The sequence below is a fragment of the Vipera ursinii genome (assembly GCF_947247035.1).
Source record: "Vipera ursinii genome assembly, chromosome: 4".
NCBI classification, from domain to species: domain Eukaryota; kingdom Metazoa; phylum Chordata; class Lepidosauria; order Squamata; family Viperidae; genus Vipera; species Vipera ursinii.
The window spans coordinates 17,332,717-17,476,895 of NC_139514.1; the positions used below are offsets into that span (position 1 = coordinate 17,332,717).

Here is a 144,179-nt window from a genome sequence, read left to right on the forward strand (position 1 = left end):
CCTGGATGGGGTTTCCATCTGCCTCCCAGATCAGCCTCGAGGTCGGGGTGAGAGATTGACTGCTGACTGTTTCTGGGATATCCAGCACAAGTGAGAGTGGTGCTGGACTGGCGGTTTTTAGACTCATATACTCCTCCTGATATGACATCATCTCTCAACATCTGACTGCCACTTCCCGAACTCACATGGCCAGTTATGGCACGCTTACGTTATTCTGACACGGACTTATTGCGCTCAGGGGTGCCCCCCCTTCCTGGGTGCGACCCGCCTTCATTTCAACCTATCCTCTTGATGACGGGCCCAATTACTGGGACCCTGAGAGATGGTTGGGCAAGGGCAAGGACAGGAGCCTCCACCACAAATTTAATAAGAGGCCCCTGGTGCATTTTTTATCTCGATTTTTTATGGGGTTAGGGAGAGGGGAGGGTTCTAAAAAGGTTCGGTTGGAGACTGGGGGGGTTCCACCAACCGTTTTTCAGACCAGGCCGGGGATTGCTCACGCCGTGGTGGGGCTTGGGTTGGGGGACTACGGGGCCCCGGAGCGGGGTGTGGGATTGCCTATTCCCACGGCGGTAGGGAATGGCCGCAGGTGTATGAACAGAGGGCCGTATCAATACCCAGGAGTGCGTCCCCGCTGTCTTCAAGCGGTGATGCGCTCCGACCCTCTGATTTCGGCTCGTGGTACCGGGAGCAAGGATGAGCAGCCACCTGAGCTCAGGCTCGTGTATTTCAATGCCAGGTCCGTAATGAATAAGGCTCCTCTCATTCAGGAGTTGATTGAGGAGGAGCATGCGGACCTGGCTTGCATCACGGAGACCTGGTTGGGCCCAGAGGGCGGGGTCCCCCTGGTTGATCTTTGCCCATCAGGCTTCCGGGTGCTGCACCAGCCTCGGGCTCAGGGTAGGGGTGGTGGAGTGGCAGTAGTCGCAAGGGAGACCTTATGTCCGCGGGAGGCCACCATGGTCCAGATAGTCGGGTGTGAGTCCCTCCTCCTGAGATGTGGTCCCAGAGCTCAGTTGGGATTGCTGCTGGTGTATGTTTCACCTAGACACGTGGCAGCAGCCCTGCCTGAGCTTCTCGATATCCTCTCAGGGTTGGTGGTTGAGTTCCCCAAACTTATAGTTTTGGGTGACTTCAACCTACCATCCCTGGGGGGATCATCTGAGTTAGCTTGGGAGTTCATGGCTTCCATGACGGCCATGGACCTGAAGCAGGTTATTCTGGGCCCAACTCACGGGGGGGGTCACACGCTCGATTTGGTTTTTCTATCCGGACGGTGGTTAGATGATCTTGGGGGGGCGGTTCTCCAATTATTTCACCCCTGTCATGGACCGATCATCATCTCCTGTGGATGGTCTTCCATTTTGCCACTCCCTGTCGTGGGGTTGCTGAGCCAATAAGATGGTTCCGCCCTAGACGCCTTATGGACCCTGAGCGGTTCCAAATGGCGCTTGGGCCCCCACCTGCCTCCTTTGCTCACAGCTCGGTCGATGCCCTAGTGGAAGCCTGGGAAAGGGCAGCCACAGAGGCACTCGACCAAGTTGTACCCATGCGGCCCTTGACCCGACGCAGATCTCAACGGGCCCCATGGTTCTCTATGGAGCTCCGCGAGATGAAGCGTCGGAGACGGGGCCTAGAGAGCTGTTGGTGGTCCAGCCGATCCGAATCCGACCGGTTACGACTAAGGTCGTTTACAAGAACTTATCTCGCAGCGTTGAGGGTGGCTAGGTCTAACCACTTTGCCACCCTCATCGCGTCCACAGATAATCGCCCGGACGCCCTGTTTAGGGTAACTCGCTCCCTTCTTAATCAGGAGGTGAGGGAGGAACCCTTGCAGGGTCGAGCCGAGGAGTTTAGTCGATTTCTGTCGGACAAAATTGCTCGGATCCGGACCGGTTTGGACTCCGACTGGGCAGAGTCTGATGAAGAGGATACGGGCGGCCTTGTCGATTTAATCTGGGAAGAGTTCGATCCTGTGACTCCCGAAGAAGTGGACAAGATCATGAGGAAGCTGAGCTCCACCACGTGTTTGTTGGACCCGTGCCCCTCCTGGCTGACTTATGCAGCCCGGGATGGGACACGAGGCTGGCTCCAGGCAGTGATTACGGCCTCTTTGAGTCAGGGTAGCTTTCCTGCCGCCTTGAAGGAGGCGGTGGTGAGACCTCTCCTCAAGAAGCCTGCCTTGGACCCAGCAATTTTAAACAACTATCGTCCGGTCTCCAACCTTCGCTTTTTGGCGAAGGTTGTTGAGAGCGTGGTGGCGCAGCAGCTCCCTTTGTTCTTGGATGAAGCTGATTACCTAGACCCGTACCAATCGGGTTTCAGGCCCGGGTACAGCACGGAGACGGCATTGGTCGCGCTGGTGAATGATCTCTGGCGGGCTCGGGACAGAGGTTGCTCCTCTGTCCTAGTCCTTTTAGACCTCTCAGCGGCTTTTGATACCATCGACCATGGTATCCTGCTGCGACGTCTCAGAGGGTTAGGAGTGGGAGGCACGGTACTCCAGTGGTTCTCACCTTCTGGGACGTTCGCAGTCGGTGTTGGCAGGGGGGCAGAGATCGACCTTGAGACCTCTCATTTGTGGAGTTCCTCAGGGATCGGTTCTCTCGCCTCTTCTGTTCAACATCTATATGAAGCCGCTGGGTGAGATCATTCGTGGTTTTGGAGTTGGGTATCACCAATATGCTGATGATACCCAACTTTTTATTTCTACCCCAAACCACCCCAGCGATGCCCTCGACGTGATGTCCCATTGCCTGGAGGCGGTCCGGGTCTGGATGGGGAGGAACAGGCTTCGACTCAACCCTGACAAGACTGAGTGGCTGTTCGTGCCGGCATCCCGGGAAATTCCGATTATTCCATCATTGGCCATGGGGGATGAGCTATTACCCCCCGTAGATAGGGCTCGCAACTTGGGGGTCCTTCTAGATTCACAGCTCTCTTTGGAAGAGCATATTGGAGCTGTGACTAGGGGGGCCTTTGCCCAGGTTCGCCTGGTGCGCCAGTTGCGGCCCTATCTAGACCGGGATGCCTTGCGTACAGTCACTCATGCACTCATGACCTCTCGTCTGGACTACTGTAATGCTCTCTACATGGGGCTGCCCTTGAGGTCCACCCGGAGACTTCAGCTGGTGCAGAATGCAGCCGCGCGAGTTGTCTTGGGGGTTTCCCGATACTCCCATGTTACACCTTTGCTCCGCGAGCTGCATTGGCTACCGGTTGCTCTCCGGGTGAGGTTCAAGGTCTTAGTGATGACTTACAAAGGCCTTCATGGCATGGGTCCGGATTACCTACGGCAACACCTGCGGCCGGCGTCAACTTCCCTCCGTCCAGTGCGCTCCCACAGAGAGGGCCTCCTTAGGGTGCCGCCGATCAAAGAATGCCGATTGGTTGCCCCCAGGGGGAGAGCGTTCTCTGTGGGCGCGCCAGACCTTTGGAACCGCTTACCGGCTGAGCTCCGGATGGCCCCCGACCTTCGCTCCTTCCGGCGCGATCTTAAAACCTTCTTTTTTGAACAAGCTGGCCTGGTCTGATGGGATGGGGTTGGGTTTTTATAAATAGCTCTAATTTTAAGATGTATTAATTATTATGGGCATAATGGTTTAATCGCTTTTAATTTTTGTATTCGGTTTTTTACTATGTATTGCCCTGTTCACCGCCCTGAGTCCCTCGGGAGAAGGGCGGTATACAAATTAAATTATTAAATTATTAAATTATTATTAATGAGGAACCCAGCACTGTCCTCTTGAAACTGTCTAAGGTGCTGCCTAAAGCAGGGGATTAGCAGTGGAAGGCAAAAAGAAGATGATTGTGTTGTTTGTCCCTTCTGCAAAGCCTCTAACAAGTAAGTCTTCCACCCCCACCATCCCCAGTCTTGGCAGCTCCCACAGTCCATTTTTTTTTAATGGGGAGGACTGAAAAATCATCACACATTGTGACTGCAGACCATCTGTTAATCTCACCTGCAACAACTTAATACAAACAATGACAGCATAATATATGTTTTCCCAGCTCAGTTGAAGATCTATCAGCTTCATTGGCAAAGTATGCTGAGTCTGGTTAGATTTACATTTGATCAGGATTTTTTAGGTTATGCAGATTTCCCTCTTTGCATATTCATTATTCACTATATTATGTCAATGCAAACAACAGTCTTCAGAAAATCCAGAAAAATGGGTTAATGTAGTAACTAACTTACTTGTGTTCTGTAAATGCAACTCAGGTATCATTTTTCTGAATTCAAGAAAAAAAATTGTCTAGATATTTACTGAAGGTTTTGCTGTAGGACATTAAGTAGTGTAATGATTGGATCAGGTTTGGACAATTTTCGTCATTGCTTCAGGGCCCAGCCATTCATTTTCTCTATTTCCCTGTTCAGCTTCTTAGAAGTTCATCATCATCAATAATTCTAATAAAATGAAGACAAATTCTTTAGAGGAAGTAGAGAGGATTGTGAATCTCTTGGAACTTTGGTAACTGGAAGTAATGATTTAAAATAAAGATGTATGAGAAGTTCCTAAATTCAGTAAAGCTAGATTTCCAGCACAAGGCCATTGAAAACATTTTTATAAATGGAAAAGTATCAAGCAAATGCAAATACTTGGGAGATAATAATTGATAGCTAATGCATAGGCTCAGGATTTTTGCCGCTATGAATTGTTTTATTATTGCAAAGAGAATTTATCATAATAAAAAAGCCATTTGGCTTGGCATAAGGGAGGATGTGGGGGGGTTTCCCCGAAACTATAGGATAATAAAGAGTTAGAAATATATCTTGTTTTTACATTGAACTACCCCATTGTACTTATCTTTCAGTGCCCTCTTGTGAATTGCTTCATTCTCATGAGAAGAGGTCTTTAGCCAGAAATAGTCTGGTTTGATAGTAATTTTACAGTGAGTCATTTGATAATTTATGAGAAGGAGAAGAAGGATTCTGCTAAAGTCATCATTCAGCTTCACAGTAGAATGAATATCATAGCCAATCTTGAGATTGTAAATATTCTTGTATTTCATGGCCATTCTGCATCCTTGGACCTCTCTAAGCACTTTTGGACTTCTGTAGAATTTTGCTTTTTACTAAATAAATACAAAATAGTTATTTGTCTATATACTGTGTAGCTTGTATTGGGAATGCTGTGTCTCTTGATTGGCTGCCATTTTACTAGTCAGGTTTATTCAGTCTAATCCCAAAAATTTAAGAAATATGCATCGCTGTATATGGTTCAGGTGGCTCTAATTGTGTGTGTGTGAGAGAGCAAGTGAGTGAGTGACCATATTTCATATAGCTGATATTGTTTATTCACTACTACCCATTTTAGATTATGTTTGTAATTCAGCAAATGTTTGGGCAAGTATCAGTGAGGAGAAATTATTAGAAGTTTTAGATTGTTTTCAACATTGGTGTAATAAATACATAATTGAAAACTATTTCCTCTATGAATTTCTACCTATTTCCAATCTATCATAATTTAAAAGGATAAAAAATATCTGCTGAGCCTCCCTTGCCACTAATCTTGAGTCTGTTCTATCTATTCTGAGATGAACTGAGGCAAAAGTATTAGAAGGATCACAATGGAATATAGGCCTATAGATCAGCCTAATTGAATTATATGGTGCTTCCTTAATTTGTGCTAAGATAGAAAAATATGACAAATCCTAGCTATTTGGCTCTTTTTCCTACCCTGCTCTGATGTTTTACTTAGCACCTCACACTTTACGGAATAAGAACTGGACATTGTAGAAATTCCATCAAATCCTTTATTCTGCTGTAAGACTCTTGCCCAAAGCCTATCAAAACAGGGGTGCATAGAATTGTTGAAGACAGTTTTAATGCCAGAATAGTTCAAAATGATGAGGTTTTCTACACAGTATTCCATACGTATCCCCCCTCCAATCTAAACAATCTGATGAAGTGTTGTTTTAAAGACTTTAATTATGGAGCCCTTAACTCTAAGGCATATAAGAGTTTGGAGCTATTGTTCCTAAGTAGAGCCATAATCCTGGACAATATGCATATTGGGCAGACATTAGCATTTAGAGTATGTTGTTCTTTTCTTTATGTTATTGCAGTTCCTATATATTGTAGACCAGGGGTAGGCAACCTTGGTTCTTTTATGACTATAGACTTCAACTCCCAGAATTCCTGAGTCAGCATAGACTAAGATCAATTGCCATTTTGATAGCAATCACCTATCATTTTTCTTGGAATTAAGGGAAGCACAGCTTGAAATGTAAATGGAAGTTGGAGCCCTATATTTCAGGTAGATAAGTAAAATGCATATTTTTATGAGAAGGACTTTTGTTGTTGTTAGCTGTGAAGTCGTGTCCAACCCACCGCGACCCTATGGACAACGTTCCTCCAGGCCTTTCTGTCCTCTACCATCTTCTGGAGTCCATTTAAGCTCATGCCTACTGCTTCAGTGACTCCATCCAGCGACCTCATTCTCTCTCGTCCCCTTCTTCTATTGCCCTCAATCTTTCCCAGCATTAGGCTCTTCTCCAGTGAGTCCTTCCTTCTCATTAGGTGGCCAAAGTATTTGAGTTTTAGCTTCAGGATCTGGCCTTCTAAGGAGCAGTCAGGGTTGATCTCCTCTAGGACTGACCGGTTTGATCACCTTGCAGTCCAAGGGACTCGCAGGAGTCTTCTCCAGCACCATAGTTCAAAGGCCTCAATTCTTTGGCACTCAGCCTTTCTTATGGTCCAACTTTCACTGCCATACATTGCAACTGGGAAGACCATAGCCTTGACTATACACACTTTTGTTGACAGGGTGATGTCTCTGCTTTTTAGTGTGCTGTCTAGATTTGCCATGGCTTTCCTCCCAAGGAGCAAGCGTCTTTTAATTTCTTGGCTACAGTCCCCATCTACAGTGATCTTGGAGCCCAGGAAAATAAAATCTGTCACTACCTCCATTTCTTCCCCATCTATTTGCCAGGAATTGAGAAGGCCGGATGCCATGATCTTGGTTTTCTTAATGTTAAGTTTCAACCCAAGTTTTGCACTCTCCTTCTTCACCCACAACAAGAGGCTCTTTAGTTCTTCTTCACTTTCTGCCATTAGAGTGGTATCATCTGCATATATTAGGTTGTTGATATTTCTTCCAGCAATCTTAATTCCAACTTTTGATTCATCTAGCCTTGCCTTTCTCATGATGTGCTCTGCATATAAGTTAAATAGGCAGGGTGACAGTATACAGCCTTGCCGGACTTCTTTCCCAATTTTGAACCAATCAGTGGTTCCGTGTCCTGTTCTCACTGTTGCTTCTTGGCCCACATATAGGTTTCTCAAGAGACAAATAAGATGGTCTGGTACTCCCATCTCTTTAAGAACTTGCCACAGTTTGTTGTGATCCACACAATCAAAGGCTTTAGCATAGTCAATGAAGCAGAAGTAGATGTTTTTCTGGAACTCCCTAGCTTTCTCCATGATCCAGCGTATGTTGGCAATTTGATCTCTAGTTCCTCTGCCTCTTCGAAATCCTGCCTGTACTTCTGGTAGTTCTCGATCCACATACTGCTGAAGTCTAGCTTGTAGGATTTTAAGCATAACTTTACTAGCATGAGAAATGAGTGCAATGGTGCGATAGTTTGAACATTCTTTGGCACTGCCTTTCTTTGGAATTGGAATGTAAACTGATCTTTTCCAATCCTGTGGCCACTGATGAGTTTTCCAAATTTCCTGGCAAATTGAGTGTAGCACTTTTACTGCATCGTCTTTTAAGATTTTGAATAGCTCACCTGGAATACTGTCACCTCCACTAACTCTGTTGTTGCTCAGCTTTTCTAAGGCCCACTTCACTTCACATTCTAGGATGTCTGGCTCGAGGTCAGTGACCACCTCATTGTGATTATCAGGGACATTAAGTTCATTCTTGTATAGTTCCTCTGTGTAATTTTGCCACCTCTTCTTAATCTCTTCTGCCTCTGTTAGGTCCCTGCCATTTTGGTCCTTTATCATACCCATTTTTACATGAAACGTTCCCTTCATCTCTCCAATTTTCTTGAAAAGATCTCTGGTCCTCCCTATTCTATTGTTTTCTTCTATTTCTTTGCAATGTTCATTTAAGAAGGCATTCTTATCTCTTCTAGCTATTCTCTGGAATTCTGCATTAATTTGGCTGTATCTTTCTTTTTCTCCCTTGCCTTTTGCTTCCCTCCTTTCCTCAGCTATTTGCAAAGCTTCCTCAGACAGCCATTTTGCTTTCTTGCATTTCTTTTTCTTTGGGATTATTTTGGTTGCTACCTGTTGTACAATGTTGCGAACCTCTGTCCATAGTTCTTCAGGCACTCTGTCTATCAGATCTAATTCCTTAAATTTATTTGTCACCTCTACTGTATATTCAACAAGGATATGATTTAATTCATACCTGAGTGGCCTAGTGCTTTTCCCTACTTTCTTCAGTTTAAGCCTAAACTTTGCAATGAGAAGCTCATGGTCTGAGCCACAGTCAGCTCCTGGTCTTGTTTTTACTGACTGTATAGAGCTTCTCCATCTTTGGCTGCAGAGCATATAGTCAATCTGATTTCTGTGTTGACCGTCTGGTGATGTCCATGTGTAGAGCCATCTCTTGGGTTGTTGGAAAAGAGTGTTTACTATGACCATCGTATTCTCTTGACAAAATTCTATCAGACTGTGCCCTGCTTCATTTTGTACTCCAAGGCCAAACTTGTTGTTATTCCGGTTATCTTTTGGCTTCCTACTTTAGCATTCCAATCCCCCATGATGATAAGAACATCATTTTTTGGTGTTAGTTCTATAAGGTCCCTTAGAGCTTTGTAGAACTGGTCAATTTCATCTTCTTCAGCACTGGTGGTTGGGGCATAGACTTGGACTACTGTAATATTGAATGGTTTGCCTTGGATTCGAACTGAGATCTGTCATTTTGAGGATTGTATCCCAGTATTGCTTTTCCTATTCTTTTATTGACTATGAAGGCTACTTCATTTCTTCTGAGGGATTCTTGCCCGCAGTAGTATGCCTGATGGTCATCTGAATTAAATTCACCCATTCTTGTCCATTTGATTTCGCTGATACCTAAGATGTCGATGTTCAGTCTTGTCATCTCTTGTTTGACCACGTCCAGCTTTCCTTGATTCATGGATCTTACATTCCAGGTTGCTATGGAGAAAAAATCTTTATAGCATCGGACTTTCCTTTCACCACCAGACACATCCACAGCTGAGCGTCCTTTCGGCTTTGGCCCAGTCGCTTCATTCTTTCTGGCGCTACTAGTACTAGCCCTCTGCTCTTCCCCAGTAGCATATTGGACGCCTTCCGACCTGAGGGGCTCATCTTCCAGCGTCATATCGTTTTGCCTTTTAGTACTGTCCATAGGGTTTTCATGGCAAATATACTGGAGTGGTTTGCCATTTCCTTCTCCAGTGGATCACGTTTTGTCAGAACTCTCTGCTATGACCTTTCCGTCTTGGGTGGCCCTGCACGGCATAGCTCATAGCTTTATTGAATTACGCAAGCCCCTTCGCCACAACAAGGCAGTAATCCATGAAGGGGGGGAAGGACGTTAGCTCGGAGTAAATTAGGTGCATTAATTCATTTATTATAGATAATCAGTGCAGAGCAAATAGCTTGTTTGGTATAACATCTTCAACTATTGCTGGTCACTAGAGAAGTCAATTAAGAATTAAAGGCCCTGTGTTAAGTTCATGGTGTGACCAGATCATTCCTACTGATAATTCCAAGAGAGACTTGGTAATCAGATATCCCCAAAACAGAACCCCACAGAAGTACCTGTCCAGACAATGCAATATTTTTTATAAACAGCTGACTAGAGATGGTATAACAGCATGGTGAAATCAACAGCTAAATCAATCAATACTTCTACTTAGGAGTTTGATACCTGCCAAGAATTTTTCTGTGAACTTTATGCCAATATAGCTGCTGCCTAGAAGGCCAATATAATTTCTGCCTTGAAAAAAGAACATTTTGGACTTAATGCACTGGCTGCAGTGCAACCTTAGACAGGTAAAGAAGATGATCAGCTGAAATTTGGAAATGCATTAGGAATATACATGATTCCTCCAGATTTAATTAAAAACAAACTGGACAGTGATACCCAACTTTGGTCTCATTTACTGATGTAGATGTAGAGAGATGTGGAGATAACATTGGTGAAAGTATGCAGGGAAGATAAACTTGAACTCAGCTCTGGGAAAGAGGAAGAGTTTCAGAGAGAAATCAAAATAACCATGTTGTGATTCTGTTGGCATCATTGGAAAAGGAACAGGCTTTTAAGATTCTGTTGTTATACCCTACACCAGGGGTAGGCAACCTTGGCTCTTTTATGCCTTGTGGACTTCAACTCCATGCTGGCTCAGGAATTCTGGGAGTTGAAGTCCACAAGTCATAAAAGAGCCAAGGTTGCCTACCCCTGCCCTACACAATAAAATATCATTCCTGTAATCCTTGTGATCTTTGTTTCCAGATATATTGACATAGCGTCAAGTTGTCAACCTTTAAGAAGGAAAGGTCTCCTTGATCATTATCTACCTATTAAGTACTATCAGTAAATTATAAAGTGTAACTTTACATTTAAAAGTAAGATACCAACATTGAAAATTACAAACTGAATAGAGACAGGAAATATTCCACAAAGTTGGCTTCAGGGAAGGCAGAAATACAATCGGATTCCATGCTGAGTTCTTAAATGGAGAAATATATTGCAAAACCTACCTTGTGCTATTTATTGATTTTAAGCAAGCAGTTGATAATATCACTAGAAGCAAATTGTGGGAAGACTTCAGAAGCTGATGATGGCTTATTTTTATCTATAAGATGTAAGACAACTCTAATCTTACGATAAGATGTAATGTGGAAGGGCAGTTCTCTGACTGAAGAACTCCTCAGTTTAAGAGAGTTAAACAAGGCTGCATCTTGCCCGGCTATTATTCCATTTCTAGATAAATTCTACAGTCATTTAGCTGACAAAAACAGCCTTTTCCCAACCAAATATTGCAGGCAGGTTTATTACTATCATTGAAGAGGCAAGACAAAAGGGATCCACTTTCATCTGTCCAGGCTCGGGGAAATAGTTTGACCGTTGATAAGAGTGTGATTCAACTAACAGTATCCTGTTTGGAATAGGGACAGATGGAATGAGCTTGATTTTACCTGTGTAATTATAATCGATGTGATTTTTTCCCCATCTTCTGTGACAAAGTTCTGTAAGATTGGGATGGCTGTATAGGTAGTCCTCGATTTATGACGGTCATGGAGCCTGGTCATTAAGTGATATGCACATATGATCACCTCACTTAATTATTCCTGCCCCTGTCTCACTACTGCAGTCATTAAGCAACTGTGCAGGTCATATAAGTGGAGCATGGATGCCTTGGGGAGGAGCCTCCTTAAAAAAAACAGAAGCATTCCAAAAGACTGTAAGAAAAGTACCAGCTTGCAGAACAGCTGTCAGAAGCTGCAAAAAAACAGAAAGGTAAGTGGGGTGCTTCTGGGATTGGAGCTGGCTGAGGAGCAGGCAGAATCCGGCAAGTTGCAACATCTTCACGTGTACCCGTAGCCTTTGAAGTTCCCCTGAGTGGCTGGGTTGGGACCGAGCCCTTGGCCTCCAGGGACCTAGTTGGGGAGAAGCAGACCCAAAGTCTTAGAGGACCCATTGCTTGATGTGGGGAGGGTGGTGATAGGGAGGGATAGGCACTACAGCATCCTAGGGGGGAATGATTGCTGAGGTGCTGCACCTGCCAAAACTTTGAAACGGGGTCATAAGTAGCTTTTGGGAGGTCCGGCATAAGTCTGAATGGTTGATAACTGGCTATTCATAAGGCAAGGACTACCTATACATTTCTACATAGTAAATGAATAATATTTTTAATTTTATATTTAAAAATCTGGTTAAAGCAAGATTGTGAAAATGCAGTGCTAAGTGATTTGACATAGGTTACCTGGAACCAAATTGTAAAAGAAATTCCAGATTACTTACTAAAGACTTGGTCAAACAGCTCAATGGTATATTGCTAGTGCAATGCAATAAGGCATCCATGCATTATGAAGATAGCACATTTATTTTACTACTGTCTTATAATGTTCAGTGAGAAAAACTGTATGGAGTTTCCCTAACATTTCAATTCAAGGAAACAGGGTTGTCTTTTCTAATATGTTCTGTGCAAGAAGGATGAACGAATATGGATTCTAGAACAGTGTTTCTCAATCTCAACAACTATAAAATGTATGGGTTACAACTCCCAGAATTCCCCAGCCAGTTGACTGGCCAGGAAATTCTTGGAGTTGAAGTCAATATGTCTTAAAGATGTTAAGGTTGAGCAACAATGTTCTAGATTATAAAATATGATTAAGCAGGATTGTATCTTTCTGGAAAAATTCTTTAGAGAGCTGTGTTTGAAGACAATAGCAGAAATATGATTTATTTTAGTAAACTTTTTTAAAAAAAACTTTGTATACAGAACATGTTAAAAGTTGGCCCATAAAAAGTGGTCAGAACTTATTTATTTTATCTCTTCAATTGCATCTTCACAGCTATTTAAATGCAGTGTGAAATGAATATGTTTTTTACATGGCCTACTATATGTAATAAGGAATGCAATGTGGTTAGATTGTTTAACCAGTTTAAGCTTAATTGCAGGATAGACATGCTTAAAATTCTCATTTATTTTTCCATTACCTTTTATTTTCATTATTTCCTTTATTTGCTGTGAAATTGTTTATTGATATGGCTAATCAGCTACTAAATAACCCTCTCATAAATAGCCTTTAAAAAATAGCTACCAGTGTTATAAGTCAGTTGCAAATTCTTTATTAATAAAACTTTTTTCTTCCAATAGTTAAAGATGAAATTTGCCCAAGATGAATGTGGCTTTTTTTTTAAATAAGTATGTTTTATTCAAAGGGAAATTGCTATGTTCAACAAATGTTTCCAATTATCAGTTAATACATTACATCACTAAATACTCAGGGAACTGATTTAATTGAAGATTCTACCCATTTCTCAGTGGGTTAGGACGCTGAGCTTGTCGATCAGAAGGTCGGCAGTTTGGCGGGTCAAATCCCGAGTGCCGCGTAACAGAGTGAGCGCCTGTTACTCGTCCCAGCTTCTGCCAGCCTAGCAGTTCAAAAGCACGTAAAAATGCAAGTAGAAAAATAGGGACCACTACGGTGGGAAGGTAACAGCGTTCTGTGCGCCTTTGGCGTCTAGTCATGACGGCCACATGACCACGAAGACGTCCTTGGACAAGCGCTGGCTCTTCGGCTTTGAAACGGAGATGAGCACCGGCCCCTAGAGTTGGAAACGACTAGCACGCATGTGCGGGGGAACCTTTACCTTTACCTTTACCCATTTTTAATCCCTTTGGCTGCCCCTTTTACCCAGCATCCAGAGAATAATTTTTCCATCCAGAATTCTAACAGGCAGAGACTTTAATGTGACAGCACTAATCATTTTTCAGAAGAGGGGGTAGAGAACAAATTTACATCCTCTTACTAAGTATACTACCTGGATAATCAGAATTAATAAGTATATCCATAAGATAGGTGCATCCAGTAACTTGTAGATGGTTTATCTCCAATAAACTATACTGCATGCTGATTTTTCAATCGGTGATATTTTCAATATCTAAACAGAATATTAAATTCAGTGTGAAGGTCTTTTCAGTAGGAGTCTCCAATAAAGGGGCTCCCTGCTTACTAATAAATGATAATTGAGAATATATTTCATACCAATATCCCATAAGGCTTAAGAGTATTTTGCAATAACCACATTTGTTATGTTCCTGTTAATTTCCAATCGTTAATATACCAGTTTAAAAAGGATATGAATACCTTACCAAACTAATCAATGTTCCAGAACAAAAAAAAATATATGACATAAATTCTATGTCATATGAAACAATCTTGTTCTATAAATACCATAACTAGCCGATCCTATCAGATTTCTTTGGGAAAAAAAATACATGTCCAAAAATTCAAAATAAGATGGATTCAAAATCATTTTGCATGTATGTGTAGAATTTCTATAGATTTAAAACTGTATTAGTAACAATTTTAAAATCCATAGAAATGCTAATATAGATGCAAAATGGTCTTGGGCACTTCACTCTCTTATTTCCTAAGGTGGGGAGACTGTAAGAGGACATCAAATGAATTTCTTGGCATTTATACCTAGATTTCCAACCTTATTCAACATTCCACTGCATTACATTCAAAGCATCCCTTAGAACAGTGTTTTTCAGCTTTTGCAACTTTAAGGCTGCATGTTGCTTGGAAATTCTGAGAGTTGCAGTCCACACATATGAATATTGCCAAGGCTGACAAACACTGCTTTGGATTAATGGAAGAAAAATTCAGATCCCTAAAAAAAGGAAATCACCAGATTTTTTAAAAAGACTTCTCTTTTGCAGAATTGTCATTATTGTCTATGATCATTGATCTATGAGTGTTCTGACTGGATTGTGGATGCCGTTCAAATTAGAGTTGATTTTTAAAAGAAAAAATATGGCATGAACTTTTTTTCACACTGGAACCTATGATATAAAACTCTCCGGATATTTGCCTCCTATGTAATTTTAGCAGTAGATAAGATGTATATGTCTAGCTACAATAAAATAAACTCGGCGGCTAGTACAAAAGCAGGCAATTCCAGTTTGATGGATTTTAACACACTTTACGTTGCAGTTAACAATAAGTCTCTTAACTGCTTCCTAAGAAATTGAAAAGAACCCCAGATCGCATCAGAGAAGATCATTTCACCTTTTCTTAACAAAATACACACATACACACACACATTCAGATTTAATATAGAATGTGTGTATGTGTGTGTGTATTTTCAGCTTGGATATTTGTTCTTGACTTAATTACCGTATTGGAAAAAAATGATCACATAGTTTTATTAGAGTGCTAAATCATCAAGATCTTTAAAAAAAAATGCCCCAAACATATATTCTCCTCCCCAAATTTGCTTTCTCTCTCTCTTTTTTTTTTTTACAGGGATCTTGCGGCATGTGAGTGAGAGGTTTATTTAGTCCATAGTTAAAAGCTTTTTTAAAATCCTCATTTCTTCTAACACCTTAACAGCTATGCAGTTTCTTACAAGATATGTTTTATCGTTTCAAGAAATGCTGTTAACCTGGCAGTTTTAAAACTGAATGAACAAGGCCTCTTGGACAAATTGAAAAACAAATGGTGGTACGACAAAGGAGAGTGTGGCAGCGGGGGAGGTGACTCCAAGGTTAGCCTCAATGTCACCAAAGCGGGTAAACAGAACTGTTGAGTAATTGGTGCGTCTGCTGAGGTTCCTCCTTCCAGCTCGCCAGACCCAATGGTGTCCTGTGACACTTGCAAATCCAGTGCCAACCAACATCCAGGTGTATGCAATTACTGTCAAAGCAAAAATATTTGCATCCTAATCAGATTTTCTTTTTGACCAAGGCCAACTGGTTCGCCTTGAAATACAAATTGGAGTTTTTCTTGCCATTTGGGTATTTTTTTTTAAAAAAAAAAGTGAATCATTTGGGAGTAATATCCATCTCCTAAGTAAATTTTCTGAACCTCTAACAGAATATAAAAAGTGCTGATAAATTATCATGCGGCCTGGTTAAGCCACAAATGAGTGGCATGTTGGCCTAGAGGTGGAGCTCTCACCTCACCTTATAGGTGGCTATGAGTTCAATCCTAGGGAGTAGCAGATATTTCTCTCTCTGGGCGCAAAGAGAAAATATCTGCTGTGAGCTCTGGGTAGGCATCAGGAAGGGCATCTGGCTAGTAAACAGCTCCATTCAGTTACCCTGACTTCACCCAGATGCAGGGGCTTACAGGGTTGTTCAATTTTTTAAAAAGCCCACAAATAACTAGTTTTACCATAAAGGGTTATAGGCTTAATCTCACCTCTAATTCCTTAAAGGAAAGAATTCCTTTTCATCATGTATCTTTCATCATATTTTTCCTGTCCTGGCATAATTGTTTGTTAGGACAGATTTGCACAATATTGACTTGAAAGTGGGCCTATTATAGTTTCTTCAAAAGAACCTGAGGAAGATAATCCAATTTAACAATTTGGTTGTGTCAACAGAAGAAAATATCTGTAACTCAAGGTTGAACTTGATGCTCTCCGAGCTGATTGTTTGCTTGCAGACATTTCATTACCCAACTAGTAAACACCATCAGTGTTAATGAGTGTGGGATTTGTAGTCTGTTTAGATATGATACACCCCTGTCAAAACTGGCAGGACAAGCTACTATATATAAACAGGCAACAGAAGCCCTCTCTTCACAATGACAATTGGGACCAGGATTTCTATCACTAAGCAACACAGTCATAAAGCATGACATAATATGACTGCACTGCTTAGCAATGGAAATTCCAACACTTTTGATTGTTGTCATTAAGAGGATCACTGCAGGTTTTTAAGCAAGGATGTCACATGGTTGCCATTTGCTATTTTCTGCAAGTTTCCCTATTGACTTTGCTTGTAGGAAACTGTCAAAGAAAGTCACAAATGGCACCCACATGACACATGACATTGAGATGTTGTAATCACAAGCTGGACGGTGAGCACTCATATCATGATCATGTGATCATGGGGATGCTATGAGCCACGAATCCAGGAGGACGCCCAAGTTGCAAGCCCTATCGATGGGGGGTAACACCTCACCCCCCCATCATTAAAGGTGGAATAGACTGGTTAGTCCAAGATGCCAGTATGCACAGCCACTGAGTCTTGGCAGGATTGAGACGAAGATGTAAAACATTATTAACAGTATTATCATCTGTTATCTGTCAAGTTTCCGATAGACAAGACCAAACAAATCAGAATTCCGAGGCTTGAGATTTCCTCAAAGAACATGTTTATTGGCTACATAGCATCAGCACGGTCAAAAGTGAAACCAAGTCTGAAATCCCCTTCAAAGAGACACAATATTACAAAGTTGAACTTCCCACCCCAATACTATGCAATCAGCTACATTCCCCAATAGAACAGTTTGGCGGGCTTTCTAACCAAATGCTCACGCCTCCCCTATCTAATTGACAAAAAAGACCTTGGTTCCCACAGGACAGTAAAATGTTTAGACTAGTAGAAATCCTCCGCACCCCCTCCCATTCTTGTGGCAAACTAGAATGAGCAAAATGGCTGCAGCCAAGTTTGTTGTAAAGGTGACATTATCTTTGTTCTGAGATTATGCATAATATGTTGAACCAGGTCAGGTGAAAACAGATATACAACCTATGACATGCCAATCTTGGCTATTAACTTTGGTTAGGTGTGTGTGTGTGTGTGTGTGTGTGTGTTAGTATTTTTAAATGCAGACTATTTGATTCATTGAAGGTTCAATGTATTATACAAACTCAGAATAAGTTGATTTGATTTACAGTTTCTTTTAAAAATTAATCTCTGTGCCTTTAAATATTTTGAACATCTAAAATTAAAAAGTTATGATTCCCAACATGAATGTCGCATGAAGACACTTCTTGGTATCTTCTCAACAGCTTTGTACATTTAGAATTCAGATATTATTTACTGTACTGAATAATAGATCTTTAAATTATCTTATTCCAGTTAGTGATATTAGTGGTCACTGAGTTCACAAACAAATCATTATCTCACTTTAAAATATTGTCACTTGCTTAAGGCTATAAGCTGTTTAATTACTGAAATATTAAATTTTAAATAAGCTATTAGCTTAAGAAATTAAGATAGTAACATAGTTATGTGTCTTAAACAAACCATCCCCCATATCCTAGCTTCTGCAAAACATAAGGTGCTGGTGATAACCTATACAGCCCTACATGGCTTGGGTCCGGGATATTTGAGGGAACACCTGCTGCCAGCATCAAGTTCCCTTCGTCCAGTGCGCTCCCACAGGGAGGGTCTCCTCAGGGTGCCGCCGGTTAAAGACTGCCGGCGGGTAACACCCAGGGGTAGGGCCTTCTCAGTGGGTGCACCTGCCCTGTGGAACCAGCTGCCTGCGGAGCTTAGGACTGCCCCCAACCTCCGTTCATTCCGCCGGGACCTGAAGACCTGGGTCTTCGAGCTCTCTGGCCCAGGCTGAGAATATTTTTAATTTTAATTTTAACTGGGTTTTAATTTTCTCAGGGTTCTATTTAATCTCTTTTAATTTGTTTTAACGTTTGTATTGACTGTTTTTTAAATGCCCTGTAAACCGCCCTGAGTCCTTCGGGAAAGGGCGGTATATAAATCTAAATAAATAAATAAATAACAATTGAAGAGGACTCTTGGTATGAATACATACTGTGAGTCTAAGTACTTTTAGATCCCATGGAATTCAATAGAATGTATTTCTCATAAAGTCTGTTTTGGTTTGCAGCCTAAATTGTACAGCTGACAATTTAGTGGTAGACTTCTTTTGAGGCTATTCATTTATATTAAAAAAGAAGCAAAAGCAGGAAACTATCAAACTATCTGGGAACTTTTTGGGAACGATCCATTAAGACATATTAAGGATTATTTAAGCCAATAGTTTTGGGTTTACAGTAATTGCAGACCACTTATTTAAAACGTCACCCAGCAGGACGTGCCCATTACTTGAAGCGATGGAGCAGGTCCCATTGGTGTATTGTCTCTAACCCTAGGCCTTGGTATAACAGCCACTGTGGCCTGTACTCCATCACTTTGCCATGCGATTCTATGTAGTTTTGCTTGAATAACATAAAATAACATATATAATGTTATTTATGTTATTTCCCACGTGAAGAACTCCTGTAAACCTTGCCGTTTTGAAACTCAGTGAGGCAGGCGTCTTAGACAAGCTGAAAAACAAATGGTGGTACGATAAAGGTGAATGTGGACCGAAGGATTCTGGAAGTAAGGTCAGTTGCTGAAGTTCGGGACCTATTGTTGTGTTCACAAGGGAGTTATTGGTCACATAGGAATAGAAATAAATCAGCTGTTGAAGAACCATCATATTGAAGACGTTAATTTTGTCTCAGCTCCAGTGAAACAAAGTTATATTCTCTTACAACTGCTGTAAAACCACTAATCCACATTTCAACTCCAATTATATACATCTGTTAAAGCCACATTCATCAAGACTGCACATACACACACACGCACACAAACACACACAGAGAGAGACAAAGCACATATCCAAAAGCTTTTTCCATCAATAATAAATCCTTTCAATTTTAATTTGCCCAGAGTGCCCTTCCATATTCTGGATTTGTAGATATAGCGCGCCTAGATTCAGAATAATCCTGTTGAATGATTTAGAATATTTCTATGAGATCTAAAGATATTCTTATTTTAATATGTGCCATTTTATCACTACACAGTACTGGAGTTCCTTTCTAACTCTATTATGGAGCTGACTGTTCCTCTAGAACAACTGATAGCTCAGAAATTGATTCCCCACATTTCTTTTAAAAATTAAATCCTGCCCTTATTTATTTATTTTTCGTAACACTTGGAAATCTAAGATTATAAAGTTATGTATTCAGCATGAATGCCACAATGTAGACACTTCTACATGCTGTCATCTCATCAATTTTGCATTCTATAATTCAGATAAGACTTACTGTATTTAATAATGTATCTTTACATTGTATTGTTATAATAACTGACTTTAAAGATCATCAAGATCAGACCACTCACTCTCATTTTAAAATAGTAAAATATTGCTTGTTGCTTAAAACGAGATCTACTAATTTGCTTAATTAACAATACACCCTATAGTTTCAAGCCCAAAACAACTTGTTATCCAAAGAATTAAGGTAGACAATCACTTATTGAGAAAGCTATACTTTGCTATACCTGATATCAATCCCAGCCATACAAATGAACAATGAATTGTAACAATACTAGTTCACAATATGAAAACAATATAGTGGCTAAAAATACACCTTTAACACTACACTAAAGCTCAGTGGGTTAGGATGCTCAGTGGGTGGCTCAGTGGGTTAGGACGCTGAGCTTGTCGATCAGAAGGTCGGCAGTTTGGCGGGTCGAATCCCGAGTGCAGAGTGAGCGCCCGTTACTCGTCCCAGCTTCTGCCAACCTAGCACTTCGAAAGCACGTAAAAACGCAAGTAGAAAAATAGGGACCACTACGGTGGGAAGGTAACAGCGTTCCGTGCGCCTTTGGCGTCTAGTCATGCCGGTCACATGACCACGGAGACGTCCTCGGACAAGCGCTGGCTCTTTGGCTTTGAAACGGAGATGAGCACCGGCCCCTAGAGTCGGAAATGACTAGCGCGCATGTGCAGGGGAACCTTTACCTTTAAAGCTAATACACCCATGTTTAGACTCAAACCTGGTAGAATTGTGAAGCATCAAACAAAGAACATACTATACTTTTAAAAAAGCACAATCATGAAAAAAAATATTTTGAAGTTTCCCACTTTATACCTAGTGATCCAAGAAATGTTACTAATGTTTTTGTGGCTTTCCTGACTTTCACGTTTTACCAGATTGCAACTAACTGATTAAGTAAAATTTGAAAGAGAGCCCTGATAGCACAGTAGGAAATTAGAGAGTAGCAGTTGAAGAAAAAGATTCCTTGTGCCCAGAATAATAGCTTTGATAGAGAATGCATTTTGCTGAGTTTAGAAAACACACTGTAAGTAATATTCATTAAAACTGATACTTCACAAGTGTTTGGAAAACTTCTCAGATGTTTTGTTTCCTATGAACTTAATCGTCTAATGAAAAGGAACAGCATATAGATCAATAAGCTCATTAGTGATTTTTTTTTAAAAAAATGCTCATGTCTAAGCCACAATTAAACATTAAGCTAGATATGTTTGAAGGCTACTACATTTAATTGCATAAAACTATTTCAGAGTTACTCATACAGTAGCTAAGAGACTCCTGTTCCCAAATATTGGTTTAGTATATGTCAACTTTTGCAATTTTTTTCCAAAATGTGTTTACATTTCTGTGTGGTTAAGGATGTACCAATACTTTTAAAGGTGTCTGTCAGTCAGTGGGTCTTATTTTGTTAAACTTTCCTATTTATTTAAATGAAGCTGTTCCTTAGATCCCCACTCCTGTTTTTTGTAGAGTGCTATTTGTTTGTGCTTCCACTATTTGTTCCTGGAATGCTAACCCACCCCCTTCTGTTTCCCCAGGACAAGACAAGTGCTCTGAGTCTCAGCAACGTTGCTGGCGTCTTCTACATTCTGGTTGGCGGCCTGGGCTTGGCAATGCTGGTGGCTTTGATAGAATTCTGTTACAAATCCAGGGCCGAGGCGAAGAGAATGAAGGTGGCAAAGAGTGCACAGACTTTTAATCCAACTTCCTCGCAGAATACCCAGAATTTAGCAACTTATAGAGAAGGTTACAACGTATATGGAACCGAGAGTGTTAAAATTTAGGGGTAGGACTTAGGGCCCTACTACAGTGAGTGGGTGATGCATCATTTTGTCATGCAATGTTGTGACCTGTCTGTTCAGTGGTGATTCCTGCTTGCTTCTCAACAGAGCTTCCTCTTTTGAAAAACAAAAAACAAAAAACGGTTCAGTTAATTTTGGCTGCAGATGTTTAGTTTATACTTATATGTTGCTAATAGACATCTGCATTGCAAGGATTTGTTAAATGCATCTATATATGTATATATGTATATGTATCTTTTTTGTGTATATATATATATATAGATAGATAGATAGATAGATTGATAGAGATGATGCACTGATTTATTTTCTTTTTATAAAAACAAGGAACATTTTCTGCTCTCAGATAGATTGGATTTTGTGGTGAGAATTTAGAGCTTTATAGAAAAAGGGAAAAATTGAATGGAGGTACTAGAAATATTTCCTTGGCTAAGGGGGGTGGGCTTGTAACTTTTGTTCTAATTGCTGTTGGTTTTGTCTATGAAAGGCTCAGAATTAGAGGACTTGATTTGAGAAAGTTAGTTTCTTCTGCTTTTTGCAGCTCCCTGTGGGATCTGTAGCATAGATCTGCTCTTCCTCATTTGACAGTCCTAGATATACTGACATAAGAAATCCCCACGTTTTCATCCATTAACAATTGCTGGCCAGCAATTCTAGAATTGTAATACCACCTGGAGGAAGCTAGAGTAAGAAAGTTCATTCCAAGAGTTGATGTAGATATTTGAGGTTGAAATCCTATGCATACTTACTTTGGAATTAGTCCATCTAGCCCAGTACTGTCAATAAATTTCAGACAGGCCTGTTTCTACCCACTTGGAGATGCAAGGACTAAACCTAGGATTTTTTCCAAGTTACATCCCTTCCCTTTTGGTGATGATAGCCTTTATCTCGGATGGCTTTAAAAGAGAATTACATATAGGATCAGACATAATCGTAAGCCTGGATTTCTAACCATGGTTGTTTGAACAAACCTTAATTACCTCACTCACAACTAACATAAGCCATCATGGATGGGTTCTCTTATGCTAAGCCCAAAATGAACCATATTCTGAATTGATGTGATGTTTGAATCCAGTCCATACTCTATTGAACCTTCCGATCAGAAGCAGGGCACTTCTGAATATTATTTCTAGAGGCCAAGCATAGCTTCTAGTTTGGCTGCAGCAGGAATAGGTTGCTGGACTAGATGGACCATTGCTCTGAACTAGAAGAGCTTTATATCCTTATAAGGTTCTTATTTAAGATGACTTACTACTGAGTAAATTTGCATAGGATTTGACTGTTAGTTAAGTCTATTGCATTTATACGTACCCTGCCTTTGCTCCGTAGAGCTCAAGTTGGCTGTGCTTCGTTGACCAGGAGCATCACCTGCAGTTCTGAATGCCACTGCAAATCTCCTCAGTACAGGTTAGGTGTAGACGACAAGCGAAGCTGCAGACTTCACTCATGGCAAAGAAGCATCAATTTATCTCTTCTCACTTGCTGGTCCCTTCCCACCCATACCCGCCTCCATTGTGGTTTCATGTCATTGATTCATTCTGGAAACCTGTGAGAATTGCAACATAAAATTATGGCCCAAATCCTTATCTGTCCCATTGAAATTAATAGAACTCGCATCTCAGTAGACATGAATATGACTGTATGTGCATCAATTCACCCTCTTAGGTTAGACAACTGTAGCCATAGGCTTCTGCAGGAAGGGGGCAAGTGACAAAACATGCATCATTGTGACATTACCATGCAAGCATCACCCTTTATATATGTATTTGCATGTGTACGTTCAGAAAGACAAGAGGTTGCATTGCGACATTGTGATGTGTGTTTTGTCATTTTGGTGTTATTGTGGTTAAGAAAGGATGCATATGGATCTAGCCATGGATAGAAACAGCAGAATATTCTAGATGGCATAATAAAGTAAGATTCTTGATTTTAGAAGCAATGTTTTATAAATTAGAGACAGATCTTGCAGGCTTTCATTAGTGCTAAAAAAAATACTTGCGCAACTTCTTTTTTCACAAATGCACAATCACCCTGAAAGTCTAGGATTGATTGTAAGGAAGCAGTGAGGCATCACATAATCAGCAAATGTGCTTCAGGTTTGTTTATAATAGTATTGAAAGGACATTCAGGCACAAAAACTCAGTTTCATGCTGCAGCTGTTTGAGCATCTCTAGTACCATCTTTTCTACAGGTATTTTTTTATATAATTCCTCAGATAACAACATGCCCATCTTAGTGTCATTTTACTCTAACAATTGCAAGTTTGAATATCAATCAAAAAGAAAACATCTGCTGTTCAGATACAGCCTCATAGGAAATTATTTCACATGGCTTGGGAAGCTATGCCCATTGAGTTGCATTGTGATTTGCATTCTCTAACTTCATGGCTTACCTCCAAGAGAAGCAACTTCTCTAGAGAGCTGAGTCTTCAAGCAGCTGTGTCAAAAGCAACTAATTTTAGATGCAGATTAAAACTGTACAAATCAATGAAATTTTAATCAGCTTCAGTTATGATATTGGCAAGTTAATACATGCGCAGGGCACAACCTTATCTGGTTATATCTTTTTTCCCCCTCATGTATTCGATTTATGCCTTTCTCCTTGTGAAATAATGTGTGGGAGAGATTAGGAAGACCCATATCATATAAAGATGTGTCTGGACCAAACATCTAATTTTAAATTATGGTTAAAATTACTTTTGAAGGCATCGAGATTTTTCACAAATTGCTAGCAAAGGAAGTCCAATCTGAAATGGGACTGAACTCTATTGGAATCACCTCCCTTACTTTCTCCAAGCTGACATTGTTTAACTACCCTCAACTCAATCATCTTACCTTCTCCCACCACATTTGACTTGCTTCTTTTCTTCTCTGGGCTAGGCTTTGCACACACAGTGATACCCGCTCATACATATGAGTTAAGAGTCCTGTAATTGTTGCTGCCACAACTAGTAGTATAGAAAAGCATACATTTGTTCTGATTTTCATAATTTCATCCACACAATTTCTCATCCATTTTGCAATCTCTGTGCAATCCTGACATGTTGGATTCCAAAGTGGGGGAAACGATGCCTTGTTTTTATTGGACCATCACTCCATCATGCTGTCTCTTCAAAAAAGCAAACATTTCCTGCAACCACAGCAGCCACATTTGCATGCCAGGCTAAGCATGGGATGTCTCCCCATTTGAATTCTGATGTGATTCCTCTCTAATTATTATATCATGAAAGATTTGGGTATTTGTTCTTCTAGCACTTCATTGTTTCATAATATTTTAAATCTTTCTATTTGCTAACCATTGTAGATTTTGGCTGGGATCTAAAGAGCTGCTTCCAATGCCTTCTTCAAACTGGCATCCTCTTGAGGTTTTGCACCACAATGCCCAGAATTTGCAGGAAGCCTTTGGAGAATGCCATGTTGGAGAAGACATGTTGAATTCGATGTTCATACTACTGATATACTGTTGCTTGTTTTCCTTCTCCAGTCTGCAGCCTCTCTAGCTGCCCACACTGATCTGAAAAAGCAAATAGGAGTTCCCTCTTGATGTCTGTCTTTGGGAATAAATAGCAACTCAGAGTTGTAGTAGCAAGATGGGCAGTTATAGAAGTGGTCTAAATAAAAAATAATATATAAAGTAATATGATTCATGTAATATGAAAAACCAGGAAAATTGCAGTTGGGTCTGCAAGAAAGCCACATACTCTTTAGCCATCTTGTCTGTGGAGATTCTCAATCATCCAGATCATGGTTGTCCCAAAAGTGCTTTTCCAAAAAGCAACTGGGCCTTCTTGGGGTTTTTTCTTGAAAACATTCTGCTTCTTTTTCAGGGGAAAAAACAAGAAATTCCAGTTGTTTTTAGGAAAAGCAGCTTTGGGATTTTAGCCATCATGGAACCAAGCAAGGAATGGTATTCCTCACTCATGAAAAATTGTCCAATATTTTCCTGAGTTTAGAAAGAAAGAGAAGAGGGGGGGGACCAAAGCTCCATTATTGTGGTTTTTTTTCCTTTTCAAATTGAGAAAAAAAATAGGTACAAAATAATCAGCATTAGTTTATGTGCATTTTAAGAAGCATGGAGTTGCCACCAGGCATGAAAAACCTAGCATTATTTGCTTCCATCATTCTCTGAATGAAATGATTACAGGCTATGATGTTAGCCAGCTATTGGTGGCAGCCAGTCATGAGGGGGGAAATAGAATAAATGATGGCATTAGGACAAAAATGAATTGTATTGCCATTTTCAAGTTAGAACTGTAACTGAGCATACAGTTGCTGTTTTTCTGGTAGCCCTGTGGTTTCTATACTGTATACCTTCATTCTAGACCCACTACTATAGTCTCAGCCAAAACCATTTTCCTAATTTATCAGTAGTTGATGCTTTGATTTCAAACCAAGAATGATGGAGACAATACCTGTCAGGAAACAGGTAGTCCTTGAGTTACGACTGTAATAGTCACAGTCCTAACTAGTGATGGTTATAAATGGGTCAGTTATAACCATCATTAGTTATAACTCAATTTTATGACCATTTTTGTAGCACTTGTTAAGCAAATATGTGGTCATTAAGTTAATGCCATAGTTAACTGAACCAATAGTTTGCTATGGGTGAGATTTTGCCAAAAGCTGCAAGTAAATAACAATTTTCAGTAAAATCATTGTAAAATGTGAACGTATGACTGTGGGATGCTGCAAACAGCTGTGAATGCAGCCTAGTTGCCGAGGGCCCAAAGTGTGGTCACATGACCATGGGGGGAAGCTGATCATAGGAACTTTGAATCTGGGTTGTAAGCACCCCCCAAGTAGGTCCATCAGAACTTTGAATGATTGCTAAGCAACCAGTCATACACTGAGGAGTACCTGTATTATTGGCAGTTGTGCACTCATGACATAAACAGGTTCAGGGATAGCCCATGTTATTGTGGTGCCTGATGCAGAACAGTAAATGGAATAGTTAATATGACAGAAAACAGAAACTAAATTATCTTGATTAAAGAAATGGATTGAAAATAAAAAGAAGAAACTGAATAAGGACAAGTGCAAAGTGCCTCACTTCTCTTAGAACACGGGTAGGCAACCTTGGCTCTTTTATGACTGGTGGACTTCAACTCCCAGAATTCCTGAGCCAGCCATGCTGAGGGGAAAGGGAGAGGTTTCCAAGCTGAGCCATGCTGGCTCAGGAATTCTGGGAGTCCACGAGTCATAAAAGAGCCAAGGTTGCCTATCTCTATCTTAGAACAATGTTCCTCAACTTTGGCAACTTTCACCTGTGTGGACTTCAACAGCCAAAAATTCTCAGTCTGCATGCTGATTAGGGAATTCTGGGAAATGAAGTCCACACATCTTAAATTTATTAAGGTTGAGAAGTTAGGAAAACATTATAAAATTGGGACACTTGGCTTGGTAACTGTATGCATCAAATACATCTTAAAGTTGACACACAAAATGCAAACTTAAGTTTATGTTGCATCAATAGAAGTATAATTTCTAAGTTATGGGGAGGAAATTTTCATTTATTACACTTTAGTCAGACCTTAAATCAAATAATCTATACAGTTCTGGGCTCCACATTCTAGGAAGGAATCATTCAGAAAAACATATACAAAGAATGAAAATAAAGATGATTAGGGCCTTGGACACTAAACACAAGAAAGGAAAACAGTAATGCTTAACCCTAAAAATAGAAAAGGAAGGGAATGTAACAGTGTTAGGAAAGAAAAGCTGTAGAGTAAGAGTAATTTGACAATAGCCAAGGAAATTGGTGAACTCAGCATCACTGGTTTTATTCACACAAGCTACTTTAGACATTTGAAAAGGAAGCCTCAGTCAGAGTCCAACATTGAGGAGAGTTTCTGACTCAATTCCGATATAACTTCTTCCAATTATAGTTCTAGAAATGGCAGTATATAGAATTCATCAAAGTCCAACTGCAGAATAACTAAAGGCAGCTAAAGTATTTTGGCCCAGGAGTTGAAGATGCTCACAAGACCCTCTCATCCCTGGCAGTAAATATATATAACCAACAAAGTAATTTTTAAGCTCTTGCTTTGCTTTACACTAAAATCATAGCACACAGCAACCAGATCACTTGGTACCACTTACTACATTGCAATTAGCCATGCACGTGTTTTTTTTTAAGGTTTGCTTTAAACACAACTAACTGCTTTTAAATATATAGCAGAAAAATAAAAGTAAACAATAAGTTCAATAATAAATGATAGTAAACAAAGCAAAATGAAATAGCACAGAACATAACTAAAACAAAAACAAAGAAATAAAAAAGCTAATAATGATTTATTCCTTTATTAAATTTGTATGCCACTCATCTCACTATTGAAGCAAATATTTGTTGTTCGATCATTGTTAAATTATTCTTACCCAAGGTTTAAACAGAACTAATTCATCCTACTTTAATCTGCTGAATACAACTTTCTGTAAAGAAAATTAACTACTGTATAGATTTAAGAATGTCATAACCTTTTTGGAATTTCAGAGGCAATTAAAACATCAGGACCAACTTGTAAAATTGAGGGATGATATTCAAGTTTAAATAACAATTTAAAATTTGACCAGATATCCCTCACGATTATTAGAAAGTCAGTTAGAGTGCATGGTGACCTAAAATTGGAGCTCTCACCTCACAATCAGGAGGTTGTCAGTTCAATCCTAGGTAGTGGCAAATTATTTGTCTCTCTCTGGGCGCAATGAGAAAATATCTGTTGCGAGTCTGCATAAACAGTAAATGCTCAGCTCCATTCAGTCACCCCAACTCCACCCATTGCAAGAGATTACAGGGTCGTTAAAAGAAAAATTAGAAAGTCAGCTCCTATGTGGATAATATAGACATGATTTAATTGCCTATATATGATTTAATTGCCAGTGAGCAGCCTTAGAAATCCTAGTTTTGAAGAACTGAGCAATACTGTAAACTGGTTTAAAACAGGTGCTGAGAGACAGCCTGAATCTACCATAAATGACCATGTTATGTATTGGGCATGTGGTGTTACACCACGTGCATTGCTGGAGGAGCTAACGGCTCTCCAGCAACCCAGACAGGCCGTCTCCGATCCTGCAATTGGTCAGCCCCAGGCGGCAAGCATGGGTTCAAACCTATTGGCTGCCACCTAGGGGCTAGACTATATATTGTGGCTGGTTGCGGCCCAAGCTTCAGTACAGTTCCAGCAAGAATAAAATATGAGTTATTCTGTACTCAGCCTCGTGTCATCATTCCTGCTCTCCAGAGCCCACAACTTAAGAGACCCTCTTTTGTGTTTATACATAAATATTTTCCCTGTTGTATGTAATGCACTTGCTCTTTTGCATGTAATAAGCATCCTTGACCAAGATTACCAAGTCAGTGTGTTTTAATAGCTTGGTTCAAGTCTTCTGTTAATAGTCCTTTACAATTCAGTTGCAGCCACAACTTTTAAAACATCTCAATACTAACTACCCTTTCTTAGAAGAAAGACTCATCAAACTTAATAGAGCTTTTGTTCAAATAAAAGCAAGTATCGCTCCAACCATTAAAAAAAATCTATATTTGATTAGAAATAACCACTGTTGAATTTGACACTCCACTTACACCCAACTAAACAGAATCCTAGCATGCCAAACTTAGGAAAAGCAATGTTATTTGAGATGGGCTTTAAATTAGTTATCTACAATGGATTGAAATCAGGCTTAGCTTTAAAATAGATTTGAGGGAGTTACTGGCACAAGTTATTGATGATTTAACTCTAAGCTCCAAATATTTAATAGATGTATTATTGTAGGCTCACCATTCATAATTTATATAGCTGTTATTTTTAAAGAATTACATTTTTTGTACTTTTGTGTGTCTTAACCGAACAAAAAGTAGAATAAGGGAGCAAATGAAAGATGAACTATTGTCCCCCTGTCATGGTCCAATCATTATCTCCTGCGGCTGGTCTTCTGCTATGCCACCCCCCGCCACTGGGCTGTGGAGCCAACCAGGTGGTTCCGCCCCAGGCGCCTAATGGACCCAGAATGGTTCCAGATGGTGCTTGGGTCTTTACCTATTTCCCTCACTCACAGCCCGGCCGATGCCTTGGTAGATGCCTGGGAAAGGGCGGCCACCGAGGCACTCGACCGTGTTGTACCCTTGCGACCCCTGACCCGGCACAGATCCCGTTGGGCACCATGGTTTTCTGTGAAGCTCCGGGAGATGAAGCGTCGGAGACGGGGTCTAGAGAGCGGTTGGAAGTCCACCCGGTCTGAATCTGACTGATTGTGACTAAGATCCTTTACAAGGTCTTATCTCGCGGCGATGAGGAAGGCGAAGTCTAATTACTATGCCGCCCTCATCGCATCCGCAGATAATCACCCGGCCGCCCTGACTCGCTCTCTCCTTAATCAGGAGGTGAGGGAGGAGCCCTTGCAGGGGCGGGCCGAGGAGTTTAGTCATCATCTGGCAGACAAAATCGCTCAGATCCGGACCGGTTTGGACTCTGCAGAGTCTGACATGGAGGAATCGAGCGGTCTTGAGCATGTTATCTGGACTGAGTTCGATCCTGTGTCCCCCAATGACGTGGACAGGATCATGAGGAGACTGAGCACCACCACTTGTTTATTGGACCCGTGCCCCTCCTGGCTGGTTTATGCAGCCCAGGAGGAGACACGAGGCTGGTTCCAGGCACTAATAACTGCTTCCTTGAAGGAGGGTATCTTCCCCGCCACCTTGAAGGAGGCGGTGGTGAGACCCCTCCTCAAGAAGCCTGCCCTGGACCCAGCTGTTTTAAATAACTATCGTCCGGTCTCCAACCTTCACTTTTTGGCGAAGGTTGTTGAGAGTGTGGTGGCGCATCAGCTTCCTCTGTTCCTGGAGGAAACTGATTATCTTGACCCGTACCAATCGGGCTTCAGGCCCGGGTACAGCAGAGAGACGGCATTGGTCGCGCTGGTGAATGATCTCTGGCAGGCTCGGGACAGGGGATGTTCCTCTGTCCTAGTCCTATTAGACCTCTCAGCGGCTTTTGATACCATCGACCATGGTATCCTACTGCGGCATCTCAGGGGGTTGGGAGTGGGAGGCACTGTTTTACAGTGGTTCTCCTCCTATCTCCTGGGCCGCTCGCAGTCGGTGTTGATGGGAGGACAGAGGTCCACCCCGAGGTCTCTCGTTTGTGGAGTTCCTCAGGGGTCGGTCCTCTCTCCCCTCCTGTTCAACATCTATATGAAGCCGCTGGGTGAGCTCATTCATGGTTTCGGGGTGGGGTATCATCAGTATGCTGATGATACCCAACTTTTTCTTTCCACCCCGAACCAACCCAGTGATGCCCTCGACGTGATGTCCCGTTGCCTGGAGGCGGTCCGGGTTTGGATGGGGAAAAACAGGCTTCGTCTCAACCCCGCCAAGACTGAGTGGCTATACGTACCGGCATCTCGGGTTAACCAGTTTGTTCCATCATTAAGGATGAGGGGTGAGGTGTTACCCCGTTGATAGGGCTCGCAACTTGGGCGTCCTCCTGGACTCACAGCTTAACTTTGAAGATCATATAGGAGCCGTGACCAGGGGGGCTTTTGCCCAGGTTCGCCTGGTGCACCAGTTGCGGCCCTATCTGGACCGAGGTGCCCTACGCATAGTCACCCATGCACTTGTGACCTCCTGGTTAGACTACTGCAACGCTCTCTACATGGGGCTGCCCTTGAGGACCACTCGGAGGCTTCAACTGGTGCAGAATGCAGCCGTGCGAGTTGTGATGGGAGTTCCCCGATACTCCCGTGTAACACCTCTTCTCTGTGAGCTGCATTGGCTTCTGGTTGCCTTCTGATTGAGATTCAAGGTGCTGGTGACGACCTATAAAGCCCTAAATGGCTTGGGTCCGGATTATCTGAGGGAATACCTGCTGCCGGCATCAACTTCCCATCGTCCTGTGCGCTCCCACAGGAAGGGCGTTCTTAGGGTACCGCCGGTGGGTGACTCCCAGAGAGAGGGCCTTCTCTGTGGGTGTGCCTGCCCTCTGGAACCAACTTCCGATGGAACTTAGGACTGCCTCCAACCTCCCCCCATTCTGCCAGGACCTGAAAACCTGGCTCTTTGAGCTGTCGGGCCTAGACTGAGGGGTTTTAATTGGGTTTTAATGTTTTAACTTTTTAAATTTTGGGCCCTAAATTTAATTAACTGTTTTAATTAACTGTTTTAAATTTTTAACTTTTGTATGGTATGATTTTAATTGCCCTGTAAACCGCCCTGAGTCCTACAGGAATAGGGCGGTATATAAGTTAAATAAATAATAATAATAATAACTCGCAGTGGCTTCATTGAGAGAGGTAGGGATATATTTAATTCTTTTAAACATGTGGAGCTGAAACGAGCTTTGGCTGAAACTTTGTCACTGAAATACACAGAAAACGTGAATATTTTCAAAAGAAGCTGGGCCTCTGTAGACAGTAACAGTTTGATACTATACCCACATTCACAAGCTAATTTTTAAGCAAGTGTTTATCTCATATTCTTATTGATTTTACATTTTTAGAAAGATAGGAAACAAAAGTATAAGGACTTATTGCTTTAGGAAACTGGGCAACAGAGACACATTTTGCATTTACTAGAGTCTTTTATTTAATTTTATTATAAATCAAATTCCCAGGTTGACATTTGAGAGCTTTATTTGTTTTTAAAAAGACAAATTGCATTATTACTTTGATTATTACTATTATCACATAGCACAATAATGCAGATGTCTACCTACAGAAATTTTTGGTGTTTGCTGTGTATTATCTTCCTGAGGAATAGATTCATTGTAACACTTCTTTTCTTCCCTCTTTTCCTGTTTTTTTTTCTTGCTTCCCAGCTGACCTTTTCTGAAGCCATACGAAACAAAGCCAGATTATCAATCACAGGAAGCATGGGAGAAAACGGTCGCGTTCTTACTCCGGATTGCCCAAAGGCTGTACACGCTGGAACTGCAATTAGACAAAGTTCAGGATTGGCGGTAATTGAATCAGATCTACCATAAAAACCAAAAAAATTATCGAGTGCCTTAATTAACCTGTGTCAGTGACTGACGGGAATACAGCACGGACTGTAACATGACACGGGAAATGTCCTTGATGAACTTAGAAACAGGCTGAGTATGGGAAGGGCATCAAAACATGTCGTCAGCAGCCAATGCGTGCATGGTCTCAGTTCGGAAACCCAAACTCAGATTTTATATCAGGAAAAAGTGTGTGTGTATGTATGTATGTATGTATAGATATGCGAGATATATATATATATATATATATATATATATGCATATTTGTGCATATATATGTATGTGTGTATACATTTATATGCTTATATATACACACATACACACATACATATATACATCTATATAGATATAGATATAGATATATATAATTCATAATTTAGTTTTGTGGGGGGAGGGGTTGGGACAGAAATATGAAGAGCAAGAGATTTCTCTCACAAGGACTTGCCAATTTAGCGCATTAAAACTATGAGGAACAGACTTGAGGAAAGACCGTGAGTCTTTCTGTCGGCAAAGTGGGCAGCCAGTGGCTGTAGAAATCAATGAACATGTTAACCTGTGTCTCCAGATGAACAACATTATACAATGGGAAGAATATCCAGCTGTGGAAACAAGTTACTAAACTGTGAGAAGGAGGAAAAAAAACATGTAAATCCTGTGAAAAAAAATTAAAAATACATTTTTTTCTTTGGGAACAAAAGAGGAATATTGAAACATGCTTGCTTTTTAATGGATGTAAATTCAGTAGTGGAGAACACAATTCTTTTTTCTAACCATCTTAGGGAACAATTCATTGCAATAACTGATATAAAAATGGCATCACTGTAATAAATTTCAAAGACTTTTTTTTTTACATTGTTGGCCCTCCTCTCATTTGCTGTTACCGTCATTCTGTTCCATCATTCAGTGTTCGACGGATTTGCATCTGTCTAACTACAAGAAACCAACAAATACGTTTAGAGAACACCATCAGTCTGCTGTGTAGAATCAAAGAGACTACGGGTCACTCATGTTACCGATATTATTTATAATCTTGTTCTGTGTAAAAAAAAAAAACTGTGGTTTTTGTACCCACCAAAAAGGAATAAAATAACAACTGTTCTTTTAATACCTGGAGTGATTTTTCTGACACGAGGAATGCAGTTCGCAGAGTTAAGACAAGTTATATTAACACGAACTTGTGTACTGATGACACAAAGTATGATGAGTATTTTTTTAAGGATGGGAAAAAAAACTTCTTTGAACTTTGCCATTGATTCAGTGCATCACAAGTAAACATACTGAGAAAGGCAATGCTACCAAATATGAACTTTAAGGCATGTATATATGTAGATTGTTCAAGAGAACCTATCTGTGACAAACAAAATATAATTTTATACCTTGCATTCATTATAAAAATTAAACAGATGTTATTCTGCATTTTATTTTATCCATTTCATCCCATTGTTATTGAGAGAAGTGCAAGGAGCTTTGTTTAGTTTTAAAATTCCACTATGAGCAGGAAAAGGTGTATTCAGCTATTTCTTTGACTACTGAGCTTTCACTAGACCAGGGGTAGGCAACCTTGGCTCTTTTATGACTCGCGGACTTCAACTCCCAGAATTCCTGAGCCAGCTTGGCTGGCTCAGGAATTCTGGGAGTTGAAGTCCGCGAGTCATAAAAGAGCCAAGGTTGCCTACCCCTGCACTAGACCATAGTTTTGTAATCAGTTTGTTTTGAAACCATTTTTCAGTGTTTCTTGCAATTTTTGCAGAATTCAAGTACGTGAATGGAAGGTTATCAGTCAGAAAGTACGAAATGTATAAATACTTACTGTTAACAGTTGGGAGCTATTGTGAATCTGGGTCTGGATTTATGTGACATATTCATAATTCAATTCCTTTATTGCCTTCTCACCAAAGCTCCAGGAAATAATCATTATCACTTGAACAACTGTTAAATTAAAATGTGGAATCTGAATTTGAAAAAAAGGGACAAAGGTTAGTGATATCATTCATTGCTAGCCAACCAATAATCTATTCACAATTATATTCTGGAATCACTGGCCTAGTTTTCCTTATTCTTACTGAATTCAACTGCACATTTATGTATATTTGTATGCATACAATTTTTGTTTTACATTTATGGTAATTTTCTCCTTCTCAGCAGAGGCCTAGATAAAGCTTTCCAAAACAAAATTCAAAAATAATCTATATCTTGCTTCTCTTTTTTCTTCTTTTTCAAGTTAAGGATTGTTATTTTATTTATTTACAACTTTTGTAAACTGACTCAGTTCTAAAAGATAGTTGACAACAAAACAGAAGTAAACAGATTTATGAATCAGACTAAGATAACAGTGATACTTATGATGATGCCCACAGTCAAATTCAGGTGAAAAGCACACTGGAACAGCAATTTCTACAGCCTTGCAAAATGCAAGAAGAGATACCAAACTAAATCCAGAGGCAGAGTGTTCCATAGCGTCAGTCTTCAACTAAAAAATCCTTTTGCCTAACTTGGACATCATGCACTCTATAAGAACAAAGGAGATGCTCGCTCTCCTCTAATAATGAATTAATAGTTTAACTCATTAAAATGGCCACCCATTTCATGAATGTGACTCTGAGCAGCTAATAGCATATTAAAGACAATATGAAGAAAGCATATAAGCCAAAGCAGATGTTCAAACTAGATAGATGGAATTTTTGACAAGGCAATACCAAATGTTTCCCAGAATTGTGCCCTATAGCAGAGGTCCCCAACCCCCGGTCTGCAGACCGGTACCAGGTCATGGCATCCCAGCAACCAGTCCACACAAACAAGCAAAGCCCCATCCACAGGATGCAAGCAGCACACAAAACCACACCCCCTCCGGTCCGCAGAAAAACCTCTTTCCACAGAACCAGTCCCTTGTGCCCAAAAGATTGAGGATTTCTGCCCTATAGGGCTTGAAAGATAATGAATAGGTCTCACATTCAGCCTAGAAGACAAAGAGTGCATTAACCATAAAATCAGGTTTTGGTAAAGTTATCCTGACAATAATATGGCCACCACATTCTTCACCTTCTGCAGCTTCCCAGTCATTTCCAAAGAGTCCCACATGGAATGCATTATGGTTGTTCAACCAACGTGGGAGATGGGATGGAAGTTCTTGCCCTTGAAAAAAGATTGATTAAAAGGAGTCAGTGTCCTTTCAGTCACAAAGAAAAGGACTGTGAAATTAAGGGGTTCCAAATTAAGCTTCCTGTGAAAGGGAAGATAAAATGTGTTTAGCGCTTTTACTAAACATGGCAAGAAACTGGAAACTGACCTGCCAAAATAATGAAAGTTGACATCTGAATTCTGACACCTAGCTTAAAATCTTTAACTGAGAATCATGAACCAAAATTTCCACAAGATATACCTCATGCTCCTTAGCCAAATTGGGGAGGGGGGGAGTATCTCACTTGTTCTTAAAATGGATCCCAATTAAGTACACATCTATTTCTGCAATGGAGTGTCAAATATATATAGCAGAATGACTCATTCAGCAAACTATACCATGCTGTTTTCAGTGATATCTTCATTTTTCTCATGATGTGGGGAGTTTCTCCTGGAAACACCTAATATTCCCAATTATTATGGGAATTTTACTAATACAATTTTCTTTATGTGAAATCAGTGCTGAGTCAACAACAAAGACTCTTGGAAGCAGAAATGTAAAATTAAAAGGGTAGTAATAAACTTACGAAGGTGATATCCACACAACAACAAACACAAATTTTTATTGATTTATTCCTCTTTGAAGAACTTGGCTGCTACAACACCCTTTTTTTTCTACTCAATTTAAGAGATAGATTTTCCAGACATGCCCTGCATTGGGAAAAATATTCAGGGGAGGAATAAAAAAAATCTTCCTAAACATTTAAGGAAGGGGAAAAGCTGCAAGCAGAATAAATAATTAGGCAGCTCATCCTCCACTATTTCCCCACATATGCAATGCAGTGAATTGTTATATTCCCTCTTACTCTCTGGGGCTGCTTGCACTGCAAAGCTTATCATTAATAGTTGTATATTAGCAAGCACCAAGAAAGTTTGAAACCAGCAGCAAACAGATGCTCTGTGGTTTTATATTCCTGCCTTGCAAAAATATATCTACACTGTCATCTTCCTTGTGTTATATCCAGGTTTTTTTGTCATAGAACGCTCAGAATGGAGTTCCGGCACCTTTTTTGGCTGGAACCTTGTAGGGTAGGCAAGGCGGGTTGTATGACATGTGTGAGTTCCGGCACCTTTTTCTTTTACAAAAAAAGAACTGGTTATATCTTCCTTATAAATGCCATTCCTGAGAAGCTTTCCTATATTTTCTATAGTGCATCTTATACCTGTAGATAGCCCAAAGGTGTTTTTTCAAAAGGCAACTGGGTTTGTTTTTTCCTTCTTCAGAACTGAAGCTTCTTGGATGAGAAGTGAAACATCTTCAAGGAAGAAAAAAAAAAGTCTACTTGCCTTTTGAAAAAACACCTTTAGGACAACCATGACCTGGATGAGAATCTCCAGAGACCCTTGTAGTTAGCAATTACAAAGTTAACTTTGATACAATATTAGTAGTGTTCTGAGATCCTCCATAGCACAAGCCTTTCCTTGCTTAGAGAGATTAATTTGTCCACTAAGTCAATTTAAAAAAACATTAATTCAGTAACTGAACAATGCAATCAATGAGAGAGATGTTACAGAATTTGAACGGGGAACTAACACATTTATGTAACAATCACTGAAAGATTTTTTTTTCTTCTGCTATGATAAACTTCCTTTCCTGCCTACTTGCTACAGCATAACAACTGGTCTTTATCTGTGTATTTTATGTTCTGAGTTTTCCAATCTTTTCTCCACACAGCTTTCATATATGCATTAACTTACTGCATGTCATGTGTTAAGTCCTCATAATGGATTTGATCCAGGACTGACATTATTCACCAGCTTCCCTCTAGCACAGATAGGCAACCCATGATATGCTAGTTTCCCTGCCTTTAAAAGTCATTTAACATACATAGACATAAATAAAATTGTTGGGCCAGATTTTGAAGTTAAAGTATTATGGAGTTTAATGCCCAAATGTTGTTTCTTAAAACCTCCAAACCTGTTACTGACCTTAAAGTCATGATTCAAAACCAAAAATAAATACCCCGAAGAGCAAAAAATTGTGGGCTCTGCCTATTTCAAATGAAATTAAAAAATGCAGCCCCCAAACACACCTTCTGTATTACCAGTGCTTTTTTTGTAAAACAAAAAGGTGCCGGAACTCACACATGTCATACAACCCGCCTTGCCTACCCTACAAGGTTCCATCCAAAAAAGGTGCCGGAACTCCATTCTGAGCGTTCTATGAGAAAAAAAGCTCTGTGTATTACAGAGACATTTTTTTTTTAATTATATTTGTATACCGCCCTTCTCCCGAAGGACTCAGGGCGGTGAACAGGGCATATATAAAAATACAAAATACAAAAATTAAAAAGAGAATTAAATACGAGCCCGCACTAAAAACAGTAGAAAAATGTAAAAAATCCCCAATAAAAACCCCCAACGCATCCCCCATCAGGCCAGGCCGGCTTGTTCAAATAGGTAGGTCTTCAAGTCGCGTCGGAAGGAGCGAAGGTCAGGTGCCATCCAGAGCTCAACCGGCAGCTGATTCCATAAAGCCGGGGCACCCACAGAGAAGGACCTCCCCCTGGGGGCCACCAGCCGACATTCTCTGACCAGTGGCACCCTGAGGAGGCCCTCTCTGTGGGAACGCACAGGGCGGAGGGAAGTTGACGCCGGCAGCAGGTGATCCCCGAGGTACTCCGGACCCATGCCATGTAGGGCTTTAAAAACCATTACCAAAACCTTGAACCTCACCCGGAAGACAACTGGCAGCCAATGCAGCTCGCGGAGCAAAGGTGTAACATGGGAGTACCGGGAGACTCCCAAGACAACTCTCGCGGCTGCATTCTGTACCAGCTGGAGCCTCCGAGTGGTCTTCAAGGGAAGCCCCATATAGAGAGCGTTGCAGTAGTACGAGAGGTCACGAGCGCATGAGTGACTGTACACAGGGCATCCCAGTCTAGATAGGGCCGCAACTGGCGCACCAGGCGAACATGGGCGAAAGCCCCCCTAGTCACAGCCACTATATGATCTTCCAAAGTAAGCCACGAATCTAGGAGGACTCCCAAGTTGCGAGCCCTATCTACGGGGGGTAAAAGCTCACCCCCCATAGTAAGAGATGGAATAATCTGCATTTCCCGAGATGCCGGCACGTACAGCCACTCCGTCTTGTCAGGGTTGAGCTGAAGATTAGCCGTGTAGGATAAAGGACAGTGATTCAATATAAGTGTTACCATGGAAGTGAGCAGATGTCTTTTTACAACATTTCTGGAGAGATATGAAACATTTTAGGTCAAACAGACAAAAACTTAATTACATTCACAGCCTAAAATATCAAGGGAATAACTGGCCCCAGTTTACAAAACCAATACACTAAAACAAGATTATGAACATCTGGCATAAGCACAGCCATAGTTCAGTTTAGTGATAAATTTGGGTTTACAGTGATCATCATTATTTGTTTTCAACAGGAAACTTTCTCATAAGGAATAATGTAGTGAGTCACAAGGCACACAACACCATGTTTTAGCTTGTGCACTGAGTACCAAACAAACTGTGAGTATTGGGACAAAATTTTCACAACAAAATATGTTGAGTACCAAAATGTGATGAGTTTCAAAGTAGTTGAGTACCAAGGTACCACCATATTAGGATAACTATAACAATACAATGTAATTTTGCTTCTGATTAGGGATATTCTGGATGCCCTGGTAATTTCCAAGCTTTTATGTTTTGCTATTCTGTATGAAAGAGAGTAGTAACATTTAGAAACTTAAAAATGTCTACGTTTATCTCTAATCAGAAGCAATATTACATTGTTATAATTACCCTAATAAAAGGTACCATAAAGCAGGATATGTGCCAGTATTTTAATGGCACTCAAACTACAAATATAAATTCATTCTGTTCCTGAATCTGCCTTCCAATCTCACTTAACAAAGAATATTTAAAGCAAGTGAGTGAAACATTCTGTAGTATTTAGGATGAGCACCGGCCCTAGAGTCAGAAACAACTAGCACACATGTGCGGGGGAACCTTTACATTTTTACCTTTTAAGGTATATTGCTACCTTAGAATTAGAACAACTACCTTAGAGTAGTTGTTAACTCGTAAAATACTTGGGGGACAGAAAGCAAGCTGGTTAACTTCTAACAATCTTTCCTTGAGTGTAATCTTTGTTTACACTAGTTAACTGAACAACAGTGGAGGTAATTCATATTAAAATATTTTCTCTTTGATATCACATTTCAAAATGGATACAAAACTTTTATCAGGATGATTATTACAGAAAGTCACCTTCAGCCATAAATTGAAGACATTGATCCATGCCGGGGTCTCTACCTGTAATAAACTAGTTTTTTTATATTATGACACAATGGCCCTAGAAAAAAATGTTTTCAAGATATTTACTTGAATACAGAACCCCAGGTCTGCACCAAATAAAATTTAAGATTGGGATTTAGCAATGAAAAAATTTAAATACAAACAGAATGCAATATAATGCAATACAATACAGAGCAATGAAACATGGAGAAATACAGAAAAAAATGGGCATTCTGAATATAAGTAGTAGGTTCAAATAAAAAAACACTCAAATATAATTAAAACATGCTACCTACTCTATATGTTGTTCATGAACAATCCAGGTAAATCTTTTTGAACATTTAAAGAAAAGCACATTTTTGTTCTGTCAAAATGTCTTTGTAACTATTGTTTATGACAAAAAAAATCAGGGTCCATAACAATGTAGACCTACTATATTGAGAAAGTTATTTATTTGTTTGTTTATCAAATTTATAGGTTGCCCATCTTATCTTAAGGTAACTCTGGATGGCTAACAGTTCTACTTCATCACTGTATAACAGTTAAATTTTGCTTTCACTTGATAGAAACCATATATATGGTAGACCGTGGTACATTTCTTCATATGAATTAATATTAGAGTGACCCATTGTTCTTACAACCAATTCTAAGCAGGCTTACACAGAACACAGTAATACAGCCACCTGCAGTATTCTTGTATCATGCTTCTTTATAATTCTAGTTATCAAATTACTGCTAAGCTTGTAAGCCGCCCTGAGTCTTTGGGGAAGGGCGGGATATAAATGGAATTAAAAAAAAATTGTCCAGTTGTTCCAGTCCTCCAGATATGTCAAGGACAACACTAAAGAGTCTCTTACTCATACCATTTAATTTAAACTGCACATCATGACACAACATTAAGCCAAAATTTGAAGTTACACTATTCCTGGTGATTTCATTTCTGTCAGCCACTAGCTATTTTGGAAAAAGTTCCCATCAAAACATTTGCCTCTGTCTTGACAACTGTAGCATCAGTTGCCTTCCTAATTTGTGTTTGCTAGGTTTATCTTCTCCACTTGACATTCCCATTGTGTGCCATATGGTAATTTCAAAATCAGGGAGGATACTTCAAAATTTGCCATATCTCTGGATGAATCAATGGAGGGAAAAATACAAACTTGCTTTGAGTTACATTAAAACATTAAATGATTTCTTTGGAAGTTCATGCATAATTATTGACTAGTATGTTCAGTGAATAAGAACTATAAAGAACAATAATCAGTGTCTGTTTTCACCTTTTATACTGGCATCAATATCCTAGCCCTGACCTCTCAATATCAACTACTGTATAAGAATTACTGTATCTTTCAGCTTTTTAAGAAGTATGTGCTCGTACTAGCCCCTAGAGCATGGGTGTCAAACTTGCCACGTCATGTGACGTGTCGTGACCTTTTTTTGCATTGCCGGAGCTGGGGTGGGCGTGGCCTCCGTATGACACCAGTTTGACACCCCTGCCCTAGAGCATGTCAATAGATTTAGAAACTGCTGTCTGATAGTCATAATTGCAGGGACATTTTCAATACATTCCATTTTCTTTCAAAATGGATCCGCTATGCCAATTTTTCAAACATATATATTTTGGTGTACATGCTGCACAAATTGTACTGCCAGAATTAGTAGAAATGTTATCTCTGTTCTTTGAACCTGGCCAGCAGGTGACTTATAAATATGATAAGTAGATTGCCCCCGACCTTCGATCATTCCGCCGAGACCTGAAGACCTGGCTCTTCGAGCTTTCCAGCTCAGGCTGAGTTTTAATTGGGGTTTTAACTGGGGTTTTACATGTTGCAGGGACTTAGTTTAATCTTTTTTAAATTGGTCTTAATTTTTGTATTAATGTTTTAAAAATTATACCCTGTAAACCACCCTGAGTCCTTCGGGAAAGGGCGGTATATAAATTCAATAAATTAAATTAAATTAAATTAAATTAAATTAAATACATGTGCAACCAGCACAAATTTGCAACTGCAGATGCAAACATACAGTTCTGGGAGCATTGGTACAATATGTCACTCAAGCAATGGGAAATTGCATTATAAATGATAGCAATTAATTTCTATTTTTCTATTTATGTAAGCCGCCTTGAGTCGCCATGTGCGAGTAAGCGGCAATACAATTTTTCTAAATAAATAAATATATATTTATAGTCAGGGTGGTCTAGTGGTTAAGGTACCAGGCTAGAAACCAGGAAACTGTGAGTTTTACTCCTGCCTTAGACATGAAAGCCAGCCGGGTAAGTTTGGGCCAGTCACTCTCTCTCAGTCCAACTAACCTCACAGGGTTGTTGTGATGGTGAAAATAGGGAGTGGAAGGAGTATTAGGTATGTTCACTGCCTTGAATTATTTATAAAATTAATAAAGGCAGGATTAAAAAAAATCAATAAAATGGGTGAACAATATGAACGTAAAATGAAGTCCATTTCTAATATATCTTTCCTTTTCCAAAGCAATATTTTCTATAAATTCAACAGGTTTCTCACCAGTATTTTGTTGCCATATGGATCTTTGAAGTCCAGATATAATAGGCCAAGGATACCCATGCTACTTGTTAACATTTTCTTATTCCACAGATAAGCAGCAAGTTTTTTTTTCTTTCAGTCTAGAAAAATACATATATCTTGTTTGAAAATAAAATGAATTCTTTTCAACAAAGAAACTAAGATAACTGGATGCCGGTCTGCTTGTGTGTGCAATTCAAGGAGTTGGTCATCACCTTTAAAGCCCTGCATGACGTGGGCCCACCCTACTTGATGAACTGTCTCACCCCAATGGACTGGTCTACCCCACTCGCATCAGGGAGGGGGGGCAAACTGCGGGTCCCTTCAACCAAGGAATTTTGCCTGGCAGGTTCCAGAAAAGCCTCCTCTCCTATGGCTCCTGCCTCTGGAACATCTTACCCGCTGAGGTAACATGGCTCCCACCTTCTTGTCTTTCCATAAGAACCTTAAGACATGGCTCTGCCGGATGGCTTGGGCACCCAATGGAAGAGCTTCATACTGGAAGTGCTTGGTTAATTAAATTCAACCCCACCTCCCCATCCCTGTGTGTCTGGCTCACTTCTTTGCCATTATATGTTAAATGTTTTTTATCTGCTGTGTTGTTGTTTTTACAATGGATGATTTTAACGTTTTTCAATATTTCTATGCTGTAAGCAACCCAGAGCCATTGGACAAAAGATGGCTGGCAAATAAATTGTATAAATAAATAAAACCACTATCTTTTGACTGAAGACAGATGCATCAGGGCCAAATTATTGACTCAGAAGAAAACGACACAGAATTTAAACCCAAGGACAGACTGGCATGCCTCTTTCTCTCTCTTCTGAATTCTGCATGTAGTGCTTTAGGTATAGCAGCTTGTTGAATTAAGATACTGTGTGGCTGTCAATGTCTTTTTGGATTAATAATTTAATTTAGACAGTAGGAAGTACATTTTATGCATCAAATGTTAACATTCAAAAAGAGAAATGCTGTTTCAGGAGGAAGTATTCCATTAAGAAAATCCATCTCAAAGTTACAATAGCACTGAAAAAAGGGACCTATGACCAATTTTCAAATTTATGATAGTTACAGCATCCCCATGGTCACATAATCATAATTTGGACACTTGACAATTGGCTCATGTTTGTGAAGATTGCCATCTCCCATGGTCACACGGTCACCTTTTTCAACCTTCTGACAAAGTCAATGAGGAAGCCAGATTCATTTTACAACCATGTTGCTAACTGCAGTGATTCATTTAACACCTCTTGCAAAAAAGGTTGTAAAATGGGACGAAACTCACTGAACGACTGTCCCGCTTAGCAACATAAATTTTGAACTCAATTATGATCCTAAGTCCTAACATTCAGGACTGAAATGCTGAAAGTGGTAAATACATGAAGCTCTGATAACAATAGCAAAGAGAAGCAATATTTGGAAAATCTGAAAGAAAAACATACTTTTAACCTAACAATGAGCAATTGAGCAGTAAATTTCAGGGAGGGCATTCCAGATTGAAGTGACCACCATTAAGAAGTGTCATCTACTAAGGAATCACAAGAGAATACTCTGGTTTCTGGCTTGTGCAATTCTAGCACTCAATCCCATAAAAATCAAAGCAAACTCTAAGGTCTGTTCATTACCTAGTTTTAAATTAAAAAAAAATGTCCTGAGAAGATTCATCTTATTTTCTTTCAACTTAAATAATGTCCAATGAAATTGGCTTAAGAACATTTTTGTTCGCAAAGCAGAATGTTTAAATTCAACCAGTGAGACTTGGGTTAAGGTCTTGATGCTATAAAATCTTTTCCAAATGCAGAAGAGTAAGTGGGTAAGAGTTAGGGATGTGGAAAACATTATGCACGCAAAACAACTGATTGTAGGTGCCTGTTTTGGATGCTTTGGGTTTTTAAATCATAATCAATCCAGTTTGTCTACTTTGGTTCAAATCAAAACACAAATTTCCATTTTATGACTACTCTAGCAATATTAAATAGAGGGAAACAACAAATCATAAGTAAAAACTCTATGCTGTGCATTCTCCATTGCAAGATTTGTTTACAGATCAATATTACAAGGATCAGGCAGATTATTTTTTTGTACAATTAAGTAAGATTCAGAGTAGTCATTCTTTTTTTAAAAAAATAGTTTACAGGGAATAAATTAATCTGCATTAGACCATTTTATTTCACACTATGAAATAACACTTCTTTCAATAACAAAATAACACTTTATTTGCAAAATAAGAATAATTACAGTGTGATGTAAATAAACTGATAAATCCAAATAATCTATTTAAATCCCAAGAAATATATTCCAACTCAAACACTTGAATATCAAACTGGCTTCCAAAATTATATACTGAAGCTGTAGGTTTGGTCAAGCTTAGACATAAATGTGAAATCTCTTATAATACACTTGAAGCTTTTTTTCTTTTCTTTTTTCTACAAATGTACTGAGAACAAAAACATTAAGAGCTTTAACCTCTGGCTTAATTTTTCTTAAGAACATGCCTTACATGAAAGGCATAACTTTTGAAATTAACTTTATTTTTTGTGCAAGGCCTATTTCAAACTCACTTCTTCACTCAGACACAAATTTACATTAAAGGCTTCTATGGATTTGGAATAACCTTCTCAAAATGACAAGACACAGCCAAGCCTTGATTCTTAATGTGGATGTAAAGTTACACAACAGAGAGTACAAGAGGATATTCACACTTCTTCTTGTTTCACCAAAATGTAATTTCACAAATAGCTTCTATTTATACAGGCACAACAACTTACTGAGCACCAATTCCCAGCTTTTTTTTTAAAAAAAAATGAATACATCAATGCTCAATTATGGCCAAAACGAAAGTACTCTCAAAGTGTAATTACCACAGTAGCAAAGCAATATCATTGGTAGTGAAATGCTTTGAAGACCAGACTATCCAACACTTTTAATGAAACAAAACTACAATTCTGTTTTTTAAAAAAAGTACAAACAACAAAACACAACATTGGTAATATTTCCAAGTTCACTGCAAATGCCCTTCTCGCTGAATTCGAAGCCGCTCTTTCTCCACTTGCAAGCGTTCTTTTTCAATTTGCAGCTTTTCTGATTCAAACTTCAGGAATTGCAGCCTCTCCTTCTCAAGCTGCAAACGCTCTTTCTCAATTTTCAGTTTTTCCGTTTCTAAATCCAAAGGTTGTAGGACAGGCTTTTCTGCCTGATTTGGATCATTCTCCAAGATAGGTTTTTCACCATGCTGAGCTTCAAGTCTCAGTTTCTCCCGCTCAATTTGCAACCGCTCTTTCTCCAGCTGAAGCCTCTCATGTTCCAGGTCAATGTGCCTCAACCGCTCTTTTTCAATCTGCAGACGCTCCTTCTCAACTTGCAGTCGTTCCGCTTCAATATCCAGGCGTTGTTTTTCCAGCTCTAGCTTCTGCTTCTCCAAGCTAATCAGCAAGTGGGAATCTTCATAAGCCAGCCTAGCTTGAGCAGAACTTAGATTTCCAAATTCTTCAATATGCGTGAAATCAGGAAGATCACTTTCCTTTTTGGAATCTGGCAAAACTGAGGACAAAATCTCCTCTTCTTCCTCAATAGGAAACTAAGGAAAATAATCAGAAATTTTAATGTGTGAAACTAAATAAATATGTCTCTCACTCTAAAGTACATCTACAATTCCCCACTTAAAATTCCCCACCTGTACCTCATAACACCTTGTAAACAAAAGTACATAACCCGTTGAGCCCTGCCTTTTAAAAAAATGATTTTTTTTTCATACATTCAATAGTATTTGTTCAACAAACATGCTGTCTGAGTCTACATTCGCTTATATCAGCCCTACCACCTCTGTTAACATCACCATGTCACTATACATACACTGTAGTCATTTGTTTAGCAGTGACCAAGCTACAGGAAAAAAAGACCCATCCCTGTCAGAACATTATACCAAGCAATAAAATTTGATGAATGAAATGTCCAATTAAAAATAAGTTAAATACATTCTGACAGTTCAATCCTAAATATGTCTACATCAATTATTTATTTATTTATTTATTTATTTTTGGGACTTATATGCCGCCCTATCTCCCAAGGGACTCAGGGCGGCTTACAACAATAAAAACAACAATACAAAAATTAAAAAATGAATTAAATAACAGTCCCAAAATAAATTAACTACAATTAAAAATTAAAACATATTTAAAAACCCATCATCAATCCAGGTCAGCTTTAAGAAATTTTCAAAAGAAAAAGGACTTTTTATAAAAAGAGTCAATCATACATTTATTCAGCAAATATCAATTATTCATTTGGAAGACAGAAAAGTAATAGCTGCCGAGTAATAAGGAATTCCTCTATTTAAGAGATTACACAGTTGTTTATACAGATTGGTGTTGCTCACACAATGAATATTATAAAACACATGCTGAAGCAGGTATGTACTGAGGACTTAATCTCTCCCTAATAACAAAAATTTTAAGAGACCAAACAAATCAAAGGGATAAAATTCAAGCAGCTTGTAAGGCAACAAAAAATCAAAATATATGTGAAATTGGCAATCTGTACCACCAACAAATTCACCACTAATGTTATGAAATCACACATTGGATCATACATTGAAAAAATGTTGAAAAAGCAGGTTAGAAAAAGTTGTAATAAACAAAGAATTTCAGAAAAAATGTACTAAGTTTTCAGAAAACATGGATATCCAGTGAATCTACGGTCATGATAGCTTTCCTGCAATTAAAGCAGCTGATTGATTCACATAAGAAATAGCTAGAAAATTGCCAGCTCAGCATTTAATGATAAAAATACTCCAGTGAGTTTAGGGGCAAAGAGGATTAAGACAATTTCAGGCTAATTTGGCTACTTCCTACAAATATTTTATAATAATAGATACAAAGATTTGGCTTAGTGAATAATTCCAGTACTTTTAAAAGTTTAAGATAGTTCACATATAGTTCACATATTACATTATACATGTTTATGCGTGTATAACCAGAGCACATCCTCCATTTTTCAGTTCTGTATGAAAGAGTATTTACACCCTATTAGGTAAAAATAGCAATTTTAAAAAGTGAAAAAAGTATATATTGAAAACATTTGTTTGCTTGGATAACAGACAGCATTTTTTTTCCTCCTAAATTCTTTTCTTATTAGGACAGGTCTGTTTCTCTTCCTTCCCACATTGAGTGATCCATTGGTTGTGATAGGGATTAACCGACTGATCTGTTGCCCAAGCCAGACATTTCAAGCCTAAAGCAGGACTAGAACTCAGTCTCCTGGTTTTTAGCTTGGTGTCTTGATGGCTCTTGTTCAGACAACAGCATATTCTTTTCTACTAACTGATTGAGAGGGGAAGCTGTTTGCCTTAAAAAATTAGAATTAGTGAAGCTTATGGTCAAATAAGATTGTAAGTAATTGGACTTACAGTAGCTTCTTTTAGTTAAAAAATGCACCCCACTCCCCCAGATGTCTTATTTTGCTTTTAGCAAAATGTTCATGGGCTTTGATGAGTTTATGAATAAAAAAGGTAACTGTATATTTTTATACATTCTGTCAAACTTAGTACACAAACAGAATAATTAAGACAGCTTTCTCATTAAAAATCTACACACCGTTATTAAAATGCCAGGTTTTTACGTATTATAGAATTACTTACTTCAAAACTTTGTGGATCTTCCTCTTCTTCTTCTACTTTCACTTCAGTTAACGACCCCCCTGCTTCTCTGAAGTCTGTGATATTTTGCCATTCAAAATTAGATTCATTTGGAAAACTTATTTTCTCATCAATATCTTCATTGAGAGAATCATCCAGATCAGAGGAAGGGAGATGAAAGCCAGCTCCAACCAACTTTATGTTAGTATTCAGTCGCTTTCGTTTCATAAGGGCTCTCCAGTCAAGGTATCGCCTTTTGACTTCTGTCCCGGTCCTTTGTTCTCCTTCACCTACAGCGTTCACACATTCTGCAATTTCTTCCCAAGCCTTCCGCTTCATCTCGTTAATAGTTGTATTTAGCTGTTTGGAAAAAAGCACCTCTCTTCTTTTTCGGATTTCTTTAAGCAATGTTTGAGTCTCCTGAACACTGAAATTGCTTTTCCTTTTCCTTTTTAGTTGTTTCATCTTTTCCAGATTTCAATGTAATTCTTTCTGCAGTAAAGGGATTAATACTTAATCATCCTGGAATTCCATTTGCTTATGCATAGTAATAAGTCTTTCATTCAACTTTTTAATTTTCTCCCTTTAAATATGACTAGCAGGAATCAATTTAAATGCTGAAGTATACAGGTACTACATTTACTCAAAAGAAATTTGATTCTAAAATCAAACCATTAAACAATTGTCATGAATCAAGAGCTCCTTAATTTATTGGAAAAATGCATTTTTAAAAAGAGTATATGATGCCAATAATTAATTTTATATGGCATACTTTCCCTGGAAGACAAAAACAAAAACATTTTTAAAAGTATTGTGCTTGTTATCAAGCACATATTATCAAAGCCAACAAACTTCAAAACAAAATTATAGGCAATATCAGATGCTTCCTTAAACTTTATTGGCAAACATAATTAAGAATTGAACATTCTAATTTTGTAATTTAATACTGACAATTTTTAAAAACTGAACAACGTATTACTATCTCCAGAATTGCTGCAATAAAACTGAATTCACAAAATTCTGGAAATGATCTGTCATTAATTTTTGGAGGCAAATTTATTGGAGCAGATGTTACTGCTTACTCTATATCAGACATGTTAAACACAAGGCCCGGGGGCCAGATCTGGCCCGCAAAGTGGTTTCATGCGGCCCGCGAAGCCATCCTGGAAACAGTGAGGGAACGGCCCCCACTGTCTTGGCCCTGGCCCAGAGACCCTCCTTCTGCCAGAGACCCTCAGATCTGTCCCACTCCTGCCCAGGCCCCCATAGGCACCCTTGATGCGAATGATGTAGAGCTGGCCATGCCCACCCAGTAGGCCATATGCACTCTAGCCACGCCCACCCTGGCCATACCCACCCGGCCCCTTGAGGGCAACCGCAATGTTGATGCGGCCCTCAATGAAATTGAGTTTGACACCCCTGCTCTATATGCTAATATGACTTCAATAATTTAGTTTTTCAAGATCACCTAAGTAATCATAGAATATTATAACCATAAGAAATCAAATCCATGTCAGGAAATACTTCAATCACCAAATAAGTCCAACTATACTTTTGAAGTAACAAAATGTGATCATAAAAGCCCATATCAGCACAATACCACTGAAAAAGAAAAACAAGAAATTCAAGAAGAAACCAGCATGGCTGCACAAAAATCTCTGACATACTGAAAGACAAAAAGGACAAATTCAAAAAATGGAAAGAGGGGCACATAACTAAGACTGATTATCAGCAGACAGGCAGAACATGCAAAGATGATGTCAGGAAAGCAAAGGCTCAAAATGAAGAGAGACTTGCAACACAAATCAAGGACAATAAAAAAGTTTCTTTCAATATATTAACAAGAAGAAAAAAGTCAAGGAAACTGTAGGCCCACTAAAGCAGGGGTACCCGACCCCAGTCCGTGGACTGGCATCGGTCCGCGGCATGCCAGAAACCGGTCTGTGCAAAAAAGCTCCCCATCCACAGGATGCAGACAGCACACAAAAACACGCCCCCTCCAGTCCACGGAAAAACCTCTCTCCATGGTACTGGTTCCTGCTGCTCAAAAAGGTTGGGACCTCTGCACTAATGAGAAAAGATGGCAAGGAAGTAACAGGCAATCAAGAAAGCAGAACTGCTTAACTCATATTTTGCATCAGTCTTCACACAAAAAGAAACCATAGCCCAACATACAAAAAAAAAAACACCACTGCAAATACAAACTAGAAACAAAAATTAAAATAAGCAAGAAAATGGTGAAAGAACATCTATCCAACCAGGACCTGACAGATTACATCCCAGAGTTCTGAAGGAGCTGGCAGATGTTATCTCCAAACCATTGCACCGTACCTTTCAAAAATCCTGGAGCACTGGGGAAATACCTGAGGATTGGAAAAGGGCTGATGTAGTTCCCATCTTCAAGAAAGAAAGAAAAAAAACAGACCCAGGAAACTATAGACCAATCAGTTTAACATCAATACTTGGGAAGATCCTGGAAAAGATAATAAAAAAACAGACCTGCAAACAACTAGAAGCAAACAAAGTTATAACCAGTAGCCAGCACGGGTTTGTCAAAAACAGATCATGCCAAACCAATCTTAATTCATTCTTCGATAAAGTGACTAAACTAATAGACCAGCGAAATACTGTGGACATAGTATACTTAGACTTCAGTAAGCCATTTGATAAGGTAGACCACAATCCACTCCTTGGTAAGCTAGAAAAAGGTGGAATAGACAACATCGCCACCAGATGGATCTGTAGCTGGCCTGGCAAACTGTACTCAACGAGTAGTCTTTAACAGCACCACTTCCACATGGAGAGAAGTAAGTAGCGGGGTACCACAAGGCTCTGTCTTAGGCCCAGTACTCTTCAATATCTTTATAAATGACTTAGATGTGGGAATAGAACTCATCAAATCTGCAGATGAGACCAAACTGACAGAAGTAACCAACACCCCAGAAGACAAACTCAGGATCCAAAAAGATCTTGACAAACTTGAATAATGGGCCTTATCCAACAAAATGAGTTTCAAGAAAAGTTTTACATTTAGGCAGAAAAAAATCAAAGGTACAACTTCAGATTGGGCGAGACCTGGCTCAAAAACAGTAACTGTAAGAGGAACTGTGGAGTCCTAGTGGACAATCACTTGACTATGAGACAATAGTGTGCAGTAGCAACCCAAAAAAGGTAATACAATCCTGGGTTGTATAAACAGAGGCATAAAATCAAGATCACGCGAAGTATTGATACCGCTTTATAAAACCCTAGTAAGACAAGACCTGGAATATTGCAACCAGTTTTGGTCACCATATCACAAAAAAGATTTGGAGAGTTTGGAAAAAAATTAGAGAAGAACAGGCCTGGAGACTAAAACATGAGGACCCAGATTGTTGGGGGCAATAAGCTGACGTTGTAATAATGCTGCTGGGGGGGGGGCGAAAGCCCTAATAAGCAGGCATATACATAGAATGAAGGCTATTGCTAAGCACATTGATTTGTGCTTTAGATTGTAAGCCGCCCTGAGTCTTCGAAGAAGGGCGGGATATAAATGGGATTAAAATAAAAAAATAAAAAAAAATGCAAAAAACGGCTGCAGGACTTGGGTTTTCGCTAGTCTAAAGAAAAGAAGAAATAGGGGAGATATGATAGCAGTATTCCAGTATCTGAGGGGCTGCCACAAAGAAGAGGGGGTCACATTCACCAAAGCACCAGAGGGAAGGATGAGAAACAATGGTTGGAAACTGATCAAAGAGAGAAGCAACCTGGAATTAAGGAGAAGCTTCCCAACAGTGAGGACAGCTTGCCTCCAGAAATTGTGGGCACTCCATCACTGGAGATTTTTAAGAAGAGACTAGACAGTCACTTGTCTGAGATGGTATAGGTTCTCCTGCTTGAGCAGGTGGCTGGACTAGAAGACCTCCAAGTCCCTTCCAGCTCTATTCTATTCTATATTTTATATTATTTTTCTATCCTAAAAAGAAAATCTTTTTTTAAATCAGGGGCAATCAACCTTTTCAGTCCACAGACTAAATTTATTTAACCTTCTGGGCCAATAAAGTGCTGGTCATCCTGCTTTGGATTTGAGAATGTTTTCCAATATATAAGAATGCTGACTATCCAAGGCTGAATAAACTATATTTTTTTTCTTACAAAGCATATAGAAAAGCTTCACTAGGTTACATTATTTAGTTCTGATAAATTTCAGCATCATAACCTTAGCCTGAAAGACCAATTTTCAGGTTTAACACCACACTTGGTAATACATTTAAGCTCTCTTGACACTTAACCACCTTATTTAGAAATCAGTTTACTTGGCAGAAGACTCTCAGACACAGCTTGGGTAGAACTATCTCTTTATGTAAACCAGAATGAACCCATATGCTCTCAGCATGCAGAAAACAATGCCTATTTATAGAACTATGCTCTGGAGTTTAAATACTACACTTTTTCCTTATCATTCCAAGATAGTAGATATTTAGTTACTCTTTCAATAGATTTGACAAACAATTGTTTTATGTTAGCATATTATCTCTAGTCTTGACACTGTGTTAGCAGCTTCATTTTTAACAATAAAGACTGCACATTTTAAAATTAACTGATATGTTTTAAAATTTCAATTTTCTTAGCCAAAGAAAATATAGTAATAAATTGGGTAGTATATGAACAGGTTACACACATTTCAGGATTGAACACAAATGCGTAAGCAAAGCAGAAAAAAATAGGCACAAATGGGCACCACTTCTAACTGCAAATTAGAATGTTTTTTTAAATGACATCTGTAAATATAACCTGCATTATTTCCTTACATATAACTGTGATGCCCTTTGATTTAATTTGAAAAAGGGATTATAAACATTGTTTTATATATATAGTTTAAGTTGGAAACAAAACAACTGCTTTCATTCTGGGCTTCTAAGAACCATTATACTGAACATTACTCAGGAAAAGATCATTGTCAGAAACTTTTGGTTCCCCAAATGTTACACTGTGTAGAAGATGGATTAATACAAAGGGAGCAAGCCATATTATACACATGGGATTTCTCTTTTCTTCTAAATTTGCTAAAGTACTTTTGTCTAAAATGGAAAACTCCCTTGTCAATTTTTAGCCAAAGTCTGATCATAGTGATCCAGGAAGCTAAAAGAAAAAAGAACCACTTAGACCAGACATGTCAAACACAAGGCCCGGGGGCCGGATGTGGCCCGCGAAGTGGTTTCATGCGGCCCGTGAAGCCATCCTGGAAACAGTGAGGGAACGGCCCCCACTGCCTTGGCCCTGGCCCAGAGACCCTCCTTCTGCCAGAGACCCTCAGATCTCTCCCACTCCTGCCCAGGCCCCCATAGGCACCCTTGATGCGAACCATGTAGAGCTGGCCACGCCCACCCAGTAGGCCATATGCACTCTAGCCACACCTACCCAGTAGGCCACACCCACCCTGGCCACACCCACCCGGCCCCCTGAGGGCAACCGCAATGCTGATGCGGCCCTCAATGAAATTGAGTTTGACACCCCTGACTTAGACCTAAAGCAATGTATACCAGATAGTTTGTTGGCTTGATTCTGAAACTATTTCTGAAATTCTTTCAATCCACTTCAAAATAGCATATGTGGCAATAGACTTATCTAAAATATGTAGCTAAAATATAGATGGTAAAAATCCCATTTGGGTGGAAACATATCCAATGGGCTAAGTGCATACCCATTCTGGGAGCACTTGGAGGAAAAAAGAGAACTAGACATACACCCATTTTCTCCTTTTGCTTTCCAACCTGATGATTTTTATATATAAAAGATATTAGTAAAAGTTACTACTACTATTTTTAAATAAGGAAATAAAACATTTTCACATCTATTGGAATTTTTGAGAACCTCCCCCCCCCAAAAAAGTTATTTTTTTGTTTTGCTTTTCATCATACAATACTGATTGTAAGAATCAAAGCAATCAAAATATTATGCCAACAAGACTTATAGAAACACTATTCTGACGGCATTATATTATTTATAATATAGGCTTATGGTTAAAATCTGAAAAATTAAATTTCAATTCTTTCTACACAACACTGAACTTATATCTTTTTCTAATCTAAGGATGTATAAACTACAGCAAGGTAACAATGGACGTTCTGTCCTATATTTTATAGAACACAGTTAATTATTTCCTTTTTGAAAAAATTATACTTGGTATATTAATACAATTAATTAAACTTTAAAATCTACTGAGTTTTATTCTATAACACAGTACCTGTGTTACAGCCAACAAAAATGAAGCCTTCGCTTTTTTAATTCTCAAAATTAGTCTGAAAAAACAAAACAAAAACTTGTTCTAGGCAATTCACTTGTAATTAATTAGTTTTTCTATTTTTCATCTCACAACTGTATCTGGGATGATATGAGCAAGTCTTTCTTCAGCCAGTCCGTTATGGTGAAATCAGAGCAGTTTTAAAAAGCAGAAACAAATCAGAGACCAAAGGAAAATTTAGCCTCTTTTGTAAATTTGCTGCTCCCCACTTCACCAGTGTATTCTGTCATTTACCATCAGAGTACTGAAGAAAAGATCAATGTGGCATGACAGGAAAGTATCTTCAAGACATATGATTCTGTGTAGACTTCCTATGGATGTGTGCCACAGTACCTACATTTCATCATATGTTCTTTGAAGTATTAGTTGTTTGATCTACTTGTTTATTTGCTGGTTATTGCATCAAGCTACAGTGTGGAAAACTGTGAATTCTAGTCCTGCCTTAGCCATGAAAGCTGGCTGGATGTCTTTGGGTCAGTCACTCTCAGCGCAACTCATTTCACAGGCTTGTTGTGGAAAAATAGAAGGTATGTTGGATGTTTGCCACCTTGAGTTATTTGTAAAAACAATAAAAGGTGGGATACAAACAAATAATAAATTACATTAATTTCAATAGCATTTTTAATGCATGTGTTGTTTTTCAATTAAGAGTAGATAAAAGGTAGAACTGGATTATCTTCTAGAACTTGGGATGGTCTGTAGATTAGCAAATAAAGGTCAGTTACTTAAAAGCAATGTTTCTTGCTTAAACCCAATTTTCTTCTTTAGCCAAAAATATATAACTTAACATGAAAAAGGCTGGAACCAAAGAACAGATTTTAATATAGAAAAGTAGTAATGTTTAGTTTTGGTCTATATAAATTCCTAAATTCCTAATATTTTAATTCCAAAGGCAGAGTTTACACTGCTTTAGTTGATGGATTTTATGTATCCAGTCAAGATGAAAATGAACTCTACATACTTTGGCTTCATCCTATTATTGCAAAATATCTGCAGATTGCTACTTTTGATAATGTATTCCAACATTATCAAAATGAATAAAAACTGTTGCTACAGCTAATCTTTAAGGACTCCTTATTTTATCTTCCCCTTTGATATGGGCATCTATGATTAATAGCTAGCCACAAACTCACTATCTACAGAATTTCTTGCACAACAGCTAATTTTGAATTTAATATTCTGTAAATATATTCAAAGTTCCTTTTCTGGAACACATTTTTACATTAGTGAATATTATCTACCATTGTTGTTTGCTATTTTTCTTCTACTGGACAATCCAATCATAACCTCCAGGTTATTTAAATCTATTAATGCTCTTGAGCACTGTTAAAATGCTATCAATTTTTCTTCTGTCTTCAATACAGCTATGAAAACAGAGCTAAATAAAAACTATAAATCTCTTGAGGAACTTATGATTTGGGGAAAATGTTTTCTAGATCAATCTCGAATTCAGTCCCAGATTGCCTTGATCGTTTCTGAAATCTAAATGCCTACAGGACAAATCTAGATTTGAGGGGGTTTAGGCTATTTGAGAATGTTCAAGAAATTAAAACCTACAATAAAATTCTAAGTAGATTTAATTTTTTTGAAGGGGGAGTGGTAGTGTAGTTTTACCTTTTTGCAAATATTATTCCTTATAACTGCAAAGATAAGCGAACACCATAGCATCACACTGCTGTGGGGAAAAATCTCTTACTAATGAATAACACAACTATTTTATGCTAGAAAATGAAGAGAACAGTAAATGATTTTTAAGAGAAACTGTCTTGTTCAAAGGACTCACACATACTCAACTGGCCATATAATTTACAATTTACTCCAATCATAAAATGCTAAGTCACGTTCAGCCCATTCTAAACAACTGGGTCCATCAAGATTCTAGGCTTTACAATTTGAAACAGAGCGATTAAGAAAGTGAACCCAGCAAACCTAAAGACTGGTTGCATACTGCATGGAGTATATGGTTGGTCTACTATTTAATTTTGGCTTAAACGAGCTATTAAAACTCACAAGCCATAATTTAAAACGGATGGCAAGGTGGGCAGCTTATTTTGAGAAGCCATGGCTTAGGAAGATCAAAAAGGTCGAGCAGCTTCTGGTTCAGCCCGTTTGCTACTTTAATAGCGAAGAACACCTGAGCTCCTTCTCAAGCAGGAACCGTCTTAATAGCCCCTGGCCACTCTATTTATTTATATATATATATATATATATATATATATATATATATATATATATATATATATATATATATATATATATATATATATATATATATATATATACCTAATATAGCAGAATAAATATATATATATATATATATATATAAATACCTAATATAGCAGAATAAACCTGGGCAGAAATACATTTGTCCAGCATCCCCCACCTTCAATGGCACAGTCCAGTCTACCGCCTCAGAATTGTGCCCGTCGTTCCCGCCTTTAAAGCAATCTGAGGGAAAGGCAAAGAGAGAGGGAAGGCGTCCACCCTCCCTCTTGAAGTAGAGCGGGTGGCCGCACTTTAGAACGGGAGGGAAGGGAGCATTATCCTGCACGGCGCTGATCAGGGACAGGGGCGCGCACCGGCCTCCCTCCATCCGGCGGGCGAGCGGACGAACGAGCGACTCCCTAACGGGAACGTCGGGGGCTGCTAACCCGGGGTCGGAAGGGATGGGGAGCCCCCTGGAAAAACAGCGGCGAGCAGACGCAGGCGAGGAAGGGGGAAGGCGCCACTTCAACACCAAGCCAACAGCTCCCCTGCTCCCCACAGGCAGACGCGGCTCCTCCCCTTCCTTCCTTTCTACCCTCCCTCAGTAGCGCAAAAGCTCCTCACCTGCGCGCAACGCTCCCCCTTCGAACGCCGGCCTTTTGACCCACCCACCCCCTCCCCGCCGCCGACGGCTCGCCCGTCACTCACCGGCCCAAGCGACGCATCGATTGGGCCGAGCCCCGCGCGCGTCAGCTCGCGCGCTCCCTTGCATTCCCCAACCGCCTCCCTCCGGCCCGCCTCTTTCCTCAACTCACGCAACTCGGCTCGGCGCTTTCTCCGCCTCCTTCCCCTGCCCCTACGCCTCCTCAGGCCCTTGCTTATTGGGCGCGAGAACTGCGTGTCATCCAGAGTGGCCACTTTCATTGGCTCGCGGGGGGAGCGGGGAGGGGGAAAGAAAGAAAAAAAAAGACAGAAGCCGGTCGTCTTTTGCGTCGATCCGGTGTTTCGCCTTTGGAAGAAGTTTTAGAACTCTTCTGAGGAAACCGCTTTTTCGCGTACTTGCACGCTGAATTCCTGCAAGCTAGCCTCCAAACAATGAGTCGTAAACCCCAAGAGCTAAGCCCAAACCATATGGTTTAGAACCTTTTAAGAGTCAAAAGACGTGGTGCTTGGTGCACCATGCTTCAAGTTAACCCAGCTCATTTGCTGACTTGTGACTTCACTTTCATGTTCTCCATTACAAGTAGTCGTTGCCTACTCTTGACTACTTGGTTCAACGACAATGAAGTTGTGACCACTGTGAACAAGTGGTAATTTACAACCAGTCCTTGATATTCTGGGCCATTGCAGCATCCCCTTGGTCCTGATCTGGGGCTTGGTAACTGTCTCACACTTGTGACAGTTGCAGCATCCAACAGTCACCTTTTGATCACTATTTGTGTTGCTTAGTGATGGAACTGACAATTCCATCTGTGTCTGCTAAGTGAGGACCACTTGTACAAATGTACTTTGCAATGTTAATGTAAGGTAAAGGTTCCCCCGCACACATGTGCTAGTCGTTTCCGACTAGGGGCCGGTGCTCATCTCCGTTTCAAAACCGAAGAGCCAGCGCTTGTCCGAGGACGTCTCCATGGTCATGTGGCCGGCATGACTAGACACCAAAGGCGCACGGAACGCTGTTACCTTCCCACCGTAGTGGTCCCTATTTTTCTACTTGTATTTTTACGTGCTTTCGAACTGCTAGGTTGGCAGAAGCTGGGACAAGTAACAGGCGCTCACTGCTACGCAGCACTCGGGATATTGCTAAGCACATTGGTTTGTGCTTAAATTGTAAGCCGCCCTGAGTCTTCGGAGAAGGGCGGAATATAAATGGGATTAAAATAAAAATAAAATTCGATCCGCCAAACTGCTGACCTTCTGATCGTGTCCCTATTAATTTTTTAATTTTTATTTTATTTTAATTCCATTTATATCCTGCCCTTCTCCGAAGACTCAAGGCGGCTTACAAGCTTAGCAGTAGCCTTCATTCTATGTATATGCCTGCTTATTAGGGCTTTCATACACCCCCAAGCGGCATTATTACAAAGTCAGCTTAATTGCCCCCAACAATGTGGGTCCTCATTTTACCTACCTCGGAAGGATGGAAGGCTGAGTCAACCTTGAGCCTGGTCGTTGATATCCATGAAATATATTTTGAACTTTCAAGAGACTTACAGAATCTTTACAATCTAAACTACGGTAAGTTCTTCTATCAGCACTATAGCTTCCTTGTAAATGGAAGAAAGTGACTCAATATCCTCTGCAGTTGACTCTGAAGATGGAGTTAAATCATCCAGATCATTAGTAATAATGTTCTATAAAGCTTATTTTTTCCACTCACAGATTTGGCTGGATATCTTTCTTCAAGAGATGCTTCACTCAGACTACTCTCATCTTGTGGCTGATGTAGATTATTAGAAAGCTGTTGACTGACCTTCTGTTTAGAATTCTGCCTTTTATTTTCACTTTTTCTTGTAGCTTTTAAACTGACATTCATACAATCCTCCACATGGACATGTTTTGGACATGTGACCGGCCTCACTGGGAGAGCGCCTGGGGCGGAGGCACAAGCCACAATGCGGCTCCGCGACGGAGATTGTTGCTCATTCTTCCTCCCCAGTCCCAGGATTTTCTTCACCTTCTTCATCCTCCTGATCGAGGAGGTTGAAGGAGAGGAAGACTTGGGAGTCACGACATGCGACTTGGTGGCAGTTGCCGCCACCAAGTCACTCCTCCTCCTGTAAGGTATATAGATGTAATTTCTCATCACACAAGTGTAAACTCAGTACAACATATCGGATCAGGTGGTTAATGCTTTTATTACACAAATGAATGAATATTCCAATACTCTTATCACTAACATCCAGATTAATGTTAAATCTCACAAAACCCCAACATATTGAACTAAAATATCAATTATGCTGTTTTAATTTTAATTGTTTTAAGAAAGGTACACAATGCAACTACCAAAAACTTGTGACATAAACATATAATCTTTTTGATAATATTTTTCAAAATTATCCTGATAAAAATTTTGGTCAGTTTCACAGGAGTTTTGAATTTATCTTTGCAATGATTTCATTTTTGCCTTTCTTAGCAACTTCAAAAAGAAAATCTTTTAACATCCCCAAATTTTGTTGTTTTTACATTGTCATTTAGTACTCACCACAGAAGTAAATTAAGTTTAGCGCCATCAATGTCCCATCAGTGAAAATTGATTTATAGTTTAATTATAAATTATATCTTTTGGGAAATCATTAAAATATAGTGCATTTGTCAGGATACTTTGATGGAGATTATAACTATTAACCATTTTTCTGTTCAAAAATGGTTACGTCATATCCAACAATAGATATTTGCTTTTCCAAATATCAGTTATTCAGGATTTTAAAAAAAGTAAAATCCATTGTCATTTTGCTTTGTAGGATACTTCCAGTCTGTGGACCGGCACCAGTCTGTGGCATGCCAGAAACTGGGCCATGCAAACAAGACAAGACCCATCCACGGGATGCAGGAAGCAGTGAAAACACACACACCCTTCCTGTCTGCAGAAAAACCTCTCTCCACAGAATTGGTCCCTGGTGCCCAAAAGGTTGGGGGCTGCTGGTATAAAGTAATAAAGTAAAATAACCAGGGCTTTTTTTGTCATAGAACACCCAGAATGGAGTTTCAGCACCTTTTTTGGATGGAACCTTATAGGGTAGGCGAGGCGGGTTGTATGACGTGTGTGAGTTCCGGCACTTTTATTTTTTACAAAAAAAATCACTGAAAATAACATTTTACATTTGAATACTGATACTGGTAGTAGATAACTGAAGAAGCTCAAGATGGTAAGCTATATACATTACAGTAACTTTCATTACATCATGCCATATCTTTATTGATCATACAATATTTGTATAATTGAAATAAGGTTATATGTTCTTAGTGCAAATAAGATATTCACATGCAGTTCATTAACATACACTATAGCCATCAAGACCAATTGCTTGTGCACAATATGTGACCTTGTTTTTCTTTTTTGAGCTATAATTCCACCGCTGTATGGCTACTGCTTTAAATGTGATGAAATTTTCTGAAGTGTTTTTTGATGTCATGGAAAAAGAACAACCAACCTATATAACACGTCCAAATTCTTGGGACTTATCTAATGTAAGACTCATTATCACATTCTAATGGTTTCTATCTTGATTCCTAAATTATTTTGTTGTACTTGATTCCTTGAAATGTTTTCTCAGGAGTATGTCCAACTGGGGTCAGCGGCACTTACTCAAGACCATATTTAAGAATAAGATTCCAAGAACAAATTATATTTCTCTTTTATACAATCTTTGGTATAATCCTACTTATTTTCAGCACATGGAATGTGCAGTATATGAGCAGCATGGAGAATTGACAATTCATGGTCTATATTACAATGACTATATAATTTGAGGAAGAATAGACTAGCCTTTAGGATAAATTTTACTGATTCAATCACTTTCCTCAAAAGAAATTGCACTGTAATTTATACTAATACATTTAAAATAAATGACAATGATTTAGAGGAACTTTAATAGTATTTGATAGCAATGAAAGAGAAAATATGTTGAAATTCAGTAATTACAATTATGAAATATTCCCTTCTGTCTTGATTATATTGAAAAGACAACTTAGTGGTATATAAAAATAATTTGTAATAAATTAGTTTTCTATTGCACCAATTTTCTTCTTTAGATTTAAGATGAAAAATCCTTCAAATGAAGAGCATACTTATTTTAAGAATAAATTCCAGGATGGGGGGGGGGTTTCAAATTATTTTTTTTATTTTTTAATCCCATTTATATCCCGCCCTTCTCCGAAGACTCAGGGCGGCTTACAATCTAAGCACAAATCAATGTGCTTAGCAATAGCCTTCATTCTATGTATACACTGTTGCCTCAATAGGAAATTGCTGCAGAAGTTATTAATGTAAACAAAGTAGAAAAACAGGTTATGAAATATATTAATTGTGACTTTATTTGGAAAAAATGCAGTTTTATAACTTCAAAGAAAGAAAGGAAAAATAAATATAACAGCAACAGCCGATTATGTAATGCATGGAGCACAACTTTAATTTGCATGTTATGGGTTGTAATGTTTTCTCCCACTATTTAAAGTATGAATCATTCATATACAAACAGATACATGTGCACATTTATACTATAATACTAATCTTTTTATTCCTGAAATTAGTAATCTGAAATGTATTCAGCTTGTGGATGACATTTTAAATAAATCTGTAGAAGTTGGAAGACAAGTTATCTAGTGCAATTTTTAAATCAGTTCTTGGCCCCCCAATTTTTTTTTGAAACCGTTCTTAATATTAAAAGTAGGTAACCATTAGGCAGACCTTATCTAGAGAAGGAAGGAACCCAATCACTGAGATTCAATTGGCATATAAATTCAATAATTTAATTAATAATTTAATAAATAATAATAATTAAAACACAGATCATCCAAATTCAAAAGATGTGTCTTAAGAGAAAATATGGTTTGGTAGACTTACCTTAAAATCACATCGTGGCTAAGATGGGCAGCAAACAAGTTTAATAAATAAATAATAAAGAGAAAATACATGAGAAATTAGGTACTCACGTATAATTGTTTGTATCACATTGTTTTTGCAACCATGGATCCCTGAATTTATTAAACTGAATCACCTGACAATGAAACTCAGTAAGGGCCTTTGGCATAGGCGCAACTTCTTCCCATTCAGATCTACTGCTATGGTAGACCTGCACTTCATCAGTTATTTCATCAGGAGCATAATCTCCACCCAGAATGTATATTTTATCTTCTATTCCAACTGCCCCTGCATTAAAACCAGCACACTCAAAAGAGCCTTCTCCTTTCCAGACACAGGTCTCTGGACAAAAGCTATAAACTTTGTAAGTAGAAAGATCACAAATGTATAAAGTGCAGTTCACTGGAATAGCCTTGATTAAAGTTGCATGAAAGAATTGCCCAAATTCTGCTACTAACTGAGACCACTGATCTGTTGCAGCATTATATTTAAAGAAGCAATCAAGAGATGGATTAAAGGCATCTGTAATTTCAACTTCAGAACCAAGCACATATATTACACTGTGACAGGCACTGGCTTCTGGGTAGTAGATGCCCCTTGGTAATGGACTCACAGATTTCCACTCTCTAGACACGGGATTATATGCCTCAACATCCAAAAGGCTTTTGATATCCTGAGATGCCCTTGTCTTCCCTCCTATTACATATAAACGATTTAAAGTCACAACAGATGTATGCATTGTCCTTGGCTTCTTCATGGCAGATACTAATGAAAAGCTATCATTTGCTGGGCAGTAACACCAAGTTTGATCTGTGGCATCATGAAACGTTTCAGCAATATGAAGTCTAATAGTCCGGAAACAGTTACCTTTACATCCACCAGTTATAAATATTTTTTCACCATAACTAGATAAACTTGATCCAGGTAGATCAAATATATTTATGTTCATCAGTTCTTTCCACTGATCAGTTTTGATATTATAGCAAAATGTATGTTGATCAATTTTGTTTTCTTCAGTTTTATGAACCAGTATGTATTTTTCTGTAGTTGATGGGCGAGGATCTGGGAAGAGCCCACTGAAACTCTGTACATTTTGAATTGCTTCCTTGATTATTACTAAGCAATTAGTAGCTTTAAGGAACTGTTCCTCTGAGAGCAAAATATCCTGCAATGTTTTTTCAGGTAACTGATGTAATCTGATTTTCTTCATCAAATGGAGAAGATATTTATGCCTTGTTTCTAAGTCATGTTTTGTCCACCAAAAGGCAGCTTTCAACACAGATTCTTCATCTGGTACGTTCAACTCATCAGCTTCTATACATTTTTGCAGTATCTCAAAATTCATTTCCAATAAATCATTTGATTGGAGAAGCAAGGAGAAATGCATCTGGGCATACTTAAGTGCATGCTCAAATAGCTTGGTGGAGCCATAACTTTCAGAAATGGATAACAGTTGCAAACAGTTAACAAGATCGATGTTCTTAATTAGAAAGTCACTGCAAGCTTTTGAAAGAAGTGAAATTTGAAGGAAGGAGGACAGCTGAAAGAACATTTCCACATTATCATTTGTTATCTCAGTTTTTCCAGTATAAGCATAATCTAGAAAAGCCTTCACTGCCTTGGGTGTTAAATTACTTATCGTAACACTCCCATCATCTCTTTCTTTCATGTTAACTTCAAACATGGCCCTGTAATTAAAATATAGAAAATTAACATGTTTTGTCATCCATTACCAATATTCATACAATTTCAATCAGGGAAAAAAAATCCCAGAACTCAAATGAGATAAATCAGTATCGTTCTCAGTATACATATTTGCTGATTTTATGTAGTATAAGCATCATGTTATCTTAACAACAAAGGCACAATCATCTACAGGCATATATGGGAAGTCCCTTTGAATTCAATGGGGCTTCTAAATAGCCTGGAATAAGACCGCAGAAAATGAACAGATACTTTTAAAATCCTTGCAATTTTTCAAGTAACTGAATTATTGATTTTTTTTAATATATGCAACTTTATGTAATTTGTATAAGTCAGTATCAAAGAATTCTACAGTTTGAATTGCATGGGCTGACTTGTTTAGTTTTTAGTCAGTTTTAACTACAGTAGTAAAGGAGCCAAGTTAGAAATAGATTTACCTGAAAAAGTCACTACACGCTGCTAGTACACAACGATGGCAGGGAATTGCTTCATCTTTTACAAGTATTTTAAAATCAAAAAATATGTTTTGAGCTCTGAAGCTTTGCAGTACAGTTAAGATTCTCTGACCATGATCTTCAGCTACCAAAAAACTGATTTTCTTGTCATGAGCTGAAATTCCATTGCAGGTTGGGGTGTTATTGGGATTATGTTGGTTGTCCATGGCTTCCTTGATCTTTTACTAGTGAAGGGACATAATATACACGTTAAAAACATAATTATTATTTTCATAACAAATTACTGTGAATAAAACTGACGTATTGAGGAGTACCCTCCATATGAATCACGGTAATGTATTTATATTTTAAATAATCAAATTAAAATATGGAAATTCTAATTTCACTGGTACCTAGGTTTTGCCTATATTGCTAATCCAGGGATAAAATAACAAACAAAGAAGGGGTTCAGTACTGAAATTAGAATGCTTTTATAAGACTCGAATACCATGGAGAATTACACTGTAGCTCACTGATACTGAAATATCTGTATTGCTTTATGACTTAACACATTCCAGTCCAGAAGCATTTTGCTGGAAGAACAATTAACTAACAACATAATCCTATTTACTATTATTAAGAAATAAACTCCACTGAATTCAGTGGGGCTCCCTGTTAGGTTAATATAAATAGTAATGCAATTTTATTGTTTCTCTGCAAATAGCTAATTATGAAAATCAACTCTATGATCTGATTTTAGCTACTTCCGATATACTTTCAGAATATTGAGTTCTAAATATTAGATGTTTATGTTCTTTTCCCACCTCTTTGTGACAGTATTCAAGCCCTGTCCAAATCTAAGCCAAGAATGACTATCTCAGTGTAATGGTTTAGGCAGTATTAAACCAGAATTCTGAACTGCTGTATTAACATACATGGCTTCTGTATGTTGCCAGATTTAGCCCATCCTGCAATTAAACAAATATCTGTCATTTATTTAGTATTAAATAACATTAACTTATTTAACATCTATACTAGGTGACTATATTCTGTTGTGTCCACATTCAGAGATAGTTGCTGGTGATTTTCTCCAGTCTGTGACAATTAGATAATAAGTTATCTATATCTGAATCTCCTACACTGTGAGTCTGTAGGAAACAAAACCTTCTCTGCTAGAGGAATAATTACAAGATGAAAAAACAATAAATTGAAAAATGGAACTGCACTGGTCCTGTAGTTTTGCAGTAAGCTGAAAACAAAAATAGGACATAGACACTTAAAAAAAACAGCAGGCTCATACATAAAAGTAATGGCCACATGGTCATAAAATCATGTTAGAAATTTAGAGAATTATGACTTGGTATTTATGTTAAATATTTTCTCATTTGACTAATGTCAGTAAAATTTGGCTTCTCATTTAAACTACAGTAGTGATCACTCTTAAATAAGACAGCAATTATAAATTAATAAAGCAATTATAAATTATAAATCTCTGATCTTCTATTCTGGATCATTAAGCAAAAAACCACATATATTAAGCTTTATATTCCTGGTAGCTTAGATGTACCAATTCATAGGAATAACTAAATGGAGACAAAGATGTGGTGGCCCTACTCAGTAAATAATACAGTAGAAGTAATCATTGAATATTTCACTTCACTGTAGTTTTTCTCTTTGCACTAGGTCTATGATTGCATCATGTTTGCGTAGTAAATATATATAATAATGTATTTAATGAAAGCAAAATATTTTTAAATCTTGTTTATCAAGCAAAATCTTGGCTATTAGTTAGCTATGGAAGCCATAGAAATGTGCCAGAATCTAGCAGGCCATATTATTTTCTGGGCTTCTTACTGGGACATGCAGCTAAATTAATAAAAACTATACCTTCTCCATTGATGACTCCTACTGTAGTTATTGCAGTAAAGAACTCTCGTCTGCTAAAACAAAATACCATAGGACTAAAAGCTTCTTTCAAAAAGAGCCCCATTGATTACTTATTTCCAGTCACAAAATTCTGTTAATATCCTAAGCTCTAAATTCATAAAAGCTGACACTTAAATAATACATATTAGGATTGATATATTAAGTATAAGAAATGCACATTTTGCATTTCAGAATTACTTGGGTACAACATAAGCACACAAAACTAAATGAAGATTTCTATTATCCATTTTCATAACCAAAGAAATACAGTGAAAATTTAATTTAGTAGTCTCATTTCAGAACTTGGCTAGAATAAGCAACTTTCAGATCTTTGTACATCCACCATTTGGATGAATCACATGAACTCAACAGTTTTGCAGGGATGGCAAGTTTTCCTCTAATTCTCAGAGGACATAAATGATCATTAAAATAAAGGTAATAAAAATGTAGCAGTTTTAGCAATAATATCAAATACTGTTAAATACTATCCAGGCATTCTGCACTGAAATTGTAACTGTTAATACCTTTTGAGTTTGCAGTCCTTTTTTGTTTGACTCAAATATGCCCCCTTCAGTCCCTTCCTATAACCGAAATGAATATACTGTACACCTGTCTGAATAATATTCCTCGTGTCTGAAAAGAACAGCCCGTCAAAGCTCATGGGGAAGTATTTCGACTTCTAGAGCGATTTTTCCTAAATCTGTCACCTTCAGAATCCTCTGGACTAAAACTCAACAAGCATCCTCTGCGGTCTCGAGCTTCTAAAAAGTGCAATTCCAGCAGTTCTGGAAGGCCACAGATTTTTTTTTTTTGGGAGGGAAGCTGCTGAGCTTTTGATTTCCAGTCTAATTCCTCTGGAAATAACGGTAGCTTTACGCCAACTTACAAATACAAGTGCGATTTGATTGCCCCCCCCCCCCCCGCTTCCCTCTCTGTGTCTATGTAGTTTTCTTGGCAAGATTTTCAGAGTGATTCGCCATTGCCTCCTTCCCAGGGTTAAAGAGAGCTACTGGCACCAAGTCACCCAAGCTGGCTTCGTGCGTAAGCGGGGAAGAGAACTCGGCTCTCCCGATTTCTAACCTAGCACGTGTGGCTGGCTTTTATTATTTTTATTGGGGTTTTTAGTATGTATTAACTGTATTTTTAATTGGGCATGTATTTAATTACTTTTTATCTTTTGTAATTTCTGTGTTTTATTCTTGCCCTGTACACCGCCCTGAGTGCTTCGGGAGAAGGGCGGTATAGAAATATTAATAAATTAAAAATTAAATTAAATTAATGATGTCGGCTTCGCACCAACACTTCCTTTTTCTAATTTCAAAACTGGACCAAGCATCACCCGCGAAGCAGGCCCGACGAATGAATGAATGAATGAATGAATGAATGAATGAATTCTTCCACATTGCAATCGCACCCTAAAAATGCATCCCCCGCATCTTCTCCCCGACCGCGCTGCGGTGATGGTGGTGGTTGTGTTTTTTTTCCTTTAACGGCTTCCACTTTCCACGCCACGCCCACCAGAGGCAGCGACTTAGTTGTTTTTTGCGCGTGGACAAGTACGCGCGCATGCTCGTGATGGCCTCTGAAGCTTTAGCAAAAGGGCCGCTCTTTTCTCAAATCGACCGCATTTCAAATTTTTATTTTTAATTTACTGTACAGAGACCTTTAAGTTCTGTCGTTGTTAGCCGCCCTGAGTCCCTCGGGAGATAGGGCGGGATATAAATCCCATTAATAAATAAATAAATAAGTAAATTTCGGAAAGAGAAAGGGGCTTCATACCAGTGCCACAGGTCTAGCATCTTTTGGGAGAATGAATTCACTACATAATCAGAGAAGCCCATCTCCCATCCCGTTTTTATTATTATTATTATTATTATTATTATTATTATTATTATTATTATTATTATTATTATTATTATTATTATTATTATTATTATTATTATTATTATTATTATTATTATTATTATTATGGTTGTATCGCGTCACTTTTGCCTACCTGCATCCTCCCCAGCAGCTGTAGGAATCATCTGCTACATCGGCTGCATTAAAACCCACCGTAGTTCGCCTATACTATAGGCTTCTCTCCTGTCAGTCAAACAACTGCTACCTTGTTATTCGTATATGGGCATATGTCCATTCTTTAAGCCCGCCTCTTCCCAATCCGCAAATGAGCGCAGTGCCGTTGAGCGCGAATTTACCCCTTAGTGCAGGGGTCGGCAACCTCGGCTCTTTTATGACTCGTGGACTTCAACTCCCAGAATTCCTGAGCCAGCTATGCTGGCTCAGGAATTCTGGGAGTTGAAGTCCACGAGTCATAAAAGAGCCGAGGTTGCCGACCCCTGCCTTAGTGGAACCCCATTAACTCTTTTGGGTCTTATGAAGGGCTTTTAATTCTGTGTGTGACCAGCCATACGCTAAATAAGTAAATAAATTTTGGGTCTTATTGCCAAAGGTTACATTTCCTTATTGAACGGTGGTCAAATGCTAAACAGAAGTCCGCTCCGAGAGCAGTTCTCTTTCAATTTCTAACTCTATGCACCCTGCAGAAGCTTGCAGTCAGCGCTGACTGGCTAGATTTTTTTCTCCTCTAAGCCTCGATTGGTCGTCGCATTTCGCGTTTCCGCCCTCTCCGGCTTCAGGTTCGACATCGCGTAGAGAAGAAGAGGCTCGCGGTAAGCAGCGCCGGCGCGTGATACTTCTGCTCTGTCCTTTGCGCCCCCTCCCCCTTTCGTTGCCTTCCAAGTAAGCCTGGTTGTGATTGGGGGGGTGGGGTGGAATCTCCTCTGACTCACTCTGAGCAGCCCAACGATTGGCTGGCTTAGTGGTCTTGGAGGAAAACTCCATTACCTGCTCAGGTGTAGAAGACCTGTGATCCTCTCCTTACTTTCGGAATCAAATCATCTTTGTGCCTGCCAAGCCGAGTCATTTTTCTAAATAACGCTTAGGAGCAAATTAGAAGAATCCCTTTAAAACTCGAAGCAGCACTGACATCTTGTCCGCGAAGGGCCAACTTTTGTAGGCACGTTTCCCGCTTAGCGTTATCTATTTGACTGTTTCTTTATGCCAGGGGGTCTCAAAACTTGACAACTTGTGGACTTCAACTCCCAGAATTGCTTAGCCAGCCATGCTGGGGAATTCTGGGAGTTGAAGTCTACAGGTCTTAAAATTGCCAGCTTGGGAGACTTTTGCTTTACCAATGTGTGTTTCTTTTCCTCCATGTACAGTGACCATAGGTCATTTGTTACGAAGCGCAGTCCTTTATTTCAGAAAGCTCCCTTAGGTTTATTTTCTTAGTTTTGCTCTTGAATGTTCCCTTTTTATGAAAAAAAGTGATTTTTTTTTATTTTTATGAATCTTTTTCTGATTTTCCCATTATTTTTTCCAAGCAAATGTAGTCACTCTAGCCATATACTCTTTTATTTCAATTGTACTCTTCTGACACTTTAAAAGTTCATACAATAATAATTTGTTTGCCTTTAAACTTCTAAAACACTTTGCGGTCTAGTGAATAACTAGATAAATTTATTGTTGTAACCACAGGTTTGCATTTGTGATAACCCTATGAGGGAGGGTAGAATAAAGCAATGATAGCTATGTTCTCCACATTTAAGTCTTTCAAACCAGAGCCAGAAATTTCAAAAGTTTGTCAACTTTGCTTCTCTTTTCCAGATGATTGGAATATGTATGCTTGACAGCATCACTTTTTAGGGTGTCCTTGGAGCGCCTCACCATGGAAAGTATACGTTGGGCATTTTCATACCGCGCCTGGGCCCCTTGCTGTGAGGAATGGTTGTTGGCCATGCGCCTTGTGCAGCCTGAAGAGAAAAAGCGCATTGAACAGTTTGTTTTTGGTCGGGATGCCAAAGCTGCTATGGTACACTCTTATTCACCCTTTGAAACATACTTTTTGCTTTGGAAATTTTAGAAGAGACAAGCGCGTTAAACCTGTATGATTTAATGTTCATCATTCAGGGCTACGCTGAATACCAAGCCAAATATCAGTAGTGTTGATCTTGCTGCATGAGAAGGGCAACTAGAAATTTTACATGACCTCTTGTATGAGATCATCAAACATCTGGTACATCTGGTACCTTTCTCCACCTTTCCTCTGGCCATTACATAACAAATTTTGGCTGAAAATTTCATGTAGGCTGAGGCACACAGTAGGAGAGGTTTTGGTGGTATTGTTTTTAAAAAATAGTGTAGCATTCTTCTAGAGTTTTAGTAACATCTCATAGTTTAGTAACAAGCTGAGTATAAAAGGCTGAAATTATGCTCTACAGATGGTGCTGAAGTTCTGGAGATAATACACAAATGCATTATGTATGAATATATTTTGTTCAATAATAGTAGGAAATGTAGAATCCAATCATTCAATACATAAATAAATCTAATTTTAAAATTCATTTTGGATGTTTATAGAGAAATATGTGTCCGGGCACATACCATAATTAGATTTTTTTTCAGTATAACAAGTCACCTGTTTCATGACAAAATAAGCATTTCATATTTCTCTTGCTTCCATAAATGTAATCATTATGAACATAAGTTGACTTCAGTCAGTTAAACTGAAGAAAAGCCAAATGCTTAAAATTCCATTGATGCTTCTACTATTTTATTTTGTAAAAGTAGTGTTCTGATAGTATCTAATTCCTAAAAACAGTGATTTCTTGAAGGGACAATCTTTTCTCTGTTAGTGTTTTTAATCTCTAAAAACAATCTACTAGAGCCGTGGTGGCGAACCTGTGGCACGTGCCACAGGTGGCACGCAGAGCCCTCTCTGTGGGCACGCGCACTGTCATCCGAGTCCTAGGCCTTTAAGCTGGGTTTTATAAAACCTTTTCGCTTTAGGCCTCTGCCGCCGTGTGCAAAAAAAAAAAAAAGAAGGTTCAATCAATCAATTTCAACTTCTTGCAGGAAAAAAAAGATGTCGCAAAGTTGGAATTGATTGATTGAACTTTTTAGTCCAACCCAATCTGCTGTTACCACCACAGCCATGCCTACCCAATGGGCTATGCCCACCCAATTGACCACACCCACCCAATGGAGCATGCCCACCCGGCACACGACGATACATAAGTGGGTTTTGGGTTGCAGTTTGGGAACTCGGTCTCTAAAAGGTTCGCCATCACTGTACTAGAGGATTAAACTTGTTTTCTGTGCCTCACAGTTTGTCTCCACACTGAATTTGAAATGAAAGATAAATAGAAAAATTCACATTGTGTCTTATAACTAAACTAGAGTATCTGTATACACATTATCAATTTCATTTAAAAGATAGACCTTTATTTTTCTTAAAATATAGTACTCATCTGTTATTTATCACTATAGGTCATCCTCTTGAGACTTCATTAAGTAAAGTGGTCACTAATTGAAACCACATCTATGCTTATGATCGTACTTCAGTTTTCTTTTGCTTTATAAGCCTGTAAAAATCATGAATATATAGATTGATTATAAAGTTAATTTTTCATTGCCATCATAACTGGTGATCCCCAGGGGGAGGGCGTTCTCTGTGGGCACACCTGCCCTATGGAATCAACTGCCAACGGAACTCTGGACTGCCCCTGACCTTCGTTCATTTCGCCAGGACCTAAAAACCTGGCTCTTTGAGCTATCTGGTCTGGACTGAGGGGTTTAATGTTTTTAAATTGTGATTTTAATTTTTTGCGGCTAGACTTAATTTTATTTTAATTTAATTTTATATTGTATTGTTTTTAAATTTTGCCTTGTAAACCGCCCTGAGTCCTTTGGGAGTAGGGCGGTATATAAACCGAATAAATAAATAAATAAATAAATTAAATAAATAAATACGATAAATAAATAAATAAATAAATAACTGAACGATTGTTAAGTGAGTCCATTTCTAAATGAAGATTACATGTATTTGTAATCTTAAAAACTGAACCTTTCTTAAAAAAGAAATTAGATATTGAAATTGACAGGCCATTGCTTCATTATAAGAATCCAAAATGGGTTTAGTTTCAATAATTTATAAAATATTATTCAATATTGAAATGAGGAGCTTGATTACCAATAAGAAATATGAAAAAAGCAGATTTAGGAATATATTTAAGAATGGGACAGGATACAAACTGAGACTACAAATTCTTTATAAATCTGCTTCATCACAAATAAAAGAACTATCATGGGAAATCATTCTAAATAGTATAGTATCCTAGTCAGATTGTCCCATATTAGTAAAACAATCTCTTCAGATTATTGGAGGGAATTCAGATTCATTTTCACTTATGTCATAAAATGAGGAAACAAGTTGATTTAGTGTTCTAGAAATTAGAACTCAACAGTTAACATCAGAAAACATTTTTGTTCCATCAAATGAGACATTAAAACGAAAATTGTTGGCATGTGATTTTATGATGGCAACTTGTCATACAGTTTTTGAAAAATTTGGATGAGAAAATTTAGACTGTTTACAGGTAAGGGGATGGAGTATTGCATTACTGGGAAAAATGACATAATCAGGAGTCAGGAAAAATTAGAATTATCTGCAGATAAGCATATTTGTCAATTTTATAAATATAAATATGTCAATGGATATATAACATGGGAAATGTGAAAAAAGCTCATCAAAATATTTAATATAAGGAGCTAGTACATATAATTGATTCATATATTTCAAAATTAAAAACTATATCTTTAAGTCTCAAGTATTGCTTAAAAAGTGAAGATCAAGTCTCTACTTTGAAACTTTCTCTTGTTCTCTCAGCCTAGCTTACTTCATAAGATGATTTTGTCAATAAGAGTAGAACAGTTTCTTTTTAAGTTCTTGAAAGAAGCACAGAGGTTTTACTAAAATATTGTAGTTGCAATACTGAATCCATTCATTTTGCTTTTTTTAAAAAAAGGTAACTGAATTATCGTTTACTTCATAAGGTGTAGTCCAAATGTTTTTCAAGCAAATAATATTTTAGGACATTTTTACTCTGATGGAACAATTTACATGTTGTGGATGGTTTTGTTCATTTTATTTCACAGGCTGGCCGCCTGATGATAAGAAAATTGATTGCGGAAAAGCTGAAGATTCCTTGGAACAAAATACAGTTACAAAGGACTTCACAAGGCAAACCTGTCCTTGTAAATGCATTAAGCAGCAGCATCCAATCCAATTTCAGCTTTAATATTTCTCATCAAGGAAATTACACTGTACTTGCAGCGGAACCTGATCGTCAGGTTGGCATTGATATCATGAAGACTACAATGCCAGGTAATGTGACATGACACATCTATGTCCTATCCTAGGATGGGAATGAGAAGGGCTTCTGCCTCCTTAATACTATTTAAATCACAACATTCCAATTTTTAAAATGATAGTTATGGATTCTCTTTTCACTCGATTGCACATCATTAGAACTGCTTAAATCTTAGGATTAGAGTGGGCAAATGGTTCCCGGAAAATATGTAAACAAACCCAGTATATAATTGAAAGTACAAATACAAAAGTGCAAGATCATTTGTATTAGAATTCTTCTGTTGTTCTTATGTTGAAAGGGAGAAATGCAGAGGGTACGGTACTTTTTGAAGAAAAAATAATAGATGAATTTGTGCATTGGCAAGACAGAAATTTTACAACATTGTTTCCAAATAACTTGAGAGTATAGCTTCCATTGCTTCAGTCATCATGTCAGGTGTTGAAAAACATAGTTGACACATCTGGAGAACAAAAGCCTGCCTTATAATAACAGTTTCTGTAATAATAGGTGTCATCACAAGGAAAACCACATGGTGGTGCAGTTGTTCTACCAAACACTTCGGATCTGGTGAAGAGAATAAGATTTCAAAATGCTGCTGCATATCTGCACATTGTCATTTTAGTACCAGACTCCTTAATTTTTGTTCTATAAGGAGGAATGAGTAGCAATCTTTAAAGCACAATTTTCAGAGATTCAGATGAAAAAACTGCGGTTCCCAGATTCTCAAGAGACTGATTCTGTCTGTCTCTATGGAATATATAATCTGTTCTATAGTATAGAATAGTATGATTGATATGTACATTGTGTAGTTTTTCTTTAGAAATCAAGCCACTTGATTACTTGTCCTTTTGAATTACTTTTCTAGTAATTCTGTCTAATCATGGTATCAACAGTTTCTTTTTATTTACCTTTTTTTTGCAAAACCATGCTTTTTGTCAGCAGTCTCCAGTATAATATGTTGTATATTCCCACTAAATGCATTCTTTTTGGATAGAAGACAGGAGGGCTGCATATGTAGGGTGAGATCTGCAAAATGAGTTATGAATTCTGCCAAAATGTTTTCCGTACTGCAAAGCTTCCATTAAGCTAATTTATGTATAAGAAATCAGTAACAATGTAAACCCAAATTTTAAACACAAACAAAACATTGTTTAGTCATCCATTTGTGAAAGCAGATTAATGCAGGAGGAAGCATCACCCAACCCCACTTTAACTGCACCCTAAATGGAATACCTTCATTTCTCAATGCGATCCCAATTTCACCTGGTTTTAGAATCTAGATGCCACAATGCAAAATCTTCCTACTTGCTTGCTTTTCACAGTGGCTACATCTGGAAACCAATCTATTTCAGTGCTTAAACGGCTTTCTTTTTTATCCCAGTAAGAATTCAAGAGAAATTGATGGCTTTCCTTACTGAGAAAGATCTTGTCCTAAGGCTTAAAATGTAAAAGATGCAGCATACATAGAAATGGATCAAAAAGAAAAGGAAAAGGTCTTCTTAATTTAAGGTGGCCTGGTGCAATGGCCCTTTCTCATCTAATCAAAGAGTTTCATATGGGACGATTTGGAGTATCTGATCTGAGACAGTTTAGTGCTTTAAAAGCCACAAGAATAGTCATATTCAGTAATAGCAAACAGATTTTTAATTCACCAAACTGCTTTCTATGGTGGTCCATGAGCTGACTCTGGAAAGCACACCAAACGTTTGTCCTTTCCAGTTATAGTTAAATAACTCATTTCTCAGAATCCTGTGTGAACTAGTCCCAAGTGGAAGCAGATAATCCAATGCCCCCCCCCAGATTTCGACTAGATTTCCTTCAATACTATGCACGCCCATTGGGCCTTGTTTGCCCAATTGCTGATTGAGCAATTATTAAGTATTATTTAAGTCTCCATTTCATGAAAATTATACTTATGCCTTGCCTCTTTGTGTCTGACGATATCTGTAAGAGTTAAAGTAGGAATGTGAAAAGCAGCCTCTTTTGAATTTGGACCATTCTGAGTGACCCAGAAATTGTCTGAGTTCAGAATGGGCCCATTTTGGAACTAATGAGACCTTGGAATGGAATCAAATACTTGGAACAGTCCATTTTAAGGGTAGATTCTTTTGCACATTTAGAATTTAAAGTATAGGGGAGATGAGGTGGGATGTCTGATATTCAGTATCACTTTAAGCTTTCCAATACTTGAGATGCTTAAATAATAATTATTAAAGAAGACTTATTTGCATCAGCATCTGCATAATAATATATTGTTGTCCTGATTAACAAGCTGTAAAGTGATGTCTGTGGAAAACTGATAACATGGGAAATCTTTCTGTATCAAGGAGGAATCAGTATAGCTTTATTATTTTCAGACTGGTCTCTTTTCTTATCATTGACTGAAGAGTTTGCTTTGTCCCAAATTGATAGAATTAAAATTGTCATCATCATCATTTTAGCCATTATCTAGCCCCTGCAGGACGAAGGCCTCTTCCGCATGTTTCCAGCCTATACAGTCCTGAGCTTTCTGTTGCCAATTGGGCCCGCAATACTTGCTGATGTTGTTCATCCATCTTGTTTTAGGTCTCTTTCATGGACACTTTTTATCAAGTGGAATCCATGAGCCGTGGTGGCGCAATGGTTAGAATGCAGTACTGCAGGCTGCTACTGCTGACTGCCAGCTGCCAGCAGTTTGGCAGTTCGATTCTGACTGGCTCAAGGTTGACTCAGCCTTCCATCCTTCCAAGGTTGGTAAAATGAGGATCCAGATTGTTGGGGGCAATATGCTGACTCAGTAAACCAATTAGAAAAGGCTGTAAAGCACTGTGAAGCAGCATATAAGTCTAAGTGTTATAGCTATTCTATGACTTCCTTCGTCCACCTGCCATCAGTTCTTCTTGCTATGTGACAGCCCATTTTCATTTCAATTCTTTTACTCTCTTGATGATATTGTATACTTTTGTTTGTTCTCTAATCCAGAGGTCCCCAACCTTTTGGGCATCAGGGACCGGTTTCATGGAGAAAGGTTTTTCTGCAGACTGGAGAGTGCGTGATTTTGTGTGCTGACTGCATTTCACGGATGGGGCTTTGCTTGTTTGTGTGGACCAGTTGCTGGCATGCCATGGCCCAGTACCGGTCCACGGACCAGGGGTTGGGGACCCTGTTCTAATCCATGTGCAGGTCTTTCCATCCTGTCTTGTAATGCCGAGCATGTATCTTTCTATGGCTCTTTGTGCCACTCATAGCTTTTGTATCGCATTAAAATATGTTACTAAGAGTGAATTGTTCTATTTCAGATTTTTTTGTTTCCTTTTTTAAAATTTCCTCTTGCAGTATTTTTCTATCCGCAGTGAACCCTTGTGTCTAGTGAAGGAGGGGAAGCTTCGTTATATTGGTTTAGGGCAATTATTGCATTTGAATTATTTTCCATGAGTGGGAGTGCATACAAAATTATATTTTTGGCACTGTGAAGTATAACATGATTGAAGGCTTTGAACTAGTGCTCAATTTTCTGATAGCACTGAATTGTGCTCCATATTTTATGTCTGCCATTGTAACTTAAAAATGATGAACTCTTATCACAACAAAGTCAAAGTAATGGTTTTGAGATATGGTACTGTGCTTTTGGCTCTTGGAGAATACAGTGAAGATCATACTGCATGTGATGTTAATTTTCTTACCTAAATTATTGCTGTGAGATTACTTGTAAAACTATGAGATTGTAGAATGGGCAATCTTAACTCAATTTCAAAAACATTCAGAAAACAGTTTACACCACTGTGATTTCCAGGTGTTACTCATGTACAAAATAAACACCTTCATTTTTCACATCCTTGATCCAAAGATCATTCGGCCAGTGGGATTAGAGCTCTAATTTCTAAATACGTAGCCCTCTAACCATTATTTCATTGGATGGATAAGAACCTTAATAATAAACAGAATTGTTATTGGCAAGGTTTTCACATGTGAAGTAGTTGTGAGCTTTCTTGCCCATGGAATAATACATTTTCAGAAGCATGGATCAAAGATTAACTGAGATAGTTTTATTTAGAATGGAAACAAAGTTCAAGAAAGAAGGTCTTGAGTTCTGACTTGATTTGTAAATAATAATATTGCAGAGGAGAATTCCAGTGATAACAAATTATGTCAGAGCACCATCAGAATATGTATTAATTGGAAATCCTGTGCCTTATGGGAAGCATGGGTTTACATTGATGCTTTAAAAGATAGAAAGATGCAAACTTAAATGCTTTTTAGGTGCTTAAAAAAGAACACAATATCTGAATTTTTGGTTTCTTACATTTATTTCTAGAAAGTATCTAGAACTCCAGTTTTCCTTGAGGAAGAATTATAAATTGTCACATTCAAGAACAAGTTTAGGTTTTATGACCCAGCAGGTTTTTTAATTTAAAAAACTATTTCAAATGGGGCAATATAATTAATGGATTTTAAGTTGCTAATAAGAAGTTTCACAACGTGAACACTGAGAAAATAAAAGGCAATGTTTCCAAATGCTATTTTATTAATAGGAGCTTCACAACTCTTATTTTCTTAATCCAAAGGTATCTCTTAGGTTTTAAAAGTTAAGAAATTAAAATATGAATTTTATGCTCTGTTTAGTAATACGTTATTTGTTCTCAGCTTAACTTTGTGTAGTCTTCTCCAAATGCTCCAAGACTAAATGTCCTTTCATTCTAAATCTTCTTTCTGGAAATCACTGATTTTGCCACTTTGTTTATAGCAGGTTTGGGGCAGGGGCCAGATAGAAGTGGTATAAATAGAGAAAGAATCATGACATTCTCTAAACTCTACCCTGCAATTGATTGGAGTAATCAGCACCTTTGTCTTTCTGTATATTTGCTTCAACTAATCTAGAGTCAAAGCGGTAATGATTTTTTCTGTTTAAACTTAATTTAAATATGGTTTAAAATAGTTTAAATATACTAAAAAAAGATATCAGCCTTGACTGTCCTATGGGCAGAAAGGCTAGCTAGCAATAGAGGAAGGAAATAATTTTGGGGAGTTATTACATAAATCCCTGAGTAGAATGAATACAAGTATTTTCCCCATTAATCCACAAATGCTAATTTGGCACTCTGCAGTTGAATTGACACTGCAACTATCAGAAATCCCTGGGACATACAGAATTAGGAAAAACTGTACCTGGTTTTCTTTGCCAACAAAAAAAAGAGAAGAAAGAGAAATGTAGTTGTAGCAAACATGCAACTCACCAAACAACTGAAATGTTAACTTTCTGAAAGCAAAAAATATATATGTTTCATTAGAAATTGCCGTGTTCCCCATCATTTTAATTTGGTGTCAGAATAACAACAAAATAAACAACCAGAGGGTTTTCAAGATAGTTTTTTGGACAATAAGTCTGCTGTTAATTTCACTATATTTTCATCCTTATAAATTCCAATTTGAAATTCATAAAGATTAACCTGATGCATTTTGGTGATTTATCCAGTGAACTGATAATCTGTTTTCATTTAATTCTTTCCTGCCCCAACAAAACCATCACCTTTTGCCACTTGCCTCAACTGTGAAAACTTTGTTGCTTTAAATTGATTCTGCTGTTTACACTGAGAATTCTCTGATGTACTTTATTTTAAACCTTTGTCTTCAAAATCCTTTTCTCCCCTCCTGGCTACAAGAGAATCATACACGCACACACACACACACACACACACACACACACGAAACTAATTCTGTTTTTATAGGTATTATCCCAAATTACAACACCAGTTACATTTCTTTTTTTAAAATTTGTAAAAATAAAAAGTATAATTTATACAGGCCCATTTCATGATTTTTCTTTACTTCTTTTTTAAAAAAAAATCCTCATTCTCTTCGACAGTGGTGATCTCTCATTTGGACATTTCTTGCTTCTGGAGATCTTCTTTTCCCCTTTGTGTGGCCTGCTGGAAAGAAAGTCCAAAAAATTGATGGGTCCAGAACACTTTTCTTCCTTCAAAAATTCTTAAATTTATCTTAAATTTAATGATTTGTAAAAATGATTCAATCTTGTAAAAAACACACACAAACAAGTAGAATATCTAATGAAACTCTGATTTTTGGCAACAGATGTGAATGGTACCCATAAAAGGCCCTTTTAATAGCTATTCCTATTAAGGATTTTAGATTTCTAGACAGGGCTAATTCAGATATAACACTGACTCCTTACTAAGATTGATAAAAGTAAGCCTTAAAAATGTAAGCTGCCTCTGTTCGCTAAAGAAAAGTCTGTGTTTTCCTTGCCCTGTTTTCTCTCCCTTAATGATAAAAAGAAAGAATTTCTTTGGATCTTCTTGCATCAGAACATCAGTCCATCTATTTTTGCCCTCTGCTTACACGTTGAATTTATTTATTTATTATTGGGATTTATATGCCGCCCTATCTCCCGAAGGACTCAGGGCGGCTAACAACAATAACATACAATAATACAGAAGTTAAAAGAAAAATTAAATTAATGGCCCTGTAGAATAAATTAAAATTAAAATTAAAATAAGTTAAAAATTAAAAAAATAATTAAAATCCCTGTCAGTCCAGGTCAGCCTGGTGGAAAAGGAGTGTTTTGAGGCCACGGCAAAAGGACTGGAGATCTGGGGCCCTCCGAAGCTCAGGGGGGAGCTGGTTCCATAGGGCTGGCGCTCCCACAGAGAAGGCCCTCCCCCTGGGGGTCGCCAGCCGACATTGTCTAGCCGACGGTACCCTGAGGAGGCCTTCTCTGTGTGAGTGCACTGGGCGATGGGAAGTCGTTCCCGGCAGCAGATGGTCCTGCAAGTATCCCGGGCCTAAGCCATGTACCAGCACCTTAAATCTCACCCGGAAGACAACCGGTAACCAATGCAGCTCACGCAGGAGGGGTGTAATATGGGAGTATCGGGGTGCTCCCATCACTACCCACGTGGCCACACTCTGCACCAGTTGAAGCCTCTGGGTGGTCTTCAAGGGCAGCCCCATGTAGAGAGCATTGCAGTAATCTATACAGGAGGTAACAAGTGCGTGGGTGATTGTATGTAGGGCATCTCGGTCCAGAAAGGGACGCAACTGGCGTACCAGGTGAACCTGGGCAAATGCCCCCCTAGCCACGATTCCAATGTGATCTTCAAAACTGAGTCGTGAATCCAGGAGGACGCCTAGATTGCATGCTCTATCAATGCCACTCAGTCTTGACCGGGTTGAGCCGGAGCCTGTTCTTCCCCATCCAAATCTGTACTGCTTCCAGGCAACGAGACATCACATTGAGGGCATCACTGGGTTGGTTCGGGGTGGAGATGAAAAGCTGGGTATCGTCAGCATATTGATGATACCTCACCCCGAAGCCACGGATGATCTCACCCAGCGGCCTCATATAGATGTTGAACAGGAGAGGTGAGAGTATCGACCCCTGAGGCACCCCACACCTAAGGGGCCTAGGGGTTGACCTCTGCCCCCCCTGACAACACCGTCTGCAAACGGCCCAAGAGATAGGAGGAGAACCACCGTAAAATGGTGCCTCCCACTCCTAACCCCTCAAGACGTCGCAGCAAGATACCGTGGTCGATGGTATCAAAAGCTGCTGAGAGATCTTAATAGGAGCAGGACAGAGGAATAACCCCTATCTCGGGCCCGCCAGAGATCATTCACCAGCGCGACCAATGCCGTTTCCGTGCTGTACGGGCCTGAAACCCGATTGGTACGGATCCAGATATTCAGTTTCCTCCAGGACCAAAGGGATCTGCAGTGCCACCATGGTCGCAACAAACTTCACAAGAAAGCGAAGGTTGGAGACAGGACGAAAGTTATTTAAAATAGCTGGATCCAATGCAGGTTTCTTGAGAAGGGGCCTTACCACCGCCTCTTTCAAGGCGGCAGGGAAGTACCCTTCACTCAGTGAGGAATTAATAACTGCTAGGAGCCAGCCTCGTGTAACCTCCTGAGACGCATAGACCAGCCAGGAGGGACATGGGTCCAACAGACATGTGGCAGCACTTAATTTCCCCATGATCCTGTCCACTTCATCCGGAGTCACAGGATCAAACTCTTCCCAGATGTTCTCGCCCAAACCCATCGTTTTCCTCTCAGATACTGCCCAGCCCAGCCCGAATCTGAGCAATTTTGTCCACCAGATATTTACTAAATTCCTCAGCTTGTCCTCGTAAGGGGTCCTCTCCTGTCCCTTGATTTAAAAGGGAGCGGGTCACCCTAAACAAGGCGGCCAGGTGGTTATCTGTGGACGCAATGAGGGTGGTGAAGTAAGCCCACTTTGCCACCTCCATTGCCACAAGATAAGATCTAGAAAAGGATCTTAACTGAGTTCGGTCAGACTTGGACCGACTGTTTCTCCAAATGCTCTCTAGGCCCCTTCTCCAGCGTTTCATCTCCCGCAGGTCCTTGGAAAACCAAGGAGCAAGCCGGGACCTGCGCCGGGTCAGAGGCCGCAAAGGCACAACACAGTTGAGAGCTTCCGAAGCAGCCTGTTGCCAGGCATTAACTAAGGACTCGACCGGGCTGTGGGAGAGGGAGGTAGGAATCAATCCAAGTGCCGTCTGGAACCTATCTGGGCCCATCAGGCGCCTGGGGCGGAACCATCTGGTCGGCTCCGCCTCCCGGCAGTGGGGGATGACGTGATGGAGGCCCAGCCGCAGGAGATAATAGTCTGTCCATGAAAGAGGTTGAGATGTTGGAGTAACCCCCCCAGACCATTAAGCCACTGCCCAGAGATAAAAATAAGATCAGGTGTGTTTCCCCCCTCGTGAGTTGGGTCCTGAATAATTTGGGTCAGGTCCATGGCCATCATGGAAGCCACGAACTCTCGGGCCACCTCTGACGCACTGCCCAGGGAAGGCAGATTAAAATCTCCCAGAACCATAAGTCTGGGAAATTCAACCGCCAATCCCAAGAGGGCGTCAAGTCTGGGCAGAGCTGTTGCTACGCAGCTTAGAGAGAGGTATACAAGCAACAGGCCCAACTGACCACCAGGACCCCACCTTAAGAGGAGGGACTCACATCCGTCTATCTGAGGGGCAGTGGCCTCCCATGGACAGAGGGTCTCTCTAATAACGACCGCCATGCCACCTCCCCTACCCTGAGCCCGAGGTTGATGCAGCACACAGAAACCTGGAGGGCATAAATCAATCAGAGGGACCCCTCCCTCCAGGCCCAACCAAGTTTCCGTGATGCATGCTCCAGTGTCTTCAAGAAACTCAACATTGGGAAAACAAAAACATACAGTATATTTCTGTTAGTGGCCCATATATATTGCCAGTTGTCAATTTGACTTAAAAGTGTTTATAGTTTATTTTAATAGATTTTATCTAATTATCATTTAAATCTACGTAGTTCTAGCTGTGGTGAGGTCTTATAGAAATGATTTTCAGAAATTAATTTATGTATTGTGCAAAAAAATTATTTTTCTCCCTGCTGAATATAATTAAGAATTCATTGAGCCTAACTTTAACCAGAAATTATTCAAAACCAACCCTCAAAAAGAAAGCTTTTAATTGAAAGTGATTATGTTTAAGTTGGCAAATTAATCAGAGTGAAAAGAAAATAACTGTTAAGCCATTAATCCAAAACTCAGATAGTGTTATTTTCTAATTTTTTTAATTAGATCACCCATTTATCCCATTGTGAACTTAACTACTGACTTGAAGTACAAAAAAAGACTTTTATCAGTAGGTGAGTGTGTTTTCTAAATGTAAATATCCCAGGTTCCATCAATATAATTGTCATGGGCTTGTGTACCTGAGAAAGAACTTTATCTGAAACCCTAAAGACTCACACTCTATTTGTACTGTTGAAGGTAAACAACTAGATACAATTCAGTGGCTTGGATTACAAAACATGCTAAGCTATAGATTTATTTATTTTTTTTGCCTTGGTTTATGGAATAAACTACAACTATCAAGATTAACACAGCAAGTTATGCCATGAAGTAAGGATTAAAAATCTCAGCATATTAAGTTCATACATTATACTAAAAGGCTTTTAGTACAATGCAGCGAATGATTTCAGCTAGTGTTAATTTCAGTGGTCTTTTACCATTTCCCTATTTTACTGTTGGTTTTTTTTTTTGTTTTTTTTTTTTGAATTTCAGGAAGTGGTTCAATTCCCGATTTCTTTCAGCTTATGAAACGGCAGTTCACAGAAGATGAGTGGCAAGTTATCAAGTCCATGAAGAATGAATGGCTTCAGTTGGATATGTTTCATAGGCACTGGGTAATAAAATTTATTGTTTATAGTCAATATAATCCATGTTCAAGCATGTAAGCATTCCTTTTTTTTTTTGAGAACAGTTCTTAGAATGTAGAATGTCTATTTTGAAAACTTTCTGGACAATCCAGAAAACTGGAATTAATCATTTTTTCAAAAAACGTAATTCTGGATGTCCCAATTGTATCTTGGCCTTTCTTCAAATAGTTTAGGGGTAGGTATATTAAAAGATTATTTTCTATTTGATTATTCCAACAAACTTGTTTGACAATTTAGGTTGTAGAAGAGTGATTCACCCAATGATATCAGATTTAATCCATGTCTTACAAATTTTTGATCCATGAAACCAACAAAATCTTAACATCCAGTACTGTACCTAGGAATACATAGTATATTATGTTTTATTATTAGTTTCTTCATTATGCCAGTGGACCTGAATTCCCAGGACATATTGGTAATTCTTCGGCAGCTATTTGAGAACTACTTTGGCCAACTCAAATGAAGATAAATTAGACTGTATCGTCTACCTCTTACGAAAAATATATTTGCAAAGAGTAAATGAACCCTTCTATTGATAAAAAAATAATAGCTGTTCAGATCTTCCTTCCCTTTTCCATCCTTTTTTTTTCTTTTATCTCTTTTCTATTAGACTGTGAATCTCTTCACAGGAATTATCTTACCTTTCGGTACCTGCACAATGCTTAGAACACATTAGGCATTTCTGTCTGCATTTTTTTTTAAAGAAAGGCCACTCCTTTGATGCCGTTGAAGTTTTTAGAAAGTTGTATTGTGACTGGGGAGGACAGTTGAGCAGTGACAGCTTTGGAGGGAAGAAGGGCACAACCCTTTCATTCCTACTGCTGCCCATTCTTAGAATGTTGCCCATGCTCACAGGAATTAAGCTTCTTCAAAGCTTCCATTGGCCTAATTTATAATAGAAGCTAGCAGCATCCTGAAAGAATACAAAGAAGGTAGAAATAGAAGGAATAGAAAAAGTGTGAAAAGGAGTGGTTAAAAATGAAATCTAAGTCAAAACTTGAAAAGACTATGAAATTATAGTCCAGCATATTAAAAAACTGTCAAGTTTAAGACAGCTTCTATAAATTCACAAATAGTAAGTGTCAGTAGTAGTAGTAGTAGTAGTAGTAGTAGTTCCAATTTCATAATTAAAGTTGTCCTTCCGCTAATTTCAGAATTATGTATATATAATTACTAAATAAATGTGTAAAGGGAAGGAATAGTGTCTAGCACGACTGGTTTAGTGGGGTAATTAATGCCTAGAAATGATTCAGAAAGTTTTACAAACCTATACTTATACACACAATGACCTCTTGTGTTTGAACGTCAAACTTTAGGCATTAAAAGAGAGCTTCATAAAAGCCATTGGTGTTGGAATAGGATTTGACCTTCAAAGGATAGAGTTTAATGTGTCGCCAGTGGAACTGGAAGTAGGAAAAACATACAATGAAACTATTATACTCTTGGATGGTGAAGAAGAAAAGCAGTGGACATTTGAGGTATGATTTTAATTTACAGGCTATTCCTTATATCCATCATGCATATTGAATTGAAACATAATAGGTTTGCATTGATATAAATGATACTGTCTCTAGCATTATTAGCATCTACCTCCTGATCAGCTAAAATCTCTCCTCCTCTGTCACTTTATCTTATAACTTTAGCAGCAACATATTTTTGGCATCAGATATAAATGACTGAACCTGAAGTATGAAGTTACCATCTGACTTTTGGCACGCTGATGTAATGATTGGGTTGAAGAATGAGCTTTCCTAATGAAATGTAACATTTTCCCAAGAGAAATAAAAATAAATAACTGCCACAATTCCTATTACTCATCTCCAATTTTAAACTTCTAATGTTTGTAATCTACATGAGGTTATGACAATAGCTTTAGATTCATTAGATTTTTTTAAAAAAAATGAAGTAATATGGAAGTCACAGAAAAATGCCCTTTTAACTCCTAGGTTATTGAATTCAATTCTTGTTTTGAAGCATGACATTTGAAAATGAAGCAAATGTCATCTTGTATTTTAAATAAGGGTCAAGAAAGAAATGGGACTGCATCTTTACCATCCATACTGTTCTTTGGATGATAATGTTCTTTGGTGGTACAGTACATGTCCTCGCAGTCGTCAGCATCACCACGTTTTGTTGTTTTACTTGTTAAATGAGAAAAGAGGGCAAGTGCAAACAAGCATTTAGTTGAAAAAGGCTAGTTTAGGTCAGGGGTAGGCAACCTTGGCTCTTTTAGGACTCGTGGACTTCAACTTCCAGGAATTCTGGGAGTTGAAGTCCACGAGTCCTAAAAGAGCCAAGATTGCCTATTCCTGGTTTAGACAGTAATGTCACCAATCTTCCTGATGGAATGGCATAACTCACCATGGCCAAGTCACTATGGCCCACATGCTGCTGTGCAGCAACTCAATAAATATAAAAGTTAAATTAATTTTAATTTAATTTAATTTAATTTAATAATATTTCTATACCGCCCTTCTCCCTGAGGACTCAGGGCGGTTCACAGGGCAGAGTAAAATACTAAATACAAACATTAAAAAGAGATTAAATGATTGCCCAAGTTAAAACAATTGGTATACAATTCTAAAACCCCAAGATAAAATTAAGAAACCAAAAAAATAAAAAACCCCACCAATCCCCATCAGGCTAGGCCGGCTTGTACAAACAAAAACGTCTTGAGATCGCGACGAAAGGAGCGAAGATCGGGCGCCATCCGGAGCTCTACCGGTAGCTGATTCCACAGCTCCGGAGCGCCCACAGAGAAGGATCTCCCCCTGGGGGCCACCAATCGACATTCTCTGATCGGTGGCACCCTGAGGAGGCCCTCTCTGTGGGAACGCACAGGGCGCAGGGAGCTTGATGCCGGCAGCAGATGTTCCCTAAGGTACTCCGGCCCCATGCCATGGAGGGCTTTGAACACCATTACCAGTACCTTGAATCTCACCCGGAAGACAACTGGCAACCAATGCAGCTCACGGAGCAGAGGTGTAACGTGGGAGTATCGGGAGACTCCCAACACAACTCTCGCGGCTGCATTCTGTACCAGTTGGAGCTTCCGGGTGGTCCTCAAGGGCAGCCCCATGTAGAGAGCGTTGCAGTAGTCCAGACGAGAGGCCACGAGCGCATGAGTGACCGTGCATAAATCATCCCGGCTAAGATAGGGCCGCAACTGGCGCACCAGGCGAACCTGGGCGAAAGCCCCCCTAGTCACAGCTCCTATATGGTCTTCCAAGGTGAGCCGTGAATCTAGGAGGACTCCCAAGTTGCGAGCCCTATCTACGGGGGGTAATAGTTCACCCCCCATAACAAGAGGTGGAATGTCCGAATAAACCCGGGATGAAGGTATGCAAAGCCACTCAGTCTTGTCGGGGTTGAGTTGAAGTCTGTTCCTCCCCATCCAGACCCGAACCGCCTCCAGGCAACGGGACATCACGTTGAGGGCATCACTGGGGTGGTTTGGGGTCGAAAGGAAAAGTTGGGTATCATCAGCGTACTGATGATACCCAACTCCAAAACCACGAATGATCTCACCCAGCGGTTTCATGTAGATGTTGAACAGGAGAGGCGAGAGGACCGACCCCTGAGGAACTCCACAAATGACAGACCTCGCGGTCGACCTCTGCCCTCCTGCCAACACCGACTGTGAACGTCCCTGGAGATAGGAGGAGAACCACTGTAAGACTGTGCCTCCCACTCCCAGTCCCCTGAGACGCCGCAGCAAGATACCATGGTCGATGGTATCGAAAGCCGCCGAGAGGTCTAATAGGACTAGAACAGAGGAATATCCCCTGTCCTGAGCCCTCCAGAGATCATTCACCAGCGCGACCAATGCCGTCTCCGTGCTGTGCCCGGGCCTGAAACCCGATTGGTATGGGTCTAGATAATCCGCTTCATCCAGGACCAGAGGGAGCTGATGTGCCACCACACTCTCAACAACCTTCGCAAGAAAGCGAAGGTTGGAGACAGGACGAAAGTTGTTCAATACAGCTGGGTCCAAGGCAGGCTTCTTGAGGAGAGGCCTCACCACCGCCTCTTTCAAGACGGCGGGGAAGCTACCCTCACTCAGAGAAGCCGATATAACTGCCTGGAACCAGCTGCATGTCCTCTCCCGGGCTGCATAGACCAGCCAGGAAGGGCACGGGTCCAATAAACATGTGGTGGTGCTCAGCCTCCCCATGATCCTGTCCACTTCCTCCGGAGTCACAGAATCAAACTCCTCCCAGGTGATATCGACAAGACCGCCCGTGTCCTGATCGTCAGACTCTGCCCAGTCAGAGTCCAGACCGGTCCGAATCCGAGCGATTTTGTCCGACAGATGTTGGTTAAACTCCTCGGCACGACCCTGCAAGGGATCCTCCCTCACCTCCTGATTTAGGAGGGAGCGAGTCACCCTAAACAGGGCGGCCGGGCGATTATCTGCGGACGCGATAAGGGTGGCGAAGTGATTAGACCTCGCCTCCCTTATCGCAGCGAGATAAGACCTAATGTAGGCTCTTAGTCGCAATCGGTCGGATTCGGATCGGCTGGACCTCCAACCGCTCTCTAGGCCCCGTCTCCGACGCTTCATCTCCCGGAGCTCCACAGAGAACCATGGAGCTCGACGGGATCTGCACCGGGTCAGGGGACGCAAGGGTACAACTCGGTCAAGAGCCTCAGTGGCCGTCCTTTCCCAGGCTTCCACTAAGGCATCTGCCGAGCTGTGAGCAAGGGAGGCAGGTGGGGACCCCAGAGCCGCCTGGAACCTCTGGGGATCCATTAAGCGTCTGGGGCGGTACCATTTAATTGGTTCCATACACCCACGGCGGGGGGGTGGCAAAACGGAAGACCAGCCGCAGGAGATGATGATCGGTCCATGACAGGGGCATAATAATTGGAGAGCCCCCACCAAGATCATCTAACCACCGTCCAGATAAGAAAACTAGGTCAAGGGTGTGACCTCCCTCATGAGTCAGTCCTGAGATTACTTGCGTCAGGTCCATGGCCGTCATGGAAGCCATGAACTCCCGAGCCAACTCAGATGATCCTCCCAGCGATGGTAGATTGAAGTCCCCCAAAACTATAAGTTTCGGGAACTCAATCACCAGCCCAGAGAGGACATTGAGCAGCTCAGGCAGGGCTGCTGCTGCGTGACTAGGTGAAAGGTACACCAGCAGCAAGCCCAACTGCGCACCAGGGCCGCATCTCAGAAAGAGAGACTCACACCCGACTATCTGAGGAACAGTGGCCTCCCGCGGACACAAGGTCTCCCTCATAACAACAGCCACACCCCCACCCCTACCCTGAGCCCGAGGCCGGTGCAGCACCCGGAAACCTGGTGGGCAAAGGTCAACCAGAGGAATCCCGCCCTCTGGGCCCAACCAAGTCTCCGTGATGCAAGCCAGGTCCGCCTGCTCACCCTCGACCAAGTCACGGACGAGAGGAGCCTTATTAGAGACAGACCTGGCGTTCAAATACACCAGCCGGAGCTCAGGAGGCTGCACACCCTCACTCCCGGGACCTTGGGGTAGAGCCAGAGGGTCGGAGTGCCCCACCGCTTGTAAGCAGCGGAGAGGCCTTCCCTGAGATCGATACGGCCCTCTGCTCCTACATCTGCTGCCATTCCCTGATGTCGTGGGAATAGGTAGCCCCACGACCGGCCCTGGAGCCCCGGAGGTAACCGACCCCCGCTCCTCCCCCCTGCGATCTACATCGGCACTAGCCAGAACAGAGGTTGTTGGATCGCCCCCCTTGTCCAAACAACCAAAAGAACCCTCCCGCCTCCCTAACCCCCTAAAAAATTTTGACAAAAAAATAATCAGGGGCCTCTTGTTAGGTCTACGTCGAAGGCCCCTACCCGTGCCCAGCCAACTCTCAGGGTCCCAATAAATGGGCCCTTCCTCGAGGTTATAATCGGCTGGCAAGGCGGGTCGCACCCAGGAGGGGGGAGCACCCCTGAGGGCGAACAAGTCCGTGGAAGAATATTTAAAGGAAGGCATAAATAGCAGTCCGGATCGCAGGCAGTCCATAGATAATAGTCCGTGAGGAGGATCTATTCAGAGGAGGTGTCCCAGGCCTCCGTCCAGCCGCTGCCACTCAGCTGGATAAACCCCCCGGGCAGGCCTACCACCGTCCTCTCACGACGGCCACAGAACCAGTTCTCAGGGGGATGGAAGTCTGGAGCAACCGCACTGGGTATAGCATGCCCCATAGAGCTCTCACCTCTAGGGGCAGCAGATGTAGATTCGGCCATCCTCTCACAATGGCTAATACCCAGAGTTCTCTGTCCTTTGGGGGTGTAAAGGGCAATGCGCGGTCGATTGTAAAGGCAGAAATAACAAGCCATCATAGTCAATTCTGCTAATGGCCAAGTCCCCCGTTGTCCCGTCATTCCTAGAGGTTGTAACTGACCACCACTCCATGAGCCCTCAGTTCCATAATTATTAGGGCCTTCCAGACTGTGGTCAACAAAGATTGACTCCCCCAGGTCCATTAAGTTCCCCGGAGCCCCCTCGAAATCCCCAGACACCAGCCAGATCACAACAAGTGTGTTAGGGGGCGCCGGTCTTCCAGGGTCCTTCGAAATGACCCAGGTCCACAAGGCTCCACTGGGCTCCACCGGGATCCACCGGCTAGCCCAGGAACCTTCAGGGCCATCAGGAACAATGGGGGTGCCAACCCATCTGGGATATGCAGAACCAACCGGGGGACTGGCGAACCGGCCATAACGCCATCGCTGAGTCATCGGAGCCGCTGCCGCTGGGCCGCTATGGACGCCGACGCCGCCATCACCGTTACCACCGGAACGCCGCCAAAGCCGCAAACAATCCGGGGAGAGCCACCGCCACCGCCGATGAAAAGCGGGCCAGAAAGGCCCAGGCGGCAGCGGGACAAACGGTCCGGTAGAAGCAGGCCAGACCACAGCAGTCGATGGTAAAGTGGCCCGAAAACGGCCCGGGAACAACGCCGCCGCCGTCGTCGCCATTAGGATGAACCAAAAGCGTCGTCGATGCAGGCAAAAAGCAGAGGCAGGCCGATCGAAAAAAGCGGTCGAGAAAAAGCGATAGAAAAAACGGGCCGAAGCAGCTCGCAAACAGCTCCGTCGCCGCCGCCGAAACACCGCCGCCGCCAGCCGCCGGGAACTCCAAACGCCGCCGAAGAAGCCGAGAAGACCGCCCGACATAGAAGAAAACTCCGCGACAACCAGCTGAGCAGGCAGCAAACCGACAGCCCAGCGAAACGCCGGCCAAGCTGGCAGAAGACCTAACCAACTGCAAAATTCATCGCTGCCACACTTCACCCAACCCAGGGCATAAAAGAAAAAACCCTGAGGGGCTCCTAAGACACCTATCTTCTCGGACCTGCAGAGCTCAACCTCACACGGCCGCCCGCACGGCCGCCATCTTTAGTAGATTTTGATGGAACCGTGGTCAATAATAATAAAATAAAGAAAACTAATCCAGAAATACAAGAGTTACAATAATTTTGATGAAAATGTGGTCATAATAAAAATAATTGAATGAAACAAATAATACATTGAAACAAATAAGCATTGAGTTGTCCCGTGGCGAGTTGGCCATAGCGAGTTGGCCTAAAGCCCTAAGTCATGCCAAATCTTACTTCTGTTTTATTTGTTACTCAGGAGACCCGGTTAGATGATTGCCACCATATTGCGGTTGCTCTTGGAAAATCAGGAGAATTTGGAAAGTACCACTCTGGGGTAAATTATTCTGCAAGTTTTCCTTAATTTTTATAATGTATCTGAAATTAATACTAGCTGAAATTTGTTATTTTCTGCTACATGAGGGAATGTGTTTGTCTGTGGTGGTGGGATTTTGGTTTTCATTATCAGCTGAAATTTTAAAATTTTGCTCCAGTTAAATATAACAACAACAATAATAATAATAAAAAGTTGGAAGGGATCTTTGGAGGCCATCTAGTCTAACCCACTGCTCAGACAGGAAACCCTATACCTGTTGATCATATTGTGTATGAGCATGTTTTACTCCACAAAGAAGTTGCCATACTACAAAACAACGAAGAAATATTTCCCTTTATTTATTTATATACCAATCAATATTTGAACAAAAAGAGTGCTACTATATATCAAATATTAAAAAATATACAGAAATGCCTAAAACAATAGCATAAAGACGGTACCAGATATTCTGCAAGACGTGATCATTAGCAGTTAAGCAACCTTACTAGGAAAAAATGAAATTTGATCACTTGGAGAAAAATGATAACCTCCTGTACAGAGACGCAATTAAGATTTCTAACAATTGGCGATTCCTAACAATTCAATCTGATTGTAATAGATTTCTCTTAGGAAAATCAAAAGCTATTTAATAAGGTGAGTTAAACTAAGGATATTCCCTAAAGGATTTGTGTCAACCAGTGTCGGAGGTGACAGAGCCTAAACAAGCCCCTAAAGAGTAAACAGATTAATTTGTCTCAAAATATCTGTAATATTAAAATAAAATGTCCATTTAAAAGTCATGCCAAATTCTTCAGCAATATTTGTCCTTACATATACTTGAGGATTCTATCTTGAATGATGTTTTCCTACAAATGTTCTTTAAACTCGTGTCCATCATTTATATTTCTCTGAATCGTTGCTAAATCCTTAGTTTACATTGGCAGCTTTTATCAACTGAGAAAGAGCTAAATTTTATTTATTTATTTATCAAATTTATATATGGCAGCCCATCACAAAAAAGTGACTATGGACTTTAGACTTTACAGACAAATTAAGTATTTTGTCAGGAATTTCATATGTTGGGTTTTTAAAAACAACAATAAATCAGTTCTGGCTATATTTCCTTTTCTACTATCAATCCCATGAATTTCTTATTTTTTGCATCTTTTCTGTGCCCTGAATAATGTTACTTATCTGGAAAGGTTATAGCATGATGAGTACATTTGTGTGCATACCATTTTATGGTCTTGTTAGTTTAAAAACCTGCATTTTTAATATGGAGGCAGACAACTGTAGGCCTTCTGCTTCCCACAGCTCCTTATTTGCAGCCCCCTCCAGTACATGGAGTTCCTGCAGTTGAAGCTCAGAAGCAAATTGCTTTCAGTACTGCAGTTTTTTCTTGTTTTTCATATGAAAGTGGAAATGGAAACAGCCTCTTTGAGGAAAACAAATTCCATTACATCTCTTAAAACCCCCAAATTCCCCAAACCAGATGGAAAAACTGCCAATTTGGTAGCACAGCTTTTACCGGATTGGGAGGCTTTGAGGGAAATGGGAACTTATAAATGGCTCCCATTACCATTCTTATCCTTTACCAAAGGGGGGGGGGAACAAGGGGGAAAAAGGCTGAATTGTTATTCCATTACTTCTGTTGTTATGTCATTGCTCTAAACAACCATAGTGATATTATACACAGGGACATCACCAGATGGAGTTACACAGAAATCAAAACAAATACATTATTGGTAGAAAGAGGTTGAAGAACTCACAAAAGGGAACTGTGGAATAGATTGTCATCTACTTATGTGCAGGTTCCAAGTTAAGCTAAGGAGAAAAAAAGAAAGCCAACCAGTTTCCAAAATATGATCCTGTGCATTTACACAGCAGTTTCAAGGAGTACATCAGGATTTGGTTGGTGTGAGCTACCCAGAGTAGCTTAAGATGGGTATAAATCTTTTAAATAAATAAAATATTTAAATAAATAAAATAAGTCCTGAATTGCTCTGATACTATGAAAGAATATTGTCCAGATTCCCAGAAAGGAGGGACTGCATGACAGAGGAGCAAAAGACAGCCCAGTTTAGATATTTTATGTCGGAGAGACTTAAGATGGTCCTCCTTGTATTTCCCAGAGTATATGTTTAATGGTGCAAATTAGTCTGTTTTAATGGCACGATTTCTGTCTATAGCAGGGGTCAGCAACCTGAAACAGTGAAAGAGCCACTCGGAACCGGTTCCCTCACAAAAGGAAAAACTGGGAGCCGCAAAAAATGTGTGCACATGTGCATACATGCGCGCATGCGCAGAACACGGTTTGACTGAATAGTGGAGCCAAGGCGAGATATGCATCTACCCTGCATATTTGAATTGATTGGTTGAACATTTTTAGTCCCACTTTTTTTTTTTTTTTTTGGACCACACATGGCAGATGACCGGGTTGCAGACCTGTGGTCTATAGGGAAGGAACAATAAAGGAAACTTCCTTAGAAGAGATTCAATGTGTCTTTCTTGGTTTTGGAAGCCTGACAGGGAACCAGAAGAACTAGGAAGGGAAATCAAAATGATTAAAGATGAATATACAAAGAAAGTGCCAAAGACCAAGAAACAAAACAAATCAAATTTGATGTCAGAGTAGACAGTGGAAATTGCCAAGAAGAGAAGCTAAAGACAAGAAAGGCAAAGATCTCAGGAACAAACTTGACAAATTATTTCAGAGAGCTGCAAAGGAGACAAGAAGCAGTATTACAACAAATCTGCAAAGGCATCAAAGTTGGTAACAGACACAGAAAAACAAGGAAACTTTTCCAAAAGGACTTTAAGCTCAGAAAGAGGTTCCAGCCCCAAACTGGTATGCTGAAGAATGCCCTTTGGTAGATAATAACTGATTCAAAGAAAAATGAAAGGAATGTGTTGAAAATCCACACAGTAAATATACAGAATCAACCTCCACGGTACCATAGAAGATAATCCCTACCTACATGAACTAGACAATTAAGTTAGATAAGTCCTTAAGTTATCAAGTTGGAAACTATAGAAATTGATACAATAGCTACAGAACTATGGCAAGCAATAAAAGAAAAATCAGTAAAGGTTCTATACCTGCAAACTTGGAAAATGACACAGAGGTCACTCCAGTATCAAAGAAAAGATAACAGGCTATGGAAATTATCATTTGTTGTTAGTTGTGAAGTCGTGTCCGACCCATTGCGACCCCATGGACAATGTTCCTCCAGGCCTTCCTGTCCTCTACCATCTTCTGGAGTCCATGTAGGCTCATGCCTACTGCTTCAGTAACTCCAGCCACCTCATTCTCTGTCGTCCCCTTCTTCTATTGCTCTCAATCTTTCCCAGCATTAGGCTCTTCTCCAGTGAGTTCTTCCTTCTCATTAGGTGGTCAAAGTATTTGAGTTTCAGCTTCAGGATCTGGCCTTCTAAAGAGCAGTCAGGGTTGATCTCCTCTAGGACTGATCGGTTTGATCGCCTTGTAGTCCAAGGGACTCGCAGGAGTCTTCTCCAGCACCATAGTTCAAAGGCCTCAATTCTTTGGCGCTCAGCCTTTCTTATGGTCCAAATTTCACTGCCATACATTGCAACTGGGAAGAGCATGGCCTTGACTATATGCACTTTTGTTGGCAGCGTGATGTCTCTGCTTTTTAGTGTGCTGCAAATTATCATACAATATATTTAATTTCACATGCTGTCAAAATGGAAATGACCAAAGAACACAAGGCATTTTTCTCTGGATAATTGAGAAAGCCCAAAATAACAAAAACAGTGTGTGCTTTGTTGACTATAGAAAATACTTTGTGTTGATTATGAGGAATATGCTTAGAAAATGAGAAGCACAGAACATTTCTTTATTCTCATGCAAAACCTACATGCAGGACAGGAAGTCATATTGTGGACTAATGGAGAAGACTGTATCTAGGTTGGCAAAGGAGTGAAAAAGGATTGTATACTCTCCCCTTAAATATTATTTATTCAAATTACATGCAACATATATATTGAGGGAACTGAAATGGAAGAAGATTGATGTAATTTAAAAGTCGGAAGAAGAAATATTAATAATACACTATGCTGACGATATTACTCTGATTCCCCCAAAATTCAAAGTACGTGCAAGCTCAAGATCCACAATGAGCAACTGGGACTAAAAGTAAGAAGATCAAAACAATAGTAACAGATATAACCAGCTTTAAAACTGACAACGAAGATATTGAAGGGATAGGTAGCTGCTACCTTTTAGAACCACCAACCATAAAAAAGTAATATATATGGCACAGGGTAGTACGCAACAGAGCAGCCGTGAAGATTGTTGATCAAAGATAAGAATTGTGCAAACCATGGTATTCCTTGTGGCACTTTACAGAAGCAAAAGCTGGATTTTGAAGAACCAGGATAGAAAGAGTATTGACACTTTTGAACCTTGGGATCTGAAAAGACTTAAAAATATCATGGATAGCCAAGCAAACAGATAGATCATTGAACGCATCAACTCAGAGAACTCACTCCAGATACACATTACCAGGCTCAAATGATCGCACTTCAGACACATAAGGGGGAAATCTAGTTAGTTCTCTGTCGAAGTTCATAAAGTTGAAAAAAATGAAAGTAAAGAGAAGATGATGACCACCAGCAGAGTGTATTGACTTAGTTACAGCAGTTATGAATGCACCATTGGAAAATCTGAAGGACCAGGTGGGGGAACAGATCCTCCTAGAAGGAATCCTCGTGGTCATTAAGAATTAGTACCATCTTGATGGAACATAGTCAATTTGCTGTTATTACCAGCTTCAAACAACATCATCTGCAAGCTTCTTACCACTGCAGAAAATAGATTGCAGACCCTGATTTTTTTAAAAAAAAGTTCCCAGCCCTATTTATTGGCCTCTTGGCATTTATTTTCTGCATGCTTGTGATCCATTTTTCCCGTATGGAGGATATTTCCATTTCCTTAAAGGAGTACTATTTTTATAATCGTTTTCTTGACAGTGAAAATTATTCATAATAAATTCTTGGACTTGGATAGTATCTTTCTTGATCTGTGATGCACATTCTAACTCAATTATGATCAGTGTGTTGATGACTAATCTGTAATCTAGAGACATTTGACTTCTTGATTTTCCATTTAACTTCTTTTTTTAACAGATTTTTTACAGCATTGAAATCAGATGTGACTGCTTTGGAATTCTTGAGCAATTTCCAGTCTACTTATAAATTAAACTTGGTAGCACTATGATCACTATTTCTATTGAAATGAGCTTTTACATCTTGAATTCTTTAGGATCTGTATCGAATTTGAACGTACTGGTTGACCTGAAAATTATTTCTTTGCTTTGTCTTTCATTTCACGTATGCAAAAAAAATTATATTTCTAAGAGGAATAATCCCAGCCTTGCTTCTCAACCAAAAAAATCTTAATTCATTTTTTTCCCTTCTTTTAGATGATTCCCACCAATAAAACTGCATTTACAATACTGACTTTCAATGATTTAGTTGCCTCCGCTATTCCTCTTGCACCAGAAGATCCTGCTTGCTGGGAAAGCTTTTGTTCCAGACAGGAAATGCCAACACGACAGAGTTGTACCCCAAGATGAGAGAAGCTGGATTTACGGGGGGGGGGGGATTTGAAAGCCTTCACAGGCTGCAAATTGTTATTTTACCAACAGCTAATTTGTATAGAAATGTATGACGTGAGGGAGAATACTTGGGGGGGGGGGACTTTTTAAAATTGTTTTTCTTGCTGTGTATACCTTTGTAAATATTTTCCCATATCTCTCAGATTTGATTTAACTGTTCTTTGACTTAACTTGTATATGTGGCTGTTTCTTCTTTCTCTGTAATGAAAGAATTGGTATATTTCCATGTATCAGGGCATGTATCTATTTTCTCCATTGAATGGCCTGTATAATTGCAGGAGATATACAGGAGATATACAAGGTAAGGGTGCATGTCTACTTCTTCATCAAAGAAATATTCTGATAAGTTATTATGTGATGAACTTCAGTTTCCCCAATAATTACCTTTATATCTTATATATTCAAATGTACTACCCAACCATATAATGGAAATGAATGGAAGAAGAAAAGTGCAAGGCAACGTTAACTATTTCTGTCCCAGAATAAGTGGTCTCTAGTTGCCTATCATGACAAGGGAAGACCTATTATGGTGTCCTGTAATATTAAAAGAAACACTTAGACCTTATGCAAGCCTATCTATATAACTTACAGAGTTGCCAAGGTTGGTATGTCTAATAAATGTGGATGTGAGAAAGGAAATAAACACAGCAGCTTTTGAGTTATGTACTGTATTTCCAGATAATGACAAGAAGTAATGAAAACAAACTCCTGTATAACCTGTGGTTTAATATACCTCCTAGCTATAACAGTAGATGATTGCCTTGAGTTTTATACCCTCTACTTCCTGGACTATTTCTTTTTCAGAACTGAAATTTCATGTATATGTGTAAAGTATGTCCTGAGTCTGGGAAATGATCCTGTCTCCTGGATTGCAGTGGAGCCCTAGACATGTCAACCAGGAAAAGAATCTTAGTTGCTTTCAAGGCTTAAGTACATGGTGTGTCTGGACCTGGGTTCCACATCCAATCTCCAAAAAAAGATTCAAAGAATAAGAAATATGAAAAATCTGTTATTGAGAATTTAAAAAGTTATCAGTCAGAGTAGGCATTGTGAGAATAGATCTTAAACCCCCAGTGTGGCATCACTGAACACCATTATACTCCTGAAATTAGGTGCTTATCAGACTCAATAATCCATCATTTTTAAAGGTTCTTCTAGTTAAAAATAGATGCACAGTACCATTCTCAACCATATATTTTTTTATTTTATTTTCAAAGATGTCCCTTGGCCTTATGTAAAACCAGAGGCATTTAGGCAAAACCTAAACATGGGGAATGGGCTCACCAGTTTGCCTTCTGTTAAATGGAAGTTTTGTTATTCATTCCACTTAATATGACATCCTTTTTTTAAAGGCTTCATAATACATTCTCAAAATTCTAAATGCACTCAAAGACCCAAAAAAGATATGAGTCAAGATGGACCAATAGAAGACTGTAAGAAAGCTTCAGGGTTCTTCAGTACCATGGAGAGATCCTGGAGAGTAAATGAACTTTCTCTGACATTTTCAGGCCCTGGTGAGCAACATATTAGGAGTTGAACTTTTCTACCATCAAATGCCATCACCTTCAAAAGCCTAAATCTCGTAAATTGCCAAAATATTTAGCAAAAATTGGGGAGGGGGATTGGGTGCCAATAAGGAATGTAACCCATCAGGAGTGGGGTGTCTACAGGATGTCATATTTATTCTGATCCTGTTGTATCTTTCATCAGGTTCTGCTATCTCCTTTTTATTTAGTAAGAGGATACTTGCTAGTATTTTAGCGTATTGCAACTCCCTTGGAATTTCTCCCTCAGAGAATACAGATAAACACAATGGGAAGGGATCTTGGAGTTATAGCCCAACCCCCTTCTCTAGCAGGAGACCCTATACAATTTCGGACATGTAGTTGTCCAGTATTTTCTTAAAAACTTCCAGTGATGAGCACTCAACAACTTCTGGAGGCAAGCCATTCCACTGATTAATTGTTCTCATTGTCAGGAAATTCCCTAGTTCTAGATTGGATCTCTCATTGACAAGTTTCCATAATACAAGAGCCATATTATAAGAGCCTTGGTAGAGCAGTGGGCTAATGCCTTCTTAAGTAACACCAGCTGCCTGCAATTAGTGCAGGTTCGCGTCCCACCAGGCTCAAGGTTGACTCAGCCTTCCATCCTTCCGAGGTAGGTAAAATGAGGACCCAGATTGTTGGGGGCAATTAAGCTGACTTTGTAATAATGCCACTGGGGGGGGGCAAAAGCTGTAATAAGCAGGCATATACATAGAATGAAGGCTATTGCTAAGCACATTGATTTGTGCTTTAGATTGTAAGCCACCCTGAGTCTTCGGAGAAGGGCGGGATATAAATGGGATTAAAAAAAACAAAAAACCTAGTCCTCTTTGTTAGACTAGACATACCCAGTTCCTGTAATCATTCAACATATGCTTTAGTCTCCAACTCCTAATCATCTTTGTTGCGATATTCTGTACCCTTTCCAGAGTCTCAACATTTTTTCTATCATGGTAATTAAAACGATGCAGTATTCCAAGTGTGGTCTTATCAAAGCGGTTTAAAGTGGTACTAACACATGATTGTGATATTATGCCTCTGTTGATGCAACCTAGGACTGCATTGGTGTTTTTGGCAGCTGCAGTACATAGCTAGCTCATATTTAACTGGTTGTCCACTAGGACTCCTAGATTCCTCTCACAGTTATTGCTCTTGAGCCAAATACACCTATATCTACTGTATGTATTTGGTGCATTAAACAAAATGATAAGTGTATTTCCATAGTGGTTTTACTAACTTCAGAACTGAAGAATCTTCTTGAATGAGAAGCAAAACATCTTATCCATTATATTTGAATCCTTAAAATGGGGTACCTAGAGTAGCACACAATGCTCAGGATGGAATCTGACCAAAGCAAAATAGAGTGGTGCTTTTGCTTCCTATAATTTGGAAACTGTGGATGAAAATTACATCCTGAGCCTTAAATTTCCTAAAGCTTTTTCTACAGTTCTGGCTCGTTCTATCTATCTATCTATCTATCTATCTATCTATCTATCTATCTATCTATCTATCTATCTATCTATCTATTAATCCCTTTTTCTGCAGTATACTATTCTCAATAATTTGGATTTTGGATGCGGATTTTAACTATGCATTTCAACAGAATTTTCTTTTACAGAAAATGTTCTCTTTACTAGAAGTTTTTCTTGATTACCTGTCATTATTGCATTGGTTTTTAAGGTACTCGTGCTTTCCTGCTGCACATACCAATTATTAAAAGCACAAATCTCTAAAGCTATACTTCTTTATAAGTAGTATGATTCAGTGTCTCTAAATTTTAAACTCAAAATGTAACAGCAAAATAGCCCCCATGAAATGTCTTGATTTACAATTCAGCCTTGCCTTGGTTTTTCAGAAAATTACCTTTCAGACTAAGTTGCTAATTGCCAGTATTGTTAATCATGCCCTTTAGATTGCTCAATGTAAATGTGTAAAAATATTAAAACTGTCATTTAAAGAGAGCTGAACATTTGGAATAAACGTACATTTAAAAAAATGTTCATGTTCTTCTTCTAATTGAACAGCATAAAAGATTTTATCTGAATCCCAAAAATATTTCTATTTCTATTGCCTACACTCTCACACATGCACATACACACACCCACACACTTAAGGATTTGGAGCAGAAGACCCATTTCTAAATATGTTCATACCAAGAAACATAATTCAAAAGAGCTTTGCTTCTATTTAATCTTCAGTAATTACAAAAATATTAACACGGTCACACTCTTTGTGTCTACGTTGATTTGTGTCTTTTGTCATGCATGGGTGGAGGTATGCTTTTTCATCCATTGAACCACTTTTGCTCTGGTGAATTAGGACCGCTGGCAGATGAAAGCGGAGACAAAGCCAGTGGTAGCAGCAGCTCTCCTTGCAAAGCTGTTTTTTCTTTTCCTGAGCTCAGCGGTCTGCAAGAAAGAGTGGCTGCTCTTACTAAGGTTTAAAAAAATTCCCTGCAAAGGCCAGTTGCCCTTCTCCTGCCTCATATATTTGTTTCAATCAAACCTAAGAGAACTTTATATAAAATTGTGGCTTGTTGGGTTGCGGATTAAGCAGACCACTGACCTATAACATAAATTGATTGATCCAAAGTGTCTGTTGGTGAAGGAGAAATCAAGACAGGTTAGAATCTACCCTGACTTTTTAAGTGTTTCGTTACACAGATACTGTATGTAGACAGGCAGAAACTATGTTTTGGTTACTGTAAAAGAAACAAAGTTAAACCCTAACATCACTGATTACTAGCAACCATTTGTGAGTGACGCTTACACATAACCTAGCAATCCTTTGCTACTTTTAGAGAGAGATGTAAATGAACAGAGGGGTAAAAGTCTTATTACAGAGGGCATGTGACAGTGGCAAATGTCCTACCTCATAATGAGATAAGAATGGGCAATATTGAAAGGAGCAAAGGTCTTAAATCAGTTTCCTGACTTTCTGGGAAACAGTAGGAAGCCTGCTAGTCTCATCCTGTTACTTAGAATGAGATTGAAATTTGCTAGTCTGTGAACGAATGAGTGAATTTTTCAGTGTATAAAAGGTGGGAATGGAAGTGTTTCGTTTCTGGATGGTATCTTCCCATTTTCATTCCCATTTCTATCCTTAAATCAGCCTGAATGATATAAAAGGACAGATCTGATCCTTTCCCGAAAAGGAAGCTTGGGGACTTTAGAGGGCTTTTGGGGTGCAAAGTCTAACAATGGATGTGGAAACAGAAATCTTTCCATTTTCATTCTCATTACAGGTTGTCCTCAACTTACGACCACAATTGAGCCCAAAATATCTGTTGCTAAGCAAGACATTTGTTAACTGAATTGTGTCCCATTTTATGACCTCTTGCCACAGTTGTTAAGTGAATCACTACAATTCTTAATTTAGTAACACAATTCTTAAGTGAATCTGCTTTCCCATTGACTTTGCTTGTCAGAAGGTCACAAAAGGTGATCACATGATCCTGGGAAATGAACTATTTATTTTTATGGGTGATTATCTGGCTGACAGATATACTGTCATTTCTGTACAAACTACCCTTGGCCACAACCAAGTACCATTCCTACAAGGTTACATCAGGCGACACTTATATAGTCACATTACATAATTTTTTATGTAGTTCAAAGAGTTTTGTGTTTGGTGTATGTGCTTGGAAATGGTAGAGGTATGTTCTGGCTAGTAATGAGAAATGTAATGGCTGCAATTCTAAGGAGATAAGAGTTGTGTTAAAAGCTTGTTTTGAAGTCATCGCATGATGAACCAGTAGAGCCACCGAATACTGATTGACTGCACTGAATATTTTCAAATCACTTCTGGCTTTTTGCATGCCTTTCTAGCTTCTTGCATGCCTGCTGATGTCTTGAAGACAGAGGATATGCAATAATGTTTCGTCATGTTAGATCTTAGATTGCCTGTAAAGTTTCTCGGTCTTGAAATTTTTTATTTTGTTAACCAGGAGATAATCATTCCCTGGCAAAAGTGAGCAAGGGTACATTGTGTGTGTGTGTGTGTGTGTGTGTGAGAGAGAGAGAGAGAGAGAGAGAGAGAGAGAGAGAGAGAGAGAGAGAGAGAGAGAGAGAGAGAGAGAGAGAGAGAGAGAGAGAGAGAGAGAGAGAGAGAGAGAGAGAGAGAGAGAGAACATGGTGTGCTACATGCAAGTGTGAGTTCTGGTAGGAAGGTGAGTGTACCCTACAGGCAAGTGTTGGTGGGTGGATGTTATGAGTAGGTGCAAGTGTAGGTAGGCGGTGGATGTTATGGACGGGTGTGTAAGTGGGTGCTACTGGTGAGCACAAGAGGTGGGCAAGTGGGTAGTACATGCAAGTGAATGTGTGGGCAGACAGATGGTGATATGGATGAATGCAGGCAGGTGGGCAAGTGAGTACTACAGGTAGGTATGATCAATCACAGAATGTATGAGTTGGAAGGTATTTTATAGATCAAGTTCTCTGCTAACTATAGGTTCTATCTAGCAAGCAACCATCTAGTCCTAGTTTGAAATCCACTAGCAAGGAAGAGTCTTGGCAGACTGTTCCATTGCTTAATAGTCCCTATGGTCAGGAAATGCTTCCTAATTCACCCTGAATCTCCTGGCTTTTAGATTCAAGACATTGATCCAAATCTCATTTCAATCAGTTGTGTTTCCCATAACCTTTTAGGTATCCCTGATAATTCTTCCACTCCTTAAATCTCCCTTTTACAAGCTAAACATATCTATAGGCTTAATTTCCAGATCTAGTATCATCTGGTAGATTTCTAATGAGCCTAGTCCAATCTCTTCATATCCCTTTTAACATACGGTGTCCAGAACTAAACACAGTACTCTAAATGCAGGGTAAACAGTGCAGAGTACAGTGGATTTATTGCATCCTATGATCTGGAAATGCTCTTTTCATATGCTGCAGAACACAGCCAAGAAAACAAAAAAATGCAAACAATCAATCTAGAGCCATCACTCAAGAAACAAATGACTAGACTCAAATTAACATACTTTAGGCAATAATGTGAAGACAGCTCTCTAGAGAAGGCTTAAATGCTGGGAAAGGTGGAAGGAAAGAGAGTCAGAAAGAGAAAAAGAAGGTGACTAACAGCAACATGGATGGACTCGGTGACAGTGGTGAGGAGCTCACATTGGAAGAAAGACCATGTTAGAGAAAGATAGGGGGGAAAAATGTCACTAGAGCTGACCGTGACTTGATGGCATATAATCAAAACACTGCTTGAATATGTTCAGATCATTGTCCCTAAACTCTAGATCTTACATAAGTTATCAAGCTAAAGCTTTGCAGTCCTGTACCTCTGAACTCAATGAATGGTCTTATATTTGTCACAAATATTTGAAAATTGGAACAAATCCAGTGTGATGATGGCCAGTTGTCACTTATAAGTGGCCATCATCACATTGAGTTTGACCCAATTTTCGAGTCTACCAGGATCATTTAGTAGCATTCCTACCATTCCATTCTCTACAGTACTGAATTTATAAAGATATAGAATACATAATAGTTGCCAGGTACATTGGAGATCCACCCCCCTGCTAAAGCAAGTGACCCAGTGGTGGCAAACCTATGGCATGTGTGCCAGAGGTGGCACTCAGAACCCTCTCTGTGGGCATGTGTGCCATTGCCCCAGCCCTGCCTTCCCCCATGGCCCCCTCCTCACCAGCAGCCCCCCAGAGGAGACTTGCCTCTGGGCACGGCCTGCACAGAGCACCGCAGCCAAGGACATGGCAGCCGGGGAGCGGAGACAAGACTCTGGCCTCATGCCCTGTTGTGGGCAGTTGATGCTGCAAGGCGCAAGTGGAGGGCATGGCCACCATGGTGCTGCTGGGCCGCCTGGGCGAGCTGCTGCAGAGGGCTGTGGAGGCAGTGGGTGGCCCTTTGGGCAGGTGGAACAGGTGGTGGGGCACGGGGCAGGGCATGGGGGAAGGGGGGATTTGGGGCACTCGGTCTCTAAAAGATTCACCATCACTGCCCTATGCCATTTCAGACAAATGGCTCTCCAATCTCTTCTTAAAAACCTCCAGTGATCAAGCACCGACAACATCTTGAGGCTAGTGGTTTCACTGGTTAAAAGTTATTAATACTATTAGACCGGGGACATACCCCTGAGAGATCCCACTCAATACTTTATCCCAGGACAAGGCAAATCCATTTAGGAATATCCTTTGAGAGAACTGTGGGTCCAACTGCAGTTCCTCTAGACTGCAAAACTGCCTCATGTGGATATAGATATAGATGGTGGTGAACTTTAGCAATGGAGCAAAGAAACCTGTTATTTTTAGCAATGGAGCAAAGAAACCTGCTATTTTTTAGCAATGGAGCCAGGGCTTTTTTTCTCATAGAACGCTCAGAACGGAGTTCCGGCACCTTTTTTGGATGGAACCTTGTAGGGTAGGCAAGGCAGGTTGTATGACATGTGTGAGTTCCGGCACCTTTTTCTTTTACAAAAAAAGCACTGAATGGAGCAAATAATTTTGTTATCTTATTAAAAAAGGAGACCTTAGAACATTGTATATTGTATACTCTTCTCAAGGAGAAAGAAATAACACAGTTGATTGAAAACACACTGTTCCTTGAAGAAAAGAGGAAATGGCAATTTTCATGGTAAGCTTTTCTATATAGCAATAATCAGTTAATGTTGGCAATTCATTTTTGAGGAAAAGACCACAAGAGGTTGTCATGGAGATTATTACTTCATGAAACTTTAGCCTTACGCTTCAGTGTGGGTGTCTAATATGTGACATGTGGTAAATAATTTATTGTTGGTTTGCTATAAAAGAATGACTTGGCTTGTAAGGATTTTCTTTTACCATGAAGTACTGGGCTTTTCAAACTATCCTAAACTGTATTTCTCTGAAACACTGAAAGCAATTCTCTTCATCAAATCTCTACATCTCTCAAAATCAATCATATAGTCCAGCAATCAGAGTCCTAAGGGCATTAGAATATATTAGGGTTTTTTTTTCCTTCTAAGCTTTTACAGTCTTACAGAAAATAATACGATGTCTGGTTTTGCCTCTGACTTCACTGCCAATTTCCAAGCTGATTTTTTTTAAGATAAAGAATTTCACAAAATTGAATATATATATTTTTTTACAATTTACTTTTCTTATCAACAGAAATGATAATACTGATTTATACTGCACTAGTGACGCCCTGCTTGGAATACTGTGTACAGTTCTGGTCACCAAGTTACAAAAAGTGTGCAGAAAAGAGCAACAAAGATGATAAAGGGTTGATAAAGGTTGCCATTTGGTTGCCCATTCACCAGTTGAAAGAGATCTTGCTGGATGTCTTCAACTTGCTTCCAATGAGACAAGGTGACATCAATTAGTACCACCTGCTTTTGATTCATTCATTCAGACAAGTAATTGAGGCCTCCAGAGAAGCAAGAGAATTTATATTCTCAGTATGGTCACCCACAATTTTGCAGTAGACACATTACCTTTCTAGAGAAACCCTATTAACTAATCATCTCGCAGAGATGGGTGGTCGTCAGCAACATTGTCTTGAGATAACTTTGCTTTCCAGTCAAACAGGCTACTTCTGGGAAGTTAATGCAATGATGGGTGTGAAAAGGGCAGCTGAAAACAAATTGTAGAATGTGATTAAAAGTAATGCCTAATTTACCCAGCCAAATTGAATTTGCTGACTTGTAAACAGGATTTGCATAATCCAATATAGGGGGGAAAAACCTGTGAGGTTAAAACACTTCCTGGATTTCTAGCATCATCAGTTTTGTAAGAAACAATGTTTAAGTATAAATGTCAGCAGGTGCTGACAAAAGCTCAGTTTTAATAAATTTTTAATCTTGGTGATCTTTGTTTCTAGTTTCTAGTTTTAAATATGAATATACCCGAGACACACATTTTCAGGACTATTTTATACATATACATATACATATACATATACATATACATATACATGTACATGTACATGTACATATACATATACATATACATATACATATACACACTCAAGGAACGTGGTGGCTCAGTGGGTTAGGACACTGAGCTTGTTGATCAGAAGGTCAGCAGTTTGACGGGTCAAATCCCGAGTGCCGCGTAACAGAGTGAGCGCCTGTTACTCATCCCAGCTTCTGCCAACCTAGCAGTTCGAAAGCACGTAAAAATACAAGTAGAAAAATAGGGACCACTACGGTGGGAAGGTAACAGCGTTCCGTGTGCCTTCAGCATCTAGTCATGCCGGCCACATGACCCTGGAGACATCCTCGGACAAGCGCTGGCTCTTCGGCTTTGAAATGGCCCCTAGAGTTGGAAATGACTAGAACGCATGTGCGGGGGAACCTTTACCTTTACGTTATTTAAAATATACTAAATTATTTGCATATGTATCTGGTTTATCTTCATTCATTTACTTGAATCCCAGAAAGTACAGCAAACTACTTACCCTCTCCCCCTCCAGGGACCTTCTGCCTCCCTCCCTCTGTCAATTACTCAATAGTCAGCTATGACGGGTTTTGTTGCTGATATTTGTATTCTCTTAACCTTACTTTAACAATTTTTTCTATTTCTGGGAAAAGATAAATGGACAGGTATTTCAGGCTAGGTTGGAGCAGAACAAAAAAAAATAAAAAAAAAGAAAACTGCTCTTCATTAATCATAAATCCTCTACTTCATTATATTTGAAGGAATTGCCCTTTTGCAGTTTCTAAATCTACAGAATGTCAGATACATGGGACTGCATTCCTAGTTATCAAAGAAAGAAAACATATTTTATTTTGGCTGGTTCTTTCTGCTGAGGAATTTATGTGTGTTGTTTAAATAAGACCAACCTAACTTAGTTTATCTTGACTGCCCAGGTGTCACTCTGAAAAAAGGTCAAAAAGGAATAACTAAAGCATTTAGGGGGTATATCAGCTCCTTTATGAGTAAAATCAGCATTTGGAGCATTCTAATTCTGGAACATAACCTGACATATAAAAAGTTTGCAACTTAATACAGCCAATTCAATTCCAAAAATTCAGGTTATAAGAATTAAAAGTCTTGCTGTTCTTACCCATTGTTGCACTGGCATATAGCGCAGTTGAAGTTCTCAGTGAGAACATCATGTTAATTATAAATTTTCACACCCTAAATTGAAAGATGCTGAGATAGAACTGGAGTGAAAAATTTACAAAGACATTAAACAATAACATCCATGGAGGGGAATGAAAAGGCAAGTATTGCAACTTCCTTTTACTGGAATATGAATGCCATGCATTGCCATCTTGCCTTTTTGTTAAACACCTCCTTTCTCTTTACCATCTCGCAATACCAGTTAACTTAAAGTTTCCAAGAGGTAATTTCTTATATTATTAACCTGGATCAACCCATTACATTATGAAGACTATAGAATAGATGATAATTTTCTACTCTGGTCTAGTGTTGGCTCATAGATATTACTGACATCCCAATCTATGCCTGGGAGAAAGTAAATGGCTCAATGCCATCTTGCCAGCTTCTACTCTATGACTAAGGAAGGACCAGAATTGATGCTCACTCACTTTAACCACCACACCACAGTGGCTTTTATACTAAACTGGAAACGATGGGTGTAGCTGTAGCCCCAGTTCCTGAATGAATTTAAAAATTAAATCTTGCCTCACTTTGTCTTCCTTCCTTCCTTCCTTCCTTCCTTCCTTCCTTCCTTCCTTCCTTCCTTCCTTCCTTCCTTCCTTCCTTCCCTCCCTCCTCTCTCTCTCTCTCTCTCTCTCTCTCTCTCTCTCTCTCTCTCTCTCTCTCTCTCTCTCTCTCTCTCTCTCTCTCTCTCTCTCTCTCCTTTTCTTTAGCTGTCAGAATGACTGGGCAGATTATAACGTCTTGGTGCCTCTAAAGATAGTTCATCCCAACATCACCTTTTCTTCACCATTTCTCCTGTCATTTTTCTGCTACTAAGAAAATGCGTTAAGGAGGAAAAGATGGAATAGCTGTAGCATGTCCTTTGATTGTCTGGAAGCTCCCTGAAATGTATTCTGCTTTGTAAAATGCATTCAGCTCATTTAGATTTCACGGGTATTTCATTTTCAAGTTTTGCAGCATATGATTTCTGAGGCTGAAGTGAATGGAAATTAGTGCCAGGCAGATAATCCATTCTGCATTAAAAAAAAAAAAGTTCCCATTGGAAAGAGAATTTGCTTTAGAAATTCTTTTGTAGAAAGATTGGGTATGCATTGTGGTGTTTCTGAACTTGTTTAGTTATGAAGTGGCCAAGGGCTCTGGCAAATGCCTTTCCTTGTACATCCCAAAGGTGCTTTTTCATGAGGTAACTGGACTTTCTTTTTCTCTTTGAAAAGTTGCCAGTTGCCTCATGAAAAAGCACCTTTGGGACAACCATGACCTGGATGACTGAGAATCTCCATAGACATCTTTCGTTGTACACTTTTCCAGCCACAACAATTTGTGACTTTCTGGGTTTACATTACACCCAGGAGTGGACATTAGGACAGAAGTCTTCTGATTTGGCTTTCATGGTTAAGAAGTGAGAAAAAGCAGGGAGACTTCTGCATGATAGAAAAACAAATACAGAAAAAGACAATAACATCAGAAGCCTCTGAACGAATCAGTGAGAATCCAGAATCTCTGTGACTCCCACTCTCATGATGTCCCAGAAGACAGTGAAAAGCTACTTTCTCAGATTTTGGAGTAGGGCGATTAGGGAGCCATTGCAAAATTTTATGTGATCTTGTATGGTGTCTCTCCTTCTAGATTTCACATAATTTATTCTATTTTTTTTACAATTTTTAATATAAAGTGTCCAGAGTTACTAAGGTTAGCTCCATGCAGTGTTATTGGCTTCTCTTTGAGAGAAGGGGGTTTCTGCCATCCTGGATTTCATGAGTATTTCATTTTACTGTATGAATTGCAGTTCAAGATGGCTTTAGTTGAAGTGAATGAAAACAAGCACATTTAAAATAAATTTAAAAGAAATTCTGAAGTCTTTAGGAATAAGATAGATAGACAAAGGTGCAGTTTGCAAGAAAATAACACTTTTGGGAAACTACCAGATAGATTATTGCTGCATTAATAGCAATAGCAATAGCACTTAGACTTGTATACCGCTTTACAGCCTTCTCTAAGTGGCGCAGCAGCATCCCATTTTTGTGCCCTCCAGCACGGCATACTGTTTTCTCACTCCACAAGTGGCCAGCAGGGCACGGCCCATGACCGGGCTGCAGCCCACAGATTGGGGACCCCCGTTTACACCCCTAAGCAGTTTTATGGAGTCAGCATATTGCCCCCAACAATCTGAATCCTCATTTTACCAACCTTGGAAGGATGGAAGGATGAGTCAACCTTGAGCCAGTGATAATCGAACTGTCGAACTGCTGGCAATTGGTAATCAGCAGAATTAGCCTGCAATATTGCATTCTGACCACTTTACCACCAAGACTCTTATCTAATCTGCTGTTTTATGTCTATCAGTGTAGTGTACACATAAAGAATGTAAATAATAATAATCTGCTATTCAACACCCTAGACTTGACAGTTGTTGATTAGAAAGACAAAAAAGTTTGGATAGTGTATGTTGCTGTACCTGGAGATAGCAGAATAGAAGATAAAGAACTGAAAAAAATCACAAAATATAAAGACCTGAAAACAGATGTTGAACAATTGTGGCAAAAGAAAGTAAAGTTAGTATCAATAGTAATAGGCACCCTGGGTGCAGTCCCAAAACAGTTGGAGCACACTTGAACACCACGGACATTGACAAAATCACCATCAGTCAATTGCAAAAGGCAGCTTTACTTGAAACGACTTATGTTCTATGATGACACCCTTAATATTATTAAACAACATCATTTGCCTATCCCAGGACAAAAATGCAAAATCCAGTCTAAAAATCTCATTGACTATATGACCAACCATACTATCATCATCACCATAACAGAAGCTAAAAAGTCTCAGATCTCCTACCTTAAGTGATTGCCAATATATATTTATATTTAAGTTTCAAAGATTCTAACAGTTTGACCATATTGGCTGAAGAGTCTTTGAAACCAAAATCCATTTGTTAAAGTGAGCATTATATAAATGATGCAAATCTAAATAAATCCATCTGGAAGGTCTACAGACATTAGTATCTTTATTAATAAAAATGAATTTGATCACCATGAACATTCTTAGCATATAAAAATGATGAGAGAATTGCACCCATTTTGGGGGGGATATATAATATGTACTTGAAAATACACCAAGGTGATAACATAAAACACCCCTTAACAGGAAACATCTTATCCTTCTGGAACACACATCTCGGCACCCATTTTGATTGTGTGTACATTATACACAGAAGCCAACTTATGTCCACACAACACAAAGAGCCAATCATAGTTTTGCATATTGTACAAACCTAGCCTGTGTATTTAGTTTAGGCTTGAGTGAGTCAAGTACTCCCATAAAACTGGATTTATATGATGTTTAGATAGATTAATATCTCCTGATTTGCCCACAGCTTGCTCCTAGCATTTCAGATGGTTCCTACAAGCCCCAAACTTTTGCTTTAAAGTTAAAATATTAAGCGTATTGTTTAATATTGTGTGGGTCACCTTGAAAAACATTATTCCAAAAAGGAGAGATAAAAATAGATTAAACTATCCTTCCAGGAGCCATTGAAAGGACTGGGCATGCTTAGCCTGGAGGAGAGAAAACATATGTCTTCAAATATCTAAAGTGTTGTTGCCCAGATAGGGCAGACTTCTCTTCTGGAATGCAGGAATAGAAGTGCCGCACAGAAATGGCAGGGATGAACGTTTCACAAAACATTAAGAGAATCTTAACAATAATAGCTGCTCGGTGGAACAGATTGCTTTGTGAGCAGGTGGGTTGACCCAGCTTTGATGGAATTCAAGCAGAGTCTGGAAGGAGAGTTTTTAATTTTAACTCGAAGGATATTTAAGGACCGTGACTAATCTATATAAAGTCTGCTTTGAAGCTAACTTTCTCTTCAAAGTATCATTTCCCTTGTATATCGTTTTGCTTTCTCTGATGATACTGGTTCAGAATTCACAGGGATATTCTTTTTGTTAGTTGCTGTTTTCCCCCTTGAATTGCATTTTGCAGCTACTTGGACTGCACACAGCAGAACTCACTGCATTTGTTTTAATGGCTTAGAAGATTATTTGTAACATCTCTGCATATCAAATTTATTAGGCAATCCTAGGTGTAATGGGGGCAGAATGGTTCTTGTATTGGGGCATTGTACATCTCCAATAGCCAGATGAATTTCATTAAACAAATATTTTGCAAAAGAAATACATGCAGTCAGTGTTTGAATAAACTCAGCAAGCAACTTCATGTTTTATTAGAGATACCAAAGGCCACTGGATAGATCTCTCTAATAAATTCCAGAAAAAAATAACCCTGTTAAGTCAGTGATTATAAAAAAAGACAAAAGAGTTGTGATAAAAGAGTAAGGAAGCTCCCTTTTATTATTCTAAATGGCATGAATTTATACTAGTTGAAAACTTGCTGAAAACAGCTTTGGAAGGAGAATATGTGTTAGGATTAATACATATCCATATCTATTTAACATGAAATATACAGTGAAACCCTTTCAATACACTGTGAAGGCATCATAGAATTACACTGTCAGGATTAAATTGCTAGCCAACTCTCATGTCCACACATGGATATTTATCTGCAAAAAAAGTTTGCATTACCAGATTTTCTAAACACAGATCTCCCATACCAATTTGTAGATGCTTTTGAGACGAGTTAATTGATTGCCTTCCATCTCAGAAATTAAGCAGTGTTTCCGTATTATTCACTTAGGAAAGTGGCACAGATAAGCATGGTTAGCTCATCCTGCAGCTCCCATTGAAGTAGGCAGCTAATCCAGCCACCTGCTTGTTAGATCATCCTTCCTATAGTAGCTAGTGCAGGTTGCTTGGAAGGTGATATCTGGTCAGGCCCCTGGTGTCTTTGAGAAAGAAGGTACTTCTACAACCCTTGAAGGAGTCAATGCTGTGCTGCTTCCCTAAGAGGTAATTGCTGGACCCAGCCATCCTGGACAATGATTTCATCTGCCACATCTCCTTTTCAGGGAGTGTTGTGGATGTAGAGGTTGGACCTCAGCTGGAGAATACTCTAGAGCACATGTCTGCAACCCGCGGCTCCGGAGCCGCATGCGGCTCTTTCAGCCGTCTCCTGCGGCTCCCAGTCCTCTGCCGTGTGCAGTCCAAAAAAAAAAAGTGGGACTAAAAAAGTTCAACCAATCAATTCAAATATGCAGGGTAGGTGCATATCTCGCCTTGGCTCCACTCTTCAGTCAAACCCTGTTCTGTGCATGCACACATGTATGCACATGTGCACACATTTTTTTGTGGCTCCCAGTTCGGAGTGGCTCTTTCACTGTTTCAGGTTGCTGACCCCTGCCCTAGAGATATGCTTCTGACTGTGACATAATACAAACAGACAATTCGGCTGCCCTTACCTGGAGGAACCAGGATAGGGGAGTGTCCTTATTCTCAGCAGATTTCAATAGCATTGACCCCAATAACTTTGTGTGACTTGCTGCATGGAATTCCCATTTGGGAGCATGGTAATGCAGTGGTTCTCCTTCTCTACGGCCAGTTCTAGTTTGTGTTGGGAAAGGAGGAATGGTTGAGTCCAAGGTGTTATCGGGCTTTTCATTTTCATGAGGCTGCTGTGTATAGAAAATTATTCATTGAAAAACCATACCCAAATCTTCATGGCCACCTCATAATTAAGAAAACTTATCCATAAGAATTTAATTTAAATTCTCTTCTTTCCAAAGAAATTTCATCAAACGGTATTAGAACTGGTAGGGAAAAGTGCTGGAGAAATTCTGTCCTGAGAGTTACCTTACGTTCTTGGCATCAATCCTAGAAAGAGTAAACTTTGGATAATCTCTTGCCAGTATGAGTGGAAGATTCTAAGTAATAGGACGAGTCGCTCACCTTGCTATAAGTTCTATTACCTTGTTTCTTATATCCAGTGCTTTTTTTGTAAAAGAAAAAGGTGCCGGAACTCACACATGTCATACAACCCGCCTTGCCTATCCTACAAGGTTCCATCCAAAAAAGGTGCCGGAACTCCGTTCTGAGCGTTCTATGAGAAAAAAAGCCCTGCTTATATCATTGGAGAATGTAAAATAATAGGCCTGTAGCCCTAAATAATCCAGAATCTGGCATCTGTCAAAGGCAGGTTTTAGATCGAGAAAGAATGGCTTGGCTCAGCACTTCCAAATCAAGAATATTTCCCATGTATTCAGCTAGTACAAAGAAGCCGCTGTATACCAGGGATAGCTTTGCTTAGTTGACCTTGAAATTCTTGTAGAGGGTGTTGAGGGGGAAATTACTGACAGAAAATGAAGTGGTTTGAAATAATGTGTTGTCTCTAGAGAAAGGCTGAATCCATCATAATCTTCAGAAGGTGCTGTTTGGTTTATTCTGGAAAATAGCCAGGGAGAGGGGCCCAACTCTTTCAGCCAGTCTCTTGGCTGCAAGACAATTAAGTGGGATGGGAGGTTATAGAATGTGGGAGCGTGGGATCAGTAATGATGGGAAAATATGAGAAAGAATGGGGAAAGAGGTTAATTTCCCTTGCAAACATTAACTAGTAAAACTAAGAAATGTCATTCCAATTTCAAAGTAAAAGTTTCCTCTCCAGTGATCAACAAAACAAGAATTGTAAACCTATCGCTGCATGGTAAATAGCATGAAGATGTATTGGATTAGGTCAAATCCTATGTGCCCAAAACTGAGATGCCAAAGTAATTCCTACTGGAATACATGACTCTGTGTTTCTCATCTGCAACCGCTTCAGTGAATACAGCTGCAGGATTGGTGCAAAAGGTCACCCACAAGATCTTTTCTTTTTTAAAAAAAATGTATGGTATCAATTAGTTCTACTGTCAAAATCCCATATGATTTTAATCTAGGGTTGTGCATGAAATGAAAAGAATGCTTTGTTTCAAAGCCCAAGCAAATCATCACATTCTGCTAAACTGGCCAGTGGCCGCTCAGCAAAAACAAAACCCAGAAATGTTGGTTGTTGCACTCTAAGCCAAAATAAAAACTGGAGAGACTCTGGAGAGATCCTTGAATGATTTTATGGGATGAGGAAGATGGTTTCTCTTTTCCTTCTCTGCTTACGTGGCAGATGTTGGCCTAGAAGCCAATTGTCCATGAGTTCTGGGTTCACCTTAAGCAAAAAAGCCAGCTGGATGACATTGGGCCAGTCAACTTTCTCTCAGCCCAATTCACCTTACAAGGTTGTTGTGGAGAAAAAAGGAGGTAGGAGGAGTTTTTGTACTGTATGTTTTCTCCCTTGAAATATTCATCATCATCATCATCATCATCATCATCATCATCATCATCATCAAGATTAGCTAAATAAAAAACCCAAACAAGAAACATTTGAATTTGTAGAAAGATCTTTATTGCTACTAGGGTAAATTAACATCATCTTGTAGTTTCTGAGATGCTTTAGAAGTATGGTAGTGTTGTCCTTTTCATAGCTTATGTTGGTTAAGCTACAGTGGGTTGGGTGGTTAGAGACGTTTTGATAAAGGTACCTATTTTACTGGAAGATGTTTTATACTTCTGGATTGTTTCAGTTGATTTGTACTAATTTCAGGTCCATAAATTTCAGTTTGGATTTAATCCTAATTGGATTAATTTTGAATTGGTCCAAAAAGCATTAAAGATTTTTATTTTATATTTTTTATATTTGCATCGTACCTTTCCTCAAGGCAGCCTATGCAGGATCACCCTTTATTTTATCCCCACAATAACAGTCCTTCAAGGTGGATTGGTCTGGGAGAACATGTTCAGGGAATTCCATCATCAGATGGAAATTTTAACAAGTCTAGCACTCTAGCCACTATGCTACATTTTTGAATTTAAAAATCATAATTAGAATCAAAGTTATGATTAAAATCCAATGAAGAATATTTCTAGTGCCAGAATTATAGTTTGCATGGGGCTAGAGCAGGGCTTTTCAACCTTTTCACCCATTGTACCACTTTTAGGATATGGCAGCATCCGAGTACCACCAGTCGCCTAGCAAGGTGTCAAAAACTTGATGACCCCCCCAAAAAAGGAAAAAAGTGATGAAGTATAGGTAGTCCTTGACTTACAACAGTTCACTTAGTGACTGTTCAAAGTTAAAATGGCACTGAAAAAAGTGCCCCCCAAGCCACAGCCGAGCAAGACACTTGCCTGCCCGCTTGGCGATGCTCTTCCTCCTGTCCGAGGTTTTCATTGTTGTGAGCATGAGGATTGGCAGTGGGGGTAGGATGGGGGGTGTTTGGTTTTTATTTCCCCTCCCCCATCTGCTGGGTGGTTGCAGCAGGTTTTGGTCACTTCACATGACCCTGGGACACTGTGACCGTCATAAATATGAATCAGTTGCCAAGCATCGGAATGTAAATCACAAGACCCTGGAGATGCTGCAACATTCCAACTGATTGGCGCTTCTTCTGGACTCAGTAGAAGCACCAAGATCAGCGCCGAGCTCCAGCTGGAGCCTGGCTCTGATCCTGGCGCTTCTGCTGATCCCTGACAGCCCTGCAGCTCCAGCCATCTCTTGCTCAGGCTTGTGCGGTGCTGCCACCGGTTAAGCTCATTCCCGTCCCCCGCTACTACTTTTCTAGGATGGTCGCGTACCACCTGCCAGGTGTCAATGTACCACAGGTGGTACCCGTACCACTGGTTGAAAAGCCCTAGAGGGAAGGGTAGAGGGAGAGAGATAATGCTAACAGAACATCACATCTCCATTCCTTGTTCCTCTAGTAGAAACAGAGATACAAATACTGTATTTATTTTCATTCCGAGATTGGATTCTGGAAGTAACTATCATAGTTATAGATGCTGGGCTCAAGAGAAAAGTAGTCTGTTCAGAACAATCACTCTATTCAACAATGATCTGTTCACATTTTCTCTTTCCTCTTGCCACACATTTTTCCTAATTTACTCATTGGATTTACCTCACACACGACACACATGCAATCTTTCCCCCTCCTACCTCCATATCTTTGTTTAATCCCCTAATCTACTCAGTATATACACTTCTCATTGATTGCTCCCTATTAGTCTGGAGTTTCTCCAGTGCCTCTTTACATCTTAGTAAACTCCTTAAATCTTCAGCCTTAGTAGTTTCTGAGGACCAATGATTAGGGAGAATGGCTAGGTCAATATGAATTCCAGAGATAAAATCTCAGCTATGGATGCCACTGAAATGTTAATACGGAGAGGGGGTGATTAGACAATCTTGAGGTATTTCTGCCTGGTCCCAATCTCTGCACCTGGACAATAAAATGATACCTGCCAACTCATAATGCACTTTCTTCAGAAATCCCATCCCACCATGGAATGTCCAAAGTTCTCAGATCTTTGGAACCAATAAAATAGTTTGTTGCAAAAAAAATGGCGAAGTGTTTTCACATGTGCTCTTGGACAGACAGTCTGTTAGGCAGAGACTAGGAAAAGTGATTTTCAGAGAACATCCAGAAATAAAGTTGTTATTTTGTAAACATAATGCCTGGGGGAAAAAAGGCCTTGAACTGCACCAAGGTTCCAAATTTCTGAACAACAGAAAACAAGAAACATCTGTCTGACTTATTAGAATTTGCAAATAGGATTAAATTCTAATGTATACACAATTTATTTCTTTCACAAAAGACAAGTTGAGGAGTTTACTTCTACTAAATTATTTTTCTCTCTTTAATCATGTGTAGCAATAGTAGTTGATCTCTGAAGTAGCATATTACTTCATTGCACAAAGCATCATCTGTTTTTAGCATTAAAAAAAATTGTTTCTACAATACAGCTCTGCTGTTCCAAGCTCATGTTTCTTAGAAAACATGACATAAACAAAATGAAATTCAATGGTGAAAAAAGTAAAGTTCTACATTTAGGTAGGGGGTACCTTGCTCAATAGTAGTAACTGTGAGAGGGATCTCAGAGTCCTAGTAGACAATCACTTAAATATGAGCCAGCAGTGTGCTGCAGCTGCCAAAAAAGCCAACACAGTGCTAGGCTACATTAACAGAGGGATAGAATCAAGATCAAATGAAGTACTAATACTACTTTCAATGCTTTGGTAAGGCCACACCTGGAATACTGCATCCAGTTTTGGTCACCACGATGTAAAAAAGATGTCGAGACTCTAGAAAGGGTACAGAGAAGAGCAACAAAGATGATTGGGGGACTGGAGGCTAAAACATATAGGGAACAGTTGCTGGAATTGGGTATGTGTAGTTTAACGAAGAGAAGAGTGAGGGGTGACATGATAGCAGTGATCCAATATCTCAGGGGCTGCCACAAAGAAGAGGGAGCCAAGCTATTCTCCAAAGCACCTGAAAGCAGGACAAGAAGCAACGGATGGAAACTAGTCAAGGAGAGAAGCAACTTAGCACTAAGGAGAAACTTCCTGACAGTTAGAACAATTAACCAGTGGAACAACCTGCCTCCAGAGGTGGTGAATGCTCCAACACTGGAGGTTTTTAAGAAGAGACTGGACAGCCATTTGCTTGAAATGGTATAAGGTTTCCTGCCTGAGCAGGGGGTTAGACTAGATGACCTCCAAGGTCCCTTCCAACTTTATTATTATTATTATTATTATTATTATTATTATTATTATTATTATTATTATTATTATTATTATTGTTTATGTTTATGTTTATGTTTATGTTTATGTTTAAAATAACTTTCCCTGTTAAAACATGGATGGACAGTTAACACTTTACTACAAGAGGTCCTGAATTTGCATATGCTAATAAATGAAGATTTATATACAAGTGTAGAACTGTTGTAATTGGCATGGAAATACCATGTACTTCATCCTAGCAAATGTTCCAAAGTGATCTATATGTTGGTGACATTGATAGTTAAGTATTACCCTACTAATGAGAAATTTCAAATTCATTGTTTTCCCTTCTGGCTGGCATTAATTCTAACCAAGCTTCCAGTACTTGAAACCAATCTTTGAGCAATAGTTATGGGCACCCTGTTTCAATCCTTCACTTACAGGCCTATTCCTTTTCCCTTTCACACATCCTGGAAGCTTCTTCTTTGCCTATTCCACATTTCATTATTTTGCTCTTCAATAGTCTGCCATTTTTTGTTCTCCTTCACATACCATTTTATGGCCATCCAATAGGCCAGCTGATTTCTTGTATTTAGATGGAAAAAAGTGCCATAATCAGCGTGGGAATAACAGTGGTACCTTGGTGTAGTGGAGTTAACCATTTGGACCATGTTTCCACTATTCTTTTAGGGAAGCTGTTGCCTGTCTCAATTATTTGTCAATTCCATTAGAAGACAGGTCATAAGCAATTAACTGTTTGTACAGAGGTCAGCCCAGAGTTTAAATAGTAAAATCTATGAACAATCTGAGCCTGGGTTAGTTGCACTTCCTGGCAAGAGTCTGGTCTGCCAACTTTCATCCTTTGATTTAATAAGTTTTGCTTCTTTGGGAATGATCCCTAGGACCTGGTTTTTTTATTTTATTGCTGTATAAATAATATCCAGACCAAACATTAAAGTACATGTTCATTTAGCAGAAAAGATGGGAGGGGAAAAAAATCCTCCCCCAGCTGAAATAAAATTCTGTAGCATACAAAGCAGATAGAAATTGGACACCTATGATAAACTATAGTGCTCTGGGGTACTATTATTTCTATTATATATCGTGGCTTATCACTGCCCTTGGCTTTCATAACCTGTAATTGAAGCTGAAGAGAGCATAGGCAGAGCTCAATTACCTTTTAGCACTTCTTGTGCTGAAAATTGACAAGTGAATCCACATTTATACAGGAAGGAGAAGTAGCAAGGGTAAGTCTACTCAGCTGTGTCCAATCAGTCATTTCATGTGTCATCTCAGAAACCTTTAACAAGTCACGTATGTTTACAGCAAGGTTTGCTGAACTGAACAATTGTTGCATTGGATATAAATTCACAAAACAATTCTCTCTTCTGGAATGGACAGATGTGGAGGACAGAGAGAGAAATACAGTAGATTTTACTTCCCCATCTAGCTTACAAAACCTTTTTGGCAATTTCATTAAAATATGAGCCAGATACACAATCCTCTTCAGTTTTAAGGTGATCAGCCAAAGCAGGTGTTTCCTCATGTTGAGGGCATGCATGTTTTGTGGCCTCGAATTATATACTGAACTGAATAAGTAGCGTGGAGCTCACATTTTAGATTTATTTTTTATTCATTCATTATGGAAATGGAGAGGAGGTTAGCGAGACTGTCTCTGCTTGGACTACAGTGCAGAAGTTGGAGGTTTATAATTTCTTTCACAGTTATGATCCTGGGGTGGGGGAGGAATCTCACTTTAATAACTATGACAGTTGGGGTGGAGCAGTGTCCCCATATAACCATGGAAGAAGGAGAGAGTTTTTTTGTCTGGACCTAACTCTTCCTTAAGGGACGCGGTGGCTCCGTGGGTTAGGATGCTGAGCTTGTCGATCAGATGGTCGGCAGATTGGCGGGTCGAATCCCGAGTGCCGTGTAACAGAGTGAGCACCTGGATTTCATTTCCTATTCTACGTTAGGTGAGAATAATAGGAGTCCAACACACCGAATTATTTGAATTTGGGAAGGGGCCATTCTAGGCTTCAGCTAACAATATATCAGTTGCTGGGACATTTCCCTATGTCTGTAGGTCCCTCAAGCCTCTGTTCTGGCAGAAGAATGATGATAAATGTATTTATTCAATTTAATGAATTTATATGGCCACCCATCTCTCATTCATGATTCTGGCTGGCTGATAATAATAAAATGATAAAAAAAATTACAACAAATATAAAACCTATAAAAGCCAGGAAAAAAATTACAAAACCACAATAAAACATCCAACCTAACTAAAAAAGAAATGGGCCCCATTCCACATCTAGGTCCCCAAGCTCAAGCACAGAGGCTTGAGGGACCTACAGACATAGGGAAATGTCCCAGCAACTGATATATTGTTAGCTGAAGACTATTAGAGCCTTCTGGCTCCAAGAAAAACAAAAATGGGGGAAAAAGTCAGGCAGCTGACTGGGTCCCCAAAGGATTACAAAATGAATTGTAATTAAAATAAGCCAGTGAGTGTATACATATATATCCTTCATATTGTCTTCATATTTTATTGGTAACTTTCAGCAGTTTTCCCACAAAGGTTTATTCACATTACAAGAACTCTGAGAAGCATTAAGCATCAAAACTCACCAAGCGGGAAGAGTCAAGCATACAACTGGTTCATACACAACAAACCATTAGCAGAGATGGAAGACATTTCATCATAAACTAAGAGAGCTGTCCTTGCCTCTGAAAGCCAAATGACTTCCTTCTCTTGGGCTACAATGCCAATTATCTGAAGGCTAAGGTAATAAAAATAGTATCAAACATAATTTATTATGATTTCCACCAAGACTGAAGCATAAACTGAAAGATTATTGAACGCTGCAGTTGACTTGAGTAGAATACAAACTTGCTTGGATGTGTTGCAAATCAATCAGCGGCTTTTCCCAAATATTTTTACCCAGTTCTGAATATAAAAATGACTGCTTAATTTTCAGAAGCTTTATTTTAACCAATGAAATTCACTGAAACTTCCAGTGAATCTTGCTACTGGGTCCAATATATAGTTTCACATATTTCAACCACATCCCATTTCTTTTTTTAAAAAATCAGGTAGTAGGTAACTAGAATATCCAGATATTTCTCTTTGCAGACCATTCTTTGATATATATACTATACTTATGGACAATAATATAGAGGCAAATTGCTCTTGCTTATTTGAGATACTTATCTTCCTAGTTTAACCTACAGTCTGCAATGTGATATCCTTTATGAGTATTAACCACATTTAGCCTTAATCAGCTTTTCAAGATCAGCCAAGGTGAGTCAGGTGCTATCTGAAGACATTGCTTATTTGGAATTGCCTATCAACAATCAGCATTGTGTTAATATACTTTTCCCATTATGGTGAAAGCATTTACATTATAGGAGAGCAGGATGCAATTAAGCATTAGGAGAAACTTTAAAACAGTAAGAGCAGTTTGACAATAGAGGCAATTATTCAGAGAAGTAAGTAACTATTGTTCCGTGGATGTGATTAAACAAGGGCTAGGCAAATTTCTGCTGCCAGGAAGCTGAACTTGAGCCCTAAGTGGCTACTTTCAATTTATGATTCCATGAGAAGACATCTCTATTCTACTTAAACTGTAATAAATAATTTCTACCAAGAAGGCCATAATATTGGGAAAGGCAGAAAAACCAGCAGCAAGGTGAATGGACTTGATTATAATGGCGATAGATGGATTGAAAGGCCATGTTGTGGAAAGCCATTCCTAATCTATCAAAAGAGTTGATCAAAATCAACACACACTTCAATCAGTATTTTAATGCATTTAATCAATCAGTTATATAATTATACTATTATAATTGCAATTATTTCTAAATTTGCATCCATTCATCTATGAAATGTATGCAGTTCAGCTGCAAATATGCATCTTTATTTATCCTTTAGGGAGGGAGGGAGTCAGTGCCTGGTGTTTTGTTTTCAGCAAAATGTGAGTTGTAGCCCTACAAGTAGGGCTATCAGTTCTGGATTGCAAACTCCAGAATACTACAAGATAATAGTCAAGAGTTTCCAAATTTCTTTGCTTCATCTAATAGCTGTTTGGATTTTTGTAATCTAGATTTCATTGCTGAACTGTTAGCCCTTGAGTTAGTCCAGACAAAAACTACAACCTGAATACTAGCTATAACTTTATTGTAAAATTATATTACAATATAACCATATTGTTATATTATCTGTTCTGCAAAATACTTAGTGTGCTCAGAGCCACAAAGGTATTTTGCAGGCACAACCTGGCTTTGGATCTACCCCAAATTCTCCATATGGCATGTCTAACAAAATTATTTTTACAGTTTACATTAGTCTTAGCTTTGTTGTAAATATCCACACTGCTCAAATCTCAAGTCTTATATTCTAGTCCCAAAAGCTTTCTATTTTACAGAAATATCCACTCTTGTTATCCAAATGAACAAAGCCTGCAAAATATAATTTCAAATCAGGTAAACTCAGTTTTTCTCTTTTACATTCTGTAGCTCCTTCTATATAACTCATGTTTTTCCCCCTGCCACACAAACTTTTCAAGGAACTTTTCTGATCTGTGATTTTGTTATCAAATATCTTTTTATTCTATTGTCAGTTTTGGAACTTAACCACCAGAAATTGCCTACAAAGAGTCTCTCGATGCATTTAAATATTGATTTTTAAAAAGAAGTCCACATATATTATTAGTCTGCAAAAAAAAAGCTAGCCAAAATCCTAGAAGCCTGGCCATATAGTAATAGCAATAACAATAACACATTGACTTATATACTGCTTCATAGTGCTTTCCAGCCCTCTCTAAGCAGTTTATAAATTCAGCATTTTGTACCCAAAAATACAGGGTCCTTATTTTACCAACCTCGGAAGGATCAAATGCTGAGTCAACCTTGAGCTCACCAGGATCGAACTGCTGGCAGTTGGCAGAGTTATCCTGCAGTACTGCATTCTAACCACTGCACCACCACAGCTCTGTTAGTGTTTATGGTTTGGATAGATGCTTCCTTTATGGCAGGCATACTGTATCAAATTTGCAACATCACGTGTCATCGCGCAACGTATCGCAACTTTTTCCCCATTGCCGGAAATGGGGTGGGTGTGGTTTCGCCGTGACGCAGCCGGCCTGCGGGCCGGCAGTTTAACATGCCTGCTTTATGGGAACAAAGATTTAAATCCTAGAAAAAAACAACAAAAAGAACTGGCGCAAAACATATGTCCCATATATTTGTTTTTAAGATCATGTGGAATCTATACGTGATATGAATTGTGGGGATCACTGGGCAAACTGATGAACATGTACAGAACAAGGAATCGTACCAACTCCCTCCAGGATGCCAAATTTCAAAAGCTATCAATGTTGCTGCAGGAACCCTAATGCTTCTCAAAATGTGTAAAGCTAATATTTCAGACTCTCCAGGCGGTAAGGCTGATGTGGAGCTGAGTTTCTAGCTAAATTGTGAATGTTACACTGTTCTCTTTAAAAGACAGATAAAGGTTTCTGAGAGCTCAGATTCAGCCAGTTCTATTTTTGACATCCTAAGTCTAAGGGAGCTTTGTCCTTAGCAGAGAAGAAAATAAGAATCTCCCGACTGGATTAGATTAAGGATCAGGTGCAAAATCCTAGGGTCCAATCAGCCAATCAATCTTATTGCCAGCCAATATTGTTCACAATATTCCTTCTCATAACAAGGATATTTTCAAATAGTCTCCACTGATATAAATTGCAAGGTGATGTTTCACTGGGGATAGGATGTCTTAACAAATCTCATCCACATATATTCCCTAGAGGAATAGAGGTTGAAAGTAGAACTTGGGGTGAGAATCAGATTTGAAAATCTGAGCTAATCCCATTTTCTCAAAATCAATGTTTATTCATTGCAGATTGAAACTCTTTTTTTTAGTGAAAATTTGGAGTTCTGCTTTAGACATGCAACTGAATAATTGAAAGAAAAACAAAGGAGAATTTCAACGTGCATGAAATCTTCTAGTTCAAATTCCCATAAATACAAAGCCTAGTTAGGATTCAAGTCCTCCTGAAATTTAACTCGGATGAATTCATTTTAAAAAGGACATTTATTGTGAGGGGTAGCATAGAGTGGTTAGGCCATTTCTTATGTCGTAAACCAGATTTCAAAGAAATCTCAATGTTTTGCTTAAGAACTGGCACTTTAAAAGATACAATTAGCAATGTAACCTTTCAGTGTTTGACACAATCATGACAATTAAATCTTTAACTGCATCTTAAAAATATTTCAACACACTCAAAAGTAATTTGCACATTGACAGCCATGGTAAGAAAATGCCATTTTGATGTATTTTTTTCTGCAACGTGAATGGATTTCAGATATGAAATGACTCTATTTTCTATAGTATGAAAACCTGAAACAGCAGAAGATAATCTTAGGACAATATTCCGCCTCTGAAGTCCTCCATTCATTGTGGTGCTGAACAGTGCAGTTATAATTCAATATTTATTTATTTTTTATTTTATTTATTTTAATTCCATTTATATCCCGCCCTTCTCTGAAGACTCAGGGCGGCTTACAAGCTTAGCAGTAGCCTTCATTCTATATATATGCCTGCTTATTAGGGCTTCCCCCCCCCAAGCGGCATTATTACAGTCAGCTTATTGCCCCCAACAATCTGGGTCCTCATTTTATCTACCTCGGAAGGATGGAAGGCTGAGTCAACCTTGAGCCTGGTGGGATGCGAACCTGCACTAATTGCAGGCAGCTGGCAATTTGCATTTGCTGCCATTTTTCATTATGTCCTCTATGTGTTTAAGTGTTTTTAAAAAACTGTTTTTGTTTTTTTTAAGTAGCATTAGATAACCAGAGGCCCATAAACATCCAGGTCATATTTGTCCCAAAGGTTTGTCCAGAAGGCAACTGGACTTTCTTGAAGAACTGAAAAAGCTTCTTGGATGAGAAGTAAAAAGTTTTCAAAGGAAAAAATAAGAAAGTTCAGAGAAGCTTCAGAACTGAAGAAGCTTCTTGGATGAGTAGCAAAATATTTTCAAGGAAAACAAAACAACGAAGTTCAGTTACCTTTTGGAAAAATACTTTGGGACATGTGTATTAGAAAGTCGAGTCAAATTCTGAGGGCTGGTCATAAATTCCTTCTTTTAGCACCATCACAGCTTCAAACAGTTGCTGAACGAATGATCGTAACTACTGCATTATAAAAACAATATCACTGAATGATCTTTATGTCATCTCAACAAATTACCATTGGTAATTTCATTCATTTTTGTCTTAATAGGAATACTCTGGGAGATTTTTGAATATATATTAGTACATGTGGCAGTCTTTAAGTCAATTTAAAAATCCCTGTTGTGATGGATTAATGCAGGGGTGTCAAATTCAATTTCATTGAGGGCCGCATCAGCATTGCGGTTGCCCTCGGGGCCGGGTGGGCATGGCCTGGGTGGGCGTGGCTAGAGTGTGTATGGCCTACTGGATGGGCATGGCCAGCTCTACATCGTTCCCATCAAGGGTGCCTATGGGGGCCTGGGCAGGAGTGGGACAGATCTGAGGGTCTCTGGCAGAAGGAGGGTCTCTGGGCCAGGGCCAAGGCAGTGGGGGCCGTTCCCTCACTGTTTCCAGGATGGCTTCGCGGGCCACATGAAACCACTTTGCGGGCCGGATCCAGCCCCCGGGCCTTGTGTTTGACATGTCTGGATTAATGGTTCGTGTAGCATTACCCAAGGAAGAAAAAAATCACTATTACCCAATTTTGAGTAATTTACCTTGGTTTAGGAAGACTGCTACATGTTCCACACTTTTGGGACAGGAGTGCAATGTCATGACACATACTGAAAAGCTGTGGGCTTTGATACCATTTTTGTCAGTTTGACATGCCCCTTATCCCAACCATGGTTGCCACTGTGAAGATCTACAGGAGACCTTCTGCTGACCTATATCAGATGTTTAGCCCACTCTTCAAAATGACTGTCAGCAGCTTCACAAGATTAATGACAAAATAGCATCATGTCAAGATGGAATCAGACAAAACAACTATGGTTTAAGGTATGTATAAACTCACCAGTCAGACATTGGTTTTCATGGGCCACAGTTCAGACTCTGATTCCAACACTGTTGCTCCAGCTGAGCCTATAGGTTCTCATCCCCACAAATCTTCAAGCCATGATTCATCCAAGGAGACTAATTAACCACAGGCATCTCCTGATCAGATGAAGCAATTGATAGTGAGGCACAAGCCAGGTTCTCAATGCATGCAATAGCAAGGACAAAAATGCTATTCCATAAGGCAAGGCCTGAGTAACTGCAACTAGCTAACCACAGATAGATTTATGTAGTTGCTTTGCAGTTCAGCCTTTGTTAGAATCAGCTCTTCAGAATTCCAGCTCATGACTCTTGTTCCTTTTCTTCAACCCGTGACTATTGGACCGAATGACCCCACAATTCCTGGAATAAATTTGGATCATTCTACTGCTGCTTGAACTTTAAATGAAATTATCCAGGCAAGCACTCTTTGCAAAGACCTTGATTTATGTTCTTGTCTATTGCCATCTGCTTAGTTGTAGTAAATAAATCAACTCCTCAGCAACTGCATCTGCATGTCCGCAACCTGAGGCAGAACATAGGTAGGGCTATGCTCAAATCAAAGTGAGCCATGCAATGTAACCATCATTAATCATCTAGACATGTAGACCTAACCTGGTAAAATGGTGGGAGTGACATTGGAGTCTCGGACTGAGCCTGTCTGCACAGAATTTCCTCAAATGAATTCAGGATTTTTCGCTATCCTAGAGTGAGTGTTATGTGCTACGTGGCAGTTACCAGCAATCACTATCTCAATTAAAGAATAAGGGGGAAATACTACCCAGAAGGAAATATTTAGACAAGAAAATAAATATCAGAAATAGAAAAGAATAGAAGAATCATAGGGCTAGAAGTGATCTTGGAATTTCTTCTAGTTAAAACCCTGCCCAAGGAAGGAATCCTTATTCCATCTCAAACAAATTGCTGTTCAATCTTTTCTTGGAAACCTCCAGCAATGGAGCACCAACACCTCCAGGAGGCAAGCTATTCCATTAGTTAATTGTTCTTACTGTTAGGAAATGTCTTCTTAGTTCCAGGTAGGATATCTCTTTAACATGTGTCCATCCATTGATTCTTGGTCCTGGCTTCAAGTGCTTTGTAGAATGAATCAATCTTCTTTTCTTTTCAACAGCCATTCAAGTATTAGAAGATGTCTATCATGTTACTCCTAAGCCTTGTCTAAACAAAACCTCCAGACCCCTTACCATCTTAGTTTCTCTCCTCTACACTTTCTAGGACCACATGATGTATTTCTATCATGGTGACCAGAACTGGATGAAGTATCCCAAGTGTGGTCTTACTAGCGTAGTATGGTGCAGTACTATCACTTCATCCTCTATAGATAGAGCCTATGACTGCATTGCTTTTTTTTGCAGCTGCAGCATTCTGCTGGATTATACTTAAGCAGTGGTGCACTAGAATACCTAGATCCTCTTGCAGGCACTACTGTTGAGCCAGGTGCTGCCTATTCAGTACAATTGGCTTTTCCTGCCAAAATTCAGGGCCTTACTTTTCTCTCCATTAAACTGCATCTTGCTGAATGCAGTTGAATCTGACTCAATGATTGAGTCTGTCAAAATCCTTCTGAATCTTGAGCATATATCTTCTAAAGTATTAGCAGAGTTTTGCTTTCCCCAAATCACACTTCCAAATTGGGAAAAAGTAAGTATGGCTTTCCTACAAACTAGTTTAGGGTAAGCTACTACCAAGGCCCCCTTTATGGTTTACTGCCTTGTCGTGGCGAAGGGGCTTGCATAATTCAATGAAGCTATGAGCTATGCCGTGCAGGGCCACCAAAGACGGACAGGTCATAGCAGAGAGTTCTGACAAAACGTGATCCACTGGAGAAGGAAATGTTAACCCACTCCAGTATCTTTGCCATGAAAACCCCATGGACAGTACCAAAAGGAAAAAAGATATGATGCTGGAAGATGAGCCCCTCAGGTCGGAAGGCATCCAATATACTACCGGGAAAGAGCAGAGGGCTAGTACTAGTAGCACCAGAAAGAATGAAGTGACTGGGCCAAAGCTGAAAGGATGCTCAGCAGTGGATGTGTCTGGTGGTGAAAGGAAAGTCAGATGCTGTAAAGATTTTTTCTCCATAGGAACCTGGAATGTAAGATCCATGAATCAAGGAAAGCTGGACGTGGTCAAACAAGAAATGACAAGACTGAACAATGACATCTTAGGAATCAGCGAACTAAAATGGACAGGAATGGGTGAATTTAATTCAGATGACCATCAGGTATACTACTGCGGGCAAGAATCCCTCAGAAGAAATGGAGTAGCCTTCATAGTCAATAAAAGAGTAGGAAAAGCAATACTGGGATACAATCCCCAAAATGACAGAATGATCTCAGTTCAAATCCAAGGCAAACCATTCAATATCGCAGTAGTCCAAGTCTATGCCCCAACCACCGGTGCTGAAGAGGATGAAATTGACCGGTTCTATGAAGCCCTACAGCACCTTATAGAACTAACACCAAAAAACGATGTCCTTATCATCATGAGGGATTGGAATGCTAAAGTAGGAAGCCAAAAGATAATCAGAATAACAGGCAAGTTTGGCCTTGGAGTACAAAATGAAGCAGGGCACAGGCTGATAGAATTTTGTCAAGAGAATACGATGGTCATAGTAAACACACTTTTCCAACAACCCAAGAGATGGCTCTACACATGGATATCACCAGACAGTCAACACAGAAATCAGATTGACTATATGCTCTGCAGCCAAAGATGGAGAAGCTCTATACAGTCAGTAAAAACAAGACCAGGAGCTGACTGTGGCTCAGACCATGAGCTTCTCGCTGCAAAATTCAGGCTTAAACTGAAGAAAATAGGGAAAAGCACTAGGTCACTAAGGTATGAACTAAATCATATCCCTGACGAATATACAGTATAGGTGACTAATAATAATAATAATAATAATAATAATAATAATAATAATAATAATAATAATAATAATAATAATAATAATAATAATAATAATAATAAAGTTGGAAAGGACCTTGGAGGTCATCTAGTCCAACCCCCTGCTCAGGAAGGAAACCCTATACCATTTCAGGCAAATGGCTGTCCAGTCTCTTCTTAAAAACCTCCAGTGTTGGAGCATTCACCACCTCTGGAGGCAGGTTGTTCCACTGGTTAATTGTTCTAACTGTCAGGAAGTTTCTCCTTAGTTCTAGGTTGCTTCTCTCCTTGACTAGTTTCCATCCATTGCTTCTTGTCCTGCCTTCAGGTGCTTTGGAGAATAGCTTGACTCCCTCTTCTTTGTGGCAGCCCCTGAGATATTGGAACACTGCTATCATGTCAACCCTCACCCTTCTCTTCGTTAAACTACACATACCCAATTCTAGCAACCGTTCCCTATATGTTTTAGCCTCCAGTCCCCCAATCATCTTTGTTGCTCTTCTCTGTACTCTTTCTAGAGTCTCGACATCTTTTTTACATCGTGGTGACCAAAACTGGATGCAGTATTCCAGGTGTGGCCTTACCAAGGCATTGTAAAGTGGTATTAGTACTTCACTTGATCTTGATTCTATCCCTCTGTTAATGCAGCCTAGCACTGTGTTAGCTTTTTTGGCAGCTGCAGCACACTGCTGGCTCATATTTAAGTGATTGTCTAGTAGGACTCCGAGATCCCTCTCACAGTTACTACCATTGAGCAAGATACCACCTATACTATACCTGTGCATTTGATTTTTCCTGCCTAAATGTAGAACCTTACTTTTTTCACCATTGAATTTCATTTTGTTAGATAGCGCCCAGTGTTCGAGTCTGTCCAGATCCTCCTGTATTTTAAGCCTATCTTCTGGAGTATTGGCTATTCCTGCCAGCTTGGTGTCATCTGCAAATCTATCCCCTCATCCAAATCGTTGATGAAGATGTTGAAGAGCACTGGGCCCAGAACAGAGCCCTGGGGCACCCCACTACACACTTCCTTCCATGTAGATGCAGTTCCATTGAGGACCACACACTGAGTACGGCCTGTCAGCCAGCTATGAATCCATCTGGTGGTGATGCTATCTAACCCACATTTTTCTATCTTATCAAGTAGTAGGTTGTGATCTACTTTATCCAGTGCTTTTTTTGTAAAAGAAAAAGGTGCCAGAACTTACACATGTCATACAACCCACCTTGCCTATTCTACAAGGTTCCATCCAAAAAAGGTGCCGGAAGTCCGTTCTCGGTGTTCTATGAGAAAAAAAGCCCTGACTTTATCAAATGCCTTACTGAAGTCCAAGTAAATTATATCTACAGCATTCCTCTGGTCCACTAATTTTGTCACTAGATTTAAGGAATTAGATCTGATAGACAGAGTGCCTGAAGAACTATGGACAGAGGTTTGCAACATTGTACAAGAGGTAGCAACTAAAACCATCCCAAAGACAAAGAAATGCAAGAAAGCAAAATGGCTCTGAGGAAGCTTTGCAAATAGCTGAGGAAAGGAGGGAAGCGAAAGGCAAGGGAGAAAAAGAAAGATACACCCAACTGAATGCAGAATTCCAGAGAATAGCTAGAAGAGATAAGAATGCCTTCTTAAATGCAAAGAAATAGAAGAAAATAATAGAATAGGGAGGACTAAAGAGTTCTTCAAGAAAATTGGAGAGATGAAGGGAACGTTTCATGCAAAAATGGGCATGATAAAGGACCAAAATGGCAGGGACCTAACAGAGGCAGAAGAGATTAAGAAGAGGTGGCAAAATTACACAGAAGAACTATACAAGAATGAGCTTAACGTCCCTGATAACCATGATGACGTGGTCACTGACCTCGAGCCAGACATCCTAGAATGTGAAGTGAAATGGGCCTTAGGAAAGCTGAGCAACAACAAAGCTAGTGGAGGTGACAGTATTCCAGCTGAGTGATTCAAAATCTTAAAAGACAATGCAGTAAAAGTGCTATACTCAATTTGCCAGCAAATTTGGAAAGCTCAACAGTGGCCACAGGATTGGAAAAGATCAGTTTACATTCCAATTCCAAAAAAAGGCAGTGCCAAAGAATGTTCAAACTATTGCACCATTGCACTCATTTCACATGCTAGTAAAGTTATGCTTAAAATCCTACAAGCTAGACTCCAGCAATATGTGGGTCGAGAACTACCAGAAGTACAGGCAGGATTTTGAAGAGGCAGAGGAACTAGAGATGAAATTGCCAACATATGCTGGATCATGGAGAAAGCTAGGGTATTCCAGAAAAACATGTATTTCTGCTTCATTGACTATGCTAAAGCATTTGATTGTGTGGATCACAACAAACTGTGGCAAGTTCTTAAAGAGATGGGAGTACCAGGCCATCTTATTTGTCTCTTGAGAAACCTATATGTGGGTCAAGAAGCAACAGTGGGAACTGGACACGGAACCACTGATTGGTTCAAAATTGGGAAAGGCTGTATATTGTCACCCTGCCTGTTTAACTTATATGCACAGCACATCATGAGAAAGGCAGGGCTAGATGAATCAAAAGTTGGAATTAAGATTGCCAGGAGAAATATCAACAACCTAAGATATGCAGATGATAACACTCTAATGGCAGAAAGTGAAGAAGAACTAAGGAGCCTCTTGTTGCGGGTGAAGAAGGAGAGTGCAAAAGTTGGGTTGAAACTTAACATTAAGAAAACCAAGATCATGGCATCCAGCCCTCTCAATTCCTGGCAAATAGATGGGGAAGAAATGGAGGTAGTGACAGATTTTATTTTCCTGGGCTCCAAGGTCACCTCAGATGGGGACTGCAGCCAAGAAATTAAAAGACACTTGGTCCTGGGGAGGAAAGCCATGGCAAATCTAGACAGCACACTAAAAAGCAGAGACATCACCCTGCCAAAAAAAGTGCATATAGTAAAGGCTATGGTCTTTCCAGTTGCAATGTATAGCTGTGAAAGCTGGACCATAAGAAAGGCCAATGGATTGAGGCCTTTGAGCTATGGTGCTGGAGAAGACTCCTGCGAGTCCCTTGGACTGCAAGGCGATCAAACTGGTCAGTCCTAGAGGAGATCAACCCTGACTGCTCTTTAGAAGGCCAGATCTTGAAGTTGAAACTCAAATACTTTGGTCACCTAATGAGAAGGAAGGACTCACTGGAGAAGAGCCTAATGCTGGGAAAGCTTGAAGGCAAGAGAAGAAGGGGACAACAGAGAATGAGGTGACTGAATGGAGTCACTGAAGCAGTAGGCGTGAGCTTAAATGGACTCCAGAAGATGGTAGAGGACAGGAAGGCCTGGAGGAACGTTGTCCATGGGATCGCAATAGGTCAGACATGACTTCGCAACTAACAACAACTACCAAGCCAATCTATGATGCAAATCAGGCAATGTGCAACCAATCTTATGATTAACCTCTGTTCTTATGGATGACACAAGAAACCATAGTCAACACAATCCAACAAACCATGTTTTAATGTTGCACTGGAATAGCATCTATTCAGCTTAATTCCAAAGATATAACACTTTTCACATCTTTTCAACTCTTACTAGTTAAATGGTAACAGAAACAACCATGAAGCACCTTTGATTTTCCTTTACTGTTTTTGATTTGAAAAGGTCTGCCTGATTCAGATCATCTGTCACCATATAACTTATCTGTCTAACCAAAGACAGTTTCATTTTTTAAAAAAGAACTATTTTGAAAAAGAACAGTTCTTTATTCTGATTTTTGTCTTTCACTGTTTCAACATTCAAAGTGTTACTGGCATTTTAGACATGTTATATCTATTTGAAATCTTTCTCTAGAGAAGTTGAAAAAACATACGTGTATGGTCAAAACATTTCTCTTCCTATTTAATTGTCCTAGGAGTGGCACATTTCTTTTCTCATTCCAATTCTTCACATATCAGAGTTATTCCTCATCATGGTGAGGTTCCCAGTTCTTAGAATCTGAAGCATCTCAGAATTGGAATTCAATAACTCTTCTCAACATTTCTTTTTATAAGTAGGATGAAAGACAGACGATCGGATCAATATAATATTGAGTGTGCAGTTCTTGAAGGGCAATCTCTTTTTTTTATCTGCCAAGTAAATCACTCTCGTCTGTTTTGTATTTATGGGCCTGAAGCAGCTGGCTCCAACTAGAGTTCACAGAGTTGTTTCCAACAGAGGACATCCCAGTAAGACAGGATGGTAGATATTGAGGATTAGAGGATAGATAGGGAGCAAGATTGTTGGGAGACTTGCAAAGCTCTTTAGATAAGGGAAGAATAAATCATTAGTTTGGCTTGCATCAATACCTTAACACAGACGACAGGGACTGAGAAGATTTTATTTCTAAGGATGAATGCTGGACACCACAGAACAACGGGGGTCTTGAGAAAAGATGAAAGACATCATAAATAGACTGAGAAAGAGATGAAAAGGTACGTTTACCTTTGGGAAAGTAAGTCTACCCTAAATAAAGGTCCCGCGAAGTATCAAGAAGAAATATCTTGATGCCCAGGACAGAATAGATACACATTGCTCTAAATGATACATGGGAGTTTATATTCCCCCCAAAGATTCTCCCAACAGGCTCTTCTTTTTATCTCATAAAAGAATTCATTCTCAGCCCAGGTATCAAACCTTCTACCAGCACTAGCACTAAGGGCAATTTCCATTCCTCCTGGGACATTCAGTAACGAAAAATTAATCCCAGCTCTGCAAACCTTTTTCAGGCTTTACTTATATCATTAGGAAGCTGTCTACATTCACAAACAGCTCCACATAGGTACAGTGGTAGCATTAAATGAAATGAAGCTCTTGATTTCATTGGGGATGAAGTTCCCAGGGGTCCTACCACAAGGTTTGCTCTGAAGTCTTTTTTTTTTTCTGTTACAAGAAACTGAACAGCATGCTAAAACGCACATGCTTAGGCAAGCCAACTCTCCCTCATATCTCTTGGAAAATATATCCTCAAATAACTGGAATTCATTTGGAACACTTCCTGTAGTATTCTCATAGTCTCTTCCAGATTCCTTCCTTCTGAGCAGGGACTTCCAAACTGATCTTTCAGTGTCTTTTCCTCTTGGCCTTCTATGGTACGATTCAACCCACCCAAACACAGCAGATGAAACTTCCAGTTCCTCTTCTTCATACCAGCCAAGCTGCCCCAGACTGATTGATTGATTGATTACATTCTGGGCCTTTCCCCCTCTATCTCTTGCTTGTGAATAGTCTTCCAGCAAAAGGACACTTTTCTGCCCTGCTGGATCTAAATGCTCTTCCTTCTACTTTCCTTCTCTCCCTTTATTTCTTAGATGGCTTAGGTCCAGGGTACTTGCAAGACCACCTGCTGCCATTGTCAACCTCCCTTCGCCCGGTTCGCTCGGTTCACTCCCACAGAGTCAGCCTCCTCAGGGTTCCATCGGCTAGGCAATGCCAGCTAGCAACCCCCAGGGGGAGAGCCTTCTCTGTGGGTGCGCCGACCCTCTGGATGAACAGCCTCCAGAGCTGCGGACGGCCCCTGACCTTCGGTGCTTCCGCCATGACCTGAAGACATGGATGTTCCAACAAGCGGACTTGGACTGACTATGGTTTTAATTTTGGCTTTTATTGGGTTAAATTGTCATTTATTTATTACCGGTATATCCATTGTTTAATTCTTTTTTAAATTTTGTACTTTATGTTTTTTAATTTTTTAATTGTTGTGAGCCACCCTGACTCCTTGGGGAGAAGGGCGGCATATAAATTTAATAAATCTCAATCTCAATTTGGAATTAAACAGTTTTAGAGTTTGTTCTGTACTATTCATAAAAGTAGCTTCTGTAGTGTACATTTTGTCCCCCATCCTACTACCAAAACTTTAAGAAAATGGGATGGAGCTCAAGACAAAGCCAACCGGTCTTCAAAAAAAGGACAATCCAGAACTTTTCTGCATTCTGCAATTTAACTTTTCAACTTCCTTAGGGTAACTTTTCCTGGCCTGCACCAACAGGGTTATAGACATTTAGTCAAGAAACCAAGTGATTTAAAAGAACAGATACTCTAAACCAGGGGTGTCAAACTGCCGGCCCATAGGCCGGGTGCATCATGCAGAAGCCGTGCCAACCCCAGCTCCAACAAGAGGGGAAAAAAGTCACGATACATCACGACACATCACATGATGCGGTGAGTTTGACACCCTTGGATCTCTTGAATCTAAATAAATGAAGATGCTCATATATTATCTTGATTTCCAAAATATGTAGGAATTCTATTTTACAAAGAAACTGGATTTTCTGTCAAAGGAAGACAAGTAAATTGTTCTTGTGATATCCACTATTCAGGGTTTGTTTAGATTTCCCCCATTTTCACAATCAGCAGCCAATGAGTTTGAATGGAGGCAGGAATAACAGAAGATCACCCCAGATGTCATGGGGAAAAAGATAGGAGGATTTGGGACTATATCTGCCAAAATAAGTAACTCAGAAACATTTTTGCCATCATCTATGTAAGAGACTAAAGAAACAATAGCCTGGGTTTCAAGAAATCTTTGTTGAATGAATTGATCTGTGGGTTAACGGTTAATCAAAAAGTCATTTGTATCTGAATTAGAACGTTTTTTTGTTTGCACTCTTGCAAATCAGACTATTTATAACTATACTGAAATTAAATCAGTATCTTTATAATCAAATATGCATAGTCTTTTGAAAAAATCTCTTGTCTGAGTGTTGAATGTAATTTCTAACTAAGTTGTATTTGTGAATAGTATCAGGGCACTCAGCAGAAAGGGCTGAAAAGCTTGGAGGTTGGGACAAAATCAAAATCAAGGTTTGTAATCCTTGAGTTTTTCTTATAGTTAATTTTATTTTGCAATAGCTATAAATCAATGTTATTCATGTCTGTATTTGGGGATGAGGATTAGAACTAAAGAAAGATGGATCAAAATTACAAATGTCAAAAGGATGAAATCAGCACAGGGATTACGTATATGTTCAAGAACTTTCCATTCAAAGAGATCCAGCTGACTGAGATATTTTATTTCTATTTTATTTTAATACCATTAAGCCAAGCCATTGATTAATACTTGAAATTGAATTATGCCTTAATCTTCATAATGTTAATTGATTGACTTCAGTAGTATTTGTCAATTGTATATTCCTATAGCCTTTGCATCTGAAGGGCTCTATCTTTCTCTTAGCTGTAATCAAAATCAACTCAATACATTGCAGAAAAGTTACCAAATTTGGTCTATGCCAGGGGTAGGCAACCTTGGCTCTTTTATGACTCATGGACTTCAACTCCCAGAATTCCTGAGTCAGCGTAGTTGGGAGTTGAAGTCCATGAGTCATAAAAGAGCCGAGGTTGCCTACCCCTGGTCTATGCCAACACCTGTATTATTATGATATCCAGTTCACTTTCTGTTTTCCATTTGCTTCTAAGGAAGCTGTAGAAGTCATGAGTCATTGTCTGAAAGAGCTACAAAATCTTATAAACTAGAAGAATAATATCTAAGCAAACATATTTTCCTGATTGTGAAAACTGTCTGGAACTAAATAATGGATTGACACTTTCAGAATACTCCAGATATTTCAGCTATGGTTAACAATGTTTTTGAAAGATTTATTGGTGTGTATTTGTATACAGCACAATTTCTAGGGTACAAAAAAAAAGGGTGGGAGGCAGTTCATGATGCTAAGCCATAACTTTTTAAACTATGATTTATTAGATAAATGACAACCATCTGGGTTTGTAGGATGAATTAAGCCATAAAAACATGAGAAGAGAGCATTTCTTACCAACAAAAACCACCTTGTTTCATCCAGTATGTAAATCGGGCCAAAACTACGGATGTCAACTCCCAAGATTCTTTGTTAATAAAACCTTTATTAGATGGAAGACATCAAATAGAAATTAACATCAGTCCTTTTGGAGGGACTCATGTATTTTAGTTATTTGTGAAATATTTACCCCAATTTTCATACCGAAAAATCAATCCTAACCAGAAAATAATTAAAAATAATAGAATCGTTTAAACAATTTTAAACAACCGTTAAAACCCCCTTTTAAATATAATGTGTTTAGAAACATAAATATGTAAGAATTAACATAAGTTTGAACCAGCTAAGCACAACACAGCACATTGGTTTAACTCAGGGGTCTGCAACCTTGACAACTTTAAGACTTGTGGACTTCATAGCTGGCTGAAGAATTCTGGGAGCAGAAGTCCACAAGTCTTAAAGTTGTCAAGATTGCAGACCCTTGGTTTAACTGATGACTAAATGAGTTTTACTGATGCCAAAACATAAAAATGTTTGGTACCTGCTGTATCTAAAGGGCATATGAGCAGTTTTAATCGAACTATGAAAGGAATATTGTTGTTTTAAAAAAGCTGTTCTTCTTTTAGACTAAATTTTATGAAACCGAGCAATTCTTTTCTAATCTCAGCTTGGGAAAACTTCTTTAGAAGCTTTCACTTGAAATGTCATGTCCATTATTGACCTGTCATGTTCTCTCTGTTGCAAGGCTAGGCCAATCTTTTTTCAGAATGAGCTGCCTTGCAGGTAATCCTTTGGGAGCTATAGGTTAATGGGTCTGAAGAAAGCAATGGGCAGGGTATCCATTCTTTCTTATTTCTCATTTCATTCTTCCTGACACCCTTTTCTTTTTCTCTTCTGCCCTTTTGCACAAAGTTTTGCCAGCAATGACACAGACTGCTCCTACTTTGGTTGCATGAGTAATTCTTTTGAAACCAGACGGAGAGTTTCCCATTTCCCATAGAGTATAAAATGTTCGGGTTTTTGTTGTTCTTCTGCTTGAATATTTCCTGGCATTTGGCACCCATTCAAGACACAAAGCCTCAGCCAAGAAGAAAGTTTTGGAGTGTTCTCACGGCTGACTTGTTTTATGCAATAACAGATACCGCCTATTGACTTTAAATAATTCCAAATGTTATAAAAACAAATAGCACAGGCAAGGAATAGTACCAGGAATCCCACATTTCTCATCTAGAGTTGGGTAGGTGGTTTCAGCAATTCATCTACATGCTTTAGGGATCCTAATTACCTGCAACTGCTATTAAAGACTCCAAGAATGATATTTAGTATTCAGTCTGTCCATTGAGCTGTTCTTGTTGTACTGATAGCACAGAAATTACTGCTGGTAATTTATAGGCTTTTAATAAACAAACAGCTTAAAATAAATTGAAAAAGAAAAGTCGACTTAGAAATATGTTAAAAGGTAAAGGTAAAGGTTCCCACGCACATGCGTGCTAGTCATTTCCGATTCTAGGGGCCGGTGCTCATCTCCGTTTCAAAGCCAAAGAGCCAGCGCTTGTCCAAGGATGTCTCCGTGGTCATGTGGCCAGCATGACTAGATGCCAAAGGCGCACAGAACACTGTTACCTTCCCATCGTAGTGGTCCCTATTTTTCTACTTGCATTTTTACATGCTTTCGAACTGCTAGGTTGGCAGAAGCTGGGACGAGTAACAGGTGCTCACTCTGTTATGCGGCACTCGGGATTCGACCTGCCAAACTGCCGACCTTCTGATTGACAAGCTCAGCATCCTAACCCACTGAGCCACCGCGTCCCTAGAAATATGTTACACCCATATAAAAATGTGCTTAAAGGCTTGCTGCATTGTTGATGAGGAATACACGAACCATGCACACATGCTCTCACCTTTTACAGTGCATAACAATATTCCAAGAAATATTGTTAGTGGCTAAAATTATGACTAAAGCACCTGTATTTCAAAAAGGTCTATTTGTCACAATGCATCTGAGTTGCATTGACATCTAACATTTATATTCTGCATCATTCTAAACACTGAAGAAATATTGTTTAGCTCAAGATATGGTTTTGCTGAACTGTTTGTTTGTTTGTTTGATTGGTTACTCTAAGAGCATCTGTTGATAAATAACACTGAAAATAAGATCTGGCAGAATCTTGTCATCTCCCAAAAAGCAAGAAACACGTTATATGTGAGAAATGCCAAGAGGCAGCATCCTTTTGTTTTATTTCTTTCTTTCTTTAAAATGAAAGAAGACAGAAGTAATTTCACATGACTGTAAAATACCAATGATAGTAGCTGAGGGGCATACAGGTTACTTCAAGATTCCCCCCCTCCAATCATCTTTTAAATAAAAAAGAGAAAAAATAAAATATAACTGGAAAAGGAATTATCAAGCATATTCACTCCAAAATATTCAGATAATTTTTAATTGGTATCCATAACATCTCACTAGAAGGTACATTTTTCCATTTTATTCTTTTGCAGCCTTTAAGATGCGTGGATTTTATGACCCAGAATTCCCCAGTCAGAATTCTGGGAGTTGAAAACCACAGATCAAGTTGCTGAGGTTGAGAAACACTGCTTTAACCAATGTACCCAAGAGTGGAGAATCTATTCACTCTCCACATATTGCAAAACAATTGCTCTCAACCAGTGCTTTTTTTGTAAAAGAAAAAGGTGCCGGAACTCACACATGTCATACAACCCACCTTGCTTACCCTACAAGGTTCCATCCAAAAAAGGTGCCGGAACTCCGTTCTGAGCATTCTATGAGAAAAAAAGCCCTGCTCTCAACATTGCACAAGCTGTTTGATATGGCTAAAAATTGTAATTCAAAACAGCTGGAGGTTTAAATATTTCCCAGTGAGCATGTACTATTGGAATATGTGTTTATATAGTAAAAGAGGTTATAGTTTAATATTCTACATATCTTTGCTGATATGTGTTATAGTTGCCTGTAAATAATCATTGCTGTGTAGTAATCAATATAACTTACCGAGGTCTGCCGGCGTACGATCTGGTGTGTGGTTTAATACATGACAGTTCTGAATGTAACTTTAAATACAATGCATCAGCATTCCACATTTAACTATCAGTAAACATAACATACTGAAGCATATTTTGCCATAAAAAACAAATGGACATTCACAAGAGGACATTGTCAGTATGATACTGGATGATGAGTTCTTCAGGTCAGAAGGAGCTACTGAGGAACACTAGATGGCAGATCCTAGTGAATGGTGTTTATGATGTGGCAAAGTACATTGGTTGCTAATCTGCCCACAAGCAAATGGTAGGTTGAAGTCTTTACAATGAAAGCAACATATAAATTGGAATGAGAGATCAATAAATACATATACATATCAATAAGGGATCCAAGTCATGTGGTTCATAAGAGAGAAAATAACTGAACAACTATGAAAAAAGCATATGAGGACATTTGTTGTTGCTGTTATTTATACACAGCCTATCAGATCTGTACAGTTTTGATTGGATCTGGTACTTTTGACTATTGAAGTCTTCTCATAGACCTAGAACAGCTATAGATAGATACCATTGTAATACATATACTGTTCTAAGCAATGCAGCTTTTTGTAAGAGATAAACTGAGATTTTATCCATTCCTATAATGTTTAAGTTTTTTTCCAGATCTTTTGGTTTAGTACCAAGCACTCTTATCACTGTTCATACTACAACTTTTCCCACACTCATTTGATCACCATTTGAAGGCTTTTTCATTTCCCAATTTTTCCTAGTTTCTTTTCATTGATTCGTCTGTCTCCAACTTCTGCAATGCCAATTGGATTGTTCGTTCTTATTTCTTTGTAACCACAGTCATGTCTTGCTTTTTATAATTTAAATGTTAATCAGTTGGTAGATGGAAACTTGTGTCTTGATCTCTTTGTTCTTAACCACTTGTTCAATATTGTGATTCCACCGATTCTTTTGTTGGCAGCAAATTGTAATTCTTACTAAGATTTCAATGAAATCAAGGTACGGTAGTCACTTGATTGTATTTTTCTAATTACTCAATCTGCTCAGTCTTCTTACATCCATATCAGGTGTTTAAGAGTCTTTTCCCTTTGCTTCCATAACTGACATTTACTACCATAATGAGTTTTCTGAATTTTAGCTTTTTCCTCCTCCTCCTCCTCCTCCTCCTCCTCCTCCTCCTCCTCCTCCTCCTCCTCTTTGCAAAATTATATATTCCATGGAAAATATATTTAGACATGCTTTTAATTCCAATAATGCAATCAAAGAGGTATCTTCTGAGAATTTGTTCAGGGGGATGGTTGAACACCTTACTGTTTTTCTGGTTAGTGACTTTACCCACCAAATGTTCTATGAATACTTGTCACATTGGCCTCCTCCAACAGAGTCCTGAATTTTAATGTGGTTCAAAACTTTTAGCCTGAACTAGAGTAATATCAGTAAGCCATGGATTTTGTTTTAAGAGAAGCAGTTTAAAAATACTGATCTTTGCCCCAGGCTAAACGTATTGTTGACTTGTCTACCTACTTTTATGCTGGCCTTCTACAAAGTATATAAGTATAGTATAAGAACAGAGATCCATGCACCAATAGTTTTGCAGTCTGAAATAGGATTACCAATTAATCTGGTTTTCCAGTTATGAAATACTATTTTTGTTTAATCATGATTAATGTTTTATTGAAAGAACCACAACTGGCAATGTTCATGCTATATACAAGGCCAAAACAATCAAATTGGACAACTTCAAATAGCATGCTTAGAACTTAAGAATTTATAAATCATAGTTGATATGACATAGCATGTAATGCCCAAACAATAAACCTAGGTGTGCAACACAAAAATAATTGGGGTGGGTGGGTTTCCCAAACATTCTGGAATACAAACTGCCCATGCCACTGTGGCGTAGTCTAACATATAACACGAACTTGGCTTATTATGATTTACTATGATTTAGCCTTACAAATGAAAATTAGTAGAAGCCTTATTCAATGCATATTGATATATATAAATATTTCCTACAACAGAGCAACTTCTTATAACAGTAAAACAAAACATCAATGTTAAAAGTCTTCACAGAGTTTAAGTAGTTAAACTACAGAACTGAATATTTTAATCTCAGCTTAATTCTAATTCAAAACATAATCTTCTAGGACACATAAATCATTTGCAGCCAAAAATGACAACTATACCACTCAGTCTTTTATTTTCCTGTGAAGACTTAGTTCAATAACACTTTTCAGTCCTAATGAACATAACTATATGTCAACCAAGGTGGTGGAAATTGTAAAAAAAAATCTATGCAAATGCCAGTTATATTATTCTTATATTATTCCATGGTGTTTGAGACTGAGTGGAGAAATCATCTGAGTTGACACATTATATTGACCTCCCTCCTGCCCTTTCTTCAGCATTTGCTGAATTACATAGGGAAATGGTTGCCATGGTTTTGGAAACATGGTTACCAGGTGAATAGGAAAGATAGAACAAACTGCCCCTGAAATATACAGTTCACAGTTCCATGATGCAAGTAGATCTGACTTTATTTATAGAGGCCTGTTTGCCAAATCATACAAAGAATCTGCTGCCAGCTCAGGTTTATGCATCTACTCACTTCAATATCTAGCCAAAGTTAATCATTAAACCTGTGCGGGTTTTTTGGCAAGTAAATTAACCCTCTGAGTCCAATCCTTGAAGCAATGAAACAGTTGCTCAAAGGCTGTTTCTCCCACAAGTCCAATGCCTGATTGAATCATTGGCTTAGGCCTGTTATCCATGTTCTAACAGCATCTTGATTGGACAATAACAAAGATTGAGGTATCCTGTAACTCTTCCAGTGCAGCCTCAGTGATAGCTTTTTATCAGCTGGCTGTGCTGGTTGATTCTGTGAGGAAAAATAGTTCAGCAATATCTGGAGAATCTCAGATTTATCAGCAATGGTAAATACAGCAAAGAATAGTAGATAAGGGTATCTATATAGATCATACAGTATGTCTTGAAAGATTACACTGAAGACAATCAACCTTTCCACTTTGGTTTTACCAATAAAACTTTATGGAGTGATGCCTTGATGATGCTACAATATCAGCAAGAGATGTGATTTAAGCATAAAAGGACTTGTCTCTGTACTAGTGCATATACAGTAGACAAAATGAAATACTATATGGATTTGTAAACATTGAATGTACTGATAGAGCTTTTCAAAAAGAGTCCCATTGAAATGAAGAGGTCATGTTCTTCATGTGGACCCATCATGAACCCATTTCAACTCTTCCTATTAACTACTTGATTCCTCCATTCAGGCACTATATTCACCAAGGTTTGTCTTTAGGACTATTCTTTTGCAAAGTTAGCATTACCCACCTCTGTATTTCACCTGAGATGAAAATTGTCAGCTCTTTAATATACAAGAAATATTGCACCTTTAATAATTGATTTGTTTTAATATTTGCCTCCCTTTGAGGTCTTGCAGTAGGGACTTATACTAATGAAATAATCTGTCTTCAAGGATGCAGATAGAGAGAACTGGAAAATATTACAAATGAAAGCTATAAATACTCCTTAAGTTGCTAGTAAAGTAATTCTTCCTCCCTTCCCCCTCCTCCTCCCCATCCTCTAACCTGCTGTGGAAAGCCCATCTAAGGTTTTGACTGAAGTTCTGGAAAATATTTTTCTACTGATGATTTTTCTGAGAAAACTGGAATATGTAAAAAAAGGCATGCTGAGCATTGATTTTATTTTGCCAACCCAGTGTAAAGTGTGTGTCAAATATAGTCACAGGATCAGGTCCTTCCCCATTATATCTTAAGTTATTCTCTCTGTCTGTCTACACCTTTCTAGATGAGAAGCTCAAGTCAATTTCAGGGTTTGAAGCACAAATAACAGTCAGCCTTTAATCTCATCATTTCCATCCAAATGTATTGGAGAGAAGAGAGACTGGAAGTTCCAGGGGAAGTGTTAGATACTGGGTTCATGGTGAGTGAGTTCAGCAAAGATCATTATTTATTGCTTGCAGGAACTGAACTGAGAAACAGGGCTGCAAATGCAGCAATTTATACCCTGGCCTCTAGGTGGCGGCCAATAGGTTTAAAGCAACCTGTTGCCGCCCTAGAGGCAGCCAATGGCGGCACTGGAGACGGGTTGTCTGAGGAGCTGGAAGCCGTTAGCCAGCTTCCCTGCTTAAACAACCTGCCAGCAATTAACCCACGTGATGTTCCCTTAACAAGACAAAGCCCAATACATTACACCCCTCCCCCCTAGAATGTACAAAAATTATAACAATGAGAATGATTACAGCAATACGAGTTTACAGAGGTACAATAGTAATGTGCAATATCCACATTTTTCCATACTGGCTAATACAGAGGGTCTCCTAGCTAGCAGCACAATAATGATACAGACAACATCATAGCTCAGTTATTTCAGAACAACATCTTGTAAATATGCAGGAGGCTTGCAAACCCTCGTGGAATGCCTGGGAGACCCAGGCACTTCCTGGCCTACCAGCTTGCCCACCGGGCTGGGTAGACCAGTGTCCATAAGTTC

General features: G+C 39.4%; 4 protein-coding genes across 6 annotated transcripts in view; 2 read left to right on the forward strand and 2 right to left on the reverse strand.

Annotated features, from left to right (window-relative positions):
- GRIA4 (glutamate ionotropic receptor AMPA type subunit 4) overlaps window positions 1-32,300 on the forward strand; it is a gene marked incomplete at both ends in the record, with an annotated part of 276,963 nt that extends 244,663 nt beyond the window's left edge. Inside the window, 3 exons of one of the 2 annotated variants that reach the window (XM_083362410.1) lie at window positions 15,098-15,212; window positions 21,065-21,199; window positions 32,136-32,300. In XM_083362410.1, the coding sequence (XP_083218536.1) occupies window positions 15,098-15,212; window positions 21,065-21,199; window positions 32,136-32,300 (415 nt within the window). Of the gene's footprint in view, window positions 1-15,097; window positions 15,213-18,694; window positions 18,810-21,064; window positions 21,200-32,135 lie in introns of both variants that reach the window. The other variant, XM_083362409.1, reaches the window with a different exon arrangement.
- Window positions 32,301-44,033: 11,733 nt separating this feature from the next.
- On the reverse strand, window positions 44,034-57,039 carry MSANTD4 (Myb/SANT DNA binding domain containing 4 with coiled-coils). The gene is made up of 3 exons (XM_083362419.1): window positions 57,022-57,039; window positions 47,913-48,401; window positions 44,034-45,854 (listed from the first exon to the last, which is right to left on the reverse strand). The coding sequence occupies exons 2-3, from the start codon at window positions 48,372-48,374 to the stop codon at window positions 45,279-45,281; spliced, it is 1,038 nt and encodes a 345-aa protein (XP_083218545.1). The 5' UTR covers window positions 48,375-48,401; window positions 57,022-57,039; the 3' UTR covers window positions 44,034-45,278.
- A 4,279-nt stretch (window positions 57,040-61,318) lies between these two features.
- Window positions 61,319-64,351, reverse strand: KBTBD3 (kelch repeat and BTB domain containing 3). Its single transcript, XM_083361928.1, has 2 exons — window positions 64,123-64,351; window positions 61,319-63,669 (listed from the first exon to the last, which is right to left on the reverse strand). Exons 1-2 carry the CDS (start codon window positions 64,344-64,346, stop codon window positions 62,049-62,051), a joined length of 1,845 nt encoding a protein of 614 aa, XP_083218054.1. The 5' UTR covers window positions 64,347-64,351; the 3' UTR covers window positions 61,319-62,048.
- A 4,349-nt stretch (window positions 64,352-68,700) lies between these two features.
- On the forward strand, window positions 68,701-100,319 carry AASDHPPT (aminoadipate-semialdehyde dehydrogenase-phosphopantetheinyl transferase). 2 transcript variants are annotated; one of them, XM_083362424.1, is made up of 7 exons: window positions 68,701-68,787; window positions 69,715-69,919; window positions 73,045-73,273; window positions 83,326-83,447; window positions 84,797-84,958; window positions 91,096-91,173; window positions 96,597-100,319. In XM_083362424.1, exons 2-7 carry the CDS (start codon window positions 69,776-69,778, stop codon window positions 96,747-96,749), a joined length of 888 nt encoding a protein of 295 aa, XP_083218550.1. In that variant the 5' UTR covers window positions 68,701-68,787; window positions 69,715-69,775; the 3' UTR covers window positions 96,750-100,319. The 2 variants fall into 2 exon arrangements, with proteins under 2 accessions (XP_083218550.1, XP_083218549.1); XM_083362423.1 differs by lacking the exon at window positions 68,701-68,787 and having other exon boundaries at window positions 69,119-69,919.
- Window positions 100,320-144,179: the final 43,860 nt, after the last annotated feature.

Bases quoted from the DNA above. Each gene is read 5' to 3' on its own strand.
- KBTBD3 (XM_083361928.1), bottom strand. From the start codon at position 64,346: ATGGACAACCAACATAATCCCAATAACACCCCAACCTGCAATGGAATT. The intron at 63,670-64,122 runs GTAAATCTATTT...TTTTAATTACAG, and splicing joins GCGTGTAGTGACTTTTTCAG to GGCCATGTTTGAAGTTAACA.
- MSANTD4 (XM_083362419.1), bottom strand. From the start codon at position 48,374: ATGAAACAACTAAAAAGGAAAAGGAAAAGCAATTTCAGTGTTCAGGAG. The intron at 45,855-47,912 runs GTAAGTAATTCT...TATTTTCCTTAG, and splicing joins AAGATCCACAAAGTTTTGAA to TTTCCTATTGAGGAAGAAGA.
- AASDHPPT (XM_083362424.1), top strand. From the start codon at position 69,776: ATGGAAAGTATACGTTGGGCATTTTCATACCGCGCCTGGGCCCCTTGC. The intron at 69,920-73,044 runs GTACACTCTTAT...TTTATTTCACAG, and splicing joins GGGATGCCAAAGCTGCTATG to GCTGGCCGCCTGATGATAAG. The intron at 91,174-96,596 runs GTAAATTATTCT...CCCTTCTTTTAG, and splicing joins TTGGAAAGTACCACTCTGGG to ATGATTCCCACCAATAAAAC.